This window comes from Sinohyriopsis cumingii, chromosome 12, assembly GCF_028554795.1.
Source record: "Sinohyriopsis cumingii isolate HCF-2022 chromosome 12, ASM2855479v2, whole genome shotgun sequence".
NCBI classification, from domain to species: Eukaryota; Metazoa; Mollusca; class Bivalvia; order Unionida; family Unionidae; genus Sinohyriopsis; species Sinohyriopsis cumingii.
This window is the reverse complement of record NC_142972.1, coordinates 1,102,606-1,219,756: the sequence shown is the minus strand read 5'-3', so window position 1 is coordinate 1,219,756 and position 117,151 is coordinate 1,102,606. Positions and strand designations below refer to the sequence as shown.

General features: G+C 39.1%; 2 protein-coding genes across 10 annotated transcripts; one reads left to right on the top strand and one right to left on the bottom strand.

Moving 5' to 3' along the window:
- Positions 1-2,238: 2,238 nt before the first annotated feature.
- Positions 2,239-96,880, bottom strand: LOC149785906 (phytanoyl-CoA hydroxylase-interacting protein-like). Of its 5 annotated transcripts, none has more exons than XM_089976128.1 (6): positions 96,138-96,880; positions 36,661-36,778; positions 30,764-31,145; positions 28,671-28,738; positions 27,941-28,247; positions 2,239-9,252 (listed from the first exon to the last, which is right to left on the bottom strand). In XM_089976128.1, exons 3-6 carry the CDS (start codon positions 31,044-31,046, stop codon positions 8,564-8,566), a joined length of 1,347 nt encoding a protein of 448 aa, XP_089832254.1. In that variant the 5' UTR covers positions 31,047-31,145; positions 36,661-36,778; positions 96,138-96,880; the 3' UTR covers positions 2,239-8,563. The 5 variants fall into 5 exon arrangements, with proteins under 5 accessions (XP_089832254.1, XP_089832252.1, XP_089832250.1 ...); XM_089976126.1 differs by having other exon boundaries at positions 30,764-31,116; XM_089976124.1 differs by lacking the exon at positions 36,661-36,778 and having other exon boundaries at positions 30,764-31,116.
- Positions 36,662-87,357, top strand: LOC149785907 (phytanoyl-CoA hydroxylase-interacting protein-like). Of its 5 annotated transcripts, XM_089976131.1 has the most exons (6): positions 66,660-67,140; positions 75,139-75,352; positions 80,714-81,002; positions 81,911-81,978; positions 84,382-84,691; positions 85,450-87,357. In XM_089976131.1, exons 3-6 carry the CDS (start codon positions 80,720-80,722, stop codon positions 86,133-86,135), a joined length of 1,347 nt encoding a protein of 448 aa, XP_089832257.1. In that variant the 5' UTR covers positions 66,660-67,140; positions 75,139-75,352; positions 80,714-80,719; the 3' UTR covers positions 86,136-87,357. The 5 variants fall into 5 exon arrangements, with proteins under 5 accessions (XP_089832256.1, XP_089832259.1, XP_089832257.1 ...); XM_089976130.1 differs by lacking the exons at positions 66,660-67,140; positions 75,139-75,352 and adding an exon at positions 36,662-36,803; XM_089976133.1 differs by lacking the exon at positions 75,139-75,352 and having other exon boundaries at positions 66,654-67,140; positions 84,382-84,652.
- Positions 96,881-117,151: the final 20,271 nt, after the last annotated feature.

Genomic DNA, 117,151 nt, shown 5'->3' with positions numbered 1-117,151 from the left:
GCTTTTGATTGCAAGATTTTCAGGCCAGAACATATTTTTTAATTTTTGGGACTTGGACTTTGTTGACAAAAGCCCTGTTGGTACAGATAAGTAAAATCCACTTGAGGTAGGGAAACGAAATTTGATAGGCATATTTGTATTTATATGGAGATTATCTGAGTAGATTTTCAGGTTATCACATCAATGTTTTATGATGTGGCATCCATTTTGCATTGTCCATGAACATTTTTTAACGTTTTTTTGAAACTGCTTGGTCAGTTTCAATCAGACTTACTAGAAATGTTTGCCAGGATATATTTTCCAATAACTGCTTGTAGTTAACTCTTCTAGCAACAGCAGTTTCCATAGCAACTGAACTGGAAAACCTGTTACAGACTTCCTCCCCAGAATGGACAAGTCATTTTTGATCAAACTTGGTATGAATGTTTCCTGGTAAATACTCTAAAATGTTTTCCAGGATCACTCTTGTAGCAACACTGGCTTGGGAAATACTCTAAAATCTTTTCCAGGGTCACTCTTGTAACAACACTGGCTTCCTTAGTTGCTGTGTGGAATATCTTTCTTGGGTTTCTACTCAAGAATGGTTAAGTCAGTTTTGATCAAACATGGTTGAAATCTTTCTGAACATGCTCAGTAAAAATTATGTCTTGGTTGGCTTCCCTTGCAGTGGTGTGGATTCGATCACAGCCATATGGAAAATCTATTTGCAGCTTCTCCAGAATTGATGACTTGTTTTTTTATCAGACATGGTGGGACTGGGGCAAATTGTGACCAGACTTGTGTTACGACGATGTGGTCTTAAACCATGTAACAGATGAAGCAAAATCAACAAGTTCAGTAAGATGAATAAACCATTTGCCTAGAATACCAAGTGCAAATTAAAAAGACACATTACTGTGAATTAGATCCCAAATTATCATTAAGGTTCCACCACAAGTCGAAAATTGAAGAATGTTCTTGTTGAATTCCAATAGACTTTCCTAATTTAGGACAGTGATGTAATCCATAATGTCTTTGAGTTCTCAATCATCCCCAAGTACACTGTAATGTTTTTGTCCAAGAAGTCAATAAGCATATTCAAATTCCATTGAATAATTTAATTAAATAAATTCCTTCAAATTATATCTGAACACAACTAAAACTGATTTCACATACTGATCTTAAAACAGGAATGAATATTTATTTACCAATTTCTTTTATATACAGACTGTTACCTGACCTATGATGCAACAGAATGTTCTGGAAAACTAACCATTTCTAATGGAAAAATTCACGAACTTGAACAAGGTCAGGTCTTGAACTTAAATTTAGGTAAACATCCTGTTTACTTCTAAGGAGAATTACAAATGTCAGGTAGGCACAACCCTCAACCATGACAAAAATTGGATACACGATATAAATTAAATGTACATAATACCTCCCCTCATAAAGTAAAAGAAAGATTTCTCTTGCATTTATATTTGTTGTACCATGTTTCTGCAAGTTGAAACACCACAAAGGATTATGAATGAAATGGTAGACAGGGATATTAAAGAATCTAGCGAACCGTCTGGGGACCTAGTGGTTAGAGCATACGCATCGGACGCAAGAGGTCGCGGGTTCGAATCCTGCCCGAGTCATACCAAAGACTTAAAAAATGGTACTTACAGATGCCTCACTAGGCGCTCAGCATTAAGAGGTTACTGTTAGAACTGGTCAGCTTGATGTCGGGATAATGTGACTGGCTGGGACATCATGTTACATATCTGCAGCATGATGCCCCAGTGCTAGACATCACTATTAACTATCACACTGCAGACATCGTAGCAATATCACTGAAAAAGTGTTAAAGCTGCGTTAAACATCCGAATCACACACACACACACACACACAAAGGCTATAGCTTTTATCGATGTAGGTGCAGTGGTGCAATTCAATATCAGTCTACAAGTGTTTGTGGAAATCAACCTGCCGTCACGGTGAATGTTGATTTGTTTCACTTGTGAGACATTCTGAGAGCTGAGATATTCAAGTTATCTCAGCTATCCAAATATCTATATCTAACAGCACATCGTGACGTGTTGAAAGATTAGTGTGGAAATAGCTTTAAAACGTCTCCACAAACGAGAGAGAGAGAGAAAGGTGTCATTCTGACTTCTTAAGTGGCGGTGTCACTCTAGCGATATAGGTGTTACATCGCTAATAATTGCGACGAGGTACTGGAATCGAACTGGAAAACAGAAAGTCGAGGTCTAAGTGTACGACAGCAATTCTTTTATTAAAGCTAAACAAAGGTATAGAACACAAATTACACACAATTAATTTAAAATGTATAACAAAAAAATGTTTCATTTAATTAGAGCTAACCAACTTCACACAATACTATAATTTCCGTATTTCAGAATTACAGGCCAAATAAATTGCCAATAGTACAAGAATCCTCAAGATTAAAATATTACAAATTAATACCCAAAGTTATTTTCAATCAATGTATTTTATTAAATCTTAATTCTCATCTAGAATATTATTCCCAGTAATTTCGAAGGTATTTTATTTCTAAATAAATTGTAGCATGAAGTTGGTAGCAAACCCTTTCTATAAAACCAAGCCTAATATTCTAAATGAACACAAATTCTAAATAAATTTAAACAGTCCAAGAAACATTATATTTAAAAATTCATATTGCATAATAATAATAATAATAATATGTTACAAGCTTTCCAGAGACAGATGAAATAAGCTCTAAACGTGTTTCACAGAAAAAAAACTTTAATTACATTACTCTTATCTGGAAAACAGAAAGTCGAGGTCTACGTGTACAGTAATTCTTAATGAAGCTGTGGGTGCGTACGGTATACATAGTCGATTTCTATTCTGCGAGACGTCGGCTTTACCATAATAGGGCATGCCTTGCAATCTCCAGCTTCAATTTAACCTTGGATCACGCATGACCCTCATGCTTCTGTGACACCTGGTTTCGTCAGAAACCTGCTCTATGTACACTAAGACCCTGACAAGCTTTTGTTTACACCAATGTCTGAAATTCGTAAATCCTAGCTTGTACTGAATATAGTTTTATTAGATGTTGTCTTATAATGAAGATGGCATAGAGTCACAACATACATTGACTAGTAGCATCTACCTGTTTTACAATACATAGCTGTAGTACTGATGCCTTTTGTTGTAAAATCAGTTAATACAAAAATTCTAACAATCATTTTCTTTCTTATGTGAATTTAAATTACAATTCCAAAAATCGTACATTTATTAAAAAAATGATATGAATTCAAATTACAACTCCAAAAATCATACATTCTACAAATTCCTAAAATTCACCGTAAATATATATATATATATACTCCAAAAATAAAATGACGGATGGATGGAAAGACTAATGGACAAAAACGTAACAAATGTCGAAACAGAAGAATTCCTAGTAGCGACAGGCACGTGCACATCACTAGTCTAGTATGCATATAAAGTTTTCATGAGATCTTTAGCCATTTTGGAGTCTACTTAAAAAATGAAAGTGTAAAATGATGGATGAACGGACGAATACATGACTTTTTATATTAACAAAATTGGTTTGTCTGTTAAATTAACAAATTGATGAAGGTATTCAAAATATTAAACTAAAGAATTGTAAATAATAGGCATATCTGGACCAGTACATGCGCACCAAGTTATTTATTTTGAACAGATTGGACTTGCGCTGTGGATACAACAGTGGGATGGATGGATCTCTTATCACATGTCAACTTTGTTGAGTGAGTGAATACTAACGAAGAAACATTTATTTGGATCTTATTTTTATATTCTGTGCCAGTTGTCTTGGCCATGTCTATCACATGTTCAGTGGCAAGGGCGTCAATAGTTGTTTTCAGCAATTTGTTGATTTTTGTTGCTCATGGGTGATTTGTATCGTTGTTTTTTTGTAGTAGAGACAGAGAATGGGTGATTTGTATCATTGTTGTTTGTAGTAGAGACAGAGCATGGATGATTTGTATCGTTGTTTGTAGTAGAGACAGAGCATGTGTGATTTGTCTCGTTGTTTGTAGTAGAGACATAGCATAGGTGATTTGTCTCATTGTTGTTTGTAGTTGAGACATAGCATAGGTGATTTGTCTCGTTGTTGTAGTAGAGACAGAGCATGGGTGATTAGTATCATTGTTGCTTGTAGTAGAGACAGAGCATGGGTGATTTGTATCATTGTTGTTTGTAGCAGAGACAGAGCATGGGTGATTTGTATCTTTTTTTTGTAGTAGAGACAGCATGGGTGATGTGTATCATTGTTGTTTGTAGTAGAGACAGAGACAGCATCCCACTGAACCCTTGTTTATGCATATGCCTCATTAGGAACAAGTGGATAAAGTTAACTTAGTGGAAAGTGAGACAAATAAGGTATACACCCCCACCCCCTGGATTTAATAACTAAAATATGCTCACTGATGTTTGGAGGAAATTCAAAAATGTGAAGTATAAACTTTGATGGGATATAAACCAAGAAAGGTGATTTAATTTTCGTATTTCAGAGAAAACTCAAAGATAGTGAAGAAAAAAAAATAAACAAGGATGCAACGTTTACAAAATTTCTAAACCTGTACGCTATGCATACAATAATTGAAACGATTCGAAACTCAGCCTGATGTACACACTAGTCTTACAGCTGTTAATAATACGGACATGCCTATCACATCGAAATTCAACCTGATGTACACGCTAGTCTTACAGCTAACTGTTAATAATACAGACATGCCTATCACATCGAAACTCAACCTGATGTACACGCTACTCTTACAGCTAACTGTTAATAATACGAACATGCCTATCACATCGAAACTCAACCTGGTCTACACGCTAGTCTTACAGCTAACTGTTAATAATACGGACATGCCTATCACATCGAAATTCAGCCTGATGTACACGCTAGTCTTACAGCTAACTGTTAATAATACGGACATGCCTATCACATCGAAATTCAGCCTGATGTACACGCTAGTCTTACAGTTAATAACACGGACATGCCTATCACATCGAAATTCAACCTGGTCTACACGCTAGTCTTACAGCTAACTGTTAATAATACGGACATGCCTATCACATCGAAATTCAGCCTGATGTACACGCTAGTCTTACAGCTAACTGTTAATAATACGGACATGCCTATCACATCGAAATTCAGCCTGATGTACACGCTAGTCTTACAGTTAATAACACGGACATGCCTATCACATCGAAACTCAACCTGGTCTACACGCTAGTCTTACAGCTAACTGTTAACAATATGGACATGTTTATCACATGGCTGACCTGCAGGACTTTCAGATTAAGTATCATTCCAGTTTTCCACGTTCACATTTAATTGCAAGAGAATGAAACGATGAAAAACTCAGATTTACTAAAAATTGCTTAAACATTTTGTGAGACATAAATGACTACGAAAATTCACCCAGAGAATAAATGTTGCACCAATTAAGATTGCATTCAAGTTGGTTACTTATTCCTTATTTCCGATTGAACAAGTAATTGGTTAGAAAAGCGTTGACACACACCACACACATACATCTACACACATCTTACAAGATAGGTGCTTTCGACGAGCACATTTTCTTTCACAGATAATAATTAGATCATATCTTCGAGAAGGTCGGGGTTCATTCAGATTTTATTTGTGTGTGAAAATAATTCAAACGTAAGTGAGAGCTCTCCAAACGGGACTTTCTCCGTAGACATATGATTACAAAAGCATTGAATTAGCTTTCGGCGTATTTTATAAAAAACTACAATAAATTTGTTCTAATAATACGGACATGTGCTATGCTTGATTGCAGTACTGGAAAGATAGGACAAGATCAAACGCAAGACAATAATCTATCTCTTTTGATTCTCGTGTTTACACTATCTGATGAAAAAAGATACATTGGTCTTGCAGTAATTCTTTTAAATACATAATTTTTACGGCTTGGATATGAATCAATGCAATTAATATTGCTGGATTATTCGGAAGCGTTTTGTGACCGTAACAAAGACATTGCATCGTGTATATACCTGCTAAAAATATTATCTCATGATTCATTGTGTAAGAAGGGTCTGGATTTGAACTGAATTATTACGGTATCTTTTAAATTTAATACATCAGCATTTAAATTGGAAATTAAGTTTATCCCTCCCATGGCTAGATGTTTCTATTTCTGTCTAGATAAATTCATTGCCTTTAATAAGCTAAGTTTTCTATAAAGTTGGAGTTGTTCTGCAAAGTGTGTCTCTTAGTTCAACAGCAATTCTGTCTCGAATCATTTCGACTCTAATATCTCTAAAACTACGGTACATTCCTAGACAGTGCAATGAGGTAACAAATGCATCGACAGATTCACCTCTTTTTGTCGCTAATGGCTAATTTAGCTTTTTCAAAAAAAAAATGTTTTTTTCGCAATGAAATATCCTTCGAATGTCTCTCTAACAACTTCATATTTCTTTTTGTCACTTATGCCAAATGAAGAAAATATAGATCTGATTATGTCCCATAGAATAGGTCAGGGTGTTCATTTGTGCTTCTCTTTTTTTTTTTCTTCATTCAATCCAGAATTAAGTCCAAACTGCTAAATTCTCTGCATCCGCTCTCACCGAGATTCTCGGCTAGAATATTAAATTTTGTCTGGACTTTGGAAAATGTCGCCACCGCTGAAAACCATTTGTTAAATTAAATCTGAGGGGGAACGTTTCTTTTGTGAGAATGATGCTCAATTTCTATTATATCCATCTAGCGCTGATAATCCACTGAGTCTTAGGCAAATCTCACTCCTGACACTGTCGTGTGAGTGCGTGGGAACAAGCATAATGTATTCTCTAAACTACTTTCATTATTTACAGACAAACATATCAACTAAAAGAAGGCCCAACACCAAGTGAACACAGACGTGGGAGATAATAAAATAAATGATGTAAAATGCAAAAACTCTTTAACTGAGCTTTAATTCGACCGACCCAAGGTCTTACTGACTTTAAGGCTGTCAACCTTTATATGTGTATCAAAACAATAACTTGCCCCATTAACTGATACATTACATTATCTAATACTACATTCTTATAATCTGTCCGAAGTGCCTATGAATGGTCTAAGGGACAAACCATTTACTTTTTATGGGGAAGGGGAGACTGGGGAAGGTGATGAAGAGTCTGGGACTTTGGAACAAGGAATTTGTTTTCTTTTATCGAAATATAATTTTTTTTCAAGTAGTATAATGGATATAATGAGGGCTATTTGCTGCAAATCAGAGGAAAATAGGTCTTGCAAATTATTGGGGGACATCGGATTTTTTATTCATCCCAGGTTCCACCCGATCCCTCTCCTCCCCACCCCAATCCTATATCGGAGAATTCAATGGTTAGTCTCCAAGGCCTCAACACCAGCCTGAACTCTGCATACTGCCAGTATAAATGATATCAGATTAGGTGACAGTTCATATCCCCTCATCAATTATCTCCTTAGAAACCCCTAAAAGAATTACTCATAAACAGGAATAATTTAGAATCTATTGAAAAATATTAGCAGGTCTGAATAAAGGAGACAATATGAAGAGATTTTTGGGACCGACTTTTTCGCAAAACAACTCAGTTGATTACGTTTGCTACATTGTCTTTTAAACAAAGATAAATAAAGCCGTTCTTTAACAGGGAACAGCCTTCTTCAGCCAACTTTCAGTGCGTCATATTAGCACATATTAAATAATGACCGCGCGCTATTCATAAAACGGATAAAATCCAATATATTGATCAGGAACAGGGCTGTACCAGGAAAAAGGTGGTGTGCTATTTCATGTGGAAAAATTACATTTGACCAGGGCTAAACTCTCGCTGTTAGGCACTTGTCCGACAGTTATGGGGTCGAGCTGTTTAATTTCTACAGCCCAGCAGTTTGTTTTCTTTATTCGTTAAAAAAAAAGTGTGAGATACAGGGACGAACTATGGTGCTTCTCGGTGCAAAAGCATTTCATGCATCATAGTCAATATTTATCTTAATCAAAGTCAAGGTCAGGGATTAAAATGTTTACCCCAATTCTGCACTTGTCGTTTACTGTCCACTGTGCAGGAAGGAGGTCCACAGGGGTGACACCATGAGTTACCGCACATGACTGTCTATAAAAAAATTAATTTTTGTGCAAGATTGGAGTCCATGGGGGTGACACTATGGGTTACCGCACATGACTTATGTATAAATTTTTTGTATTTTTGTGCAGGAAGGAGGTCTATGAGGGTGACACATGAGTTACAGCACTGGGTGACACTAATCCTAGTGATGCTACTGCTGTCCACTGAGATAGTGCATTGAAATTTATATACTTTCCATGTCTGCCAAGTAATTCAACACTTCTACATTGAAGTCATAATTATTAGAATTATTAGAATTTGTTATTCTGAACGTATGTGCCTTCACCATGATAAGCAGAGGACAAAAAATTCAAAGAGTTTGCTTGCCTTAAAACTCCTTGGCACTATACAACCAGGAATGTACTGATTTGCCGTTAAACCCTATACATGCCTAATATACACACATTCTAATAGCGTATATTAGAAGCGATGTATTTTATATTACTTTACTTCTTGCCTTGAGGTTACAGATTTTGCAATCTTCCCTTTTAGGTTTACTGATCACAATATCTCTTGGTCTGTATAACGGGCGGACATTGGTGAGGAAGACTTTGTTTTCCCCCAGTTCCTGCATCAAACCATGGACATCGATTTCATCTGTGTAAAACACTTCAACCCTTACACCTGACCTAACAAACACTTCTCCATCATAATTTATGTACAAAAAGGGATTTTTAAACAATTCTAGCATTTTCAAACGAGCCTTGCAAAACTGATCAGCTTCGGTTCCTCTGACTGCAAAAATGAGGGTCACCTTGTGCGCCTTGTAGTGACAATAGAAGTCAGCAAAGTAAATGTTAACATCTTCAAAAAAGAACAGAGCTGGAATGTGTAATCTCTGTGTGCCATGGCATGACATTTTAGGCTTTTTATTCTTTCTTCCTCTCACGAGAGTATTAAAGAAAATCCCCTTTATCTTGAGGTGTATAGTTGATGCCTTGTCTCCACTCATTGTTTTATAGTAAGTGGGCATAATTCCACATTTCGTTTCAAAAACGAAATCAAAGTAAGCCGGTAACTTGTCCCGGTAGAAATGGGCGATCTTCACAAATCTCGAATCCTGCTGCTTCTCTACAAAGTTGCAGCTCTTCACAAATAGCTCATTCACTTCATTTTTTGTCATAACTGAAAAAAAGGATGTCAATAAAACTGAATCTAGGGTACATATGAGTGATAAATGTTTGACACACCAGTACATTAAAGACTAGTGTAAAAGCGACATGAATTAAATCCCCTGCCTAAAATACAAACCACAGCAGCCTGTCATGGCCAGTTTGTGTTAGATTATTCATAATATTTTCACGCAAACAGAACGAGGTTATTATGGCAATTCAGCAATATTTGTTTCTTTTTTCTTATAAAACATCAGGTAAATTTATTCGAGTAAGATTGACACCCCTCAGGTACTCTTCGTATCCAAAAGTAATATCGTATTTAAAAACAGATGCTTTCGTTTGTTGTTACATGCAGTTATATATATATATATAGTTGGACATTGTAAATTGTTTGGCATGTTTGTATGAATTCAAACGGAAATTTTACACTAATTGCTAAAATATTTCTTTGTGCATGTTATTGGCAGCAAGGTTTTAAAATATCCTGCTAGCGTACACCACACCAGCCGATTGTGTCTTTTTTTCAAAACAATAACCGGTTATTTTGCATAATTGTCGTAGGGACGCAAAGTGTTTTGGCGTGTGCCAAATTGGATTCTTAAATTTGTTACAGTTATATTAGCCAAAACAACTTCACCTTGGTGTACGAGTTGGCGTGTGCCAAATTTGATCCTTAAATTTGTTACAGTTATATTAGCCAAAACAACTTCACCGTGGTGTACGAGTTAGCGTGCTCCAAATTTGGCTTTTAAATTTGTTACAACTTTACCAACCCTACCATTGAACATAACTTTGTTTTACTCATTGCGTGGCCTGTAAAAATGTTTGGCTACAATGATTTTGTCCTTTACTAATTCGCTTGCAGCAAAGTTTCTTACAAAAATATTCAATGTCAAGTGGCTGCCATATTTAGTTTTGCTTGAAATATATATGAGTAGAAATTGTACCAATTGTATGAGGTAGATTTGTTTTTTCAGTAGTCGGTGTGTTACTGAATGAAGATTTTTTTTCTGTTTGACACTGAAAATGTAGAGTTACCTTGTTAAAGTTTGAAAAATGACATATTACAAGTAGATCGAAGTGGTGTATTGTGCACTTTGTACAAATTATTTTTTTTCAAAACAGAGAGAGAGAGAGAGATTAAACAAAGTTAAATAATTTGTTAATAAGCCCTGCTCACTTATAAGAGGGAGATTAGGGATAGCTCCTTTCTTTCCATTTATGGAAATGTTGTAAAGCACTTAGAGCTTCGAAAAATTAGGCGCTATACAAAATCATTATTATTATTGTTATTATTATTATTATTATTATTGAAACCAAATATCAGACATGACCGTATTTACCAGTGTAACGATGCTGTACGACTTAATTTCAGTGATTTAGTAGTGTCATTTTGCCACAGAAGATTGTCAAGTTCACAGGTACTCATTTTCACGGGTTGTAAAGTTCGCCGGTACTAACGATAAGCAATGAATTCAAGCTTTTCGTTAAAATGTTGTGTCAAGTAAGTTAACTAGCAGGAAGCTTCCTTATTATGCTGCAAGATAACTTCGATGCGTTTCGTTTCCAAAGAATTAAATGGAGGGAGGGGGTGGTCGCTCAAGTCTTTATGCAACTCTTTTAAGATTTCCTCTAAAGAGATGAGGGTCCATTCGTCTTCCAGATACTCTTTCAGTTTTTCTTCAGGATTCATTATTAAACATTTGTCGAGTTGCACTTGACTGAAATGATTTATTTGACAACCATAATAATGTTTTTAATTTGTTGGGTTTCAGGGTTTTTCAGCCAAGGATACTAATTGTTGCTCTTGTTCTGGCAATTTAGGCACTCTGACAGTATCTTTCTCTGGTTCTGTCCATTGAGGCACTCCGGCAGTATCTTTCTCTAGTTCACATGTGGAGTGTAACTGCTGTTCTGGTTAGAACTGAGACATCCATAGTAGTGAAGTGGGGCACCCTAGCCTCAATGGGAATTAGCATTACAGACCCCTTTTGGGCAAACCTAGCCTCAATGGAAATTTAACATGGGGAAAAATCGTGGGCAAACCTAGCCTCAAGGGGAATTTAACATGGGAAAAAGTCTTGGGCCACTCTAGCCTCAAGGGGAATTGAACATGGGAAAAAGTCTTGGGCAACTCTAGCCTCAAGGGGAATTTAACATATGGAAATTGAACATGGTGGGTTTGTATAGCGTCAAGAGGAATTGAACATGGTGGGACTGTCTAGGGACAATGATGGTAGAGGGTCAAACACAACAGAGACACACATACATACACTAGTACAAGCGTGAGATTTATATATAAAGCATTACCAAGACCTGAAATCTTGCTGGGGTGTTCAAAAATTTGCATAATTGTAATGATGCTATAAATAGCTACAATCAAGGAAATGCTCAACGACAAAATGGATGTGACTAAAAGTAACGCTAAAATGACGAAATTGTCCCAGAATTTAAAGGAAAATAAACATATCCCCGAAAATTAAGTTACAATGGTTTAGACTAAAATGGATAAAATTAGTAACTACTTACAATATCAACTTGTGTGACGATCGTGGATAAACACCCATGTATCTATTTATAGCTATAATCAGCTAAAATTCCTATGAAATCCCACTATCTATTTATACTACAACTTGTGGGTTACTCCTTTGGAAAACCCCACTATCTTTTTATAGCCTCAGCTTGAGTGACGTTCTATTTATGAACTCTAGTAAATATGTATAGCTACAACCTGTGGAAATCCCCAAGTCCATATTTATAGTCTCGAAATTTCCAGCGTCAGTGACGTCACTGTACTGAACACTAGGGGATAAATTTCAACAGTGTTGCAAGTGGCTGACCTGAATACACGCTACTGCAGGTAGGTAGGTAGAGTGTATCTGATAGGGATAAAGTGAGTTTTATAGGGACAAACAGAGACCAATACACACACACAACGTACGCGCGCAGACATACGCACACACACACACACAGAGGGAAGAGGAAAAAACAAACCCCAAATATACTATCAACACAGAAGGGAGATAATACAAACCCCAAATAAACTATCCACACAAACGTACGCGAACGCATACAAACCCCAAATATACTATCCACACAAACGGACGCGAACGCATACAAACCCCAAATATACTATCCATACAAACGCACGCGAACGCGTACAAACCCCAAATATACTATCCACACAACGTCGCTAACGCATAAAAACCCCAAATATACTATCCACAAGACGTCGCTAACGCATACAAACCCCAAATATACTATCCACACGACGTCGCTAACGCATACAAACCCCAAATATACTATCCACACTCGGGAGGAAAAAGAAGAAAGAAAAACAACCAAATATACGATCTACACAACGTACGCGAACACACACACACACACACACACACACACACACACACACACACACAAATATACTATCAACACAGAAGGGAGATAATACAAACCCCAAATGTACTATCTACACATGGAAGAGGAAGAATACAAATCCCATACCTACTATCCACACGGAGGTGAGATGTAAAAAAATAAATAACCCAATATACACTATCCTCAAAGAGGGAAGAGGAAAAAGCCATAATATACTAACCACACAGAGGGAAGAAGAAAACCATTATACACTATCCACACGGAGTGAAGAAATAACCCTTTATATATACTATCAACAGAGAGTGAAGAAAATAACCCATTATATTCCATCAACACAGAGTGAAGAAGAAAAAGTTTTTTGAAAGCACCTAAGCCCTCACCTGCAATGACCAACTCTGCCAAACACCTACATTCCACCCCCACCCCAACACTACAAAACCCATTTAACCCGTTATTGTATGGCATCAGTGTCTGATTTAGGAAACATCAAGACACAAAATGATGGATGAATAGACTGACTATTGTTTACCGACTTGCATGCCTAAAGAGCGTGCGTGAAGGAAAACATCCTTCCATTTCAATTCTAACTAAAACATGATCCAGAGGGATAGAGAGAGGTGAAAGAGCACAATTTCATAAAGTGTGAGTAAAAACGAAACACGCCATCCTTATTATACAATGTCAAGACCAAGAGACACCTACGTTTTCTTTCTGGTCTATTCTCTTTTAGAAGGTAGTATGAAATTTCACATCAGGGCCAACGCATCGGCTCACATTGTCAATTTTTCCATTTCCATGTCTTCAAGTTCTTCCTCATCTTCAATTTCTTCTTCTGAATCCCTCTTCTCTTTTTCGTCTTGCTTCTGTTTCTTCTCTTTTCTCGTAGGGCACTCTGAATCCCAGTGTCCTTTCTCCTGACAACGATATTAGGTATCTTGACTTTTGTCTCTCTTTCTTAGACGAAGCAGGTATTCTGGAGACAAATACCCATTTACCTTTGCAGATATAGCAAACTTCATCAGCACTTACACACTTTCGTATGACTCTCATCAAATCAAAGACCAAAAGAGTAAGTTTTGTTGCCACTTTCGCCTGTGAATTATGCTTTCGTATGGCTTTTAGCATATATTTGACCAGCAGGTCGATCTGTGCTGACTCTTCCATCTTCTTGATCGTTTGAGACTGGAATGAATACTCTGACGCTAAGACACTCTCCCTATATACAGGGACCTGCTGCGTATGAAACCTAGTCAAATATAATTTTGCAATAAGATGAAACGATTTCATTGAGAAAGTAAAAGGCAATGACGTGCCGCGTCGCCTCACACAAGACCTGAAGTGTTAGCTCAAATCCGTGTCAGCGATTTCGAAGACGACATAACTGAGCTTTAATCAATGCTCTGCATTTATGCCACAAAACCACGAGTCCTGATTCACGCCAAAAGAAATTTCGTTCGGTCCATAAAAAATAGTATCACATCTGAGAAACGCAAAAACGAACTTCCAGAAAACTGAGAACGACGGCTTACACCTACAACGTGAAATGTATGAGTTCAAGTAGTGCGTAAAACTTAGTCAAATTAAATTTTTTATAGTCAAGACGAAACGATCTCTTTTCGAAGAAGAAAGCAGACACCAAGCGACAATGGCGATCCATGTCACACAACACTTTTCAAAATGTGTATTATCAGAGGTTTGTTCTAGCGATCTGCACGGTTAAATTAAATGTTGATGTATTTTTCAATAAGACGGACACAATTTCCATGGGATCGCCCATGGTACCATTGTTCGTGCATTAGTTTAATTTTTTTAAATATTATTTTATATAAATCGCCTATAGGATAGACCCAGTAAAGCATGGCCATTCTCGTCACTGTGTGAATAGCTACTCAAGTCAATTCGAAGTGAACGCGGTAAGAAAATAAGTATAGCCAATGAAATGGCTTACAACGGGTGATGCATTGTTTTGTTCTAGGACTGTGTGGCATAATAATCCCTACGCTCTTGCGTTGTTACCATTACAGTGCAGACAGACTGGAATGTGAACTTACAAGCCCTCTTTGTGTATTGTACCATTTCTTCTTACCACATCAAAATATTGAGCGTCACAGTATTGTTCGCGTTTTCAAGCTGACAATTTTTTTATATCTTACTTAAACATTTTAAGATAAACACTCACACTCACGTCGGTAGAGTCAGAACAGACGTGTTACAGTATTGAGGGGCATGTTATCTTTTTTTTTCTTCAAACTAATAAATTTGGGGTTTGTATGAAGTAAAGAACCGAAAGTACAGTGAACCTCAAGGATGATGACCCAATCTGTCTGTCTATTGATGTGTGTATTTACTTAAGAAGAAATATGACCTCTAAACACAAAGAGATACGGCAAGCATGATTAGAATGAACACAACGATGTTTTCCTTCACGCCCGTGTAATTTAGAGTTTCAATCCTCTTTCAAGACAAACTTGGTCTCTTTTTGTAGGGCTTGAAATAAAAAAAAACAAAAAAAAACTGAAAAATCTTAAACACTTTGCTATAGATAATTTCATCAACAGACTAAACAACATAAATACCGTTACAACACCAGAAAGCCTTAAATCTTCTATCAAAAAGAAATGCATCAAAAAATTAAAGATTAACGATAACTAACCAATGAAACCGAATTTAACAAAGGCAATGACATGTGAAGAAATGTCTCTCACTTTGGAAAGGTAGGTGAATGTAATCTGTCATGCACCATCAACTTGAAAAAATTATAAACAGAGAGAAATCTGAATTCAAAATTCATTTTTTTTTTAAATTGTTTGGTTTCTTTTTCTTTTTTGGAACAAATCTAAGCACTAATATAGAGTGGAAAAGGGAAAATGCGCATAAAAGCTTTGATATTTCTGAAAAAATGAGGGGATATTCCTAGCGTTCATAATCACCTATATATGCTTGGACTTGTCTGTGACTTATCCACAAAACAAGATGCACATATTTCTGGTCAAGCTGCAAGTGTGTGCGTGTTTTGGAAAAGGGTAAAAATTGGATATACAATTTTCTCGTGACACTTATAAAGTGAAGAGTCTGTGCAAGTGTCAAAAGCCAAAGTCATATCAGTTTTGTATTTTGTACGGCTTGTAAAGATTTCCACTTTAGTAAATGTGAAGTATCACAAGTTATTATCACAAACAGAAGTGGAACATAGGGGCTTGCAAGAAAGAAAATAACCCAGACAGTTGGTGTCATCAAGAGTGCTAGAGATGGTACCCGAACTTGCTTGCTTGCTTACTTGAATTAAAGTGATTTTCGCTCTAATGGAGCATGTATCACTGGTTTAATAACGCACCGCGTGATTTTTAATTACTCCTGGGGAAGGAAAGAGAGCCTCATCCCCCAGGCTTTTATGTACTCACAGACTACTTTTAAATTTAGCCACTCAGGTGTAGGACTAACTAGTCCTTAACAACCTGACTGAAAGGCTTGAAACATGAGTGGGAATAGTCTCACCACACACTCATTTTTCTGTCCGAGCGTGGTAAAGGAGGAAAAAGGTGTTCAAAAAGCCAGCCATGGGTGTTAAGTACTCAACAAAACGCTAGCCCGTACTGATTTCAAATCAAGTCGTGTCACCAAAAAAGACGACGTGTACGACATCAAAGGCATTGTCAAACGCAGAAACCGTAAAGTGGGCAAACGACGTGTCAAAGAAGTCAAAGTACGTTGGAAAGGATATCCACCCAGTTTTCATTCTTGCATCGACGCTTCGCACTATAAAAAGAAGTGACCATCATGCCCTTTCACACAGATTCAGCTACTGCGATCACTCCTTCACCCAATTCTTCTCTGCAAGATTTACAAATACAACCCTTGTGGGTGTGGTATGGAAAACGTGTGCCTAAAACGCAAATCGTCTTTTTCTGCCCAACCTTCGTGGTGTATTGTGTCATCGGTGCATCCATTGCCAATTTGAGTTTGCAACAAGGAGACAAACATTTGTGGACCATTGTATTGAGCAGTTATATCGGTTACCTGCTTCCTAATCCCTCCCTGAAATTCTCCTCGAACCGGAACAACGGGAACCTTGTGTCCAGTGTCAGTGCCAGTCACCACTCCAACAACAACTCCATTTTGGGCGGAGACACTCCTCTAACTTCCAGTATCACCTCGGAGAGCCACAAAACTCTGGAATTATGAGCAATAACAACCAATTTTACTTAACCTTACCCAGTGACAGTTCCATGGAGGTGTTTCCCAAGAACACGTTGTGCTGTTACACGGTCAAATTACTTCAGACCATCCAGTTAGATCACGAAGCCCATTGGGAAGTGGCTTTAGTGGAAATCATTCACCCAACACAAATCAAAAACATCACCGAAAAGCAAAACACTTTCGAGGTGGAAATCAATAAAATCGGGTTTTTAGGGAACACAAGACCAGCCAGCAATCCAGCCTTCATTATCTACACCTTGAAAATTCCTTCGGGTTATTATTTTAGTGGTGAACATTTGGTGGACACTATTGCGGACAGGTTCAACTTAGCCTTTGGCAAAGCACTGAACAGAGCCAAAAAAGTGTGAAGATTGAGTACCATAAAGTGGCTCGTCGTCTCGTGATCAAATTTCAAGATACGGACACATTGTCCCTCAGTTTCAGTGGTAGTTTGTTTGAAATTTTGGGTGGACATGCAGAAATGGTCGCAAACAATTTGAGCCCCAAGATCAAAAGTAATATGGATTTTTACAGAGCTTTTGGAAACCCGGTAGAACTGAACCAAGGACTTAATTTGATCTTTGTGTATTCCGATGTGGTGGAGTACAACGTGGTGGGACACACCTCGGTGCCGTTACTGCGTGTCATTCCTTTCAAAGTGGATAGTACCACAAACAATGACCAGGAAGGTGCAAACACCTATCACGTACACCGTGATTTGTACATCCTCACTATTTGCCCGTCAGTAAGTCGTATTTAGACACTGTCAACATTGCTATAAAAGGAGATCTGGGACAAAATATTCCATTCTCCAAAGGGAAAGTTACAGTGAAACTTCATTTTCGAAAACGGTTCTCTAACGAATTGTAAGTCAAGACAGCGAGGAGGGACATTTTCACCCTATAAAATCCGGCCAGATGCGTGTGGAATTTCAGTTTGCAGAAAATCTACGCGCAGATAATACGGTGAACGTCATCCTGTATGCTGAATTGGACAATACGATATAAACCAACAGTTTGAGAGAAGTCATTCTAGACTATTAGAAGTCATGGAAGACTTTTATCAATGTTTGTATAGTAGGGATTCTTTGGACATGGAATGTGAAGATCCTGAGGAAGGAGAACCCCAAGACAAAGACGAAGAAGTCATCATGATGAAGTCTAGATGGCCAGAACAAGAATCACATTTAGTTTCCTGTTATGCTATAGTCTTGACAGAAAAAAATTAAGGAATTGATCAAGAAAGATTGCTATGGATGTCATAAGGATCATCCCAGTCAAATTCAACACGATAAATGCCTGATGCTGAGTCAAGAAGAAAAATTGGACGAATATCTGGACGAAGCTTGGAGTCTCATCTCGGAAGAAGACGTGTTACAACAGTGGTATAAAGGCTTGCGTGAACATTATTGTCCTCCATTAACAACTCAAGAGATCCATCGCATCGAAGCTCTGTTGGATCAGAGTTGGGAGACAAGGCGAAGAAACGGTTACTTGTCAGACATTTTCAAGCAAAAAGTCAGGATCGAATTGATCACTTATCATTACCTGTGAAGAAGAAAAAAACAAAAAATGGATACCTAAGAACTTTATTACCTTTTGAACCACAGTTTGTACACTGCTTCTTGGAATCCTGTCGTCTGTGCTAAAGATGAACTCCCTCATTGCACACCTCAAAACCATCAAGCTTATGTGATCAACACGGACGACAGTCATCTCCCAGGAACCCACTGAGTAGCCGTCTACTTTCCTCAAGAAGGATGTGTGGAATATTTTGATTCCTATGGACTGCCCCCTTTGGAAGACGATATCATTGACTTTATGAGAAGAAATGCTCAGACCACACGATTCAATAATGTGAAATAACAAGGCACATATTCCTTGGTGTGTGGACAGTACTGTGTGTATTTTCTGCATCATCGCAGCCTGGGCTATTCTTTAGAACATTCAGTGACTCATTTTGATCCTCGTCATTCTTCTAGAAATGATGTGAAAGTACATCGATGGTTTTGTGACCAGTATGCTTATCTTTTGTCTCTAACTAGGAAACGTAGTGTCCATCAATGGCCTTATGACTTCCAACAGTGGAAATCACAATTTCATTCACAACGTTGTCAGCCCTTTCCAAAATAATGTGTTAGTTGAAACAAAGTTTGTTATTTGAAAAAAATGTTTGATGTTATATTGTTGGATTATTGTTAAAAATGTTAGAGTTGTTTGTTAGTATTAAGTGATTTTGAATAAAAAAATGTTGTGTTTTGAAGAAAAAAATGCCTTTGTGGTTTGTTTGGCTATAGGAATCTTGATTCATGCTCTTTGACTTCTCTCTATCCCTCCCATAACACTATTTGAACGTTCCGGCTCGAAAACCGTGTAGTAATGTTTTCCTTCACGTCCGCGCTTTGACCATAAAAACGGGGTAGTCTCCAGTCTACCCATCCATTGTTAACTCATCTTCCTACGAAGATGTGCTCAAGATTAGCCAAGTTGAACGAAGCCTATGTGAATTTGCATAGGGTCATGACAAGTCTGATACCGAGACCTGAAGAGATAGACAATATCATAATGTTGAAAGTCACTGAAGACCTGAAATAAGAGCTCTTCAAGGAGGAATTCAAGAAGGAGAAAGAAGAATGGATGGAGAAGTACAGACTTCATAAACAGCAGAGAGAGCAGCAACAGCAGCAGCATGAACCTGACAGAGGCTTTGTCAACAGTTGCATCGACACCAAAGAGTTCTTCTTCTCTTTTCCGAAGAAGCAGACCTTATCCTGTGAGAAAGCCTGTCGTCAGAGGAGGCCGCCATCTTATAACCTAAGCGATCGCCATAGCTTCAAGTTCAAAAAAAAAATTTCAGGGCTACCCCATACTCTCGAAAAGAAATAACATTCCATTGCCTATGATATGTTAGTCAGTTAGAAGAAAAAATACAGAAGTGAGTCTATCAGCACTTGATTTCTTTATCTTGGTTAGAAAGTGCGACTCTAAGTCCTTCGTTTCCGTCGCTTCTCAAAATTTTAAAAATAGTAATGTTCTGTAAAAAAGTGATTGAGTGTTTCTTTTAGGTCTGTGCGTTTTTTTTTTTGTTGGTGATAATATGGATAATGTAAGTTCGGGTACAACGAAATTAAAAGAATTAGGCCCAGAACTCGGTGTGGAGGGAAGAAATATAAGCAACAGTAGCGGGAGCAAGAAATGCAGACCTAGCCAGTTAGCACTCCACCCACCTCGAGAACACAAATAACATCTAGTCAACAGCCGACTATACCTAACAAACAACCTGCCCCGGAAAGAGTGGTGGCAAAACAAAGGGCCAATTATGTTAGACAAACGGTATGGCAAACTTAAATGTAATTATCGGAGGCACTACGTTCTTTTCTTGGGCCCCGAGTGGCCGAGTGGTCTAAAGCGCTCTCCGTTACGGATCACTGTCATCTCACCTTTGTCTGCGTGGGTTCGAGTCTCGGATTCGGCTAATGTGGGTATGTGAGAAAGCTTGCCAGTAGCTTCTCGTGGGTCGGTGGTTCTTTCCGGGGTTTTCCCGGGTTCTTCCTCCACCATTAATACTGGCCGCCATGTATAGCCTATAGCGTGCTGAAAAATGGCGTTAAACCCTACAACAACAACAACGTTCTTTTCTCACTCCGATACTACAAGCAATCTCAGCTGAAAGAACAACCACAACAACAATAACAGCGACAGACACCATAGCAGCGGATTTGAAACTATCTACCTCAACTGAAGAATTAGTATCAGAACCAGAAGAGGAAATTGAGGCGGTTGAGGAGGAGGAGGGGGACGCTGACCCTCGTTGAGAAGTACTCCGAAATGGGGCTAGATCAAGCATTGCATGACGTCAACAAAGCAGAGCAGTTTATAAGAGCCATACAATACGTTACCTACAAATCTCTGGACACCTTTAAACCAAGACCTTCTCAATGGAAATTTGGAGTGAGAGTTCTCCCCCAATTCTACAGACAAGCCTACACTGGATATCCCCTCATTCAACTGGTAGAAGCCGCTGCTTACATTGCCGCCCATCATGGCTACGCATTTCCTGATATCAAGAATCATGAGACTAGGAGTGCGGGAAAGATCGTGAGGGCGAAAGAGAGACCTGGTACCTTCTAGCAGAAAAAAACAGCCTTTTTTTTAGGGCTCCAAAAGATTGCCTTTTATTAAATAGGGAACCATATTTGGCTTGGTATCCCTCCTTGACTAAACTATTCTCGAAACAAACTTGACCCATTGGAACACCGCGACAAAATTAACTTGTTTAACCTAACAGTGACCAAATTGGTATATGTCGCTTAGACATATTAATTTAAATAAGATCAGTATGGCTATTTTTTATGTACACTAAGTACCAATATTAGATAGATATGTTAGGAAGTAGGAAATTTAACAGACTCGTTAGATTTTAACTAATTACACAGGTGGCTAACACATTACTGGTACTTTTGATTGTCCATTAGCAAAAACTGGACTTGATTTGAAATAAGTACGGGCTGGCGATTTGGGGAGTACTTAACATCCATCACTGGCTTGCTGAGCACCTTTTTTCCTCCTTTACCACGCTCGGACAGACAAATGAGTGTGTGGTGAGACTATTCCCACTCATGTTTCAAGCCTCTCAGTCAGGTTGTTAAGGACTAGTTAGTCCTACACCTGAGTGGCTAAATTTAAAAGTAGTCTGTGAGTACATAAAAGCCTGGGGGATGATGTTCTCTTTCCTTCCCCAGGAGTAATTAAAAATCACGCGGTGCGTGATTAAACCAGTGATACATGCTCCATTAGAGCGAAAATCACTTTAATTCAAGTAAGCAAGCAAACAAGTTCGGGTACCATCTCTAGCACTCTTGATGACACCAACTGTCTGGGTTATTTTCTTTCTTGCAAGCCCCTATGTTCCACTTCTGTTTGTGATAATAACTTGTGATACTTCACATTTTCTAAAGTGGAAATCTTTACAAGCCGTACAAAATACAAAACTGATATGACTTTGGCTTTTGACACTTGCACAGACTCTTCACTTTATAAGTGTCACGAGAAAATTGTATATCCAATTTTTACCCTTTTCCAAAACACGCACACACTTGCAGCTTGACCAGAAATATGTGCATCTTGTTTTGTGGATAAGTCACAGACAAGTCCAAGCATATATAGGTGATTATGAACGCTAGGAATATCCCCTCATTTTTTCAGAAATATCAAAGCTTTTATGCGCATTTTCCCTTTTCCACTCTATATTAGTGCTTAGATTTGTTCCAAAAAAGAAAAAGAAACCAAACAATTTTAAAAAAAAATGAATTTTGAATTCAGATTTCTCTCTGTTTATAATTTTTTCAAGTTGATGGTGCATGACAGATTACATTCACCTACCTTTCCAAAGTGAGAGACATTTCTTCACATGTCATTGCCTTTGTTAAATTCGGTTTCATTGGTTAGTTATCGTTAATCTTTAATTTTTTGATGCATTTCTTTTTGATAGAAGATTTAAGGCTTTCTGGTGTTGTAACGGTATTTATGTTGTTTAGTCTGTTGATGAAATTATCTATAACAAAGTGTTTAAGATTTTTCAGTTTTTTTTTGTTTTTTTTTATTTCAAGCCCTACAAAAAGAGACCAAGTTTGTCTTGAAAGAGGATTGAAACTCTAAATTACACGGGCGTGAAGGAAAACATCGTTGTGTTCATTCTAATCATGCTTGCCGTATCTCTTTGTGTTTAGAGGTCATATTTCTTCTTAAGTAAATACACACATCAATAGACAGACAGATTGGGTCATCATCCTTGAGGTTCACTGTACTTTCGGTTCTTTACTTCATACAAACCCCAAATTTATTAGTTTGAAGAAAAAAAAAGATAACATGCCCCTCAATACTGTAACACGTCTGTTCTGACTCTACCGACGTGAGTGTGAGTGTTTATCTTAAAATGTTTAAGTAAGATATAAAAAAATTGTCAGCTTGAAAACGCGAACAATACTGTGACGCTCAATATTTTGATGTGGTAAGAAGAAATGGTACAATACACAAAGAGGGCTTGTAAGTTCACATTCCAGTCTGTCTGCACTGTAATGGTAACAACGCAAGAGCGTAGGGATTATTATGCCACACAGTCCTAGAACAAAACAATGCATCACCCGTTGTAAGCCATTTCATTGGCTATACTTATTTTCTTACCGCGTTCACTTCGAATTGACTTGAGTAGCTATTCACACAGTGACGAGAATGGCCATGCTTTACTGGGTCTATCCTATAGGCGATTTATATAAAATAATATTTAAAAAAATTAAACTAATGCACGAACAATGGTACCATGGGCGATCCCATGGAAATTGTGTCCGTCTTACTGAAAAATACATCAACATTTAATTTAACCGTGCAGATCGCTAGAACAAACCTCTGATAATACACATTTTGAAAAGTGTTGTGTGACATGGATCGCCATTGTCGCTTGGTGTCTGCTTTCTTCTTCGAAAAGAGATCGTTTCGTCTTGACTATAAAAAATTTAATTTGACTAAGTTTTACGCACTACTTGAACTCATACATTTCACGTTGTAGGTGTAAGCCGTCGTTCTCAGTTTTCTGGAAGTTCGTTTTTGCGTTTCTCAGATGTGATACTATTTTTTATGGACCGAACGAAATTTCTTTTGGCGTGAATCAGGACTCGTGGTTTTGTGGCATAAATGCAGAGCATTGATTAAAGCTCAGTTATGTCGTCTTCGAAATCGCTGACACGGATTTGAGCTAACACTTCAGGTCTTGTGTGAGGCGACGCGGCACGTCATTGCCTTTTACTTTCTCAATGAAATCGTTTCATCTTATTGCAAAATTACATTTGACTAGGTTTCATACGCAGCAGGTCCCTGTATATAGAGAGAGTGTCTTAGCGTCAGAGTATTCATTCCAGTCTCAAACGATTAAGAAGATGGAAGAGTCAGCACAGATCGACCTGCTGGTCAAATATATGCTAAAAGCCATACGAAAGCATAATTCACAGGCGAAAGTGGCAACAAAACTTACTCTTTTGGTCTTTGATTTGATGAGAGTCATACGAAAGTGTGTAAGTGCTGATGAAGTTTGCTATATCTGCAAAGGTAAATGGGTATTTGTCTCCAGAATACCTGCTTCGTCTAAGAAAGAGAGACAAAAGTCAAGATACCTAATATCGTTGTCAGGAGAAAGGACACTGGGATTCAGAGTGCCCTACGAGAAAAGAGAAGAAACAGAAGCAAGACGAAAAAGAGAAGAGGGATTCAGAAGAAGAAATTGAAGATGAGGAAGAACTTGAAGACATGGAAATGGAAAAATTGACAATGTGAGCCGATGCGTTGGCTCTGATGTGAAATTTCATACTACCTTCTAAAAGAGAATAGACCAGAAAGAAAACGTAAGTGTCTCTTGGTCTTAACATTGTATAATAAGGATGGCGTGTTTTGTTTTTACTCACACTTTATGAAATTGTGCTCTTTCACCTCTCTCTATCCCTCTGGATCATGTTTTAGTTAGAATTGAAATGGAAGGATGTTTTCCTTCACGCACGCTCTTTAGGCATGCAAGTCGGTAAACAATAGTCAGTCTATTCATCCATCATTTTGTGTCTTGATGTTTCCTAAATCAGACACTGATGCCATACAATAACGGGTTAAATGGGTTTTGTAGTGTTGGGGTTGGGGTGGAATGTAGGTGTTTGGCAGAGTTGGTCATTGCAGGTGAGGGCTTAGGTGCTTTCAAAAAACTTTTTCTTCTTCACTCTGTGTTGATGGAATATAATGGGTTATTTTCTTCACTCTCTGTTGATAGTATATATAAAGGGTTATTTCTTCACTCCGTGTGGATAGTGTATAATGGTTTTCTTCTTCCCTCTGTGTGGTTAGTATATTATGGCTTTTTCCTCTTCCCTCTTTGAGGATAGTGTATATTGAGTTATTTATTTCTTCTTCCCTCTGCGTGGATTGTAGATATGGGGTTTATTTTTTACATCTCACCTCCGTGTGGATAGTAGGTATGGGATTTGTATTCTTCCTCTTCCATGTGTAGATAGTATATTTGGGGTTTGTATTATCTCCCTTCTGTGTTGATAGTATATTTTTTTGTGTGTGTGTGTGTGTGTGTGTGTGTGTTCGCGTACGTTGTGTAGATCGTATATTTGGTTGTTTTCTTTCTTCTTTTTCCTCCCGAGTGTGGATAGTATATTTGGGGTTTGTATGCGTTAGCGACGTCGTGTGGATAGTATATTTGGGGTTTGTATGCGTTAGTGACGTTGTGTGGATAGTATATTTGGGGTTTTTATGCGTTAGCGACGTTGTGTGGATAGTTTATTTGGGGGTTTTATGCGTTAGCGACGTTGTGTGGATAGTATATTTGGGATTTGTACGCGTTCGCGTACGTTGGTATGGATAGTATATTTGGGGTTTGTATGCGTTCGCGTCCGTTTGTGTGGATAGTATATTTGGGGTTTGTACGCGTTCGCGTACGTTTGTATGGATAGTATATTTGGGGTTTGTATGCGTTCGCGTCCGTTTGTGTGGATCGTATATTTGGGGTTTGTACGCGTTAGCGACGTTGTGTGGATGGTATATTTGGGGTTTGTATGCGTTCGCGTACGTTTGCATGGATAGTATATTTTGGGGTTTGTATGCGTTTGCGTACGTTTGTGTGGATAGTATATTTGGGGTTTGTATGCGTTCGCGTACGTTTGTATGGATAGTATATTTTGGGGTTTGTATGCGTTTGCGTACGTTTGTGTGGATAGTATATTAGGGGTTTGTATGCGTTCGCGTACGTTTGTGTGGATAGTTTATTTGGGGTTTGTATTATCTCCCTTCTGTGTTGATAGTATATTTGGGGTTTGTTTTTTCCTCTTCCCTCTGTGTGTGAGTGTGTGTGTGTGTGTGTGTGTGTGTGAGCTTATGTCTGCGCGCGTACGTTGTGTGTGTGTGTGTATTGGTATCTGTTTGTCCCTATAAAACTCACTTTATCCCTATCAGATACACTCTACCTACCTACCTGCAGTAGTGTGTATTCAGGTCAGCCACTTGCAACACTGTTGACATTTATCCCCTAGTGTTCAGTACAGTGACGTCACTGACGCTGGAAATTTCGAGACTATAAATATGGACTTGGGGATTTCCACAGGTTGTAGCTATACATATTTACTAGAGTTCATAAATAGAACGTCACTCAAGCTGAGGCTATAAAAAGATAGTGGGGTTTTCCAAAGGAGTAACCCACAAGTTGTAGTATAAATAGATAGTGGGATTTCATAGGAATTTTAGCTGATTATAGCTATAAATAGATACATGGGTGTTTATCCACGATCGTCACACAAGTTGATATTGTAAGTAGTTACTAATTTTATCCATTTTAGTCTAAACCATTGTAACTTAATTTTCGGGGATATGTTTATTTTCCTTTAAATTCTGGGACAATTTCGTCATTTTAGCGTTACTTTTAGTCACATCCATTTTGTCGTTGAGCATTTCCTTGATTGTAGCTATTTATAGCATCATTACAATTAAGCAGATTTTTGAACACCCCAGCAAGATTTCAGGTCTTGGTAATGCTTTATATATAAATCTCACGCTTGTACTAGTGTATGTATGTTTGTGTCTCTGTTGTGTTTGACCCTCTACCATCATTGTCCCTAGACAGTCCCACCATGTTCAATTCCTCTTGACGCTATACAAACCCACCATGTTCAATTTCCATATGTTAAATTCCCCTTGAGGCTAGAGTTGCCCAAGACTTTTTCCCATGTTCAATTCCCCTTGAGGCTAGAGTGGCCCAAGACTTTTTCCCATGTTAAATTCCCCTTGAGGCTAGGTTTGCCTACGATTTTTCCCCATGTTAAATTTCCATTGAGGCTAGGTTTGCCCAAGGGGGGTCTGTAATGCTAATTCCCATTGAGGCTAGGGTGCCCCACTTCACTACTATCCATATATGTGTTCTTTACGTCTTTTCCCTACGTCATGAGATTTTCCCTGTAAGCTCAGCAAAGGTAAGTGTCCATTCTGCTGTTGATTAAGTAAAATTAACTAGTTTGTTATGTTCTAGTTTTACTAGAAGAGATGTGACTGGTGTTTTGACAAATGTTACTGTTAGCAGTTTTGTCGTCCAAAGTTGTCACTTCTTCAGGGCATATTTACATGTCAGTCTGAAAACTACAGTGTACATGTAATAATTGAGAAATAAATAATGGGTCAACTAATAAAGAGTATTGGAAACTAATTTAGTAGTTTCCAAGAGAAAACAATGTACTGCAAAGATGAAAATTAAGACAGCTAACGAGGCAAGAAACATATAGACAATACTGCAATTTATCGAGGAATTTCTAGACAAAAAAGAAGTTCAGGTAGGGTAATGTAGAGATAAAAAGTTCACATGGGTGGAAGAAACTATGTTCCGAGTTGGTGGTTATCGACTGATGAGAGTTGTTGTATTCCCGTCCTTTTCGCATACATCGTCTCAAGTTACTTTTACTTGAAATTTATTTGTTATTAACGATAGTTCCTACCCACCTCCAGAAAAAAAGATTTCCAGAATCACCAACAATAACTAATAGGAAAAAGTAATAAGAACTGAATCTCTTTTTCAATATATTAATAACCAGTTCATTGGGATATAGTTCAACCCCGCAAGTGTCCAATCAATTATCGGTCGACATCTATAAAAGATTATGAATTTAAGGCCATGTCTTCAATGTTGTAGTAAATGGCTAATGACCAATAACCATGATATCTGGAATTAACCCAACCCAGTACGCCGTTCCTCTTACTGGGAAATAAGACACAGTGCACATGTACGTACCGGTGCATTTAGATTAAGAAATAGTTGCTGTTTCTGTTATCATTCGTGATATATGACGGGGAATATGGTTTCTTTAAGAGTGTTTCATAAATACAGCGTACCAAAACAGTTCACTGGCATTCAGTTTTCATTCTAAAGATACCAGTGTAATTTGCAAAGAAACATATTAGATCCCTTGTAATGAATAGACTACGACACTGAACAGCTCTGTGATATATCGTCGTAAACAAAAAAATATATCGATAGGTACTTGCAGAGATATATGCAACACGTGGCTACTGTTTTTATTTATATACTCCTAAACAGCAACTTACATGCTCTGAAATGAAGCACGTTTGAGACCTTCACTGTAGAGTAGCATGATATACCTCGATCTGAACTTTCTGCCTTCTGAGCCTCACTTTCATACACAGTCACGTGGTAGTCACTGGCAGGGATGAAGCTGTTGGGAAACTTAAACCTGGATCCGTTTGAGCCTTGATGCACGTAAAGGAAATCTGTAGATGGCAGCTCCTGGTGGACCCGGATCAAATAGATGGAATCTCTCTCGGGAAGATGGAACAGTGTATAATGGGACGGGGGATTGTGGTCCTTTTCAACTTCAAAATCACCATTCTGTTCCTTGAAAATAAGAAATATTTGAATACAATATTGTCAGTCTTGTATTTTATTCCTCCATATGAACCATTTCAATGATGCATATTGGTAATCTAGTTATTTCAAAGATAAAATTCATTTTTCCCACCCAAATCACCAAATCATAATGGGATATCGGATAAAACAAAATCGTATTTTGATATAGCAAATATATCAGGCACAGTAATGGAATATGTTGCTTCATCCGTTGATAATTTTTGTTTTCCCAGTTTTATTGAACCAACAATCAATAGAGGTAATAATTTAGACACATCTGAATAATCAAATTCACTGAATAGCAATTTTCACCTGAATGCGGACTAGTGTATTCCTTGTGTATTATGATTAACTAGCCATTAATCATAAATGGGTTATCTAAATGATGTATGGAGTCGTAAAGCTACATACAGACTGGACATACTGTTCCAGGGGACTCCTCTTCAGGTGCATCGTCATCGTGTTGCTGCTTGGTGTATCTGGCAAAAAAAAGTACATACTGCAAATGTCCAAGAGAAATACAAATTAGCATACACAGGTCCCAGTCAACACATGTAAGGGATTCAGGACCTGTAAGTCCATAAGGCATTCGGAACCTGTAAGTCTGTAACTGAAATTAAACATCAGTGTAAGATATAGTCAACATCATAAACATAAAACACGTAGAACATCTGGTACTTTCCATGTTGCTGGTAATCCTGCCTGTATCAACAAGCTGCTCAGTTTCGTAGAACAATCTATGCAATGCTCCGCAGCATATGTCAGTCTTGTCAGGTGAGAGGCATGCAATGAGTACATTAGAGGCATGCAATGAGTACTATAAAGGCATGTAATGAGTACTATAGAGGCATGCAATGAATATTATGGAGACATGTAATGAACACTACAGAGGCATGTAATGAACACCACAGAGGCATGTAATGAACACCACAGAGGCATGTAATGAACACCACAGAGACATGTAATGAACACTACAGAGACATGTAATGAACACTACAGAGACATGTAATGAACACCACACAGGCAAGTAATGAACACCATAGAGGCATGCAATGAACATTACAGAGGCATTAATGAACACCACACAGGCAAGTAATGAAAACTACAGAGGCATGTAATGAACACTACAGAGGCATGCAATGAAAACTACAGATGCATGCAATGAAAACTACAGAGGCATGTAATGAACACTATAGAGGCATGCAATGAACACCTCAGAGGCATGTAATGAACAACACAGAGACATATAATGAGCACTACAAAGGCCTGTAATGAACAACACATAGACATGTAATGAACACCACAGAGACATGTAATGAACATCATATAGACATGTAATGAACACTACAGAGGCATGTAATAAACACTACAGAGGCATGTAATGAACACCACAGAGACATGTAATGCACACTACAAAGGCATGTAAGCATGTAATAAACATTATAGAGACATGTAATGAACACTACAGATGCATGTAATGAACATTATAGAAGCATGTAATGAACATTACAGAGACATGTAATGAACACTACAGAGACATGTAATTGAATATTACAGAGACATATAATGAACACTACAGAAGCATGTAATGAACATTATAGAGGCATGTAATGAACACTACAGAGGCGTACAATGAACATAGCAGATGTATGCAACGAACATTACAGTCATGTAATAAATACATAGAGGCATATCTATTTGTATGCTGTAAATAAATATCAATTCGTTTTGGTTCACTGTATATCATTTATATTCAATACGAAGTAATGAAAGTAGCATGAAACACAACGTTGGTCTTTGTTGTAATTATCTACCCATATAATTTGACTTTATAATATTTCCACGACTGACCTTGGGAATTCTGTTTTTGCTATCTATATTATCGTGCTTTCTGCTCTATCTATGTCATAAAGAGTAGACCGATGTATATGCATTTAATTTTACAATTTCATCAAACATATTAATACTGCAGAACCTTGTGACTATGTCCACTTTCTTTCTGACATAATTTGTAACCCTTTTCTATATGCGTAAGAACATACACACACACACACACACATACACACACACACACCTATATAAATATATATATATATATATATATATATATATATATATATATATATATATATATATATATATATATATATATATATATATATATATATATTCAGACCAGTCTGGGATATTTCATTAGCTCTTTTACAGCAGAAATGCTAATCGGAGATAATAAGTTACCCCAATATCTACTCTCATATGGATTTCAAAATCAACATTCAACCCAATATCTACTCTCATATGGATTTCAAAATCAACATTCAACCCAATATCTACTCTCATATGGATTTCAAAATCAACATTCAACCCAATATCTACTCTCATATGGATTTCAAAATCAACATTCGAAGATCGTCAAGAATAATTTCTACCCGAAAAGTGCATAACACACCCAATTGTTTTAGTTTTCCATTTGCTCACTTAATATTGGTAAAACATTCATTTACCTTTTAAAACTCCTGACGCAGATCCACATACTTGGTAGTGGGGAAGATCTGATGTCTGTGATAGTTGTTTCAATCCACACACCAGCAGGTCATATCCACTGGAGTTACCATGGAGAGGAAAGGTCAAGCTCAATACGTCGTGGTTTAAATCCAGAATCCAATGGAAACCTTTCCTCAGAGATTTTGTATCATAAATAAACATGTAAAGTTTTGACGGGTTTATATTGCTTCTATCCCAAACGATGTTGATATTTGGACCATCTCGGAATATAATTTGGATCATGATCTCCGTCACACCGTGAGTAGGGGTTTTCGTGGCAAAGAGAGCTGTGTCCTTTTCAAGCTTCCCACACCTACAGCAATAAGTACAACGGTCAAGAAACTGAAACAGAACTATTCAGATAAAAGTTATGACCTTTAAAAAATATTTCAGATCAAACTAGTCCATCGTGAATAAAAGTAATTTATTGGTATGAAAGTAGTGATGAGCTCGAGTTCAGTTATATCGCTTCAATTTCTAAACATAACTGCATCTGAAGAAACTGATAGGCTCTGTGTCTATCGTCATCAGTTATCTAGGGCATTAGTTTCGCTGAAGAATTTGTGTCAACCATTTAGAACAGCATTTAACCTTTAAACATTCATTTTCTATATGCTGAAAGTAGAATTCAATCTCATATTAAAGAAATTCTTATTTTCTCGTTTCAATATCGGTCTGCATATTTGTTCAATGCTGTGTTTACATATATTGTGAGAGGAAACATGTGTCTGCATTATTCATTGGAATCAAAAAGTCCTCAAGCGACTAATATATTATTCTGGGACTATTGTGAATTTATGCAAAAAAAATTTAGACAAAGCTGTTGTGACACATCAATATTGTTGGTAGACCATTACATTCCAGGATCTGAAATTCATTCGGAACATTCGCTTCCGTAAGACTTGTGATATAACTTTTGGAACTAGTTTGGATTTAATTGATAATACTGTAAATTGTTCTTCAATATTCATTTTATAACTTTCATAATTAAAATATTTGTTAAGTTTTACAAACTTGTTGGTTTTGCTTCTTTCTGTTACTCAGTTTATGACCATATAGTCGTAACAGGAATGTATTCACTTGCAAAATCCAAAATTGTCATTGCCACTACGAATAAGCTTAATTATGATAATATCGTTTAATTTAGTACATTGTGACCTAACTTAACTTTTCCGTATAATGGCATGCACTAATTGTTGCACCAATGATCAAACCTCACCATCCCTACATTGTCTTAAACTTTATGAAAGAAAGTGTGCCTTATTAGCTATTAAGCATTTAAATGGCTGAACATAATCTAATAAACATACTTTTAAAAAAAACCTCATATATATATATATATATATATATATATATATATATATATATATATATATATATATATATATATATATATATATATATATATATATATATATATATATATGGGATGAATAGTCACTCTAATGCATGCCCATGGCTTCACATTTCTGAGTGTAACTATGTCAAGTTTAATGTTTTATTCCTGTGCTTGCAACCTTAATGTCATTTTGCAATCCAGCACATATTAGCCTTATTTACCTACATTAAGCAAAGCATGATGTATCTTTTCAGGTCTAGTCTGGTATCTGGAACAAGCTGGAAAGGTTGGAATAGTTTGGACTTGTAAAATGTACTCGCCATAGGTTATCAGATTAGTTTCTACTATCACACTGATATATATCACATCAAAAGCATGACTCGGGTCTTCATGAGAGATATCAACACCATTGTTTAGTAAGGTAGAGCCTCTTGCCTGTATGTTCCGATTACACTGTTGTCTTTTATGGTTATTGCCATTGAAATGCAATACATATTTACTATAAAACATGGTTCTGGTCCCATTGTTAAGACTCTAATGCTACGAGTCTATGCTCTTAAGATAACTAAAAGAAAAGAGTGAGAAGCAACAAGCTTTGTAAAAGTCAGCAAATAATTTATTTTCCTAGAATACAAAGTGAAAATGAATTTTTTTTAAGGTATTGCGATTTAAATTCCATAATATTCCTATAATCAGACACAAGTCCTAGTAATAAAAGTTCTGGATGAGCTTTAGTGGAAATCCAAATTAAATCCAACAATGAAAGTGTTGATGTGTCTGTAGTGGCCTGTATCGTGGTACTGTATCAACCTTTTGTTGAAATACAGTAAAAAATAAATCCTGGTTTGAATTCATTATAGATCCCAGTGAATGTTTCTGTCCAACAGTCTTGTATTTTTATGAGCACTCTGTATTTCGACAGAAATATCACTTGAATGTTATGAGGCAATACATTCAAACCTAAACGAGTTACTGGACACAACAATAATACAACTGATTCCGCTAAATCTTAAAGCACGAATAAACCAGTTTTCCAGTAACAAGATTATATAGTCTTCCACCTGACCACACGTCTCAATTAATATTTTCTATTAAACAGATATCTAATGGAAAATAACCTTTTGGAAGGTTCATAATCTATCAAAAATAAAATCTTAGTTATAATTTGAAGACTGTTACTAACATTATAATATCAAATGTGAAATAAATAACAGGCAGACCAGGAAATTCGAAAGGAATCTCCAAAGTTCACGACAAGGATTGAGATAAACATGTTTACTACAATACCAAAATCAGTAATTCAGGACAGGTGGAAAATGAATTTAATTTTGGACAAGGTCAAATCCCAATACAATGTCATACTAGCAATAGCATATAATGAAATAAAAGAAAATAAATAAAAACCTAGCTCATACACAATGTAAATTAAATATACATAACAGCATGGTCTTAAATCAAGTAACATAAAAGAGCAAAAACCAACAAGTTTTGTAAAATTAAACAAATAACTGATTTCCCTAAAATACAAAGTGAACTTATAAAATAACTTACGTTATTGAGAATTAAATCCCAAATAGTCATAAAAATTATATCGCATGTCCAAATGTACGAAGTTTCCAAAAATTCTATAGGCATTCCAAATAAATTCCAATATTGCATGTGTTGATGTGCCTGTAGTCTCGAAGGTAATGTGCAAATGGAATGGATTGTGCTAAACGTCTTTTGATATTACACAATAATATAATCCAAAAATGTCCTTGTCTGGGTTCACTATAATTCCAAATCAATATTTCTGTCCAAGAATGTTATTTTGAAGAGCACATTGTATTTCCAGTGAACAAAAATTTGAATAAATAATTATACTCAAATGAAAATCTGAATACAACAACAACAAAAAACTGATTCTGTTCAAGACTCTAAGGCAAAAACAAGTACTTTATCAAGTAATAAACATTATATAAAAAGCTAAGACACAAAAAAAGGACCAGGACGAGGGTCAAAAGTTTATTTCTAGTACACTGTAAGTTGTCAACAAGATAATGTCTATCAACACAACTATATAAAGAACAAGGCAAACATTCGGTACACCACTTTTTCCATGGGGAATAATAATGACCAATCCTCAGATTAAGATAAACATGTTTATCTCCATTGATAATGATCATAATATTCAATCTATACTCACAGAGAAATACTAGCTATGAATTATGCTGTTTACAAAATAAATATCCCTCGTCAGGTACACAACGGACTTTATTTTTGACAAAGTTTAACTACAATATGATATTATGCATAACTTATATTAATGCCGAAAAAGCCAATAAACAATACAAATTAAATATACATAACACCATAAAAATGGGAAATTTAAGTGTTATTTATACTAACAACTGGCTGAATACCTGACATAATACATGTGGATTATAGCACTTGTCATTGTTTCTTTGGTGCGTACACCAATATGCATTTGAAAAGGCATGTTGCAATTTGCTGCAAAAATCACCGTGAGCTATCTTGCTTCATTACCCTTAGAAAAAATGCTATGACTTTAACAAATCCAAGCTACCATTTGTTTTAAATACTGTCAACTTTGCATTCTAAAACTGTCAGTTTGAATTTTAATATTCTTTTATGAAAATTTAAGTTTTCGTTAAAATTCAGTTGTCTAAAATTAAATGTTTATTTGAATCTGTATTACAGTTCAGTCATCCATGTTTTATATTTAAAACATTTTCTGATATAAATTAAGTTCTTACTGCATCGAAAAATTCCTAAAATTAAGGAAGATACAGCAAATTTAGTTTTAGTTTCTCAAGAGCACTTGGCCCAAAACTTGCACACTGTGCAACACCAGAACTACATATTTGTGACAGCTGTCACATACCTTGCTTGTTAAGAAATTCAAAAAGACTTCGTGTGTAAACTTGAAATAGGTGTGGCATGCAAATATAGACGTTTTACTAAATTTTATCCTAAATAAGTTGTCCTGACATGACTCGGTGCACAATTATTACTTCCGGTTCAGTACCAATGAATGTAGCCCCATTCTACTTTTAGAGCATTTTTTTTTCCTCTCTCATTTTGGTGGTGATACAAGAGTTACATTTAGGTATTCATCATATTGATTTCAAGGTAATTGTTTATTCTTCGGAATATGAGCATTATAGTGTGGTAGTCTGTATGTATTTTGGTGACAGTGTACGGTAAGTAATGAAGCATAAATGCTGATCCGGAAGTGAAATATGTGACCCATTGCACGTTGCTTTGCTTACAGTCCAGAATGTCCAAGAAATGTCGGATAACCTATGACAAGAACACCGTGAATTCATCTTTGAAGGCATTTTAGATCAACATATGATTTATTATAATTTTGACACAGTGTAAAGTTCAGTACTTAAAACGAAATGTACAGACTGCTTAGGCAAAATGATTGTGACCCGAGTCCGTTTAGGGAAGTTCTTCGGCGTCAACAATCACTTCCGGGGACTAGGCAATCAACGTGGCGTTCGTAGATAAAAGAATCTTTGAAATTGATAACGCAAATAAAAAGGTAGGATGTATGTTTAAATAATAGAAAATCATAGAATTAATACCATAATGAAATATATTAAAACCGATTGGAATTGGAATAATATTTTAAAACTTTCCCGATTAAAGTATATTTAAATATCTTGCAATTAAGGAAGTGAAACCATAAATTACCTGCTAAAACTTGTCAATGGAATAAAATTCCATATGAAAAAAGGAAATGATTCAAATGTTAAAATAATGTTTTAGGTGATGAATTCCATTAGCTCTTTGAGTGAGAATTCTTCAAGGAGAGTCTGAATTTGAATAGGACACAGTATTACAAAGGACCAAATATGTTGAAATATCAGCATTTAATGAAAATTGGAAGCAAATATTAGTGAAAATTTGAAGCATATTAGTTAGCGAGATTCTGAAGGAAGTAAAAACTGAAATGAGGACTGGGTAGCTAAGTACGTTGAGTTCACATCCCAACCGTTTGAGTCTCTTTTGCGTATCAAGTGAAAACGTTATCATTTAAATCGACGATCACATTTCTGAAGAAACTTCCTTGACTTGTAACATCTGGATAATCCAGTATCTCTATCATAGTCTGTCTCCTAGCGTTTTCTCATTCTCCCAATTTTATATTACGCCATGATCGCTTCGTATGTAGAAGAACATTTTACTTCACTCATATGCCTTGCATGTATGGCCTGAATATGATTTTTTCATGAAAAGTCTTGTTCTGTTCTGTTCGGTAGTTATACACTGTTTTAATAAAGTACTTTAATAGCATATACTGATACACGGAAGTAAAGTAGTAAATGACTGGTTTTACAACTGCTTACGTTAACAATGTGCAGCTTGCACAATAAGGCTTTATCAAGATCAATCTGTCGTTACAGTGTCCGAGTGTTTCTCGACATATTCAATTAATGGCTGGCAAGTCTGAATGATTCCTCGTATGTCGGATCTTAATTAAACTAGTGAATGATCGTGCCAACTCACCTTTTTTCTGTAACCGGTTCAAGCTTGTGTTATTGGATACTGGTGGGAGTTGCCGGTTATCTAAAACCTGACATTACTCATTACTAGAACACGCAGGCAACAGGACGTATTGTATTCGCTGAAATTTAAACAGGGACGAACATGTGAGTACACAAGACTTTTCAAAAAATATGATAGTCGACAGCCCAACGCTCTCGGGCCACGGAATCTAAAAATATCACTCGCAACTTGTATGCCTATGGTACCGTTCACACGACCAGGGTTATTTACGAAACTAGGATTGACTGAGAAGTTGTAAATGCAAAATGCATCGAACTACTTTTTATTGTGTGTAACTTCTTTGTAGCAATAACCGAAGCTGTCAGAATATGTCGGGTTTCTTAATTTGCAGAATAATTTCAGGGAGAATAAAATATAAGATTTTTCTGTAAAGCATTGCGCCGACATGGGGCCATCCATTTAATACGTACGCAAAAATCTGGCAAAGCTTGACCCCTCCACCCCCCGTACACATGCCTTTTACAAACACACACACACACCTGCGTACATACGCTTGACGCACCACTCCCCCCGAATTCTACAAAACGGCCTATATTTAAGCCACGCAGAAACGATCAAGGATTAATAATATTAACGTGTTTAATAAAACAGTCCACCGACGTTAAATGTCTTGCTGCATCAATGAAATAAGCTGCGTAACTTTAAACAGTTTGTCTAGTGACTCCAAAAATTTAAACCCCGATGAACAGGTTACGTATTAGACAAATTATTATCGAGGTTTCATTACCCCTACCCCCACCCCGTTTTCTATGCGTAAATGCATTATCAGTACACATACCCACACCCCATCAAGCGTATGCATTTGGGTTAACCCTCCTCCACTCTCCATGCGTACTTACTAAATGGACGGCCAGCATACATCCAAGGCATCTTGTTTTCTCTCATAAACCGTCGAGAACGTTTCGATTGAGCTGGGGTGTGCGTGCGCTTTTTACCCTTCCAAAAACAAAACGATTTAGTAGTTCAACAGTCTAACATTACCAATCCCTCCTGTCACTTTTCGAACCGGTACTAATAGAAGCCAACCAGTCCGATCTATACATACTACCGATGGCAGGCAGTTGACAGGATAGCGCAACTAGGACAAACTCAGGGAGCCCACAACGGGACCACCGCCTTCACAATTTGTAATTCATAGGGACCTACTGGAGAATTTTTCCCTGGGCCCACAAATCTTGTCTGCGGCTGAGACCAATAGGCAAAATATAAGGCAAAATTGTAAAAATTTAGAAGAATCGTTTTTATTAAGGAAACTTTTATGATACAGAAAATGAGAAAGTACTGTATAGGGACAATAGGAATGGAACAGGGGTGACGTCACTGTAATGGACATTGGCAACAATGTTGTAAGTGGCTGACCTGAACCGGACGAAACAGGGACAGCGGAAAAAAGCTATAACGCTTGCCGAGGCGGGACATGTAACTTTAAATAAATTATAACATAGGTTCCGCTGAGAATTTCCGCGCGGTACTGAACAACGGCACGGGTAGACCCGTAACGTTTATAGAAATACATAAACGTAAACGTAAACACAAAACATCGAGTAAAAACTTTTTAGGCAAGAGAGTTAATCTTTTCGAGGCAGTAGAGTGCCCCCGAAGAGGGCCGTTTAACTTTCGTCTACTTTCTCTCCACCCATCTTCTTCCCCACCAGCATCTCATTTTTTCCAGGACATTTTCCTTCTTTTTGTCATCTTTGTTCTCATCCTTCTCATCTTGCTTCCTCTTCTCATTTTCCTCTTCTTTTTCCAGTTTTTTTTTTGTTCCATTTTCTCATTCTCACTTATCTTCTTTGTTCCCCTTCTCCTCCTTTTCCTGTTTCACCAACTCTCTCAGTCTTTCCTTGGTCTTCTTTAAATTATTGATCTCCATTTTTAACCCGAGAGGGCTATAAGCCCTATCCTCCATTCTAATTAAAAATTCCTCCACCATGTCTTCATCTGATCCATCTGGTTCGAAGCCATCTTCTTTTTATTATTCAGTGTTGAATGGCGCGATTGACGAACGCTGCACTTTATATGTATCAAGCACGGACGTGAAGGAAAACATTCCCTCTCACCAACTACCCATATCACCAACCAAACATTTCACAGTGATGAGAATGCTAACCTAAAATAAATTTTATATAAAACAACACACTAATGCTAACAAAATCCATTTTATATAATATCAACATATTGTTGAGAAGTACATCTTTCATATACAAAACACATAATTGCCTACAATCACCTCAGCAAAGGAGTTAGTATATATAGTTACGCTACTCCACATTCACACAAAACACTCATGAATGTTAGCGGAAAGACACACATACACAAACGTACGCGCAAACACATACACAAAAACACACAACAGTAAAGGAGTTAGTGTTTATAGCCACACTAATCAACATTCACACTAATTGGCAACTTGATCAGTCTTTCTTTTCTATAGATCTGGTTAACCTTAAGAAGGGCTGTTTTTAAGACTCCAAATACACCTAGTCAATGCCTGCACCTTCCTGGCCGGGTACCACACACGCAGAGACTGCTCATGTCATTATCCCAATTGATTTGTCTTGTTGGGAGCGCAGAGCGGGATTGAGTGGCCATATCATCCCTGTTTTCACTCTGAGGGATGGTGAGGACTTCCCTCTCTCTTCTATTCTGCAGCCGGGGATGATGATGATGATGAGGTCTCCTTATCTCCTGTCGACGCTGAGGCTCCCAATCTTGCCTCTGTCTCTCCAACTCCTCCTCCCAGTTTTTCATATGGGGACAGCGGCTCTTGGTACTGGTGGTAGTGGTTGTGGTTGTGTATGGAGCCGACGTGGTGCTGGTAGTGCTGGTAGTGGCTTGACCTAACACAAAGGCCTAAGTATGACGTGAGGCAGGATTCTTTCCTTCTCTTCCTTCTTTTTTCTTCATCTTCTATTCTGGCACTTTCTGCTACGGCCTCCATAGCCAGATCATATAGAAGGCGCCTGTCATACTCCAGGTCCGTTTGGAGTTCCAACAATTTACTTATTCTGCTCATCTTCTACATTGTCTCGTTGGCGATAGGCTAGCCAGATTGACGTACGCTCCGCTTTATATTTCTTAAGCATGGACGTGAAGGAAAACATCCCCTTACACAAAAACTAACAATACCCGCATCATCATCCATAATCATGGAAAGCGCGGACCTAAAAGAAACACGCACATTCACTTTTTTTACCTACAATCACACATTATTACCACTCATAAATACAAAAACCACATATACTATTTTACAAGTCAGGAAAACGAAGTGTTTATAGATACACTACCATATTTTAGCGTACAAACAAACACAAAGACAGACAAATATTTTGGCAATTTCACTACTATCTCTCTTCTAGACGGCTGGGGTAGCCCTGAAAAGGGTTGTTTTATTGGGGAGTTATGTCACTCTCTTATCTTCTAAGATGTCTCCCCCGTTTGGCTGCAAGCATTCCGATATGATAGGGTCTGCTTCTGCAGAAAGAGAAGGAGAACTCTTTTGTGTTCACACGGCAGTCTACGAAACCTCTGTCTGGCTCCTGTTGTTACTGCTGATTCTCTCTCTCTGCTCTCTCTGCTTCTGAAGTCTATACATCTCGGTCCATTCTTCTTGTTTGTTCTTGATTTCGTCTTTAAACACCTCTTCTATCAGGTCTTGGGCTACATTAGACATTGATAGTTCTGAATTTGACTGGGATGATCGTTTTGACATCCATAGCAATGTTTCTTGGTCAACCCTATAATGGTTTCTGCCATGTGTTTGTCAAAACAGGAGACTAAATGTTGTTCTTTTTCTGGCCATATGGACATGACCATCCCCTCTTCGTCTTTGTCTTGGGGTTCTGCATCCACAATATCCTCCCATTCCATTTCCAAAGATTCTTCACCATTCATGTAGAGATAAGAGTCTTCCATAGCTTCCAATAGTCTAGAATGACTTCTCTCAAACTGTTGATTTCTATCGTATTGTCGAATTCGGCATACAATATGACGTTCACTGTCTGCTCCAGTAGTTATGCAAACTGAAGTTCCACACGAATCTGGACGGATTGTATTGGTGGGAAATGTCCCTCGTCGATACCTTGGTCTGGAGTGAAATCAAAAGCCCACAACGTGTAGCCTCCTGAATAATCGTAGTATGAAATGCAATGACTGGCGTTGGTCCCTAACTGCTCCTTGGCTTCGTACAGAGACAAGTATGATCTCAAGTAATTATCCTTCTCAAAGTTAGATTCGAAGGGTCTTGCAATCGCGACTGACTTCAATCTTGGACACGTCAAAGTGATGACAATTGAAAGGATTTTCTTTGGGGACTCCATTGAAGCTTCATTGTTGACGATACCAAAAGTTTGCGTAACTGTTATTGGAACATATGATTTTCGATCTTTGAATGGAGTCCAGTGGCAATGGGAAAAGGTTTTCACTTCAACGCGTCGTATCAGATACTTGGTGGTCATTCTGTTGAAAGGGTGGCTGATATCGTTTCCTACTTTAGGTAACACTTCCACGGTCGCAAGTAGAGTTGGGCTTCTTCGAGTTTGATTTTGTATTTGGAAGCATCATCAGTTATCAACCGGAAACCGATGCTGCTGAAATTCAGTCGTAGGCGTATATTCACACCGTTCAGTATATAATTTTCTTGCAACCAAATGTCTAAATGCTAGAAATCCATTAGTTCGAAACTGCTATAGGCTGGTGTGATTTTGCTTCGACGGTCTTTAAATCCTACATGCTGTCATCCAGGTTGTCAAACTTACCCGACGTGTCAGGTTTCCATACCACTCAAGCATCCAGATGGGTGTTCTTGGCTTCTTTTCTATACGTCAAGAGATTTTCTAGATACGCCTGATAAGGGTAAGTATCCATGCTGCTGCAGACCAGTTTGTTATTCAAGTACAAATCTAGTTTATTGAACAAGGAATGAATTAAATTGTTGACGGGGGCTACTTTATCGACACCCTCTGGATTGGTATTGCTTGACGTTTCGATCACTTTCACTTTCATGTGCAAGTAGCACCTGATCAGATCGATGTAATCTTCAAGTTGTCCTTTGATTTCAAACTCCATGCGTGCTGAATCCGTCAAAGAGGAGATGGGATGATATTCTACCCATTGGGATTCTTGCATTGTCATCATGGTGGGTGGCATGGCAAACAGATCCAGTTCCGACTTGGAACAGGCGCAAGACTCTCTGTACATCATTATTTTCTCTCTCTGTGATTTAATAATCAAAAACGTCTAAGTCTGGGACGGTTCTTCTTTTCTAGGTCTTTCTAGATTTATGGGTGTGAAGTCCCCTGAAGGGGTGTCTTAGTCGTCACTTTCTGCCTCGTCCTTGGTGTTGACGACAGGGAAGCAGGAATGCCTGACTCGGTAGCGTCCAGAGCATTTATAGAAGTTTCTCGACGACCCAAAATGTCTTTATCAATTTGAAGCAAGACATTTTTTCCTGCTCTCAAGTAGGCTTTTAGGGGGTTTGTTTGTCAATGATGATATTTTGGAGAAATTCTTTGCCTTGCGTCAAAGCGGCATCTTTCAAGGCATGCAATCCTCGTGTCACCGTCGGTTTCAAAATGGGCGCCACCGAACTAAACGCTGATTTCAGCGTATCTCCATAACCATGTCCTCGCTGTCGAGCGACTCCTCGTTACACAGGATACGTGAGCTAGTCGTTAGAGAATCTTCTTTTAAAATGGAGTTTTACAGTGACTTTTTCTTTTGTGAATGGAATATTGTGTCCCAGATCTTCTTTTTTAACAATGTTGACAGTGTCGAAATACGATGTACTGACGGGCAAATAGTGAGGATGTACAAATTCTTGGTGAACGTGATAGGTGTTCCCACCTTCCTGGTCATAGTTCGTGGAAGAATCCGCTATGAAAGGAATGACTCGCATTAACGGTACGGAGATGTGTCTCACCACGTTGTACTCCACCACATCAGAGTACACAAAGATCAAATTTAATAATTGGTTCAATTCTACCGGGAAACGGAAAACGCTCAAAAAATCCAATCTGTTGCTGATTTGTGGTATGGTGATCTTTTTATTATTACCCGTGACCATCTTGAGGTCTCCACCCAAAATATCATGCAATTGAGGACAAAATTTAATGGCCAATTTTTTTTCATTTGAAAATTTCCTCAGTAGGCGGCTAGCTACATTATGGTACTCGATCGTAACACTTCGTCTGACTTTCTCCACGGCTTTGCCAAACAGAGCATTGACCACCAAATGTTGTCCGCTAAAATAATAGCCTGCCGGAATTGTCGTCATAGAAATGCACCGTTGAGCATTGGCGGACACTTGTCTGTGCAAAAGGTTCTTATGTAGTTTACTTTCAATCAAGTAATGTTGCACTTGTTCGTCCTCAACGTCGGCCTCAAAAGTGTTTTGATTTGAACGATGTTTTTGATTTGCGTGGGATAAATGATTTGCACAAAAACCACTACCAAATGGGCTTCGTGATCTAATTGGATGGCCTGAGGTAATTTGGCCGTGAAACAGCACAAAGTATTGTGGGGACACACATCCATGGAACTGTCCCTGGGTAACGTTAAGTAAAATTGGTTATTCATAACTCTAGAGTTCTGCTGTCCGAGGGATCACTGGCGGTCAGAGGAGTGTCCAAAAGAGGGTTATTGTTGTTGTTTTGTTGTTGGTAACTGGGACAGCTCTGTCAAATGAGGATTGGAGGTAAATGCGGGGTTCGTTGTTCTTGCCAACGATGGAATTCATCCATAGTTCATAAGGCACTAAAGAAAGTTTTCGTCCTTCCATCAGATTCCAAAGGTCACGTCTCAGATCTTTTGACCTCATAGGTCCCTTTCATCTTCTTGATCCTACAAATTTTTAACTATCCATTGTGAAACAGCTCTCGTCATGAGTCCTGTAATTAGGTGTACCAATCTGGCTTTTAGTATGGGTACTAACAACCGGTGCACAAATCCTCCGCGTTGTATCAGCATCTTTTTCTTTTGACGGATGGGTATTTTCTTTTAGGCCATTTAGCGAGGAACGTGTCGATGCTTGGCTAATCTTTTTTTCTGATATTGAGACAAACGTATCGTTCCTTTCAAGACATTCAGGCAACATTTGCACACGTTATTTATGACGCCTTTGGAGGCTGATTGAATGATTTGTTTTCGCATGGGTGGAGGGGCTTTGGACAGGACAGACAACACGTCCCATTGTTTGGCTATGCGAAGAGAAATCCTTCCATTTTCTTTCCTTTGGTGGCAGACGAGGGATGGTTTCTGGGGGAGGGCGACATCTTTGTTTGTTCCGGGGCACACAAAAAATATACACTGATGTCAATGACTTAGCATATGCCCTTTTATCTCAGTTTTTGGATTAGATCGAAGGGCTTGTAACCAGTCTTTTTTGACGATATCTTTGACTATCGCTTCGTCCAAAATTACACCAATTTTTTGTCTATACCCTCAATGAACCCTCCTTTTTTATTTTATTTTTTGACGACTCTGTCTTTTCTGGGGTAGATGTCGATGTTGGGCTAAGCGTTTTTTGGATGCCGAGGCCAACTGCGAGACTGTCCTTTTCTTTTTCCATTTACGTTTAGGACAGGAAAATGGCGATGGTGATGGTGTGCACTTGTTTTAGTGGGCATCATTTTGCGTTCAGGAAAACACACATAGTACACTGACGTCGATGACTTGACACACGTTCTTTTATCTTATTTGTGGGGTTTATTTCTGAAGTAGGTCGAAGGGTTTCGAACCAGTCTTTTCGACGATCTCTATTACTATTGAGTCATAAAGTCCTTCTCTTTGGTTGCTTCTCTTTCTCTTTGGACGATGGGATCTTTTCTGGGGTAGACGTCGATGCTTGGCTAAGCGTTTCTTCGGATGCCGGGTCTAACGACGAGCCTGTCCCTTTCTTTTTCCTTTTTCTTTTTGGACAGGAGAGCGACAACGGTAGTGGTGTGCACTTCATTTAGTGGATATCTTTTGGTGTTCAGAAGCACATAAACACTGATACCCATCGTTTAGCCAGGTCTTATTTTTTATAGTGGAATGCGTCTCCACTGATTGTTTTTACGTCGTATCAATCTGATGACGGGATAAATCGGGACATTTCTTGCTTGGATAAATTCAGTAAACTCTGTAATATACCCGATCTCTCTTGGAGTTTGATTGGAGGGGATCATGTATTTAGATAGCAGCTTCCGCAGCAGCTAAAGAGGTGGAGGGTGCCACCGCGGAAGAACAAGTTCCTGAAGACACGGGTTTCCATTTTTTTCATCAAATGGGGAAGAACGGGTGTCAGATTGGGTTTGCCTGGCATCACAAGCAACGGGGAAGTGGAATAACGCGAGACTACAGGAGACGCGGTCACCGTCACTGCAGGTCGTTGTTTGGGGATGTAAGGTTGCGTCCTGACTGTAGTGCATCTCTTGCGGGTAGAAGGTGCTTTATGTCGCCTTTTCTGGGGGCTTTTCTTTTTCTGGGGACTTTTCTTTTTCTTTTTCTGTGAGCATTTCTTTTTCTGTGACATGGTCTTGACACCCTTGCTCTTTTTCTTCTTTGGAGGTTCGATTGACCTTTTTGGGAGTGCATTTTTTCTTGGGGAGGACTTTGGGGGCATTAGGATCCCATTTTAAGATGGAGCGAATGATGACACCTCCTAGAGTACCGCTACCTCCAGGTTTCAAAATGATTTGCTTTTTGGTCTGCGTTTCGATGCGGAGATCGGGCAGTTGCGTCAAGGCTACTTTGTTTCTCTCAAAAAAAAGCGTTTGGTTTTTATGTAGAATGTGAATGACGCCTTTTAGAAATTGACGTGCTGTCACCGTAAACCATCGTAAGACTTCTTTGAGACTGGCTTCTAAGACATGAGCACGTATTTGTCGATTTTTTCGCGACTGATGTCGTACAAGGCTAGAATCAAATTGACGGGAAGATGAGACTGAAGGGACGTCATGTTGACGCTGTGTGAGACAGATACGAAGTGTCCGAGGTTTTTATAGAATTTTTGTTAATTCGACGACGAGGACGTGTACACGACAGTGGCACCAGTGGTGAAACAGATGAGTACGAAATCGCAATTAATCGAGAGTAGCGGGTTTTAAATCCACGAGTAAATAGGAGTGTGGGGTTTGACTGGCATCATCGTACGCATGAGTCAGCCAAGGCGTTCCTAACTGTTTAGCTAAGTCTTGTACTTACGATTTTCTCTAGGGCTTTTAAACAAGACCACGTAATGAGCGTTGAGACTGATGGTGCGATGGGCTTTACTTTGTTGAAAGAAATTTTGGGTAAAGTATATGATACTGGCATTACGATGATGCCATTTGCGCGTAAACCACATTTTAATTTCTTCTTCGTATCCTCGTAACATGTCGTCGAAAATGACCAGATGGGTTTTACTGGGGTCAGGCACGATCCCGTTGTCTTCGCCAGGAATGCCTTCCACATACACGATGGAATCTCTTTGACTTTCTCGCAAGAGGCTGTACGCCGATTGCCACTCTTTGTAACACCACACGATCCGTTGAGGTAGATGATCGATCGAATGATGGTTATGTTCGATCAAACGTTTGATAAATTCCGTTTTGCCTGAACCGCTTGGTATGGCAATTAACATGTCAATGTGATGGCGAAGATACAAATTATCCCAACTGGCACGATCAAAGTGTTCGTCGATGACTTTGAAAGTGGAGGAAGAGGGAGTAGAGACATGAGAGGTAGCTTTAGTACAGGGAATGTCACTTCTGACACGAAGACAGACAAGACAAGAGTTTTTATACTTTTTTCAGGAGACGTTTATTTTTTTAAAATGGAACAACACGAAAGACAAAAATTCATAAAAGCCAAATGGTTAACTATAGCGATAAAATACACATCACAACGATCAAAGCGTAATATAAACAAGTCACTGTGCAACATGTTTTTGGTAACCAAGGTGTCCTAGGGACAGTATTTAATGTTCCTACAGTCTCTACATTGGCACCCAGAGTCCTTCCGAAATGGCCTTTCGGGAATATCCATCATAGTCCTGTCCTGAAAGGGATGGTTACCCTCGGTGACGGGTTCTTCTGGCACTGCAGTTAGCACAGGTTTGAAAGTTACTTTTTTCACTGGACATTTTAAGTTCACTTTTTCCTTTAAATGCATAACACAGATCTCGGGCAATGTAAGCCACTTCTTTGGTCTAAACCTCGAAACCCCAGATTTTCAGTCACGTACATCTGTTCAGTGAAGGTGTAAGTCGCAAGCTACGCACACATCGTCGTACATATCTTCAGTACCTAAAAGTTAACGAATCTTTTCTTCCTGTAGAGGTCGAGAAGTATCCAGATGAAAACGCAAGGCTTTTAACAGAACGAGCAGAAAATGAAAACCGGTAAAGTGACAAGGCGCTCTGTAACGAGTGGCATCGCTTTCGCATCCGTCAGGTTTGACACGCACAACATCACTTTTCATGGTAGGTCTAGTGGTAGTAGTAGTAGCCATAGCAAAGTTGCCATGATGTGGTACTAAATCACTGGGGTCACAGCGTACGGCATCCTTGCCATCGCAAGGCACAGCATCGCACTCCACTTGAGAATCACCGAACTTGAATGATGTCTGTTTGAAAGTATTCATCCTTTACGCTTGGTGTTGGTCTTGGTAGTTACAATGAACTATCGGTCTTGGATTTTGCCCCTTTTTGTATGCTGACCAATATCGACGTATCCGTACGGCAAAGTGAAGTAATTGGGAAGTCTCACTCGCTTCTGGTATACGATTTGATACACTTTTTTCAAAGGCCGACTGACGATTTGGTGTGTGGGTAAACGTACAATCTTGTGCGGTTCATTAGTGGTCACGTTAAAGTTTCCATCCGTTGTGTCCAGACTATAAAGCTTCTTTCAGTAGGCCAAAGTTCACCACTGGACTGGTGCAATAATTATGAGTCAATCCTTTCACTTTACACTCGGTGTGCAGTTCTTGTTTGTTCTGGTATTCTTAGTCGTAATTTTTGGGACCACCACTAGCAAAACTTAGAATCTTGTCGTCGGGGTGCTCGTCCGTAGAGGCTCCTAAACTGTCTTCTTCGATTTTTGGGTAACATTGACCCAGGCGATCGATGTAGATGCAACTGTTCGTGTCAAAGTACAGGGCGCGATCTCCTAGCAGTTCTAAAGCTTCGTACAATTTTAAGCGAGCATGAGCTCTCACGTACGCCGCATTGATGACATTTCCAAATTGGCGGCCTCTACAAAGTCCAGTTCTTCTTCGTAATTGACTAAGATCAAGTCCTCACGAAGGATGTCCACGTGTTTCATGTATTTGGTTTTGTCGTGAATCATCTGGAAGTAGCGGGAACGTTCTGTCGAATACTCCCTCTTGGTTAAACACGGTCATTGTGCCCTTTTACCCCACAAGCAATTTAACCTCACTTTGACAAACAATCACCTTCCTTCATTTTTCTCGATGCGGTCTAAACTGATGCCTTCCTGCTCCCAGTATTTTGGTTTGAAAATCTTTTGGTCTTTAGGAGTGTGGCACCAGGAATCATAGCCGCTGGCTTCTTGTTTCAGTTTCAAAAAGCCATCCACGTAGTGTGCGAAAATGCCTTACTGTGTCTCGTCACCCTTGTGGTACTGTTCTGTCTTGGGAAAGTGGTAAATTTCGTACACTTCTAACAATTGGTATCCCAATTCCAGAGCGTTAAACAATTCCACGCTGACCCACGTTCCCGTCAAGGCGCGTTCTTCCTGGATGTGCCGACAAAACTGGTCTTGATTGCACGTTACGGCACAAGAATGGAACAAGGCAAACATCACTTTGCTTTGGGAATGGTCGGGTAAAACACAATGATACAAGTCCGTAGGAGGCAAAACTTTACACTTGATCAATCCTTCGTATTGTCGAATGGTGTCCAGGTCGATGTGACAATATTTGCACACGTAAGGATACAGCGAACACATGTCCAAGTATTTGATTTCTTCTCTCTTCTCGTCAGCTTGGTACAGCAAACAGGTGGCATTCGTCCGTTTCCGTACAAACTGTCCTGTGGGTTCAGAGGGTCCACCAACTTGTAACTTTTCACGATACTTTTAAACTTGGGATCGGTTTTCAAACCGTGATCGTACCCACATTTCTACCACTTGGTATCCTTGCTGTCTAACTTCGAGCGCCGCTGACAAGTAGCCCCGTACAAGTCTTCCATGGTACGTTGTAAAAACTTATTTTTAATGTCACGTTGAAGGTAGCAGATGGGAAATCCGTGAAATAAGCATCCGCTAAACTCTTACACGATTTTGGGGTTTTCTAAGTCCCGACCATCCACCAAATACGTTCCGATGGTCTTCTCGACTCCTCCGTTTCGGGCGTGCTGGATGCATTTCTCTTCATTGTAGCACAAGTAATGTAGCCAGCGTAGGACTATGACCGAGTATTGACGTTTGACAAAAGTGGTCGTTTGAGGGCTTATGACAGCCAGGGTGTTTGAGGGCATGAATCGTTGGCGATACACTAAGGAACACGTTTTGGCATTGGTGCAGTCTTCTTTGAAAGGATCGTTCCCTCCGAGCTCCATGAATACCACAGCGGCGCCGTAAAATGTCCATATCGAAACGACAATACTTTAATATTTCTTCCTGAAAGTCGAAGAGGTCCGAGGCGTGAGTCTGGTACCAAACATAGAAATCTTCTCGTTGTTCGGTACACATGTTGTCGGGGTCGTCGTAGCAAGCCTCAGGCAAATGGGGTAGAGGGCGTGTTGATTGCCTTCGGTATTGAAAAAGTGCGGCAAAATAAACTTTGGCCATTTCTGTCATTCCAAACGTTTTAGGCATTCGACTCAAGGGTATGGCCAAGTAACTCATCGAATCTTTAAATTGCACTTGTCCCACTTGCATGGAAATGATTTTGGCTCCGTTCAAAGTCACTTTTGGACGTTCGGTACTTTGTTCCATATTGTATCTCAAAAGAAACTGTCCATCGTATCCTGAGAAATTGTGAGCCATTAACGTGGCATGGCGATGACAATCTCCGTAACGTTCGATGTCCTCTTGGCTCCATGTCTCGTCGATGGGGTCTATGATCCATTCGGCCAAATCGGCTAGCGTGTTCGGTCCCCGAAAGATTTTTTCACTTCCTCCAGGAATCTTGCTGAAGTGAGGACAATGAGTAAAGATAGGTTCTTGGATGCACTTCTCGCACGCTCGATGAGCCACGCAGAAATTGCGAATGTGAATGCTAGTCTCTTGCATGCATTCGAAATCGAAATAGATGAAACTGCCTTTCTTCTGGTGTTGGGGCTGGTATTTTTGAATGCAGCATTCCTGTTCCAAGTCCACGATTTGCTGTCAAATGTGACATCGTTTCTTTCCTGAACATACGTATGCCTTAGCATTATTGCTACGTATGACCATGTTGAGCTATAAATAATAAGCCCCATCTGTAATCCACTGGGTTCATGAACAACCCAGCATCCCAGCACGTCGAGATCCCCATCCCAAAAAAGAAAGAAAAATAGAGAAAAACAAACAAAACAATAACAGCAAAAAGACCAGAACAAATGGAACAGGTATAATAAGGTGAGAGAATAGATTTTTCAGTCGTTTATTGGAAATTTCATTATGCAATAGTTGATGTACATTCGTCGAGATAGGTCAAGAGGTCAGATAAAAGGTATTATTCTTAGACTTTAGGTTTTAGATTCTCTGCTTGTTTCCATTGTATCCATTGTGATACCGTGCTTGTCATTTTTTTTATAAACAAATACATATACAAGTGAAACAAACACATGACAGAAGTTTATAGAATGAACATAATGTACGTGAAATAAGGAGACTATTGCTACGCCGTAGGGGTCAAAGGTAGGTAAGACACGATACGAAATATAAGGTTGGTAATACACGATACAAAAAAAAAGGTAGGTAGGATATGATACGAAATAAAAGATTGATAAGACACCATTCGAAATAAAAGGTTGGTAAGACAGAATAAGAAATTATAGGTAAGCAAAACGCGATACGAAATGAAAGGTTTATAAGACAGGATATAAAATATAAGTTCAGACACAATACCAAACAAAAGGTATGTACGACACGGTACGAAATAAGACCAAGATGTAGCAATAATATATGGCATAGATAAAACACATATGATAGAAAAAACAAACACACAATGCAATATTAAGACATTGTTACCTATCAGACATATCACATATCAGACATATCAGATAACAATTATATATTATGATTACATATCAGACATATCACATGTCAGACATATCACCTAACAATTATACATCACTATTACATATCAGACATATCACATAACAATTATACATCATTATTACATATCAGACATATCACATAACAACTATACATCATTATCACGTATCAGATATATCAAATATCAGACATATCCCAAAACAGTTATATATCATTATTACATATAAGACATATCACAAAACAATTATACATCATTATTACATATCAGACATATTACATATCACATAACAATTACACATCATTATTAAGTATCATACATATCACATAACAATTAACCATAAAACAGCAAAACGAGTAGACATTTAATCAGAGAACTTTAACAAGAATATCTTGGGGATCTTTCATACTGGACGTATTTTGTGTTAAGTGGAAGGTATATTGAATAGGTAGTCATCCAATGACATTATGCTTACAAGAATGTTTGCTATGATCTCTACTAATATACACATCCAGTTTGGAGAAAGATCTAGCATGGTGGGAAATCACAAGAGACTCTGATATGAATCGGTCTGTTAAATGGTTGGGAGTCAAGCCATGTCCCAACGTACACATTAAGCAGCATCTAAGGTTGGCATTTGATCCGAAATACGGACAAAACCAGCTGTCTGAACACATGAACAGTGTCTTCGAGAATGACAGTTTTAAATTAAGTGCGTCCGTCTATTTTTGTATTTTTTAAATCTATTAACATCTCCTTTAGCAGACGAAACCAAACGATAGAACAATCATTGATCTTGGGAAGAATAAGAATGTTTTGCAAGTCCCCCCCTCGAATTATTGATATGAACAGATGGCATATATGGATTGTTTTCTGTAAGTGTTGCTTCCAGAAATTCGATAAATCTATTTTAATTTGTCAATTGTTTTCTGCAATTGTAGCAATCGTTTCCAGAATTTCGATAAATTTACATTACTTTCTCAATTGTTTTTTGTGTAATTGTATATCAGGTGTAAGAACTTGTCAAAAGTAATATATAAGATGACACAGTTATCGAGAGTAGTAATGTGGGACACTATAGGGACAGTGGGGACTTATTGTTAAAAAGGGGTATATCCACTATAGGGACAATGGGAATTTAACATGTGAAATTTAACATGTTGTGAATGGGGAATTGAACATAGGTTGGGCTTGTATAAGGACAATAGGAATGGAACAGGGGTAACGTCACGGTACTGGACATGGGCAACTATTGCGAAACAGGGACAACGGAAAGAAAGCTATAACGCTTGGTGGGTGAGACATAGACATATAACTTTTTATAAATTATAACATAGGTTCCGCCGAGAACTTCTGCGCGGTACTGACCAACGGTATGGGTCGACCCGTACCGTTTATACAAATAAACAAACATAAACGTAAACACAAAACATCGACTAAACACTTTTTAGGCAAGAGAGTTAATCTTTTCGAGGCAATGGAGTAGCCATAAAAATGACCTTTGGTGTTTGTTTTAGTAATTTGCTAACAACACTATTCATTTAGCATATAGATCATCGCATATGTCTTCTTCTCTTCCTCAAACTTCATCTGACCTCTGATTAAGACTCTCTTCAGACAGCCTTGTCTCTCCACATATATCCTTCGTTTTCAAAGGGTTGTATCGGTCATCTTGGTGATAGCCCATGATGATTTGACATAGATGGAATAGTCGGGGATGAACAGCATCGACGATAGACGATAGGAGGGTAGACGATTCTACGTTATTCCACATCTTGTGAAGAGAACACGCGAAGGGAATAACTGAACCGCGGTTATTTATAGTGGAAGAGCGGATCGAAACGGATTGAGTTCTTACCAATCCAAACACGCGTTACAAAATTCAGTCATAGTGCAGAGTCTGTCTTCCAATCTGAAGAGAGCTACCTGTGATGTCACATTCCCTATATAGGTGTACTAGCGTATGTGCGCAGTGAATCAATGCGACAGAGTTAGAACATGATGGAAGCTAAGAAGACGATGACTTATGGTGCACCGGCCGTGGAAACGAGGAGTGATGGTATAGCAGCGGCTACCAAAGCAAACACGGTCCTACTTCCAGAAGAGACCGATTTTATCAGGAATTTAGTGGATTTTCTCTTTTCTTTACAAGAATTTGTTCCTGTATCAGGTCTAAGAGAGAAGGAGGACGGTGAAAGTCAAACGGTCACGGTACTCTTAGACATTTTGGCAGAGTTAAGCAGTTTGAAACAAATGTATCAGACTTCATTAATACGACCAAAGAGAAAAAGACCTTCCCGTGCCAAACAGTCCAACCCCGTCCACACGTCTACTACGTCTGAGATACACACCCTAGTATCTACCAAATCATCGACAGTAGCAGGTCCAGAAGTAGGCCTTGGCCGTGGCAAAGGGATAAGGCAGTTGAAGCTCATTACTTCCGGTTCCTGAGTTTGTTTTCTTTATATAAGAAATCACCCAACGATTCTTTTCAGGACCACCCATTTCTCTCAAAAAGAGATAGTATTCATTTGCCAAAATCAATTAAAATTCAAAATCCCTCTTTGCCCCAATGAATGATGTGCGTATGTGCGTGATTGTAGGTCCTTATCATAAAAATCTAAACCAAGAGACACTTACGTTTTCTTCTGGAATATTCTGATACAAATTTACAATCCTATGTCACAACACAACACTTTAAACGGTTCATTTTTCTTCTGTGTCTTTTGACTCTATCTGCTTATTGAATTTCTTCATTTTCCCAGGTTTTTCTATTCTTCCAAACTTTTTTCTCGTCTTCTTTTCTTCCCTTTCTGGACGTGTCTGGGTTCTTCCTTTGTGAAGGGTACCTCTTCTTTCTGTTCTGAACCCCTTTATGCCTCCTGCTGCTGTTGTTTCTTATGGCAATCTGAAGACCAATGTCATTTCTCTTGACAATGATAATAGGTATCTTGACTATTGTTTCTTTTTATGCTTGTCTTGTTTTGATGTTGTGGACATTCAGAAGACCAATGCCCTTTCTTCAGACAGGTATAGCAGGTATCTTGACTTTTATCTCGAAAGGAGAGGGAGTAGTCCGTCGGCTTCTTTGAAGAAAACTTTCGTACGACGCCTGGCAAAGCTCTGATCAGAAGTCCGATCTGTGGTGGCTCTTGCATCTTTCTAGTCGGCTTGAGAGTGAAATGAATACTTGGAGGGAAGACACTGACATCAAGGATACCAAGTGGTGGATATGTGGGAACACGTGTATGATCACCGTTTGAAAACCGATCTCGAACTTAAGTTCCTACTCGACAGTTTATCTAGTGATGTTCATTCGATAATAACCTATTGCAGAAAAGTTAGAATAGTTTTACACTCACGATACAAATAAAAACAAATTAATGATTTTTGTAGTAAGCAAGCATGTGAGATTTCGACTTTGGCAATCGGTCTAATTCCTGGTACAACTGGTGGCTTTTATACTGAACCAACACTGCCACCAACCTCTCAGTTTTACATTCATTTTTGACAGCAAAGAGCTATTTTGAATACTTTCATGTGACAAAGCAGCTAAAAGAATTAGTATGTGCCCTATGCACGAATAAAATTCACTAGTACTATAACAAATTAGCATACTTTGCATCACCTCTCAACCATCTCGACTTTTAGATATTTACCTCTGTAGCAGACATAAGTAAATACATAAGCCAAGTCGGCTGTTCATTTGCAGCCCAAGTTACGCATTTGATCTCCAGTGCCAGTCTAACTGTGACAGGCAGTCCCCAAACAAGCAAACCCATTTTCAATCCTAACTCAAAGTAAACCTAAACCATCATGCTAGGCTTATGATAATTAGGTTCATGCCTACTACCTTAAAAATTAGGGAGGTGTCAAAATACGAAACTATCCAGTGAGACCTTAATAGCATCGTGGAAAGTGACAAGTGGATGGACCCACTTAACCCGTGGAAGAGCTTGTGTGGAGGACCCACGAATGCCACATGTTTAATTACCACGCCGACGAGGAGAAATGAGAAGAAATCAAATACTTGGACGTGTGTTCGCTGTATCCTTACGTGTGCAAATATTGTCACTTTTCCGCAGGGCATCCACAGTTGCTCACGGAGCACATCGACGTGAACAAGAACGTGCAACCAAGACCGACCTTGTCAGAACACACAGGAAGAACTTGCATTGACAGGAACGTGGGTCAGCGTGGAATTGTTCAAAGATCTAGACCTGGGATAGCAATAGTTAGAAGTGTACGAAATCTACCACTTTCCCAAGACAAAACAATACCACAAGGACGACAGGACTCAGAAAGGCATTTTCTACGTCGATGGCTTTTTTAAACTGAAACAAGAAGCCAACGGTTATCCTTCCTGGTGCAAAACTCAAAAAGAAAAAGAGAAATTCAAAGAGTCATACTTGGAGCAATAAGACATCACTTTAGACCACATTGCTACTCATCCTACTATTTACAAGCTAGCCATACTGCAACGAATTCCAGAGGAAGACTTAAAGGATTACCAAAGTCTTTTACGCTATCAAATTTTGTCTGTAGAGGAAACTTTTGAGCGGTGTGTAGCGTGTGAGTCAGTGACTACACTATTTGGATACGCCAGTGGAGTACGAAAAGTTCTGCGCAAAACGTACGCTTATTACCTCCGGAAAAAGAAAAATATTGCTGTACATATCTAGTTTAGAAGAGAACTTTCACAATCTACCTCTGGAGCTGAGAAGACGCATTTACCGAGAGTTTGTCAAAATACAATTTCAACGCAAAGAACAATTGCATTCGTTACGTCACCAATGTTGGAATTACATGTACCTGAATGGTATCAGAGGACTGATTCATTTCAAAGCATTATATTGGTCAGACATTGACAAATCACGAGAAATTCATAACGTTTTGGATGCTACTCAGTCTACTTACAATAGTACACAGAATTCCAACGGATGAGTTAGAGGATTTTAACAAATCTTTAAAATAACTATTCTTGGTTCAGGAGGAGACTTCTGTGCGAACTGAACTGAAATAAAACCGCTTCTGTTCAGAAAGAACGTTTATTATCTCCAACCAAAGAGTATATAAAAACTGGCTACAGTGCCATGACCTTTATTAGTTGTGATACAACAATTGCCGTGGAAGAAAATAAAATCAATGACAGTATTCAGACGGTGGTGGATTACCAACGCTCTTTACGAGAACTGTATCCCATAAATGTGGTCGTCGTGTGGTGTGTGTCTTAGTGACTTGCTTTCTGAGATTTCGTTTACCAGCAGATTCCTTGTGGGCTCTTTACGATATGTACTATTAGGTGCCACCATGAGGGTGGTACGTTTAAATGTACACGAGAGACTCGTTCTGTTAAAAGTCACTGAAGATGTTCACGACGATGTGTGTCGAACTTGTGACTTACAACCTCACTTGCCAGATGTACTAGGCTAGAAAAGTTTGGGTTTCGAGGCTTGGACAAAAGAAGTGGCAAGCTATACCCAAGATTTGTGATCATAAATTTCAACGTTCAGTGAAAAAAAGTAACGTTTAAACCCCTGTTAGCCACAGTGTCAGAAGAAGAACCCATCACCGAGGAAAATAATCCCATTCAGAACAGTCATCGACATGGACATTCCCGAAAGACCATTCCGAAAGGACCCTTGTGTGACTGTACCAAGTGTAGAGACTATAAGAACATTACAAACTGTCCCTAAGACAACACATTTTCGTCACCAAACTTGTTGTACAGTGACTTGTTTATATTCCACTTTGATCGTTTAGATGTGGGTTTGTTTTTATCGATGTACTTAACCATTTGGCTTTGTGTATTTTTGTCTTTCGCGTTCATTTTTAGAACTGCTTTGAAATAAACGTGTCCTGAAAAAAGTATAAAAGCTCTTGTCTTGTCTGTTTTCGTATCAAAAGTGACATTCCCTGCACTATGGCTACCTCTACTGTCTCCCCTCCGTCTTCCACCACTTTCAAAGTCATTGACGAAAACTTAGATCGTGCTAGTTGGGAGGCCTTGTATCTTCATCTACCCTTTAATATGTTAATTGCTGGACTGAGCATTTCAGGCAAAACGGAATTTAGCAAACGTTTGATCGCACATAAAGATCATTTGATCTTTCGTCCACCTCAACGTATCGTGTGGTGTTACAAAGAGTGGCAATCGGCGTACATTCTTGGCGAAGACGACGGGATCGTGACTGACCTCACTTAAACCAATCCGGTCATTTTCGACGACATGTCAGAAGAAGACGAAGAAGAAATTAAACTGTGATTACTTGCGATTTCGTACCCATGTGTTTCACCGCTGGTGCCAAGACGTGGAGCCTGTCGTGTACACGTCGCCGTCGACTTAAGAAAATAATCTATCAAATCCCAGGACACTTTTGGTCTGTCTCACACAGCGTCAATATGACGTACCTTCAGTATCATCATCCCGTCGAATTGATTCGTGCATTTTACGGCATCAGTCGCGAAATAAATCCACAAATACGTGCTCGTGTCTTAGAAGCCAGTCTCAAAGAAGTCTTACGATGGTTTACGATGACAGCACGTCAAGTACTGCATGGAATCATTCACATTCTACATCAAACCAAACGCTTTTTAAAAAAAAAAAGAAACAAAGTAGCCTTGACACAACTGGTAGATCCCCGCATCAAACCAAAAAGCAAATCATTTTGAAACATGGTGGTAGCGGTTCTGTAAAGTATGTCATCATTCGCTGCCTCTTAAAAATGGGATCCCATGCCCCCAAAGTCATCCCCAAGAAAAAAAGCCACTCCCCAACCCAAACGTACTCAGGAGAAAAAGGGCATTGGTGTCAAGACCAGGTCACAGCCCAGAAAAAAAAGAAAAGTCCACAGAAAAGGAAAAGCCCTCAAAAGACAGCTTCTACCCGCAGGATAGGCACTTTGGCCAGGAAGCAATCTTACATTCGCAAACCACGACCTTCAGCGACGGTGACCACGTCTCCAGTAGCCTCAGGTTCTTCCACTTCTCCGTTGCTGGTGATGGCTGTCAAACCTAATGTGACACCCGTTCTTCCTCATTTGATGAAGCAATGGAAACCTGCATCTCCAAAAAACTTCTCCAGATGTGACCCCTCCTTCTCTTTAGCTACATTGGAAGCTGCTCACAAAGTAACTGCCCCCAAAATCAAACTCCAAGAGAGATAGGGCATGTTACAGAGTTTACTGGATTTCTCCAAGCAAGAACTGTCCCGATTAGTTCGTAGCGAACCCCTCCACGACGTGTGATGCCTGCCATCAAGGTGCTATGACGTAAAGCCAATCAATGGCGACGCATTCCAGCATAAAAAAACTTGTCAAAAAAGGATGGGGATCAGTGTTTTTGTGCTCTGAACACCCAATGATGTACCCTCAAAGAAGTGCAAACTGACACTGTCGTCGTTCTCCTGTCCATAAAGGAAAAAGAAAAAGACAGTCTCGTCATCCGAGAAAACGCTTAGCCAAGCATCAACGTCACCCCCAGAGATATCATCGCCGTCGATAGAAAAAGAGGACCCAACAAAGGGGAGGGGGATTCTTTGGCGATTTTTAAAAACACATTGTCACCTTTTTAACGAAGGGATAGACCAAAACAGATAGAAAGGTGTGTGACAAGTCATCCACATCAGTGTATTTTTTTGGCGTGTGCCCAGCAACCAACAAACAAAGATGCCCTCCCCCCCCAAACAAAACCATCCTTCTTCACTTCCCAAAGGAAAGAAAAAGGAAATGACTACCTCCTCGTTTAGTCAAATATGGGGACATCTTGTCCGTCCTATCCAAAGCTTCTCCATCCATACGATATCCTCCCAGTTTTTATTCCTGGATCGGCACTTCGCAAGTCATCGACTTTAAAAAGTAGTGACCATCATGCCCTTCAACACAGTCTCAGTTACCGCTACCACCGCAGTGACCACTCATTCAATCAGTTCTTCTCTGATTTACAAAAGCATCCATTATGGGTGTTGTGTGGAGAACGTGTGCCTCAAACCCAAATCATCTTTTTCTGCCAAATCTTTGTGGCGTACTGTGTCATCGGTGTTTCCATTGTCAACATGAGATTGCAACAAGGAAATAAACAATTGTGAACCATTTTACTGAGCATTTGCATCAGTTACTTCTTCCCAATTCTTCCCTGAAATCCTCCTCGAACGGAAACAACGGAGGTCTTGTGTCCAACGCCAGTCACCACCCCAACAATAACCACAACATTAATTCTCTTTTAGACACTGCTCTGACTTCGTGTGAACTCTGGAATTATGAACAACAACAACAACAATAACCAATTTTACTTGACGCTACCCAGTGGCAGTTCCATGGAGGCGTTTCCCAACATTACAATGTGTTGTTACACGGCCAAATTACCTCAGGCCATCCAAATGGATCATGATGCCCATTGGGTAGTGGCTTTGGTGGAAATGATTCACCCGACACATATCAAAAACATCGCTGAAACTCAAAACACTTTTGAGGTCGAAGTTCTGGATGCCCAAGTGCAACAATACTTGAATGAAAACCAAACTGTAGATGACTCTAAGAAACGACAAATAGCCCCCACTACTCAACGGTACATATATACCGTGAATATTTTGACAGGCTATTATTTAGCGGTCAACATTTGGTGGACGCGATTGCCGCCAGACTCAATGCACTGTTTGAAAAAGCCTTGGAGACAAAACCAAAAAGAATCACCCTGGAGTACCATAAAACGGCTTGTAGCCTACTGATAACATTTTAGGATAAAAAACGTTGGTCATTCAATTTTGTACAGAATTGTTTAATATTGTTAAGATGATTAATCTAGGTAAGCCCGTACAATTCATCACCAACAACTTGGATTTTGCGACGTATTTTAGATTCCCTGTAGAACTGAACCAAAGACTGAATTTGATCTTTGTGTACTCCAATGTGGTGGAGTACAACGTGCTAAGACACACCTCCGTACCGTTATTGCGTGTCATTCCTTTCAAAGTGGATTACGCTGACGAGAAAGGTGGAAACACCTATCACTTTCATCGGGTATTTGTACATCCTCACTATTTAACCGTCAGCAAGTCGTATTTTGACACTGTCAACATTGTCAACATTACTATAAAAGGAGATCTGGGACAAAATATTTCATTCACTAAAGGGAAAGTCACGGTGAAAATCCATTTTAGAAAAAAAGATTCTATTATAACACGTAAGTCATGTAGCCAGTGTACCGAAGAGTCACTCGACAGCAAGGACATGGTTTCGGAGATATGTTGAAATCGGCGTTTCGTTCGGTGGCCCGTTTTGAAACCGATGGTGACACGAGGATTGCAAGCCTTGAAAGATGCCGCTTTGAAGCAAGGTAAAGAATTTCTCCAAAACGTCATTACTGACAAACAAAACCCTAATGAAGCTTTCTTGAGAGCAGGCATAAATGACTTGCTTCAAACGGGCAAAGACATTTTATGTCGACGAGAAACTCCTATAAATGCCTTGGGCTCTGCTGCTGAGTCAGGCATTCCTGATTCCCTGACGCCACAGCAAGGGCAAGGCAGAAAGAGACGAAGAAAACTCACCTCCAGAGAATTTCACACTCATGAAGCTAGAAAGACTAAGAAACGAAAAAACGTCCGAGACTTAGACGTTTTTGATTATTAAAATAAATCACAGAGAGAACAAGAAAGAAAGAAAGAATATAATGCACCGAGAGTCTTTCGGCTGTTCCAAGTCGGAACTGAAGCTGTTTGCCATGCCACTCACCATGATGACGATGCAATAATCCCAATGGGTCGAATGTCATCCCGTTTCCTCTGTCAGTGACTCAGGATCAACCCCCATCGAGTTTGAAATCAAAGGACAACCCGAAGGTTACATCGATCTTACTAGCAGTTACCTGTACCTAAAAATCAAAGTTGTCGATCCAAATAATGGTTCTATAAACGATGAGGCAGTAGCTCCCGTCAACAATTTTATGCGTTCCTTGTTCAGCTCGGTGGATTTGTACTTGAATAACAAACTGGTCAGTAGTAGCATACTTAACCGTACCGATTCTATATGGAAAATCTCTTGACGTACGGAAAATAAGCCAAGAACACTCATCTGGATGCTTGCGTGGTATGCAAACCCGACACGCCAGGCCAATTTAACGCCACCGAAACGGATCCAACCAGCAAAAATACAAAAATGTGGATTGTATAGAACGACGAGACAAAATCAAAGGAGACAACAACATTTTAGAACTGATGGATCGTTTGCATTTAGACACGTTGTTGTAAGAAAGTGTTTGATGAACGACGTGGATGTCCGTCTGAGACTGAATCTCAGCAGTGCCGCTTTCCATTTGAAGAATGGAACTGATGACCCTTACAAAACCAAAATCGAGGAAGCCAAAATATACGTAGGATGTATGGAAGTGTTACTTAAAGTGGGAAACGACATCAGTCACACTTTGAGCAGAATGACCTCCAAGTATCCGATACTCCCACTAGAAAGCACTCTATGATCGAAGATCATCTGTTCAAATGACAGTTACCGAAACGTTTATTCGTTGGTATCGTGAGCAATGCAGCCTTCAGCTGAGTCGGCAAACAAAATCCTTTCCACTTTTATCACTATGACGTATCCAAGATTGAAGTCAGTCGCAATGGTAAAACCTTGTGCACCATGTGTTTCGAGCCTAACTTTGAGAAGAAGATTTACTGAGATCGTACTTGTCCCTGTATGAAGCCACGGGACAGTTAGGAATCAACACCAGTCACGGCATTACGTACGAAGATTACGCAAAAGGTTACATTTTGTGGGCCTTTGATTTCACTCCAAATCAAGGCAGCGACGAGGGGCATTTCCACCCTTTAAATTCCGGTCAGATTCGTGTGAAACTTCAGTTTAAAACATCTCTACCCCACACGGTGAACGTCATCTTGTATGCCGAATTCGATAATACCGTAGAATCAACAGTTTGAGAGAAATCATTTTAGACTATTAAAAGCTATGGAAGACTGTTATCCCTCTTTGAATGGTGGATAATCTATGGAAATTGAATGGGAGTTTACCGTGGAAGCAGAACCCCAAGACAAAGACGAAGAGGACACAGTGATGAAGTAGAGATGGCCAAAACAAGAACAATTAGTATCCTGTTTGTCAAACACCTGGCTGAAAAAAATTACGGAATTGATCAAGAAAGATTGCTATGGATGTAAAAACGATCATCCCAGTCAAATTCAACACGATAAATGTTTGATGTTGAGTCAAGAAGAAAAATTGGACAAGTATCTGGAGGACGCTTGGAGTCTCATCTCGGAAGAAGCCGTGTTGCATCAGTGGTATAAAGACTTGCGTGATCATTCCTCTCCTCCACTGATGGCCCTAGAGATCCATCACATCGAAACTCTCTTGGCTCAAAGTGTGGAGACATAGCCAAGAAACGGTTACTTGTCAGACATTTTCAAACAAAAAGTTCGGATTGAATTAATGGTTTATCATCACCTGTAAAAAATAGAAAAAGAAGACAACACAAAAATGGATACCTGGGCACTTTATTACTTTTTGAACCACAGTTCGTGCACTGCTTCTTGGAATCATTTCCTGTGTGCTAAAAGATGAACTGCCTCATCGCAATCCTCGAGACCATCAAGCTTATGTCATCAACACGGACGTCAGTCATCTCCCAGAAACCCACTGGGCAGTCGTCTACTTTCCCCGTTGTATGGAATATTTAGATTCGGAAGACATCATCGACTTTACAAGAAGAAATGCCCAGACGACACGATTCAATGATGTGAAATTACAAGACATAAATTCCATGGTGTGTGGACAATATTGTGTATATTTTCTTCATCAACGCAGTATTAGATATTCTTTAGAACATTCAGTGACTTATTTTGATCGTCACTCTTCTAGAAAAGATAACAAAGTAGATCGATGGTTTTGTGACCATTATGGTTATCTTTGGTCTTTAGCTAGGAAACGTAGTGTACATCAATGGCAAAATGACTTCCATTCCTGAAATTCTAGCTTGACTTCACAACATTCTCAACCTTGTCAAAAATAATTTGTTATTTGAAAAATGTTTGTTTGTTTGTTTGAAAAAAAATGTTTTATGGTTAATTGTTAGTTGTTAAATATTTGAATAAATTTTTTATTTTATTTCTTGTTTTTTACAAAATGTATCTGTCGCTTGTTTTCAATTTTTATCATGATACATCTTCTTTGGCTTCTCTCTATCCCTCACCCTCAAATCAAACTATCGTAGCGTTCCGACTCTAAACATTGAAGGGATGTTTTCTATCGCGTACACGCTTGAACCATATAAAGCAAGACAGTATCCAGTCTGACCATCCATTGTTGACTGATCCTCCTATGAAGATGCATTCTAATTTAGCTAAACTAAACGAAGTCTACGTCCACTGCACCGTATCAGGCAAGGCCTGATACCCAGACGTGAAGAGATAGAGAATGTCAGAATGCTGAAAGTGGTCGAAGACCTCATATGAGAGGTCTTCAGAGAGGAAATCAAGATGGAGCAAGAAGAGTGGACGGAGAAGTAGACTTCAGAAGCAAAAAGAGCAGAGAGAACAGCAACAACAACAGCAGGAACCAGACAGAGGATTTGTCGACTGCCGTGTAGACACGAAAGAGTTCTCCTTCTCTTTCCGAAGAAGCAGACTTTATTCTGTGGGAGATCCTGTCGCCAGACGGGGAGGCAATCTTAGACGATAAAAGATTGCCATAACTCCCAGTCCACAAAAAAAATCCCTTTTTAGGGCTACTCCAATACTCTATAAAAGAGATACTAATTCAATTGCCAATTGTATGTTAGTAAGTTTTTTAAAAAAATAGAAGCGTGTCTATAAGCACTTTTTTCTTTGTTTTATGTCTAAAATTAAATAGAAGTGTGTCTATAAGCACTTCGTTTCCGTGGCTTGTCATAAAATAGTCTGTATGTGTTTGTAAGTAATAAAGTGAGTGAGACTTTCTTTTGGGTCCGCAAGTTCCATGTTTTTGGGGATGATCATATGAACCTTGAGAATTTTGGTGTCAGGAGATTTTTCTTTCACGACCGCGCCTCACAAATATAAATCGAAAGCGTCCGTCAGTGTGGTTACACATCGTTGATTCATCAACTTAAAGAAGATGAGCAGACTCGCCAAGCTTCTTGAACTTCAGATGCACTTGGAATATGCCAGGCGCCTCCTGTACGAGCTGGCCACGGAGGCAATCCAGGAAAGTGAAAGAATTGAAGAGGAGGAGGAGAAGAGAAAGAAGAAAGAGAAGGAAGAAATAACCCTGCCTCGGCTCATGCTAAGGCCTCTGTATGAGGTCAAGCCTAAAGTGAGGATACCACCACAGGCAGCACCACTACAACCACGTTAGCGACAGCCACTGCCACAACCACGACCTTTACCACCATTAGCAAGAGTCGTGATGCTTCAGATGGAAAACTGGGATGTGGGGTTGCAAGAGCAACCACGACAACAATAACATTATCCCCGTGTCTGGCTAGTAGAAGACAGAGGGAAGTCTTCAGGGTCCGGCAAACTGAAGCTTAGGATGATGAAGCCACTCAAGCTGCCTCCGCACTCGCAGCAGCTACAGTCAGTTGGGACAATTACTGGGGCCCACGTTGTGTCTGTGGTACCAGGCTTGGGAGATGTCACCATTAGCCAGATGCATCTGAAGTTCAAAACAACAGCCCTTCTCAGGGCTACGCAATACTCCAAAAAACAGATCAATCAATTTACCAATTAGTGTGAGTGTGGAGTAGTGTGATTATAAAAACTCACTCCTTTACTAATGTGTGTGTGTGTGTGTGTGTGTGTGTGTGTGTGTGTGTGTGTTCGCGAACGTTTGTTTGGATAGTAGATATTGTGGTTTTTTCTACTTCCATGTGTGGATAGTAGATATTTGGGTTTTTGATAGTATATTTTGGGTTTGTATGCGTTCGCGTAAGTTTGTGTGCATGGTAGGTATTGGGGTTTTTGATAGTATATTTGTTTTTGTTTTTTTATCACTCCCTTCTGTGTGGATAGCAGATATAGTTTTTTTTATATAGTATATTTTGGGTTTATATGCATTCGCGTACGTTTGTGTGGATATTAGATATTGGGTTTTTTATAGTATGTTTGTGGGGTTTTTTTTACCATACCCTTCTGTGTAGATAGTAGATAATATGTGAAGTAAGTGTAAGGGATGTTTTCCTTCACGTCCGTGCCTGACAAATAAAGTCAAGCGTCCGTCATTCGCGCCATTCTACACGGAATACTCAAATAAGATGGCGTCTAATACAATTGATGAAGTGAAGACGTTACAGGAAGAGGTGGACAATTTGGGGATGATAGAAGAGATGCTGGTAAAACTGGATGAGGATCACTATTCTTACAGACCCCACCGAGTTTAAGATGGAAATAAACATTTTGAGAAGGTCTAAGGAAAAACTAAGGGAAGTCATAAAACAAGAAAAAGAGAATGAGGATGAAGAGGATATAAGAAGAATGAGAGCATGGATAGAAAAGATAGAAAAAAGAGGAGAAAATGAGAAGAGGAAGAAAGAGGAGGAAGAAAAGGAGAAACAGGAGGAGGAAACGATGAGACGAAGAAGAAGACAAATTGTCTACGACAGAAAACAATAAGTTGATGGAAGAATGGAAGAAATCAGAAGAAAGAAAGAATAAACCCAAAGGCTCATTTCAGGGCCACTCATATGCCTCGAAAAGATTTGCTTTCTTGCCTAAATTTTTTTTAGTCGGTAGTTTAGTTGTTTGTGTGATATACTGATGTTCATCAATATATGTATGTGACGTATATCTATGTATCTGTCTATAAAGAAGTTCTATGCCCCGCCCCGCCAAGCGCTGTTTTATTGGTATAGTTTATGAACTAGCTAAACCACCCGCTACCCGCTGGACGTACCCGCTACCTGCTACCCGATAAAACAACCCAACTTTCGACATCGTCGCTATACCGATCCAATATTCCCCATGTTCAATTCTCTTGACGCTAAACGTTCCCAGGGTGTTCTAAAAAGTCTTGACGTTAAACGCTCCCAAGGGTGTCTGTAGTGTATTTTCCCATTGACGCTAAAGTATCCCACTATACTACTGATGTCTTCACACAATACCGCTTCCAAACACACCACCAAAGCAGCCACATTTGGCACGTATATATACCCAGGCTAAATCAAGTGACCCAAAACTAAGACGCTAGATGGCAGTACAAAGCCCGCAAAGCATTAAAATTAGAATATAAACTTTAACGAAACGAAAATTACATTAATGAAACGAAATTAAAGTCCATGGGTTTTCCTCGTTACAATATCAGTATTAATTTTCATGCCGAGTAAATCTATGCTTCGCTATAAGGCTGCATCCTGTTACTTCTCGCCCAAGGAAATAAAGTTATGGGTTTTATATGTTATACACCATTCCTACGTGATTAGACATGTGAACTATATGAACTGGCAAAGAACTGGCAAAATTACAATACATTTATGTAAACATCAATAAACATGTATGCAAAGGTGCAAACGACTTTCCCCACCCAAGCCGCCCACTTCCCATAAAAATGTATAAAACTGTTGTTTTCATCCACAGACCAACCTCCAAACATGCTTCAAGGTTTGAAGTGGCTGTATGGAACGGTGTTGGAGGGATTACGCTACAAACACAAATTACGAAATTACATACGTTTTATGCTAATGTACATTTATGGAAAAGTTCCCCACCCCCACCCTCATCTTCCTAATCCCCATCAAAATTCTAAAACCGCTGTTTACATGCACAGACCGCAATCAATCAATCATACACCAAGATCTGAAGTCTCCATCTTGAACCTTGAACTGAGTTGTAGGAGTTACGCCATAAACACAACGTACCAAATTACACACATCCTATGTCAGTACATATTTGTGCAAGTACACTTTTATGTCAGTACACATTTTAGCTTGTACACAGTGATGCAAGTACACGTTTATATCAGTACACGTTTATGTCATCCACACATTTGTGCAAGTACACTTTTATGTCAGTACACGTACATGCAAATACACATTTATGTAAAAGCGAACCTCTGTCCATAGATTATACAAAACTGTTGAGTTCATCAATGTTCCCATTAGGCCCCTTTATCACCAAGCGCTTTCGGCTATATATGGGTTTTGGTTTCAGTTTACATTCACGAGAAAAACTACGTATTACTATAACCACATCTCCATGCAAAGATTTCTTATAATAGTTACACCAAACAACGCGGATCTTTTGAGGCAAGAAAGGTAAGACTAAGCTGTTTTTATAAAATATTTTGGAATAGTAATTTATTACTTAGAACGTTTCATGACGTTTAATTCTAGATGTTGAGACCTACGATGTCGTATCCTCGACGTTGAGACGATATACTGTGTACATAGCTGTAGTACCTCGACATTATCGAGGATACTAAAGTACACGTCATGCAGATCATGTAAGCGCATTTATTTATCATAAGTTAAATATAAATTGTTGTTTTAAAATATAATTCTAATTTAGCTTAACACAATAATTTTCACACCTGATTACTGAATGATCTGCACCTTAAATGTACTGGATAAGACATTCATATTTATCACGTCCAAAAACGTACTTGAACATTGATTTTGCCGTATCTACTTATCGGGGCGCGTAAATAATGACCTTCCAAAGGAATATGGACGTAAGAGGTTCCAAATAAAATGAATATTTGACATTTACAAGCATGTAGAATCAAATTCTAAAAAATGACACCCATTAATGAAATAATCGTTGTTGAACGCCTACATGACCTGTATAATTTTGACTAAGACGTTCTCCACCTTGCAATAGAGCAACTAAAATTTTGCTGTCGAAAACAAAAATAACACGTGAGTAAAAGCTAAAAATGTTTTTTTTTTTTTTTTTTTTTTTTTTCTTTTTTTGGTTGTTTGTTTGTTGGTTGGTTTTGGGCTTGTGGGGTTTTATGTTCAGGAAGTTTGGCTGATGATAAGTTTGTAAGCCTATATAAGGTTAATTACATTGGTATGTTTGCACTAAGGGACCGTCCATTTATTACGAATGCATGGAGGGGGGTAACCCAGATGCGTACGCTTGTGTATGGGGGAGGGGGGTCTACTGATAATGAACGCACGCATAGGAAACGGAGGTAGGGGGTGAAACCTTGATAATAATTTGTCTAATGCGTAACCTGTTCGACTGGGCTCAGTCGGCGTTTGAATTTTAGCGGACACTAGACAAATTGTTTAAAGTTACGCAGCTTATTTCTTTGATGCAGCCAGACATTCAACGTCGGTGGACTATCTGTTTTATTAAACACGTTAATATTATTAATCCTTTATGGTTTCTGCGTGGATTAAATATATGCCGTTCTATAGAATTCGGGGCGGGGGGGGGGGGAGGGTCCGTCAAGCGTACATACGCAGGTGGCGTGGAGGTTTGTAAAAAAAAGTACGCATGTGTACAGAGAGAGGGAGGGATAGAGCTTTGCCAGTTTTTTGCGTACGTACTAAATGGATAGCCCCTAACTGTATATTGGCCACCATGACAGATACTATATTTTATGCTCGCCATACTTACTACGGTTTGTTTACATTTCTAACGAAGGTCCAATGCCCATATTTGGCACACCAGAAATGAAAACGTTAGTTTTTAGATGACCTAATACTATCCAAATGAAAATTTAGTATGAAGAAATTCTACAGTGAATTTCTTCACTACTGGTATTAAATATGAAGACTGCTTTATTTGTTTAAGGATATGCTTATACTACCTTCAAACTGTCTGACAATATGCGAAAAATGCCCTGGGTATGACTAACACCCTACTGCTCCATTGATATATGTAAGAACGTTTTGCTAAAATCCATCCACGAAGTAAGCATGGGCGCCCCGCACATAGGGGCAAGGGGGTGGGGGGTGACACGTCTCCCCCCCCCCTCGGCTTTCACGTCTAAACAAATTTTGGCCGACATCCGTAAAATTTAATAGCTGACCACTATATGTCTGCACCCCATCCCACCCGACCACCCTGAAAATAATTATGCTGGCGCCCTGGCAATAAGGTTGCAAATATTAGTACAACTGTGTATATCGTCAACTATTATGTAAATGAGTACATAAATAAATCAAAGTCGACAGTTTGCAAGTTGAGAGTTATCTTATAATATTTTATTTCGAAGTGTACATTCTCCTCCTCTAACAGTATTCTCAAAAGGTATTAATTTTATCCCATACTGAAGGCCGCTGAGGCCCTCTTCAGCAGATTGGTAGACTACGGAAACTGCCCAACTTTGTACTGCGCAGCGTAGAGTCGACGCGGTTGTGAAACGTCCCTAAAATGTATGATCTAAATGTAGAGTCCGTAGCATTTCTTAATGCAACTACACCAGGAGCTCAATCTATCATATCCACGGAGCTCAGAAACGATGATGGTCTGAAATGAAACTTGTCCTAACTGCACAATTTGAGAAAGCCACTCCTTTTATAGAAAAAGTTAACGAAAAAGCAACTTGAGATGGCAACCGCGAAAGTTAGAGCCAGGCTTCGTACCGACGTCGTAGTCGTACTGCGCAGACTAATGATGTCATACTGAAGCGCATTGAAACTTGCATGTGCGAAGGGTCTGAGTGGGCATTTGTCCCCTGATAGGAGCTTGATATAGGTGTGTCGCAGTACCGACCGTTTGGAGGCAACATCTACATTCCATCATAAAATTTACACCATGAGGCGTTATGTGATTATTGTGTAAAATACCAATAACTCGCTGTTTTGAATGGGATATTATGTGGAAAACATGGCTGCAAACAAAATCAGAGGCTACCACGATCTCCAGAATGTGTGTAGTCAAGGTTCAGAGGACATTAAAGTTCATCAAAAGCCCATGGATGGCCCGGCTCAAAACTTATATTACGACTAAGGTGACATCAGAGTTTGAAAAAGATTTCTTCAAGTTCAGTTTTCGGAAACACAATGGAGAACCTGCGGAAGCGGATATGGGTGGATCTCGTAAGGCTTGGGATGGAGGAAGACAAGTTGCGATACCCGGTTGCCGACACAGAGTTTTAGCTTTGAAAATCCTCGTCTCGGTGTATTCCATTAAAGCCAACCTTAAGTTTAAAAAAAAAAAACAGACCTCAGCAAGCTCCTCATATACGACTTTTGCTACAACAGTATCATGGCCAGGTATGGAGAAAAGGCACCCCTACTATGCGCTGTTACCGACAGCCCGCTACTGCAGAATTAGGTTTGCCGAAATCTAACGCGACATGCCTGATGATGCCGGCCTCAATGATATGAGCGATAAACCACGTGTGTTCCCACTCTACGGCACAGCTAAAAAAAATGTCGAAGGCAATTTTAAAAATGAGTACGATGGCCAGCCAGTTGCCAAGTTCGATATACTCTGTCTCAAGATGTATGTTTTACCTTAAGAATACGGTACAGATCCACAAGACCTTCACGTAAACGCCGATCTCTGGCACCACCCCTAGCCGGTGAGCCTCCAGAAAAGAAAAGATGATCGTCACACTGTAACAATTACCCACAGTGACCACCACAAAATTGGGGGTCTACAGAATAAACAAAACGAGAATGTACATGGAGAGCCACCAGCGTCAATCGCAGAAAGATGGTATACAGGTGGCTAGCATGGACTTTAAAACATATCAGCTAGGATGAACACCGTGAGCGACCACACAGGGTCAGTGTCACGGTGTTGCCGTCCTTCCAGCTCTACAGATGTAAATAAATACTGCACAGAAGAGTTTGAATCTAGAAGTTTACACTGCACTGCAGACGTGACCCGCGGTTTGAATGGCATCAACAGGTGTTTCTGCCTGTGAACCACGTTACCTCACTATACCAAATGGGGCCGCCACAACGGCAGGCAGGCGCTGAAACCAACTCAGTGCTATGCTTTACAGGATTGTTTTCAGCTGCAAACTTCATCTTCTGTGCGTACTGGTGCCCAAAACAGCCTCCTGACTTGAGTACGTTTGAATCTCTCCACATTGTCATGCGCACAGTGGATGTTGGCTTCGTCTCGTCTTACCTGCACGTTATGCTTGTGCAACACCTACAAAGTCCCCTGAGGACAACCTGTAGCAGTTAGAGCATTTAGGGAGATTGCTAAAGTGTCGGCAACATTGGAAGTATCCTTTGAAGTCAGGGCCTCGGCTCTTTTCTAACGACACCGTCAGGGTGTAATTGTGTGTATATTACCCAACATATCCGTGTGTCAGAAACAAGAAATCCGCCTGGTGCACATCGTTTGTGATTGAAAAATCAAATTGAGGACTGGATGTTATGTACATGGCATCCTTCTTAAGCCACCGAATGGCAGCATCTTTTGAATTTTCAGCAGCTTTTTTAAAATGTTGCCTCACCCTTCCAACTAATCCGCAGTTTGTAGTTATAGGTCCGCAAGCTTAGAATTTATTCCTTTTTTATCCAACAGTTTCTCATTCTGACAGTTATTGGTATGCAAACGATCCGCTCACGTTTTCCCCGGAAAGACGTATTTGTAGGCCAAGACGCCAGTGACGAAGAGGCCCCGACAATAAAATCTAATTCGTATTTTGCTGCTCGAACGAGGTGTAGAAAAGTCAGACAAGTTTGGTTTGCCTGGCGCGAAGAGACGACTTTTAGACGTCTTGACAAATCCGTGAGGCCGCTTGTTCGTCTTGTCTTCTTCCGCAGATGTGGTCAACATATTCATTGCGCTTACGTGTGTCGCAGCTTTGCGTCTTTGCCATTATTTATATCAACTGCTATCTTACCAGCCCATGGGCATATATCTGGTATACTCTCGGTTGTTACCGATTCTTTATCATTAAGAGAGTTGCAGAAATGGTCAGGATCGCGTGCAAAATCAACTATTTGCCTAAAATTATCGAACAGTATGACTATTGCCTTCATATGTTTAGCAGGAGTGTTAAGGTTGATGTATTATTTCTGTCACTTAATTCCGTCATGCGGTGGCACGGGACTCTGGTGTACAATATAGCCACTTTCCTATGTACAGCTGCCAGGTTTGGCATGCGAGATGCTCTTATAGACCGCGTTGGTCTTCTCAATTTAAAACAACAAAAGATCTCTGCAAGTGTCATCAATGCTGCCGTCGTTGATGTTGGCGATCTCATTGCCCTCGAGTTTGACACCATATTTTTCAACGACTGTGCATCTGACGTCAACCTATTGTCCTGTTCCGCTGGTGAAAGCAATTTAGAATGCCAGACAAGCATTGACAGTCAAATTAACATAATGTCTGCCAATATTTAGAAATGCGACAGGCAGCATCTGGTTTTGGTTTATGGTTCTTGAATTAATGGTGGTCTGGCCTCCTTTTGCAATAAGCGCGCGGTGGATGGAGAAGTTTTCCTGTCGTAAGGATTTTCAACTCGACGACGCTGAAACCAATTTTGCCACCGTACTGAATGAGACAGGAAACAAAGCAAGGTTTATATAAAATCTTAGTCCCGGTTATGCCATGGTCTTTAACACGCTAGTCAAAGCGTTCAACAAGAGTCATTATTTCGAGTATATCATCTTTCTGTGAGCATGTATCACTCTATACTATTCATCGGCATGTTTATTGCGTTTGAACACGTCCTTATTAATAAAAACTGCAGCATCACATGCCATATATTCCATCCTACGATATCGTTTTGTCTTCAGCAGCAAGGTGTGAATCACCGGTGTTGGTAGCTACGATGTCGTAGCCTCAACTTGATTTGTTGTGGTTACGGCTACGAACTGATCCCATATCATGTAATGGAGCACAAAAAAATCATCACTAAAGTCAGATAAACAAACAGTGCAGAAATCTACTACATAAGTATAATCATGTTGTGAAAGAAGTTTAGCTTAATTTGAATTTATTAAGCCCTTACACGATATAATAAATTAGCATGGTTACACTAACCTCGTCGTGTCCGCCATGACAGATAACGCGAGCACTCGCCGTGACCCCTTTTCTCCTTAAGGCTTGCCAGACTATTTTTGGATATTCTACGCTATGTTATTATCAATCAAGTGGCGAATAATGGCTTCTTGCTGGAATTTCAAAGTTGCCGACAAACCGTATTTACTTTTAATGCGCAGAATTTCTGACTCAAACCGCGCCAAATTTTTGCTACTATTTGTTTACGTTTCCAAATAAGGCCTCAATGTCCTTATATGGCACACAAACAAACGAGGCTGAGAACGGAAGTAATCATTATTTGAACTAATATGGTGGACGATCTAAACGAAAATATTGTGTAAAAAAGGTAAACAAGATTTTACAACTATTTCTACAATGATGTTCAATACTTCCGGTATTAAATAAGAGGTCTACTCATTTCAGTGGATTATATGCAATGAATATGTTCAAATTGATGATATTAGGCTAAAAGAGCGCCGGGTGTGATTCACACCCGGCTTGCTCCATTGATATCTATATGCTCATGTTAGTACCCTGTCCACGAGGTAGGAGTAAGGGTACTAATATTAGTACTACAGTGTTGGTAGCAGCATCTTTATTTGTCACTAATTATCCGGTTGCCATAAATAATTAATGTTGCCATTATCAATGATACAGAGGCAGAAACGCATCAATAGCAAAGCAGCCTGTTCTTATTTCGTCTTGTTTTGGACCGCTCCGGTGGCCTAGTGGTTAGTACGTCCACCTCAGATGCGGTTCGAACCACTGTTGAATCATATCAAAGATTTTTTTAAATAATACTAACAGCTGCCTCGCTTGGTGCTCAGCATTACGAGGCTAGTGTTAGGACTGGTCTGCCCGGTGTCAAGATAATGTGACTGGGTTGGACATCATCCCATATGTCTGGCATGATGCCTCAGTGCTAGAGATCACTATAAACTGCTATACTGCAGAGCAATATGACTGAATAAATGTTAAAGCTACGTTAAAAATCCAAATCACACATACACACGCACACACACACTTTCATTCCGTTTTGCTGATGTTAAATATGATACACTTCAAAATCACAAAAGATAAACTTAGTATGCCTGTAAGATGAAACCATGTGAAAGTACTTTGGATGCCCTCATGTCCTCAGGTAATGGTGGAATGTGGCCAAGTTTGTTCTATTGCGGAAGAAATGTTGGTAATTTGGGGATAAGGATAAAATTGTTCTGCTTTATAGCCTATTTTTTTCAGGTACCCCTAAATCCAAATACTTTTTAATCAAAAATAATACTGCGTTTTTCAGTGGAGATGCACTACCCGTACTGAAAACTTCCTGCTTCCCCACAACCTTGACCTTAGTATCCTGTATCCAATTTTGGCACATATCATCTACCTTAGGTAATTCCACCTTTTCTCCCTAATAGCGAAAATTAGAATGACATTTTGTTGCTAGTTATATAGCAATTCATACTGGCTAGAAACAACCTGTGTGGGAAACTGGTACGCTCACTGGAAATAATGTGAATTATGAAAGTCAGTTTTCGTCTCAAGTGAGTGTAACTTCTAAATGGACCGTTTGGCAGCATCCCCATCTACGAGTATATTATTGCGTCTATAAACAGAAGTCCCTGCATTGTATAATAATGTATAACAATCCATGCATTGTATAATAACGTATAACGTCTAGTAGCAAAAAAAAAATGGCCGCTATCGCTTAACCGGCTTGAAGCAGCTGTTCCGTTTTTTAGTGCCGTTTTCATGATATTTGTGCTTGTTGCCTGTTTTCATCTTCGTTATTGTGTTCATTATGTATTGGCTTTTATTCTTATGTGATTTTTCATCTCCTTGTTTTGGAAACGAGAATAATTAGACTTTTTCTCAGCTGTCTTGCTCCACTGTTTTTGAACAAACCGCCATCACGTGATACTCGCCAGTCAACCCGGTTATGTTACGATGGACCCTCATTAATTGCTTTAAATGATCACTCCTTGGCTCTCCACACTACATTGTGCTCTAGACTAAAAAAAAAACGAACTGGGACTACATTCATCATACCTAAATGTAAACAGAAGCGAAAAAAGAAACGTTGTTTCAAAGCTGGCCGGCGTAGAACAGGAAGAAGAATCCCAGTTATCTCCCTTATTTCGGCACAACCATTAAAAACAAATCGACCGTTAATTTAGATTACCTAATTCAAATCCCTATTAATTCGTCAACCTTTGAGTCAACTATCCAAGAAATACCTCTGCGCATTGCATTATTAAATGCCCAGTCAGTAGGACCACCGGAAAAGCGTACAGAAATAGTTAATTTTATCAACGACCAGAATGTTGACATATTTTTCTTGACAGAAACATGGCTAAACACATCAGGCGATGAGCCCAAGTGTGCGGATCTAACACCCACTGATTACTCCATCAAGTCGTTCCCCCGTAATTCTCGTGGAGGTGGAAGTGCTGTCATCACAAAGAACTCCATGATAAAACGTCTTAACCACACCACAACTTTCAATTTCGACCAAACATCGTTTGAACTAGTCCAAACCACACTCACAGTGGAGCAAAGGTCAGTCCATTTTTTCTGCCTATACCGCCCTCCTCCTAGTAGAAAAAACAAGCTGGCTGACTCTCTCTCTCTCTCTCTCTTTGGAGCAGTTTCCGAATCTCCTGGACTATGGAAATTCGATAGGTGGCAACCTGATTATTCTTGGAGATTTCAACTTTCACTTTGGCTGTCCCGGAAACTCAAATACATCAAAACTCATGGATTCTATTAATGTTTTCAACCTCAAACAGTCAGTTCACCAACCCACCCATAAACATGGTCACATTTTAGATTGGATTCTTCATAGACTTGATGATAACATTCTACGGTCCTCCCTGGTATCCCATGATCTTGCATCATATCACCTCTGCATTATATGCCATCTTGACGTATCAGTCCCTAACCCTCCACCTTTATCTGCTACTAAGAGAAACCTCCGTATGATAAATAGAACCAAACCAATGCAGGACATCCAAGCTAACCTAACAACTTGCTTACCTCCTACCACAGAACAACTCGATAACTGTCTGCGTTCATTACTTAACAAACATGCCCCAGCTACCAAGTGCAGAGTATTAATTCAAAAGTGTTCTCCATGGTATAGCAGCGTTAGGGACCAGCTTCGCACTGCTAAAAGAGACCGCCGTAAAGCTGAGAGGATCTGGCTTTCCACCAGACTCACTATTCATAAGCAAATCTATGAAGTCGCTAAGAAGAATGTCACAAATATAGTCCATGCAGCGAAATCAGCCCACTACACTACTAAGATCATGGAAAGTTCCAGCTGCAAAGAACTCTTCGAGATTACTAACAAGCTAATGTCAAGGAACAAATCAACACCACTTCCATCTACCTTCTCTCCAGTCGACCTTCCGGACATGTTTGCAAATTTCTTTCAGTACAAAGTACAAACCATTAGAGATAAGCTTGACACCACAATTTCAATTGACTCGTCGTCACCATACAGTTGGGATACATAATTTGAGCAGCAACCATTAGCAGCATTTGAACCTGTCTCTATGGATTTCGTACGTACAATCGTGATGAAGAGTGCACCAAAGTCACGTGAAATTGATCCAATTCCAACATCACTGATGCTTGAGTGCTTAGATCCAGTATTGCCTCACTAACTGATGTTATTAATACCTCTCTCTCATCCGGGGAATTCCCATCATTTTTCAAAACTGCCATTGTAAAGCCTCTCCTGAAGAAACCAAAACTAGACCATAACGATTTAAAGAACTACCGCCCAGTTTCTAATCTCCCATTCATAAAAAAAATCTTAGAAAAGGTTGTTCTATCCCAGCTTGTATCTCATCTAAATTCAAACAGTCTTTTCCGCAATGTACAATCTGCATATCGCCGTTGCCACGGTACTGAAACTACTCTTCTAAAAGTAGTTAATGACATTCTCTCTGCGTTGGATAGCGGAAAGATTACAGTCCTCACCCTCCTTGATTTGTCTGCAGCATTTGACACAATAGACCATGATATATTACTTCACCGTCTCCAGCATGTATTTGGCATTCATGATACAGCCTAACCGTGGTTCAAGTCCTACTTGGTCAACAGGACACAAATTGTATCTGCAAATGGAATACACTCCAGCCCAGTTGATCTATGTTGTGGTGTTCCACAGGGGTCTGTTCTTGGACCTGTTCTCTTCATTCTGTACACTCAGTCGCTCTCAAGTGTCATGGATCATCATCCAGTGTCTCATCAATTGTATGCTGATGACACCCAAATATACAAATCTAGCCACCCAACTGAAGTTGATGCTACCATTCAAGGTGTAGAGAGGTACATTTCTGATGTGAAATCATGGATGACATGTAACAAGCTGCAGATGAATGATGATAAAACTGAGGCCATTCTGATCACAACACAAAGACTTTCTCATTCACATCCTTTACCTCAAACAATAAATATCAGCAACGCCAACATTAAATTCACACAATCAGTACGAAACCTAGGTGTTACTCTGGACAGTACTCTCACATTGCACCAACATGTCATGAACATATGCAAGGCTGCATATCTTGAGCTGAGACGCATCAGCTCAATTCGCAAATATCTTTTAGCTGATGCCACTAAAACACTTGTGTGTTCATTAGTACTTTCAAGACTGGACTATTGTAACTCAATTCTGTCTAGTTCATCTCAGTATCTACTCCAGAAACTTCAAAAAGTTCAAAACACAGCTGCTCGGATCATACTTAGAGTACCACGATCAGAGCACACCTCCCCGCTGCTCTATACCCTACACTGGCTATCCATTCGATTCAGAATCAAACACCAAATTTGTTCTCTGTGCTACATTTCACTTTCGGACTCTAGTCCAACATACCTATCTGACCTCACCCATGTGTACACACCAGCAAGATACTTATGCTCATCTTCTGACAATCGTATACTCATTATTCCCACTATGAAAAAAGTCATATGGACAGCGTTCTTTTGCATACCAGGGCCCAGCAACGTGGAATGAATTGCCCACTAAACTTAGACACAAAGGACATAGTGATCACATTCAAGAGGGCTCTCAAAGCTCACTTATTTCGACTGCAAGAACAAACTTAAAGACCTAATAATGTTTCCTACCTGAAATATTCTCAGCATGTTTTTTAGTTTTTAATGTTTTTCTAATTTCATGGTGTTTGTTTTTGTAATAATATTATTATATGTTTTTTTTTATCTTTTAGGTGTTGTCTAATGTTGTAAAGCGCTTAGAGCTTCTAAAGATTAGGCGTTATACAAAGTCCTCATTATTGTTATAATAACGTATCACAATCCATGCATTGTATAATAACGTATAACAATCCATGCATTGTATAATAATGTATAGCAATCCATGCATTGTATAATAGTGTATAACAATCCCTGCATTGTATAATAACGTATAACAATCCCTACATTGTATAATAATGTATAGCAATCCATGCATTGTATAATAGTGTATAACAATCCCTGCATTGTATAATAACGTATAACATTCCCTGCATTGTATAATAACGTATACCAATCCCTGCAGTGCATAATAACGTATAACAATCCCTGCATTGTATAATAACGTATAACAATCTCTGCATTGTATAATAACGTAAAACAATCCCTACATTGTATAATAACGTATAACAATCTCTGCATTGTATAATAACGTAAAACAATCCCTACATTGTATAATAACGTATAACAATCCATGCATTGTATAATAACTTATAACAATCCATGCATTGTATAATAACGTATAATAATCCATGCATTGTATAATAACGTATAACATTCCCTGCATTGTATAATAACGTATACCAATCCCTGCAGTGCATAATAACGTATAACAATCCCTGCATTGTATAATAACGTATAACAATCTCTGCATTGTATAATAACGTAAAACAATCCCTACATTGTATAATAACGTATAACAATCCATGCATTGTATAATAACTTATAACAATCCATGCATTGTATAATAACGTATAACAATCTCTTCATTGTATAATAACGTATAATAATCCATGCATTGTATAATAACGTATAACAATAGCTGTTGAAAATTTTCTTATCCGGTATCTAATGCTTTGTCTTTTATTCAACAGATTATTGTTTCTTTGCCTGAAATGAAGCGAATCATCGCAGAATGGTCTAATACAATAACTTTCATTGTTTAACTCTTTTCAATTCCAATTTTACTTAGTGAGAGTTTACCTCTTATGATTTGCGTATTTTGTTACGTATGCATTCAAACGAGAATCCAGTAGCATATGTATTTTGTTATGCATTCAAATGTAAATCGAATGGCGTTGACTGCAGAAGCTAACACGCCGCATATATGATATTTTTCAGGGAATTCCTGACTTTATAGAATTCTAGTTCTGATTAATGACCGAAAACCTTTGCTCCAAAATCATCAAAATTTGATAAGTTTCTGAGGAGTATATATATTTTCCGGGGAATTCACAGGAAACTTTGAAATTTGTAATTTTTTTGTCTGGGCCTAGTGCATTAGCAGAGACTTCACCCGAATTTCGATAATCACTTGATTTCGCTTTTCAATCAGCACTCATCCATGCCCGATTTCTCCAATGTTAACAGATATAAGCATGAATAAGTCGAGCGGTAAACTCGATGATTGATCAAGTTTTAATACAGTATTCAATCGAAAGTGTTTCCGTTCATCTTTTATCGTAGAGTCTATGAGGTGTTTTGAAAATATCTAGGTTGTTACTGAATATCGAAAAGAAACAGGAAAATGTAAAAAATTCTGCCAATTACAACTTATGTAATTCAGGTGGAAAATTATTTTAAATAAAATAATAGATACAGTCTACATGGCTGAGTTTGAAAGAGGAGTTAGGGGTGTTGGTATTATTCAGGCAGGCAGTCTCGACTACAATGTCAATGAACACTGTGTAGTGTAGGTACATATTGGGTTATGAACTCTTTATGGTGTATGTGTGGGAGAGAGCGTCGACTACAATGTCAATGAACCCTGTGTAGTGTAGGTACATATTGGGTTATGAACTCTTCATGGCGTGTGTGTGGGAGAGAGCGTCGACTACAATGTCAATGAACACTGTGTAGTGAACTCTTCATGGTGTGTGTGTGTGTGTGAGAGAGAGAGAGTGAGAGAGAGAGAGAGAGAGAGAGAGATTATGGGAAATAATCTTGTCTAACGGTAGATGTATTTCTAAATGGAAAAATAAAGTAGTTTCAGAGGTGATATCAACCACAGTTGCGATACTACTTTTATTTCCACAAAAGCCATATAAATTTATTTCACACCGATTATCTCAAAACGTCATTATGGACTGTCTAGTAAAACTAATTATTTTTGTGTAAATTGCACAACTATAAAATGATTATCTCACACTGATTATCCCAAAACCCATAGTGAACGGTCTAATAAAACCAACTACTTTGGTGTCTGTGACACTACAGTACTATGATTATAGAGTTTCCTGCCCATTCTGTACCGGTGCATTCGAAATAGCGTTATTATAAGATACATCCTGATGCCCACTAAATGACCAGTATAAGAGGCGAAGGAAATTCACATACTGCTTTTAATTCATATCACTAAATGCGGTGCTTTGTAAGTGGGAAATTAGCAGTCAGCAATAATAATAATAATAATAATAATAAAAGTATCAGCAGTAAGGACAAGGGCCTTAATATAAATACTAGTAATAAAATACTAGTAACAACAAAATACTAGTAACAACAAAATACTAGTAACAACGCAGAGAAGAAGAAAACAAGGAACACAAACTAACATGTAATTATACTGCTTGTAACGATGCCCAAGAACGATTTACAATTACAATAACCATGTCTTGCCTGTCTAAAGTCATTGAAATTAGTCACACTTTTCTCTTGTAGATAACCATGATTCACGTCACTTTCACGAATGGTCAAAATCTGAACATTGTTTGGGATCCCAAAGAAATCTGTCCAGCTAAGATTTATGTCTTTCTATGTGAGAAAAATAGTCCAAAGAAAAGTTTTCATTGGATTCTGGATCCTGACTGTCATAACCTTCTGACCTTGACCTTTCCTCTCCATGGAAATTCGCGTGGATACGACATTGTTGTGTCTGGTTTAATGCCAATGTCTCGCGGCAAAACAACACACTATGAAATATGTGGATCTGCAGCTGAAAGTGTTGGGGGTAAGTTATTATTCTGACGGATCATCGAATATACTTGTTAAATGAAATCATCTTAGAAACGGTAGACGATTACACTGTTTATTTTATATGTAGGTAAAAAAACTCCCTTTGTTCAAGAAATTCTTGAAAAAAATAAACACATTACTAATTTACTACAAGCATGCAATGATTGAACATGTGTAGAGAAATCATCCCAAGCAGACCGACTAATGATTGAAATTCTAGGATATTTTATTAGAAGTTGCTAAAGTACATAAGTATCATCATTGCAAGAAATAGTATTCGACCATAGTCCAATGTAAGGCTGACATGACTCCAAGTAAGTAAACATAGTATTCAACCAATGTAAGCCTGGCCATGGTTTCAAGTCAGTAATATCATTAGCCGACCATAGTCCAACGGTCCAATGTAAGCCTGGCATGGTTTCAAGTCAGTAATATCATTAGCCGACCATAGTCCAGCGGTCCAAAACAAGACTCGCATGGCTTCAAGCACGTAACAAGAGTTCTTGCTTAACAGCATTCTAGAGGAAGTCATACTATTTGATATAAATATGATATTCAGTATAAATCAATTCAGTTTAAAAAAAAAAGATATATATATATATATATATATATATATATATATATATATATATATATATATATATATATATATATATATATAAAACTATGGGTCGGTGGTTCTTTCCGGGGGTTTTCCCGGGTTCGTCCTCCACCATTAATACTGGCCGCCATGTATAGCCTATCGTGTGCTGAAAAATGGCGTTAAACCCTGCAACAACAACAACAAAAAAGCAAAAAACTATGTTATATTTTAAGCGCTTATAATGTATTTTAAGGTTTATTAAGAAAAGGATATAAGTATTATTTTACTTTGATAGTAAATAAGTACATAACTCTTGACAGATCCGCGTCATCAGGCCGAGATCACAGCTCAGCTGGTAAAAGGATCCTTGAAACAAAAGGATGCAGTGGTATGTAGTCTTTCAGCGTGCTATCCAGTCAGGTACCATAATTTGTCAAATTTTATCATTGCGACGACTCGCTGGCACTTTGAAACCGTTGCCGAGTCGTTTTCAATTGGTTCATAATACTTCGTTACTATATTCTCTAGATTTAGATCTGAGCTGTATTCCAGAAGAAAACTCAGTCTTTCACTTAATAAAAGGTTCTTTAAAAAGGGATCATTGAAAAAAGACCATTGAAAATACAAACGGCTATAAAATGCATGGACAAGCATACATTCAAGAACTCGCCAGCACTCTTCTCGACTGTATCTTAATGCGGCAGAGGGACACCACGTACTCAGATATTTGAAGGATATTTTTTAAAATGTCCTAGCGTATAATAAGAACTTAAAGCCACTACAAATAAAGTTTTACTTGGGATTCAGCCACGTAAAAATAAGTACATAAATCAACAACAAATACATCGACAAATTCCAATCGCACTTCTAAAATATATACTGCTAGAACTTTACAAGACCAGTTAGACTGTGAAGATAATTATATAAGCGAAAACAAACAACAATAATTTTAATGGGGGAACATATAAATTATGACACAAAGCCAGTCAACAGTTTGCAGAGTTTTTACACAAATATTTCACGAGTTTCACAATGCCAGTATCTTGCTACTATGTGAAAAAAATAATTGCAAAAGCGATATCTCCACTCAGGTGATATCAATTCTTTCCCAGTAAAATGAATAAATCCAAAGTCAGGAACACTTAGTAATTCCAGTGAATAATGTAAATAAAAAATCCGCTCAAATCATATCTGAATACGATTGTAAATGATTCTTTCAGACTGATCTTAAAACAGGAATGAATTATTTTCTTATCAAACTCCCATCTATACACACCCTTACGTGACCTACAACGCAAGATGATGTAACTTTTTTCCAGCGAATAAACAGCGTCTGCAAAAGACAGCTTTTACCGTGCGATAAATAACATAGGTTTGAAGCAAATATTATTAACTCCGTTTTCTTCTCTTCTAGTTGCTTTTGAAGCATAAGTTCAAGGTGTCAGCTGGTCCGCCATCAAATATGGACATTGGAGATATTGCAACACTAATTAATAAGTTTACATTTAACTACCTGATAGCACAAGGACATTTGCCATTAAATATGGACATATAAGAGATAGTAAATAATGAATCAGTTTACATTTGACAATCCGATAACACATGGACATTTACCTGACAAAACTGATGGCACATCATTATTCAGGGTGCTTCGGCAAAATAAAGCAAATAAATTTATGACTACTTTGAGAAAGACTGCTTTTGCTTTCCATCCTTTTAAGGTATTGCTGGATCAACGCATATTCTTTATCTCCTCTAGTTTTTTCCGTAATATTGCTTATCACCCTGATAGGACCATACTACATTTCTAGCTACGTTTCTTATTTGTACAATTTTGCTTTTTTTTCACTAGTGATGTTTTTGGATGTATTTCCTTTTTCTCTCATGTTTTGTAATCAGATGCAATATGCAGGCCATGAATATTTTATCTCCTTGTGCTTTTCTTAACATCTGTTTTTATGCTGCTTATTCGAAACGTAAAGAGGTGCAATTCCGATGTGAAGTCAAGGACGACATGTAAGAAACGATAGTTGATTGATGATAAAACTGAAACCACTCTGATCTCCACGCAAGTACTTTCTCATTCATCTCCTTTCTCAGCAATGCCAACATTAAATTTACACAGTCGGTGCGAAACTTAGGTGTCACTCGCGACAGTAAGCTCTCATTACACCAACATGTAATGAACATATGCAAGGCTGTATATCTGGATCTGATACACAGCTGGGGCCTGGGATTTAATACACTTTTATTCCCCTAAATTTCTAAGCAATAGACATTACCATAAGATACTGGCATTGCTGCATTGTCGTTAAGCTTGAGAAATATTTATATCATTTCTCTGAAAATTTAGATCATTACAAAGTGACTTTTTCCTATTTTATGACGTGTTAAAACACTCAAATTATTTTTATTATGCATTCGCTTCAAAAATTGTCTTCACTATCAAATTGATCTAGTAATATTGTCGAGTAGCATATATTACCGAGGTACAGAAACTGGAATTTCCCAATTCAACGTACAGATTTTAGGGTGTTAATTTATTTTATTGCTAAATGAAAATACTCCTATTAATCTTTTAAAAGATCTGTTTATAGACGTGAATCCTATTCCCAATATCTTTCAACATTTTGAACAAAGAGGTCCAAAGAGATAAAATCTAGTGGAGACTGTTTATATTTGAGAGGTCCTGTTAGTTAGAAATCTTATGAAAAATAATTCAAACATAATAACTACTTTGTTGAAAATAATATTGTTACAATATTTTACCGATAACTTGCATATTTTATAGATACAAGGAGGAGAGTTTGAGTTGAAAAAGTTCCATAAACCACCATCAGATTACACTCTAGTGGATCTACCTGTTAAAAATAAATCCATCCATCTGATCCGGGTACATCAAGAGCTACCAGCTGCAGAATTCCTGTACGTGCATCAAGCTTCCAGCGGATCTAATTTTAAGTTTCCCAACAGGTTCACGCCTGCCAGCGACTACCACGTGACCGTGTACGAAAGTGATGCTCAAGTGGATAGTAGTTCTGATAAAGGAATATCTTTTTACTGTACGGTCAAGATTTCCAAAGTACTTCGTTTTAGAGCATGTGAGTTACACATCAGGATAGAGAGTGTTTCTTACGGAACTCCGAATGCAAAGTGCTTAGTTTTAGTTTTATAGCATGTGAGTCTTGCATCAGGAGAGAATGTTTTGCTTATGCAAAGTGATTAGTTTTAGGGCATGTGAGTTTGACATCGGGAGCGACAGTTTTACTTACGGAACTCCGAATGCATTTCACTTCGTTCTCTTTTGCTGAATACCATTGTTTCTTGGAAAAATTGATGATGATGATGATGATGATGATGATGATGATGATGATTTGAAGACATGTAGGAAATTGTTTTTTTTTTTAAAAAAATGAAAATGCGGGTGAATTATCTAATGAAAAGATTTAGAAGTAAACATAACTTGATCAGTACAAAGATTTCATTAGAATTATATATAAATTGTGTCAGAACTATGCATTTCAAATTGTTGCAAACAACAGTTACATTTAATTAAAAAGGACTGAAGATAATTAATGATACAACCATAACATACTCTTGGTTTTGTTTCGCTTTGTGCATATTTCAAACTTTAGAATAACTCCGAATTTTATTATCTATTATGAGAATTCGTTTATCGTTCTTCTTCTTTAGAGAATAGGGATTTTAGAAATAGGAAGTTAAGAAATACAATATTAATCTGGAAATAATTAAAATCATTTCAAATGACCAGAAACTTAGAAATGTGATAGAAAGGTATGCATCACACAGTAATATTCAGCTGTATGATGCCTTGCCGTTGACATTTGTTTATTTTCAGACATGACTAAAACTGAGGTTAATGAGCTATTTGTGAAGAGCAGTGAGTTTGGACGGCGACATGGTCTTTCGGGCGACTTGGAGATCACACACCTGTACAGGGACAAATTGCCAGACTACTTCGACTTCATTTTCCACAAGAATGGCGGAATTATTCCATGTTACTACAAAACGCTAAGCGGTGACAAGGCATCTAGTTTACACTTCAATATCAAGGGCATCTTCTTTCACACGTTTGTGGATTTTACCACGTTACAGCCGCCCCCCGTCTCATACCAAGGTTCGATGAGGCTACACATTGCAGCAGAACTGTTCTTTGACAATGTCAACATTTACTTTGCCGATTTCTACTGCCATTATAAATCGCATAAGGTTACTCTAGTATTTGCCTACAAGGGCACACAAGGTGACAAATTCTGTCAACCTCGGCTGAAGAAACTCGACCCTTACGATAATCCTTTCCTATACAGAACCTCAGAGGGCAGGATATTCGTTAACTCGGGTGTCAGAGTTGAGGTCATTTATACCGCTCCGATATATGCCCGGAATATCCTGAAAACCTTTGGACCATGTTATATATTTTTCACACATGTTCTCCCAGTTGGAAAGCCAGGGAACATTGTTATAAGCAAACCAAAGAATGCAAATTGTAATGTGTGCAACCTGGATGTCAGAAAGAATACCTAAAACTGGCAGACTCTTTAAAGAATAATCAACAACAAAACCGCACTCTTCTCCCAAAATATCCAATATAGTCAATGCAAATTTGCAAATTCCAAATGAATCAATCCAATCAAAATATAATGATAAAACTTTCACTCAACAGCACCATTAAAGCTGAATGTAAGCACCCAAATTACATGTAAATAATTTGCATATGTTCCTCAAAAAAGTAATAAAGTCAAAACAATTACTTCACAATCATGAACCGAAGGTAGTCATTATCATTGCATACCCTTTGCATGATATTTTTATGCCATTGCATTGCATAGAATGATCTAGAAATTCCTCCCATTTGTTGGATACACTCAGCATAAAAAGGAGCCAATGTTGGAATGCAGTGTAATGTCATAGTACGGTTATCATGTCGAAATAATACGTCAAATCACATGTCATACGATGTATCTGTAGGCATTTCAGTACTAAAATCATTACGGTATAAAATTTTCATGTTTGTACTCTGTTGGATATTGTAGTCTCGCTGAAGGCTCTGGGCTCCAAACCTCACTCATAGTATTTTACCATACATTGCGTGTGATAATACAGTGTAATTTCCTCTTTTTGGACTTGTCAACCATTTATTGTGTGCGGTTAATCACACGTGTGACTATTCTGCCTTGTTGTCACAGAACATGACTTCACAGGTCTCATCCTCTTCATGGACACTTGGTTCGGTACCCTTAACTTCCGACCCCCGTTACTTGTGGCATGTATATCTGTATTATGTATGTTAATTTTGATGATTATAGATTGTAAGGGTTGTATTTAAACACATTACATACCTTTGAGATATTGGGTCGTACGTTTAATCAGAGTAAGCATGTTATTGTGGCGTTTTGACCTTGGAAGGTCTAGAAGAAATCTTGTCGACGAAATTGATGGGATATGCGTTCAGGTCATGGGTTTCCCTCTGGATAAACCAGTTGACATAATTTCTGATTGGTTAGCTGCTAAAGGATCTGACCATGTGGAGAAGTATAATAATCTGAAATGATTATTCGACCCTCATGCTGGTTCTGAATTTGCGTCTTATTTTTTATATAAGGCATTTTTACCTGCGAACTAATTATTCTTAAATATCAGTCTTAGTGGAGTCATTTGGTTGTGTTCAGTTATAATTTGAGATGATTTATTTATTTAAATTATTCATTAGAATTATAAGGTACTAATAAAATTTAGGACTACATAACTATTTTATAATTATTATCAATTCATTTAAAGACATTTTGGATTATATTGCAACAATCAAAGGGGTTAATTGTTCTTGACCTAGTGATGTCAAACCCTTGCGCGATTTCGCTAGAAGTGATAAGTTTACCACAAATTTCCAAAGACTTCCATACAACTTCTAGGAGTCATAAGTTTCTCCTGATTCCAAAGACTCATATACAACTACTTGTGTAAACTAGAAAGTCCAGCGAGTCCATTCTATATGTAAGTTTACCCTAACAAGACCACGGATCTCACAACTCCCTAATTGTCTATCAATCGCACAAATGAACTTTTTCTCTTCATTAACTTTCCGTAGTCTACCAGCATCATTTCACGCCGCAAAACTATACAGATCCCCTTAATGCAGGCTCTAATTTTACTACTCCACCTTAGGCCAGTCAAATCATGGTTGTAAGCCACATTTCGCCTGTAAAATTGCATCATATTTGCCACCATGGCGATGTAAACGGTATCTGCCGAGTCCCTTCTTGTTTATTCCATTATGCCATTTACCAGTCTCCAACCATAAATACTGCACTTGCAGGCAAACAACCAATGTACACCATATTTTAATAGGGAATATGGAACGACAGAGACACTCGTGCGGCTCTGACCTGAATTCATCAAAAGTAAACCATGGCATCATGGAAACTCACTAACACTTCACTCTGTGACTTTTGCTCCTAATAACTTGCTAATTATTTCGGTCTGAGGAATATATCCCCATGACTGACTTTCCATAATCAAACGAGTAATCCAACATCACAGAAATCCTTAAAAAACGGAGCGCTATAGACAAATGCGCATACCCCAAATTTACTACAATATCATTGTGATACATCAAGACTATTATTACATCAAATTAAACCAGACCAATGGACACTTCAACACAGTAGATTGGACTTTATTTGGGACACCACTGGAACACGTTTGGAATACTCGATCATTTTGACCTTATGATAAAATTGTGGGACTATTTAGAATTTCATTCAACATACCATGAGTTATTTTAATTTTTCTCTTTGCATTCAAAGTTTATTTGTTTAATTTTGCAAAATTGTTGGTTGTCACTCTTTCTATTACTTAGTTTATGATCATAGATTCATAATACCAAGTATATATATATATATATATATATATATATATATATATATATATATATATATATATATATATACAGCAAAAACTCTTCAAAGAATAAAGGATTTATTAAGTCTTCTTAAATATTTGTCAGTAAATACACGTAACATAATTTAAACGTGAATTAAATTCCAACTAGACCCAAACGTTTTATCACAAGTCCAAAAGTATATAGTATTCCGAATGAATTCCAGTGGTGTTCCGAATGTGTATTTGTTAGTTTTTCTCCATGATTATGTATAATTGTATTTTGGACTTGACCTTGTCCAAAATCAAGCTCATGTTGTTCCAGACTAAAGATACTGACGGTTTTTTTATTTTGGTAAACAAGCAATATATAGTTAATATTTCAGTGTAAGTTTGGGCTAAATATTAGGATTATTATCTTAGTACGAATCTATGACACTATGCTTAATATTTATTTCTAATAATTTTAGTAACAGACTTTGTCTTTTTATCACTTAGATTGTTCTAGAAATTAACTTTTGTCCTACATCAAGGCTCTTCATTTTTGCCTTAGTTTTCTTATATAATTTTGTTTACTTCAGACATTATTCGTTCTTTAACATCTTTACTCAGACTTTCTCTTATTGTTCTGTTAAATATTTGATTGGGATGAAATTATTTATTGAAATTATAATTCAGTGGAAATACGGAGTGCTGTTAAATAATATTCTTGGACAGAAACATTAACTTGGAATTATAGTGAATTCAGAGAACGACCACTTGGATTATGATAATGTGATTAATTGGAACACTGCATGCACATCATCACACTTCAGACTACGGGTACATTAGTACCTTCAGGACTACCGGCATATCAACGCCTTCAGCGCCGGATCTCACTAGAAATTTAATCATTATGACTGGTAAAAGAACTGTATGGACTGTTTCAGATTTAATTCGCAATACTGTAAGTTCTTTTTAAATTTTCACTTTGTTTTCCATAGAAATTAATTTTTTGTTGAATATGTTGGCTTTCGCTCTTTTCTATTGCTTAGTTTAAGACCATAGAGTCGTAATAGAAGATTGGGGGCTCGTCCAGGATAGGAATTTCTATAAAATATTTAAGAAAACATTGCTTTCGAAATTTAAATTAATTTTTTCGGAATTTTCTATGTCCCGTGTATTATATCATATATTTGATAAACCAATAGTGAAACCAATAAGCTGTCACAATGTAATCTAAAATGGAGACCTTTATTGTAAATCCTACACATGAAAGGTTAGAGAATTTAAAAATGGACGAACTTACTCAAGTTCGTTAGACAATATGCAGACAATATGAGCTTTCTGAGGCAAAGGTTACTTTAACAAAGTAGTAAATGAAAAATAATTTTGTGCAATATTTGGTTATAAAGAATATTTTGGATAAAACTGATTCAGGCTTGATTAGTATCATGCTATAACATGACAGTGGTTAAATTTAATTAAAACACTAGATGGAAATAGGGTTACAAGAGCTTCATCTTCAGAAAAAGAAATGAGAGAAACAAATGCAAATGCAATTGGAGAAAGACAAATGCAACTACAGAAAGAATGACAAATATAAGAAAGAGAAGATGGGCTAATGCAAATGCGAGATAAAAGAAGAAAAAGAAGACAAAGAAATAAAGCGAGAAAGAGAAAAGGAAGAAAATGCAATTTTGATTAAACTAATTAGATATGGAAAATACTCCCACACTTTACACATAAATTCAGGTTTATATGTTACCAAAAATATTAGGCTAGTACCCCATTTTTAAAAAAGAAGAAGATAAATATTTTCCTCGTTTTGAAAAATAAAATTGTTGAAAATTTAAAATGGCCAGGACAGCACTGGACTCTATTATTAGAAAGTGTATTTATTGGCAAACCTTTTGAAGTCTATACTTTACTGCCAGTACAACAAAGTGCTGATTATGTTATGTTTAAGAAAGGTATATTGAAGGTTTATTAGTTAGTACCTTGAGGTATATCGACTGAGGTTTAGGAACTGTGAAAAAGACACTATACAAACCAAAGTCAGGTACACAATACTTGTTGACCATAATGTGCGTCTGCAGGATTTCCAGAGGCAATTCCTTGGAGGAATATTAATAATTAAACTTTGGTAAAAGCTTTGATAAATGTTTTTAATACACTTGTTGGCCCATCCAAATCTTCCGCATCTTATCAAGGGTCAACCTTTATATCTGAAATTTTCCAGCAAGGTACGCATGAATTAAGCATCCAGTAGTTGAAGTCTCCTGCATATCACCCTGAAAATCAAGGGGCTTTAGAAAGATTTTATCAAACTTTGAAGAATATGATTTGGTCATATGATTTGGCCAGTTCGATAACATGTTTACCTTTCTTAAAGAGTAGATGCAGAGCTATCATTCTTGCCACACCAAGGTGATATTAACATAATTTTTTTTAACGATATACATCCTTTATTTGAAAATCGTAAAGTATCACACTTACTTAAATGGACTTAGGAACAACAATTCGATAGCTCACTGATCACTCATCAACAGAGGGTTACCTCAGGTGATCTACATTTTCTCATACGAACTCCAGTTTTCGCAAAAGAACAAACATATTTTTGTGGCTTCAATTTCGCAAATAGCCCTCTGAAATAACCAGATCTCAGGATCCTATGCGACAACTACTGGTTGTCTTTTGTTACCTTGATTATAATAAAGAGTAGCAAAAGAGGATCTCTGTGATAAATACATCTTGACTGATCAATACCAGGAGCGAAACTGACTTCAGCAAATGTTTGAATATTAAATATGTCAGCTAAAGGAATAGACATGATTCTCAAAAGCTTTTTTTATCATAGATCTAGTATCTGCACAAGTAGGGTATAAATCAGGGATTTCAATTTCAACATGATCAACGTTCTGATCCAAACAAGGCTTGCGAGTTGTCTCAGATTAGTATAGTCTTGACTAACCTTCAAAGCTGATCACCACTTACCAAATAACTGTTTTGATAAAACTCTTCAACATGAGTTTGTCCTCTTTCTATTTTGCAGTTCCGAAACCTTTGCAGATATATCTCAGGTATGCCTAAAACTCCTTAACCACATCGTAGTCAGCACTTTGTTTTGTACTGGCAGTGAAGTATATACTTCACGAGCTTTGCGACTAAGTACTCATTGTAATAATAGAGTCCAATCTTCTCCGGCCATTTCAAATTTTCAGCAGTTGTTTCAGAATGATGAAAACTTACACTTCTTTTTTCTTTACAATGGGGATACTTCCCTAATATTTCGGGCAACATCAAAAGCTGAACTTTTGATTAAAAAAGTGTTTACCACTTGCCAGTTCTAATTTTCCAAACTGCATTTCCCTCTCTTCCTTTTCTCATTCTCTTTGTATATCCATCTCTTCTTGTTTAATTTGCATCTACATTTGCATCTCTTTCCTCTTTATGCAGCTGCGTATCTCTCTCCTCTTTCTGCAATTGCATTTTTCTATCTTCTTTCTGCAACTGCATATGGTGTTTTAATTTCAATTCTATCACCTTCATTTTAGAGCCCGGTATTGACTTACTACTAAAAAGTAAAGCACTTTTAGCCAAAATATTCTTTTGCACCAAACATTGGACCAAATATTTTTTGGCTTCGTTAAAGAAGCCTTCGCCTCATATTGTCTGGCAAGCTAGAGCAAATCATCCTTCCTCAAGGACTCTAACCCTTCCTGTGTAGCATTTAAAATAAAGTTATCCACTTTAGATGTTAAAACGTGTTGGTCTCACTATATATTTCTCAAATAAGTGGCATTAAAATACTTTCGAGTTCGAAAATTCCGAAACAAAATGAATCTACTTTCATAAATAAAGTTGTCTGAAATATTTTATAGAACTTCTTATCCCGGACGAGCCCCCATTATTCTATTACGACTCTATGGGCTTATACTTAATTACAGAAAATGATGAAATCCAGGAAGGTTTGGAAAAATTCAACAAATAATTTGCTTCTCTAGAATACAAAGTGAAAACTTAAAAAGAACTTGCAGTATAGTGAAATGAATCCGAAGTAGACCTAAAGATTATATCACATGTGCAAATGTATGAAGTTCCAATTGAATTCCAGTGGTATTTCAAATATATTCCGATACTGAATGTGTTAATGCTAATGTGTCGATGTCCTGGAATGTGATGATGTGTTAAGTCTTTTGTTGTATTACAATATAATATAATCAAAAATGCTCTTGCCTGAATTCGCTATAGTGCCTGTAAATGTTTTGATTTAAGAGTATTATTGAGCTCTTTATGATTCCATTGCATAATAATAATAATAATAATAATAATAATAATAATAATAAATAAACAAATAAATAAATAAATATATCCAAATTAAAAACTGAACAAACCAATAATACTGACGCTAAGGCAAGAATGAATAATCATAATGCAAACAAGTTTATATACCCCTCTGCTTGACCTATGTCGAAATTACCATATTTCTCGAAATTGTCTATCAACTTAATGGGAAATTTCCTTTCCGGAAATTTTTAAGGTTAGAATTGTATCTTTAACTCAAACTGAAGTAAACATATTTATAATTAATAATGATCTGAATATTCAATCCACAATTATGGAGAATTATTAGATATGTATTATTATACAGGTACATCGATAACTTGATTTTGGACAAAGGTCAAATATAACATACAGATTCAAAACATATATATATTGAGAAAAGTCAATAAACTATATAAATTAAATATGCATAATATGCATCAGCTCTGGAACTCCTACAACAATTAACCTATGACCATCATACCCATCAGGTTTGGAACTCCTACAACATTCAAACTATCATTCCCATCAAGTCTGAAATACCTACATCATTCAAAGTATAACCTTCATACCCATCAGGTCTGGAGCACCTACAACAGTCAAACTATGACAGTCATACACATCATGTCTGTAACTCCTACAACATTAAAACCAGCATTCCCATCAGGTCTGAAACACCTACAACAATCAAACTATGATCATAGTACCCGTCAGGTTTGGAACTCCTACAACATTTAAACTATCATACCCATCAGGTCTGTAACTCTTACAACATTCAAACCATCATACCCATCAGGTCTGGAACTCCTACAACATTCAAACCATCATACTCATCAGGTCTGGAACTCCTACAACGTTCAAATCATCATACTCATCAGGTCTGGAACTCCTACAACATTCAAACCATCATACTCATCAGGTCTGGAACTCCTACAACATTCAAACCATCATACTCATCAGGTCTGGAACTCCTACAACATTCAGACCATCATACCCATCAGGTATGGAACTCCTACAACATTCCAACTATGACCATCATACCCATCATGTCTGGAACTCCTACAATAATCAAACTGTCATATACATCAGGTCTGGAACTCCTACAACAAAGCAAAGTACGACGATCATATACATCAGGTCTTGAACACCTACAATATTTAAACTATAACCATCATACCCTTCAGGTCTGGAACACCTATAATATTCAAACCACCATACACATCAGGTCTAGAACTCCCACAACAATCAAACTATGATCATCATACCCATCAGGTCTGGAACTCCTGCAACATTCAAACCATCATACACATCATGTCTGGAACACCTACAACATTCAAACCGTCATACCCGATCAGGTCTGGATTTCCTACAACATTCAAACCATCATACACATCTGGTCTGGAACTCCTACAACAATGAAACTACGACCATCATATCCATCATGTCTGGAACTCCAACAACAAGCAAAGTACGACCATCATACACATCAGGTCTGGAACACCTACAATTTTCAAACTATAACCATTATATTCATTAGGTCTTGAACTCCTACAACAATCAAACTACGAACGTCATACCCCACAGGTCTGAAACACCTACAACATTCAAGCTATCATACCCATCAGGCCTGGAACTCATACACAAATCAAACTATAACAATTATAGTCATCAGGCCTGGAACTCACACATCAATCGAACTGTAACAATTATAGTCATCAAGCCTGGAACTCACACACCAATCAAACTGTAACCATTATAGTTACTAGGCCTGGAACTCACACACCAATCAAACTGTAACCTTTATAGTCATCAGGCCTGAAACTCACACACCAAGCAAACTGTAACCATTGTAGTCATCAGGCCTGGAACTCGTACACCAATCAAACTGTAACCATTATAGTCATCAGGCCTGGAACTCGTACACCAATCAAACTGTAACAATTATAGTCATCAAGCCTGGAACTCACACACCAATCAAACTGTAACCATTATAGTCATCAGGCCTGGAACTCACACACCAATCAAACTGTAACCTTTATAGTCATCAGGCCTGGAACTCACACACCAAGCAAACTGTAACCATTATAGTCATCAGGCCTGGAACTCACACACCAATCAAACTGTAACCATTATAGTCATCAGGCCTGAAATTCACACACCAATCAAACTGTAACCATTATAGTCATCAGGCCTGGAACTCGCACACCAATCAAACTGTAACCATTATAGTCATCAGGCCTGGAACTCACACACCAATCAAACTGTAACCATTATAGTCATCAGGCCTGGAACTCACACACCAATCAAAGTATTACCACTGTAGCCATTAGGCATGGAAATTGTTAAACCTTTTGAGCCTTAGTTTTGCCTGACATTTTGTCAACCAATAAATATATGAAACAAAAGACAGAATTTCATGATCATGACGATACACTATATCCGATTTCCCCCATCCCCCAATAAATCTACACACACACACACACACAAATCTACCCTTCATGATAAGTAATTTGCTGAAATGTCAATAGTTTCAACTTCGGTCTATCTGCTTTAGACATATTTTTTTCGTTTGTGAGAGTAAATTTTATTATTATTGTTATTATTAGTATTATCATCATCATACACAGCCTCATCCTCATTCTCATCATCAACATCATCATCATCATCTATTTAGTTAGTTTCATACAGCAAGCCGCTGAATATAATCTTTTTTGAAATCCAAGATGTCGATATTCTTTCAGATATGTATGCCCTACAGTTCAAAGTAGAAAATAAATCGTAATTTTGTCAAAAGGCAGAGTTTAGCATCTTAACTGTTCTGAAAATAAAATGCTTGCACGACTGTGCCGGATGCGAGAGAAGACAGAGGATGGGCGTTAAAGCTAAATTGAATTGGAATTATATTTTATATACATGGACCAAAGGGCGACATCACCAAAATTATTTCCGGCATATTGTATCACGCATCATCGAGCGTTATAAAGGTGGTTTTGTTCTTACATTAAAAGTGTTTTACGAGATGGTGGCCGAGTGGTCTAAAGCGCTCACCGTTACGGATCACTGCCTTTTCAGCTCTGTCTGCTTGGGTTCGAGCCTCAGGCTTGACTAATGTGGGTGCGTGAGAAAGCTTGCCAGTAGCTTCTCGTGGGTCGGAAGTTCTTTCCGGGGTTTTCCCTGGCTCTTCCTCCACCATTTATACTGGCCTCCATGTGTAGCTTATCTTGTGCTAAAAATGGCGTTAAACCCTATAACAACAACAACACGAGATGAATCAGTTATCATTACTCCTGACTATTCCTCACAACGTGTAGTTTCATATATGCTACTTAGAATGTATAAACTCACCTCTTTTCATGCAACCGATTCATGTCTGCATTACTGGACTCGACTATTATTTTCAGTACTGGCTGAAACCAGAACTCACATGAAGTAGAGCAGAAACTAATGTGTATTCTTCCGAAATACAATGCTCAGTAACTCGACACGCACGTTGCAACACATGTGACATTTCGAACCATTTAAATGATACGCCCATGTGGGATACCAGATATATCGTATATATCACATTGCTTTATTTTATCTTGCATATTCATATTGTATTAAAAATGATTCAATTGTTCAGGATTTATTCCAGAAATATATTGTCTAAATAGTAAATACAAATAACCGTCCTGTCTCGTAATTCCTGAATTTCATACGCAAAGTTTAGAGGGGACGCTGGGGGTTAGGTATGGTGAATAGTCTACTTTTTCTCATTTTTGTTTGTCGTACATTGATTCTTTCCTTTCTTTCATTGTCTATATACAGACAGCAGGGGTTTACAAATCCACTTGCTCGTGCCCTGTGACAAGCTCAAATTCGGTTCGGGCAATTTCTAATTTGCAGGGAACAAAACCTTAGACATGTCCACAAAAATTGATAGAGGGATACAAGATTTTAAAAAATAGTTTATTGAATGTCCATGGTCTGGATAAAATAAAGTAACTCGTGTTCAGTTCCTGATTCTTTATGTTGTGAAAGTTTTATAGCCTGCGATCTCTCCACAATGCATGTAGCAACACCTTTATTTTGCATTTATATGTAGCGCATTCTTCGTCTGCGTATCTGGCTATAGTTTCTTTTATTGATTGTATGCGTCATTTCCATCTTGTAGTCAATGTCAAGGTCAGTCTTGCATTCTCTCGTGCATGCAACAAATTTGACAAATAAGGAATAAATACTTATATTTTAACGTTAGTAGTGAATGGGGATACCCAGGGGACAATCGGGAATTAATGTCAAATTTTTTCGTTTGTACCCTGGGAACAAACGGGAATTTATCATTGTGGGACTGTCTAGGGACAATGGGAATTTAACATAGGGAATGTATAGCGGCAATGTACTGGGACCGTCTAGGGACAATAGGAATTGAACAGAGGTGATGTCTCGGTATTAGACACTGGGGAAACAACAGCAACAATGTTGAAAGTGGCCGACCTCAATAGGGCTAATCAGTGAGGAACAGTGTTGGAAGGGGCTGACCTGAATATGCGCTACTCTACCCCAGGGACAAACACAATAGAGACATGGACATAGAGACATAAGTAGTAAGGGGGGGGGCTGTTTACGGACAATGGGAATTACCATTACAAGACCCACTGGGGCTGTTTACGGTCACGATTTATACGGACAAAAGGTTGGGACTGTTTTCGGACAAGATTTATACGGACAAAAGGTTGGGTCTGTATAGGGACAAGGGAAAGTTGGGGTTGTATAGAGACAATAGGAATGGAACAGGTGTGGTGACATCACTGTACTGGAAATTGGCAACAATGTTGCAAGGGGCTTACCTCAATCGGGCGAAACAGGGATAGCGGGGAATAAAAGCTTTAACGCTTGACGGGGCGGGAACGAACTTCCGCGCAGGACTGACCATTCATGCATAAAAAAACACAAACACAAACATCGCCTGGTGGGGCGAGACAAATCAGTGGATAGACAAAGACAAAGACACAAATACACAAACACCAAACAAATACACGCAAACATGGCAAAGAGAATAGATATCTTTTCGAGGCAATAAAGTGGCCCTGAATAGGTCCTTTGGGTTTCTTCTATTTTCTTATTTCTTCTTTTCCTCCACAGCATCTCAATTTCTCTGTTACGAAAAAGGATTTTTGTATCATAACCTTCTTCTCATCTCTTGCTATGAGAAGGGATTACTGATCAGTTAAGAAATGTCCTTGCCCATGGTTAGAGAGAGAGAGAGAGAGAGAGAGAGAGAGAGAGAGAGAGGGAGAGAGAGAGAGAGTGTGTGTGTGTGTGTTCCGGGCTCTCTTGAAAGAGGGGGTCACTCATAACGGTGTAGATACTGCTACATCTGGGGAATATGCCGATGCGAGGGTACTTCGGAATGCTGTAACGACACAAGCCTCTTTGATATTCCGACAAATGGACTCATTTTATTGAAATATTCAACATGTAAAATTACATTCCAATATCAGTCTTCATAAACTTAAATTACAGATATAAGAGATACATATAAAACTACGATATTCCTTCAATTACCAACATCTTATCTTTGTGTAATTTTTGCCTTTAAGAATAATGCAGATAATTAAATATCGAATAAATTCACGATAGCTAAAGAATCTAAAATTCAATATTCCAGACTAATACCGCAATTGAAATATATTTTACTGACTTTAATCTAAAATGTCAACATATTAAACTCTATTATTCAAAGAGTATTTTATTTCTGAATTAACTATTACTGAGTATGAAGTTGCTAGCGAAAGTCGTTTTTTTAATACCATAATAGCAGTAAGGTGGGCCACTATACGTACAATGGAAATTAGCATTACGGAGACCCCTGGGTGAATATACGTACAATGGAAATTTAACATGGCGAAAAATCGTGGGTTAATATACGTACAAGGGGAATTAACATGGAAAAAAATTGTGGGCCGATATACGTACAAAGGGAATTTAACATGGGGAATAGAGTTTGGGGGTTGTTTAGGGACAAAGGGGAATTGAATATGGGATTTTTTTTTTTTTTAAATTTTTTTTTAAAAAGGGGTAGGCAATGGAAAGGCTATCTCTTTTCGAGAAATATGGCTGGCCCTGAAAAGGGCCTTTGGGTTTATGTTAATGTATTCATTAACATAAATGGTACCGCATTGGTCTTCTTCTTGTCCTTAGGCTACGTCTCACTGTTGGTCCGTAAATCAGCACTCTTTTCAGGCATCCTTGTCTTTCAACGTAGATCCTACGTATCCACAGGCTGGTGTTTGTCCTGTGGACAACGGTCCACTTGGATCGGACATACATGAGCATGTCCGTCCGGAACATCATGGAAGACACAAGCGTAGAAGATTGCACATCGGTCCACATCTTGAAGCGACGCGAACAAGTGAATCAATGCAGTGAACTGCGCTTATTTATAGGTACAGGAAGGATTGAAACGGATTGAGTTCATTCACCAATCCAAACACGCGTTACAAAATTCAGTCAGCTCGCATCCAATCCGAAGAGAGCAGTCCGTGACGTCACGTGGTCTATATAGATTCGTTAGCGCTTGTGTGCAGTCAATCTATGCGACAGTGATTCAACATGACGGAAACTCAGAAAACGATCCATTGGGGTGCACCAGCAGGGGAGACTGCCCAAGGGAACCCGGACTTTACTTTCAGAAGAGGTACATTGGGATTTTGTGGATTTTCTTACCTCGCAAGAATTTGTTCCGGAACCTTCGTTACCTTCTTCATTACCGCAAGTGGAGAATTTTAGACAGAGACAGAAAGAAGAATTGGAGAAATTTATGCAACGACAAAAGGAAGCGGAACAAGCTTTTCTCCTACAGCAATAGCAACAGCAACAAGAAGAGGTAAGAAAAAACAACAGCAACAACAGCAAGAAGAAGTAGCAGCAAAGAAACAAGAGGGTGAAAATCAAACGGCTACGGTACTGTTGGACATTTTAGCGGAGTTAAGAAGTCTGAAACAAATGTATCAGACTTCTTTATCACGACCGAAGAGAATACGACCTTCCCGAGCTAAACACGCCAACCCTGTGACTAAGCCTGTCGTACCACCCTTAGTGATTTCAACCCAATCATCAGAAGTAGGCCATGGCCGTGGCAAAGGCTTAAGGCAGTTAAAGCTGATTGGTTAAACTCACCCCTACACCAAAATAAAAAGGCCCTTTTCAGGGCCACCCACATTTCTCGAAAAGAAGTACAATTTCAATTTGTCAATAACTCAAAAATAAACCCCACCCATTTTACCCTTATAGTACGTGTCTGTGTATGAGTGCGTGAGTGTAGCTTCTTATTTTAAAATCAAAACTCAAAGACACTTACCTTATATCATTCATGTATTCTTTTATCCATTTTTTTACAATCCAATTCACAATTCACCACAGAACACTTTAATTAAAAGTTCATTGACTTCTTCTTTCTCCTTGTTTAGTCTCTCTGTTTTTTGAATTTCTTCACCGTTTTTTCCTCATTTTCTTCCCTTCTTCTTTTCTTCTCCTGTTTCTTTGCCTCTTTTAAATAGAATTGTCTTCTTTCTTCCTCTTCTTCCTCTGAAGTATCCCTCTCTTCTTCCGAAGAATCCCTCTCTTCTTCTGAAGAATCCTTCTTTTCTTCTGACTCCTCTTGTTTCTTTTTTGGGCAATCTGGAGACCAATGTCCTTTTTCTTTACAATAATAACAGGTATCTTGACTTTTGTCTCTTTTAGTCCCTGTTTTTGTTCTTTTTTGACGGTCTGGACACTCTGAAGACCAATGCCCTTTCTTCTGACAGATATAGCAAGTATCTTGACTTTTATCTCGAAAGGAAGGAGAGTAGTCCGTCGGCTGGTCTGAAGAGAATTTTCTAATGACCCCTCGCAAAGCTCTGACGAAACGTTCCATCTGGGTAGTCTCTTCCATCGTTGTGCTCGGCTTGAGAGTGAAATGAATAGTGAAAGGACAAGACGCACACCCTTTTTATATACGCTGGTTTGCCAAGACTATAAATTAGTCTATGGTGTTTAAACTTGAGTCATTTGACGTTTTGCACTCAAGATGAAACGATCCCATTCATTCGAGAAGAAAGAAGAAGAAGAAAGTAAGAGGCAGAAACGTGATCTATCGCCTCGTACCAGGGCTGAAATCTTGGCACAAATTCATGCCAGTGATTTTGAAGAGGACATGAGTGAACCAGAATTTGAAACCTCTAAACCAAGTTCGTCACCCTTAGTCAACCCTGAAAAATACTATTCCATTCGAGAGACGGAAAAGCGCTCCTCTAGAAAATTTAGAACCACGGCTTAAACCTACACGGTGAAGTTTAAAGATTTCAAGGCCGACGTACCCTTGGAGAAAGCAGAAGGGTTCATCACCGAGATGTGGGATTCTTTGCTCACCGCACTCAAGCGACAATGTCAACCCAAAGAAGACGATCGCTTGACACTATCCATAGATCACGACGGTTTGAAATCCCCTGTTTGGATCGAGTTTAGCAGACCTGCAGAACTAACCCCTTCCAAAATCATGGACAAGATTCAACACGTACAACAATCTAATGACCAATTTGACATCACCGATGGTAAAGCCACACTGAAAATGGCCCACGTCTCTCTTCCTCAAGGGACTGGACGCAAAAAGATGTTATTGGTGAACGAGCTTCGCAGCATTAAGCGTAGTCTTGTCCAAATTCACAATCCTCATGACCAGATGTGTTTAGCCCGTGCCATCGTGGTGGGACGAACCTATGCCAACAAGAACGACACGACAGAATGGAAAAGAACCTGGGAGAACATTCGAAAATCGAACCGAACCAAACAACGAAACGAAGCAGAACTCCTGTTGCAACAAGCTGGCCTGTCCAAAGACACACCCTGTGGCATTCCTGAGATGCAAAAATTGCACGATGCCCTAGCTCCACGCTACACCTTGAAAGTGCACCCTCAAGAAATGCGCGGGTCTCTGTTGTTTCGAGGCCAAGACTTTAAGGACGGAAAATACATTCATGTTTATCATCACGATGACCATTTCGATACCATTGCCAGTATCACCGGATTCCTGGGATACAGATATTACTGTGAGAAATGTGACTATGGTTATAATAATCGAGAGCAACACAAGCATTGTGGATGGAAATGCCCAGGATGTTTGGCCTCTCCACCCTGTCTGAGCGAAGAACCAGTGCCTTGTTCGACTTGTCTGCGCACGTTTGTCAGCCCTACCTGTTACCAACAACATTTGAAAACACAAGGTTCACAGAAAAAATGTGCTTGTCAACTCCTGAGATTGTGCCCTACGTGTAGACAAGGCATACGTACCAACAATGCCAAGGCACACGTATGTCGAGGAAAGAAAAAATGTCACATTTGTCACCACATCGTGGACTTGGAACACGAATGTTACGTGCAAAAATACCAACCCCCACCAGAGAAAGAGGACGGTCACAAGAAGAAAGGCAATTTCATCTTTTTCGATTTCGAATGCATGCAAGAGACCGGCATTCACATTCCTAATTTCTGCGTGGCTCATCGAGCGTGCGAGAAGTGCATTCAAGAACCTATCTTCAGTCATTGCCCTCACTGCAGCAAGATTCCTGGAGGACGTGAAAAAATCTTTCGGGCACCGAACACGTTAGCCGATTTTGCCCGATGGTTCTTAGACCCCATCGACAAGACGTGGAGCCAAGAGGACATCGAACGTTACGGAGATTGTCATCGTCATGCCACGGTGATGGCTCACAATTTCTCCGGATACGATGGACAGTTTCTTTTGAGGTACTATGCGGAACAAGGCACCGAGCGTCCTAAAGTGACTTTGAACGGAGCCAAAATCATTTTCATGCAAGTGGGACAAGTGCAGTTTAAAGATTCTATGAGTTACTTGGCCATGCCTTTGAGTCGAATGCCTAAAACGTTTGGAATGACAGAAATGGCTAAAGGGTACTTTCCACACTTTTTCAATACGGAAGCCAATCAACACGCCGTTCTACCCCATTTACCTGAGGCTCACTATTACGACCCCGACAACATGCGTACCGAACAACGAGAAGCTTTCTACGCTTGGTACCAGGCTCATGCCTCTGACTCCTTCGACTTTCAGGAAGAAATGTTAAAGTATTGTCGTTCCGACGTGGACATTTTACGACGTTGCTGTGGAAAATTTCGAGAACTGTTCATGGAACACGGAGGGGTCGATCCTTTGAAAGAAGCTTGCACCATTGCCAAAGCGTGTTCCTTAGTGTACCGCCAACGATTCATGCCTGAAAACACCGTGGCTGTCATCAGTCCTCAAACGACCCACTATGTCAAGCGTCAATACTCGGTCAAAGCCCTACGTTGGTTACATTACTTGTGCGACAAGGAAGATAAATGGATTCAGCATGCCCGCAACGGAGGAGGCGAAAAGACCATCGGAACGTATTCGGTCGATGGCTGGGACTTAGAAAACCCCAAGATCGTGTACGAGTTTAACGGTTGCTTATTTCACGGATGTCCCGTCTGCTACCCTGACCGTGACACTAAAAATCAGTTTTTGCAACGAACCATGGAAGACTTGTACCAGGACACTTGTCAGCGACGCCTAAAGTTAGAACAGCAAGGATACCAAGTGGTGGAAATGTGGGAACACGAGTACGATCACCGTTTGAAAACCGATCCCGAGTTTAAACGCCTCGTGGAAAGTTACCAGTTCATGGACCCGCTGAACCCGAGGGATAGTTTGTACGGAGGAAGGACCAATGCCACCTGTTTGCTGTACCAAGCCGACGAAGAAAAAGGAGAAGAAATCAAATACTTGGACGTGTGTTCGCTGTATCCCTACGTGTGCAAATATTGTCGCTTTCCTGTAGGGCACCCGCAATTGTTGACGGAACACATCGACCTGAAAAACATTCGACAATAAGAAGGCTTGATCAAGTGTAAAGTTTTGCCTCCCACGAACCTATACCATCCCGTCTTACCTCACCATTGTCAAGGCAAACTGATGTTTGCCTTGTGCCGTACTTGTGCCGAAACGTGCAACCAGGACCAACCTTGCCATCACAGCCAGGAAGAACGTGCCTTGACGGGAACCTGGGTCAGCGTGGAATTGTTCAAAGCTCTGGACATGGGATACCAACTGTTAGAAGTGTACGAAATTTGCCACTTTCCCAAGACACAACAGTACCACAAGGGTGACCCTACTCAGAAAGGCATTTTCGCCGACTACGTGGATGCCTTTTTGAAACTGAAACAAGAAGCCAGCGGCTATCCTTCCTGGTGTCACACTCCCGAAGACCAAATACAATTCAAAGAGAAATACTATGCACAAGAAGGCATCTCTTTAGACCACATCGAAAAAAACGAAGGCAGGCGATCGTTTGCCAAAGTGATGTTAAATTGCTTGTGGGGTAAAATGGCACAACGACCGTGTTTACCCAAGACGGAATATTTGACAGAACCTTCCCGCTACTTCCAGATGATTCACGACAAAACCAAATACATGAAACACGTGGACGTCGTTCGAGAGGATTTGATCTTGGTCAATTACGAAGAAGATCTGGACTTTGTACAAGACGACCCTTTTGGAAATGTCATCATTGCGGCTTATGTGACAGCTCATGCTCGCTTAAAATTGTACGAAGCTTTAGAACTGTTAGAAGAACGCGTCCTGTACTTTGACACGGACAGTTGCATTTACATCCATCACCCGATTCAACAGCACCCTGACATCGAAGGAGACCGTTTAGGAGCCTGGACAGACGAGCATCCCGACGACAAGATTCTAAGTTTCGTCAGTGGTGGTCCCAAAAATTACGGCTACGAATACCGGGACAAACAAGGAGAAGTGCACACGACGTGCAAAGTGAAAGGACTGACTCTGAATCATCGTACCAGTCGAGTGGTCAACTTTGGGGTATTGAAAGAAGCCTTGCAATCGGGAGAGGATGGAAACTTTAAAGTGACCACCTATCAACCGAACAAGATTGTACGTTTACCCACTCACCACATCGTCAGTCGACCCTTGGAAAAAGTCTATCAAATTGTATACCAGAAGCGAGTGCGACTTCCCAATCACTTCACCTTACCGTACGGTCACGTCGGTATTGGTCTGTATATGAAAAGGAACCCTAGGCAAGATCGATAGTTCATTGTTCATTGAAGTAACTTACCATGTCGTTGACGAAGAAGAAACCAGATTGGTTAGGAGTCAAATGTTGGACATCACCGAGACCAGGGTTTTGAGGCTTGGACACAAGAGGTGGCCCAGTATACACGAGAGTTATTCAAGGAAAAAAGTTACTTTTCAACCTGTGTTAGTGACGGTGCCAGAAGAACCCGTCACCCAGGACAGGACTGTCGTGGACAGGCCTGAAAGACCCTTTCGAAAGGACACTTGTGTGACCTTACCCCTACTATAGAACTGGTTAGAACTTTACCCAAAACATATTGTACAGACACTTGTGTTTATTCCACGTTCATGGTTATCATGTGCCTTTTATTCTTGTACTTAAGCCTTTGGCTTTTATGTATTTTTGTCTGTCGTATTCATGTTTGAAACATTCAATAAACGTGTTCTGAAAAAGTATATAAACTCTTGTCTTGTTTGTTTTTCGTGTCACAAGTGACGTTTCTCACACCATGGCTACCTCTGCTGTCTCTGCTCCCTCTTCCTCTACTGTCAAAGTCATCGACGAACACTTAGATCGTGCCAGTTGGGAGGCTTTGTATCTTCGCCATCCCTTTAACATGCTCATTGCTGGACCTAGCGGTTCAGGCAAAACCGAATTCGTCAAACGTTTGATCGAACATAAACATCATTTGATCGATCGACCCCCTCAACGAATCGTGTGCTGTTACAAAGAGTGGCAATCGGCGTACAGCCTCTTGCGAGAAAGTCAAGGCGATTCCATCGTGTTTGTGGAAGGCATTCCTAAAGAAGACGATGGCATCGTCTCTGACTCCCGTCTAACCCATTTGGTCATTTTCGACGACATGTTAGGAGAAGACGAAGAAGAAATTAAACTGTGGTTCACGCGCAAAGGGCATCACCGTAATGCCAGTGTCGTTTACATCACCCAAAATTTGTTTCAACAAAGTAAAGCCCATCGCACCATCAGTCTCAATGCGCATTACGTGGTCTTGTTTAAAAGCCCTCGAGATAAATCGCAAGTGCAAGTCTTAGCCAAACAGTTAGGAACGCCTTGGCTGACTCAGGCGTACGACGATGCCACTCAAACTCCACACGCCTATTTACTCGTCGATTTGAAACCTACGACTCCCGAGGATTTGCGATTTCGTACCCACTTGTTTCACCACTGGTGCCAAGACGGAGGGCCTGTCCTGTACACGTCTCCGTCCTCGACTTCATTTCACTCCCCATAAAAAAATCTATAAAAACCTCAGACCCTTTTTCGTCTGTCTCACTCTCAGTGCGAACATGACGTCCCTTCAGTCGCATCTTCCCGTCAAATTGATTCGTGCCTTGTATGGCATCAGTCGAGAAAAAGATCCACAAACACGAGCTCGTGTCTTAGAAGCTAGTCTCAAAGAAGTCTTACGATGGTTCACGGTGACGGCACGTCAATTACTCCAAGGAATCAATCAGATACCTCATCAAACCAAACGCTTTTTCGATCGAAACAAAGTCGCTTTGGTCCAACTGGCCGATCCCCGCATCGACACTCAAACCAAAAAACAAATCATTTTGAAACCTGGAGGGAGCGGTACTCTAGGAGGGGTCATCATTCGCTCACTCTTAAGATGGGATCCTAATGCCCCCAAAGTTATACCCAAGACAAAAGTCCAACGAAGCCCCAAGAAGAAAAAGACCAGGTCCCCAAGGAGAACTTCTCCAGTGGCAGGGCCCTCCTCTGACCAGACACCACCACCACCCCGGAAAAAGAAAAGAAGCCCCCAGAAAAAGAAAAGTCCACAGAAAACTAGTCGCAAGAGAGGCACTTCGGCCAGGACGCAACCTTACACTCGCAAACCACGACCTGCCACAGCGATGACTGCGTCTCCGGCAGCTTCACGTTTGTCCACTTCTCCGTTAATGACACCCAGAACTGAAGAGTACTTGGAGACGTTGATCACACCAAGAACTTCTCCGTTGATGACCCCCAAAAGAACTTCCCCAGTGGCAGGACCTTCCAATTTAGTGGCAGTGGCTGCTGCTCACAAAGTACCTTCTCCCAAAATCAAAGTTCAAGAAAGATCGGGCATGTTACAAAGTTTACTGGATTTGTCCAAGCAAGAACTGGCTCGATTTAGTCCGTTACGTACCCCTGCACGACGTGTCATGCCTGCCCTCAAACTAATACGACGTAAAGACAATCAGTGGCGACGCGTTCCAGTATAAAAAAGGCCTGTGACCAAGTCGGGTATCAGTGTTTTTGGTGCTCCTGAAGACTCAAAGATGTCACCCTCCAGAAAACCCCAAGGAAAGAAAAGGAAAGGACTGCCACCACGTTTAGCCAAACATGGGGACATGTTATCTGTCCTGTCCAAAGCTTCTCCACCCCTACGAAAAAAACTCATTCAAACAGCCTCCAAAGAGGTCATCGATACCGTGTGCGAATGTTGTTTGAACGTTTTGAAAGGCACGATCCCTTTGTCCAAACACCAGAAACAATGCTTAGGCAAACATCGTCACGCTCTTCGCCAAATGGTTCAAAAGAAAATTCCCATTCGTCAAAAAAAGAAGATGTTAGTGCAACGTGGAGGTATTTTACCTCTCTTGTTAGGCCCCATACTGAAAGGAGTCTTGGGAACCATGTTGGGAGGACTGGTGGGAGCAAGATAAAAAGGCCTCGGAAGTTCCAAGATCTCAGAATCGACCCCTGACAACCCCATGGAAGGACGAAAACTAGCTTTAGTGCCTTACAAACGATGGATGGAATACCATCGGTGGCAAGAACAACACACCCCGCATTTACCTCCCAATCCCCATTTGAGCGAGATGTCCCAGTTGCAACACGAATTGCAGTCCTTGATGGATCGCCAAGATTTGTCGGAAACAGAAAAATCGCAAAAGTACGGTCAACTCTTGCAACGACTGCAACTCTTTCACCAGAAAGCTTTAGACGAAACAGCTCTACCCACTCTGAAAGATTTTAAGACCTTGATGAAAAGTCCAGCATCATCACCAGTACCAGTACCAGTACCAGTACCACCAGTACCCGTGACCAAGACAGAAAAAGGAGAAGAAGAGGAAGGGTTTCAAACTCCACCAGAAAAAGTACGCAAGTTAACAACACCACCTACCTCCAGAATTGGATGGATTAAAAAGATGATGGCCACCCCATCTTCATCACAAGAGAAAAAGAAAGTGAAGACAGAAGTGAAGACAGAAGTGAAACAAGAACCGATATCCCCCGCTCAGACATCCTCCTCCTCTTCAACACCTATTACCGGGCGCACACGCAAAGCATTGCAATCCAAGAAAATACCCCAAGAGAAAAAGAGTAGCATCCTCCAAGAGTGGGTGCCTTATTAACACACCAACCAACACAAAAAAATGGAAAAAGTCTTAGCCAGCATTTACTACGATCCCTTCCATCCTGCAGGTTACGCAGGAGTTCAAAAATTGTATCGTGCTGCCAAAACGCGACTGAAAAGTCTCCGTTTACCTCAAGTGCAACGATGGTTACAAGAACAAGCTACCTACACTTTACACAAACCCATTCGACGCAAGTTTGCCAGAAGTCGCACCCGGGTGTAAGGCATCGATCATCAATGGCAAGCCGATTTAGCCGATGTCTCTCATTTGGCCAGCTACAATCGTGGCTACAAATATTTGTTTTGTGTCATCGACGTCTTTTCCAAATTTGCTTGGGTCGTACCCTTGACATCCAAATCGAGCAGCGAGTTAGTGCGAGCCCTGCAACGAGTGCTGAAACAAAGCGGTCGTCACCCTCTTCGATGGCAAACGGACAAAGGCACCGAATTTCTGAACCAAGCTTTCCAAAAAGAATTAAAGAAACGTGACATTCATTTTTTTACCACCGAGAATCCCGAAACCAAAGCCAGCATCGTGGAACGTTTTCAACGCACTTTGAAAGAACGCATGTGGAAATATTTTACGCATCACCACACTCTGAAGTACATCGACATCTTACCGCACCTGGTGCAAGCGTACAACCAATCATACCATCGAAGCATTAGACGTGCCCCGCAAGACGTGACTCCCGACAACGAAGTGTTGGTGTTTGAGCGCCTGTTTGGTACGTCCCCGACGAGGGCTGTCCCCAAGAAAAGTGGAGAGTTGGCCGTAGGAGATTGGGTGCGCATTGGCAAAACCAAACGCACTTTCGACAAAGGTTACTTACCTAACTGGACGACCGAATTGTTTCGCGTCACTGGACGAGTGCATGACCGTCATCCTGCCGTCTATAAATTGGAAGACATGAACGGAGAAGTGCTCAAAGGAACGTTTTATTTGCCCGAGTTACAACGTGTCACCAAAAAAGAAGACGACGTGTACGACATCGAAAGCATTCTCGAACGCAGAACCCGTAAAGTGGGCAAACGACGTGTCAAAGAAGTCAAAGTACGTTGGAAAGGATATCCACCCAGTTTTGATTCTTGGATCGACGCTTCGCAAGTCATCGACTATAAAAAGAAGTGACCATCATGCCTTTTCACACAGACGCAGCTACGTCGACCACTCCTCCTTCACCTAGTTCTTCTGTGCAAGATTTACAAAAACAACCCTTGTGGGTGTGGTGTGGAGAACGTGTGCCTAAAACGCAAATCGTCTTTTTCTGCCAAATCTTCGTGGTGTATTGTGTCATCGGGGCAGCCATCGCCAATTTGAGTTTGCAACAAGGAGACAAACAATTGTGGACCATTTTATTGAGCAGTTGCATCGGTTACCTGCTTCCTAATCCCTCCCTGAAATTCACCTCGAACGGGAACCACGGGAACCTTGTGTCCAGTGCCAGTGCCAGTCACCACTCCAACCACAACCAGAACCCCATTTTGGGCGGAGACACGCCTCTGACGTCCACTAACCCCTAGGACAGCCACAGAACTCTGGAATTATGAGTCACCAAAACCAATTTTACTTAACCTTACCCAGTGACAGTTCCATGGAGGTGTTTCCCAAGAACACGTTGTGCTGTTACACGGCCAAATTACCTCAAGCCATCCCCTTAGATCACGAAGCCCATTGGGAAGTGGCTTTAGTAGAAATGATTCACCCGACCCAAGTCCTCAATGTCCTTCCCAATCAAAATTTTTTTGATGTGGAAGTTCATGACGAACAATTGCAACAGTGGATGGATAGCAATGTCAAATATGACAAGAAAACCCGTACACAAAAGTACACCACCTATCACTTGTTCATTCCCCCAGGCTATTATTTTAGTGGTCAACATTTGGTCAGCACCATAGCCTCCAGGTTTAATGCCGTGTTTCTGAAAGCTTTGGAACATGTTAACAAAAGTGTCACCATGGAGTACCACAAAACAGCTCGTCGCTTCTTGATGAAATTTGAACGGAGTAAAATCCTGTCCATTTTATTTTGTCCTGAATTGTATGACATGTTGGGCGGAGACATGAACCTGAGAATGAGCATGATGAAGAAAAGCGAATTACCCATCGTTTAAGACAACGAGTCTTTTAGCAAGTTATTTCGTGCCCCGGTAGAACTGAACCAAGGACTGAATTTGATGTTTGTGTACTCCGATGTGGTGGAGTATAACGTGGTGGGACACACCTCCGTACCGTTACTGCGTGTCATTCCTTTCAAAGTGGATTCTGCCACGAACGCTGACGAGGAAGGTGGAAACACTTACCACGTCCACCGCGAATTTGTACATACTCACTATTTGCCTGTCAGTAAGTCGTATTTGGACACGGTCAACATTACTACAAAAGGAGATTTGGGACAAAATATTCCATTCACCAAAGGAAAAGTCACGGTGAAACTCCATTTTCGAAAACGGTTTTCTCACGATTCGTAAGTCATGTATCCAGTGTACCGAGGGGTTGCTCGACAGCGAGGACACGGCTTAGGAGATATGTTAAAATCGGCCTTTCGTTCGGTGGCCCCGGTGTTGAAACCGATGGTGACACGCGGATTGCACGCCTTGAAGGATGCGGCACTGACGCAAGGCAAAGAATTTCTCCAAAATGTCATCATCGACAAACAAAACCCTAAAGAAGCCTTCATGAGGGCAGGCAAAAATGTCTTGCTGCAAACGGACAAAGACATTTTAGGCCAACGAGAAACACCTATAAATGCCCTGCACGCTACCGAGTCAGGCATTCAGCAAGGACAAGGCAGAAAGAGACGACGAAGAAAACACCCTTTCACCAGACTTCAAGCGAGAAAGGCCAAGAAAAGAAGAACCGTTCGAGACTTAGACGTTTTCGATTATTGAGAAAAGAGACAAAAAAATGATGCACCGAGAATCTTGCGCTTGTTCCAAGACGGAACTGGATCTGTTTGCCATGCCCCCCACGATGATGACGATGCAAGAATCCCAGTGGGTGGAATTTCACCCCGTCTCCTCACTGACCGATTCCGCTCCCATCGAGTTTGAAATCAAAGGACAGCCCGAAGATTACATCGATCTGAATAGCAGTTACTTGTACCTGAAAATCAAAATTCTAGATAAGACTGGAGGTGCTATAGACGATGAAGCAGTAGCTCCCGTCAACAATTTCATGCATTCCTTGTTCAGTGGAGTGGACTTGTACTTGAATAACAAACTGGTCAGTAGCAGCATGGATACTTACCCTTATCGTGCCTACCTGGAAAATCTCTTGACGTACGGAATAGATGCCAAGAACACTCATCTCAATGCCTGTGTGGTATGGGAAGCTGACGAACCTACCAAGTTTGAAATATTGGAAACTGATGAAAAGAAAGACAACAATGATGGATTTGTAGAACGAAGAAAGAGAATCACGGGAGCCGACACAAGTTTAGAACTGATGGATCGTTTGCATTTGGACATGTGGTTGCAAGAAAAGTATTTGCTGAAAGGGGTGGATGTCCGCCTGAGACTGAATCGTAGCAGTGCCGCTTTCCATTTGATGGCTGATAGTGACGGTTACAAAACCAAAATCCTAGAAGCCAGACTCTACGTACGCCGTGTGGAAGTGTTACCTAAAGTGGGAAACGACATCAGTCAGACGTTGAGCAGAACAACTGCCAAGTATCCCATACGACGCGTGGAAGTGAAAACCTTCACCATTCCCAAGGGACAGCGATCCATGATCGAAGATCATCTGTTCCAAGGACAGTTACCCAAACGTTTGATCGTTGGTATCGTCGAGAATACAGCCTTCAACGGAGCTGCCGAAAAAAATCCTTTCTACTTTCAACACTTTGGCGTGTCCAAAATCGAAGTCAGTCGCGATGGCAAGACCTTGTGTACCCGACCTTTCGAACCTGACTTTACCAAGAAGAATTACTTGAGATCGTACTTGTCCCTGTACGAAGCCACCGGACAGTTAGGAACCAATACCAGTCACGGTATTACGTACGAGGATTATGCAGGAGGCTACGCTTTGTGGGCTTTCGATTTCACTCCAGACCAAGGCAGCGACGAGGGACATTTCCACCCTATAAAATCCGGCCAGATTCGTGTGGAAATTCAGTTTAAAGACCGAGACCCTGATGAAATGGTGAACGTCATCCTGTATGCAGAATTCGATAATACCATAGAAATCAACAGTTTGAGAGAAGTCATCCTAGATTACTAGAAACTATGGAAGACTGTTATCCCTCTTTACCTAGTGGAGAAACTTTTAGTGTTGCATTGTTGTTAAAAAATGTTAGAGTTGTTGTTTAGTGTTAAGTGATTTTTGAATAAAAAATGTTGTGTTTTGAAAAAATTGTTTGATGTTATATTGTTGGATTATTGTTAAAAATGTTAGAGTTGTTGTTTAGTGTTAAGTGATTTTTGAATAAAAAATGTTGTGTTTTGAAAAAAAAATGCCTTTGTCTTTTGTTTAGCTATAAGAATGTTGGATTGATGCTCTTTCATTTCTTACTATCCCTCTCATGACACTCACTAAACGTTGCGACTCAAAAACCGTGTGGGGGATGTTTTCCTTCACGTCCGCGCTTTGACTTTAAGAACCGGGTTGTTTCCAGTCTAACCATCCATTGTCGACTCATCCTCCTAAGAAGATGTGCTCCAAACTAGCTAAACTCAACGAAGCCTACGTGAATTTGCATAGGGTCAGACACAGTCTGATACCGAAGCCAGAAGAAATAGAGAATGTGAGAATGTTAAAAATCACTGAAGACCTGATAGAAGAGCTCTTCAGAGAAGAAATGAACAGGGAAAAAGAAGAATGGACAGAGAAGTACAGACTTCAGAGACAGCAGCAACAACAACAACAAGAGCAGCAGCAGCAACCTGAAGCTGACAGAGGCTTTGTCGATTGTCGGATCGACACCAAAGAGTTCTTCTTCTCTTTTCGAAGAAGCAGACCTATCGCCAGAAAGTCTATCCTCAGAGGACATCGCATTCTTAGAAACTAAAAAAATAATGCCATAGCAAACAAAAAAAACAGCCCTTTTCAGGGCTACCCAATACTCTAGAAAAGAAATAACCATCGATTTGCCAATGTGTATAGGTAGAGTAGTGTAAAAATAAACACTAACTCTTTTTTAAAAAATGTGAGGGTATGTGTTTGTGTGTTTGTGTTTGTAAGTGCTTAAGTAAGTTGGTATGGATAGTAGATTAAAATGATGTCTTTTTTTTTGGTGTTTGAGGTGTAAATTTGGGGTTAGATTGGATTGCTTTGCGTATGTGGATAGTCTATTGAAGCGATTTATAAAAAATTTTAAAATAGTGATGGGTAGCATAAAAAGTGACTGAGTGTTTGTTTTAGGTCCGCGCGTTGTTGTTTTCTTTGGTTATGATCTAGGTAAGATCAATTTTATGTTTTTAGGGGATGTTTTCCTTCACGTCCGCGCTTTCACTATAAATTGAAACTCGTTCGGCAGTCCAGCTACCCTTGTTGATTGATCAACACCAAAAATGAACACGAGACTGGAGAAACTGTTGGAACTTTATGTGCATCTGGAATATGCCAGGCGCATATTAAATGAACTGGCCGCGGAAGCCATTGTGGAGGAGGGAAGGATAAAAGAGGAGGAGGAAAGAAGAAACAAAGAAGAGGAGGAGAGAAGATATAAAGAAGAAGAGGAAAGAAGATACAAAGAGGAGGAGAGAAGATACAAAGAAGAGGAGGAGGAGGAAAAGGAGAGAAGAAGAAGAAATTTCAGAATCCCAGAGAGCGAAAATTGGGATTCTGAAGCGACATATCCTGCCTCTGCTCTCTCCCCCAAAAAGGTAAAAAGTAACTGGGGGACAAGATGTGTATGTGGCGCCAGGCCTGGAAGGTGCCACCATTAACCAGGTGTCCATGAAGTTCAAAAAAAACAGCCCTTTTCAGGGCTACCCAATACTCTAGAAAAGAAATAACGATCGATTTGCCAATGTGTGTAGGTAGAGTAGTGTGATTATAAACACTAACTCTTTTTTTAAGATAGTGTGAGGGTATGTGTTTGTGTGTTGGTGCTTGTAAGAGCTAAGGTATGTTTGTGGGAATAGTAGATTATGGATTTCTTTATTGTTTCTTAGCGTAGGTGAAGAGTATAGTTAGGGTTCTGTAAGCGCTCACGTACGATTGTGAGGATAGAAGATTATGGATTAGTTTATTGTTCTTAGCGTATGTGGAGAGTATAGTTTGGGTTTTGTAAGCGCTCACGTAAGATTGTGTGGATAGTAGATTATGGATTTTGTTTATTGTTTCTTAGCGTATGTGGAGAGTATAGTTTGGGTTTTATTATATGAAATGAAAAAGTAGGGGATGTTTTCCTTCACGTCCGCGCTTTTCTTATAAGCACCCACAGTATTCGTCGTTCCAACCATTCTACAAAGAATAAAAAAAGAAGATGGCTTCTAACCAAATGGACAAAATGGAAAAATTGCAAAACGTCCTCGACAATTTAGGAATGATAGAGCAAATGTTGGTTAACCTAAACGAGGATCACTATTCTTATAGTCCCCATCGAGTGAAGATGGAGATAAACAATTTACGAAAAATGAAGGTAATCATCAGTGATCTGTTGAAAGAAATAAAGGAGGAGAAGGAGGATGAAGAGGAAAGGATAAGGATGAGAGCATGGAATGAAAAAATTGAAAAAGAAGAAGAAAATGAAAAGAGGAAGAAAGAAGAGGAGGAAGAGAAGAAGAAAGAAGAGCAGGAGAAAAAAAGAAAGAAAAGAAGAGAAAGAGTGTTGGAGATAAAATAAGAACTTGGTGGAGAAAAAGAAGAAACTAGAAGCAGAAGAAGAAGAAGAAGAAGAAGAAGAAGAAGAAAACCCAAAGGCCCTTTTCAGGGCCAGCCATATTTCTCGAAAAGAGATAGCCTTTCCATTGCCTACCCCTTTTTAAAAAAAAAAAATTTTTTTTTAAAAATCCCATATTCAATTCCCCTTTGTCCCTAAACAACCCCCAAACTCTATTCCCCATGTTAAATTCCCCTTGTACGTATATCGGCCCACAATCTTTTTCCATGTTAATTCCCCTTGTACGTATATTAACCCACGATTTTTCGCCATGTTAAATTTCCATTGTACGTATATTCACCCAGGGGTCTCCGTAATGCTAATTTCCATTGTACGTATAGTGGCCCACCTTACTACTCATAATCAATAATATAATTACAAGTAAATATAAGTTCTTCAAACAATTAAACTTTCCAATACATTATATTAAAGAATAGTAAAGAAATATTAAAATAATCCAATGTTGCAAGGTACTGATGTTAGATCAATATATTAACACTAACAATTCTTATACTATATAGAAAAATTGTACATAGACGCTAATCTTACCTGTAACGACACAAGCCTCTTTGAGATTCCGACAAATGGACTGATGAGTCAGCAGTCCGACGTTTTTTTTTATTAGTTTCTTAGGACGTAGCCAAATATGGTTATACGTTTAGTTTTTGTGTTTCCGCCAGAATCTCAAAGTGAGGCTCCATCGTTTCTTACAGACTATTTTCTAGGTCAATGTACGTCATTAGACAGACAATTCTACCGCGTCAGCTCAATTACCCATTTAGAAAGAATCTTTGGAATTTGTCAAGTTCATCTTACGTTCGCAAGTAATCACTTTAAAGTTTGCATCCTGTCCAGACTGCAAGGCTTCTTTCAATACGCCAAAGTTCACCACTCGACTGTTGCGATAATTGAGAGTCAATCCTTTTACTTTACACTCAGTGTGCACTTCTTGTTTGTCCCGGTATTCATAGCCGTACTTTTTAGGGCCGCCACTAGCAAACTTAGAATCTTTTCGTCGGGGGTTTTCGTCTGTCCAGGCTCCTAAACGGTCTCCTTCGATGTCAGAGTGACGTTGACCCAGGCGATCGATGTAGATGCAACTGTCTGCGCCAGAGTACATGACGCGATCTCCTAACAGTTCTAAAGCTTCGTACAATTTTAAGCAAGCATGGGCTATCACATAGGCTGCAATAATGACATTCCCAAATTCACCGACTTGTACAAAGTCCAATTCTTCGTCGTAATTTACCGATGGCTTCTTGTTTCAGTTTCAAAAAGGCATCCACGTAGTCTGCGAAAATGCCTTCCTGCGTCTCTTCGCCCTTGTGGTACTGTTCTGTCTTGGAAAAGTGGTAAATTTCATACACTTCTAACAGTTGGTATCCCATGTTCAGAGCTTTGAACAATTCCACGCTGACCCACGTTCCCGTCAAGGCGCGTTCTTTCTAGTTTGTGCTGACAAGGTCGATCTTGATTGAAAGTTTCGGCACAAGTATGGCACAAGGGAAACATTTGTTTTCCTTGTCAATGGTGAGGGTAAAACGGGATGGTACAAGTTGGTGGAAGGAAAGACTTTGCACTTGATCAACCCTTCGTATTGTCGAATGTTGTCCAGGTCAATGTGTTCCGTCAGTAATTACAGGTGCCCTGAAGAAAAGTGACACTATTTGCACACGTAAGGATACAGCGAACACATGTCCAAGTATTTGATTTCTTCTCCTTTCTCTTCGTCGGCTTGGTACATCAAACAGGTGGCATTAGTCCTTCCTCCGTACAAACTGTCCCTCGGGTTCAGTGGGTCCATCAACACGTAACTTTCCACGATGCGTTTCAACTCGGGATCGGTTTTCAAACGGTGATCGTACTCGTGCTCCCACATTTCCAAGACTTGGTATCCTTGCTGTTCTAACTTCAAGCTCCACTGACAAGTGGCCTGGTACAAGTTTTCCTTGCTCATTGCAAAAAACTGATATTAGTGTCACGTTCAGGGTAGCAGAGGGGACATCCGTGAAATAAGCAACCGTTAAACTCATACACGATCTTGCGGTTTTCTAAGTCCCAGCCA

Excerpts from the sequence above, each read along its gene's own strand:
- LOC149785906 (XM_089976124.1), bottom strand. The coding sequence starts at position 96,160 with ATGAATCGGTTGCATGAAAAGAG. Across the intron at positions 31,117-96,137 it reads AATCGGTTGCATGAAAAGAG|GTGTGGGAAGCTTGAAAAGG; the intron begins GTGAGTTTATAC and ends TTATTGCTGTAG. Across the intron at positions 9,253-27,940 it reads CGTGCTTCATTTCAGAGCAT|TTATGACAAAAAATGAAGTG; the intron begins GTAAGTTGCTGT and ends CCTTTTTTTCAG.
- LOC149785907 (XM_089976130.1), top strand. The coding sequence starts at position 80,720 with ATGATTCACGTCACTTTCACGAATGGTCAAAATCTGAACATTGTTTGG. Across the intron at positions 81,979-84,381 it reads TGAAACAAAAGGATGCAGTG|ATACAAGGAGGAGAGTTTGA; the intron begins GTATGTAGTCTT and ends CATATTTTATAG. Across the intron at positions 84,692-85,449 it reads AGTACTTCGTTTTAGAGCAT|ACATGACTAAAACTGAGGTT; the intron begins GTGAGTTACACA and ends GTTTATTTTCAG.